Source organism: Numenius arquata, chromosome 2 (genome assembly GCF_964106895.1).
Source record: "Numenius arquata chromosome 2, bNumArq3.hap1.1, whole genome shotgun sequence".
NCBI classification, from domain to species: Eukaryota; Metazoa; Chordata; class Aves; order Charadriiformes; family Scolopacidae; genus Numenius; species Numenius arquata.
This window is the reverse complement of record NC_133577.1, coordinates 127,851,161-127,995,339: the sequence shown is the minus strand read 5'-3', so window position 1 is coordinate 127,995,339 and position 144,179 is coordinate 127,851,161. Positions and strand designations below refer to the sequence as shown.

Below are 144,179 nucleotides of genomic sequence, written 5' to 3'. Positions count from 1 at the left end.
CCTTGTGTGCAGAAATTCAAGCTGAGCCCATCCCATTTCCTTTGAGGCATCCAATTTCTACACCTTGTTGCTAAAGTAACTGAGCTAGACTGACCACTTTATTTTTACCAGAAGAATATGGGAGTTGGGTTTTTGTCTCATTTAATCACCTCTCCTTGAAAATAGTCATTGTTAGCCATTCCTGAAATCCTGACTAGATTCATTTCCTCTGAGAGAACGGTAATGGAGGTATCTCCATCTGTACTACTCACCTATCCCCTTTTCTGAGCCAGTGGAGGCAAACGGATGTTGTGCACACCTCATTTCATCCTAAACTGACCATTCAAAACAAGTTTTACCTGAGAAGTGTTTGTTTCCTTCCATTGACTATAATGACAAGCTCAGAGGTAGTGGCATTTCATCTGTACATTCATGTTCTGTTTCAGTGCTTGGCAGTACTATGATATAATCCATTTCTACTTTACCATCAGGTGATTGGAGTGGAGTTACCATCTCCAAACAACCTCTACAGATCAAGAGGAATTGGTTTGAGAAAAGTTCTGCAATGTCTTCTTCATGCAATGGAATCTTCAGGCAAGACTTTCTTTCTTTTGCCTCGGTAAAAGTTGCTAAAATAACTTGTTCAGCAAGCCTGTCATCAAAATTGGGCTTTGATCTGCCTGCATTTTCCTCTGTACTGTCTGTACGGACGTAACCAATTTGTAAGAAGGTAATCATGCTGCTTTCATTCTTTTCCTAAGCCTTCACTAGATCAATGTATTAACACTTTGTGATAGCAATCTTGGAACTGCTTCTAATCCAATATTAACTCTCCCACTGACCTCTTTGTAGTATTATTCATAGATTTGAAAGGAGGATACTGAAACCCAAATTACTATTACTTTCAGAAATGGTTGCCTAAACCCAGACATGCACATCACTGACCATGAGATGGTCAGTGGAGTTGGTCAGAGGACGAGAAGGAGCAGTGGGGTGAACACTGTGAAAGATGAACCCTCACACATCACATGAAACAGCCAACCAAAAAAAAAAAACCCCAACCCTGTACACACCCAATAGAGGAACATTTTTAGATGCTCTCAGAACAAGCAGTAGAAAGGAAAGGAGGCCTCCTGAACAGATCTACAGCTCACAAAAATTGGTAGAGCCATCCTGAAGCCAGCTTATACCATCTGTGAAGTTGTCCCTATGCATTTATTTGAATGTAAAGATGGAAAAAACCTTTCTATTTACAAATAATAGCTTTTATAAACACACTTTTCTAGTGATGGCTATTTTATTGTCTGACTGATGCACTGTAGGGAACACAATTCTAAGTTTTCCTGTAGGCCACATTTTTATTTTGCAGCGAGATGTCACAATAAAATTGCATAAGAAGAAACAATACAAATAAGATGCCAAAGTGAGAAAAAATAATCAGCTCAGGGAGGAGGAAAACACATTTCAGTCTCCAAAACATCAGCAGAAACTCTTATATTTCCATTATGAAAATAGATGACATTCTTAATGTAAAGGCCTCTCTGATATGCTCTGTAATATTACATTGTCCTGTATACAGTTATTTTGTGAGAAAGCTCTATTATAAGCATTCTCTTGCTAAATCTTTTCTACTATAACCTATAAATGCCTGATATCTATTTGCAGCTCAGTGCACTTTTGGTTAGCACTTTGATGCATTTTGAGGGAAAGTACCCTAAGAGTCGGTCATTCTCCATCATACCTGGGGGGTGACTTTTAACTGTTCACCACATATTTTGATAATGGGGACCCCAGCAACAGCCGAATTACCGAAATCCAAGGGAACTGCTGAAGTCACAGTGTTGGGAAGCTGGAGGGCTTTTGGACTACCATGTGATATTTAAACCACTTAAGTCCTAACAATGAGGCTGCAGCATTATCAAATTATTTGTCTTAGCTTTTTAACTTTGATTTGAAGTATTCTATGAAGACCTTAATGCTGTAACTATTGAAAAGTGGGGAAAGTGAACATGTAAATATGAAAAGACTTGCCCAAAACTGGACAGCAGCAGAAGTAGACAACAGGTCTCCTGCAGTCCAGTATTCATTTCACCAGGAGAGAAGCACTGTCCACAGGAGCCTCCGAGAGCCCCGGGAGGAACAAAGCAAGGTATGAGCCACAAACTGATACTGCTTGTGACAACAGAAATTGCTGAACCAGCTCAGCTGAAATGTGATTTCACCCTAGAGTCCTTTGCAAAGCCAACAGGATGGCACTGTTTGGTTGCAATCCAGCAGTGAGGTCGTTCAAGGATTCAATTTCCTTGACCTGCGGAGATTTGAAATCACATTCATCCTCTCTTATGTAAAGGCTGACAAGTAACACAGGGAAGGGTGGTGCTTTCTCCTCTTGGAGTCACACCATGCATGCAAACTGCTTCACTTTAAATTTGCTCAAGGGAAGCAAATGTAAAAATTACACATGTTGCTAAGGAATTTTCCAGAGCCATGGACCTTGGGCTACCACATAAAGGAAGTCCCATGCTTCAGCAATACTTGTATGCCCCTACCAGCCAAAGCCAGAGGGTGGAAAAACCTGTGAGAGGGAGCTACTGGAGAACATACTGTCCCTTGGTGCTCAGAAGTCACTGTCTTCAAGGCCATGTTTCCACCCCCTCTGCAATACATGTTTGAATATTTTATTCAAAGCAGAGAGATGCAAGCAGGAGAGAGAGAGAAAAAAAAAACAAACAGATGCAGAACTTTACCAAGCATTTACATCCTCCCAGGCAGGGAAGGGCAGTGGACAACACCTGAGAGAGACTTTGTAATCTCCAAAACCTGAGTGTGTTCCCACTGAGCTGTTTCCTCCCCCAGTTTATGAAGGACACTCCAATCTAGCTCTCCTATAGTTACAAATGACCAAATTATAAATAAAACCCTTTGAATTATGCATTTCTGACAATTCATGGGAATGTTGTGTTAGGTCCCCCTGACCCTCTTAGCTTTTTGGCTATGAAAGAGATAAAAAATTATTTTCATCTTGGGTTAAGTTGAACTGGATGTTTATTTTTGAGGGTGGGCAAGGGGTCAGCCCCCAAGCAGTTATTCATTCTGCATGGCCAACTAACAGGCGGTTGGCATGAGTTTATAAACCAAAACAGTGGAGGCAGGTTATAGCGAGCTCTGAAAGCAAAAGCACACATTCCACTCAATAAAAGAATAATAAAGTGTCAGGTAGGAAATAAATATTGAAACTAATTTTCCACCAGGGAAATCTCTTTGCAGTAACTAATTTAGATGGAGAATAAAACAAAAAGGCCCTATATCTCAACCTTGGCAATAACCTGTCACCAAGCACCACTCACCTCTTGCCTCTGCTCAGACCTGATGCCTGCAAGGGAAGAAGTGACAACTGTCTTGCTGTCTCCCTTTATAAATCAAATCAAATAAACCATGCACGAAAGGAATTTCTTGCAAAATAATAGCAGTGTGTTAGGGTCCCTTGGACATTCTTGAGCGGCAAGGACAAGAAGTTAACACACGGTTTTTTCCTCTCAATGTTGTCAGTAATTACATGAGATATTGCAGGTGAAGAGACTGCTTTGGTATTCCGTCAAGAAATTAAAATGCTTTCATGGTGAAGGCAGAGCCTTTCAGTTGTTGGTGGTGGTTTTCTTGTGTAAACTTCTCTCAAAATTAAAACCAGGGCTGGATGAACAAAACAGAAGGGATGGCAAAATGTTAACCCGTTGAGTGCCTGTGGTAGCATGGGCTGGAGACCACAACAAACCAAGTGAGGTTTGACTTCCCTGGAGGCAGAAGGAACAAAGTGGTGGCCAGGACCCACAAAGGCTGTCCCCGCTACAGTGAACGTGATACTTCTCCCCTCTGGTTTCACCCTGTGGTCCCTCACAGAGGGAAGTTCACACCGTGACACTACCTCTTCCCTGCACAACCACTCACGGTGACCTTGGGGGTTTCACAAGCACAAGTTTCTGTTGGGATACACATACACTGAGGGTCCCTGTGAGAAGGTGTATCCCCCACCTGTAGGCTGGCATTGCATTCTTGCCCTGGAAAACCAGATGTTGCCCCTGTGTGGTCTGCTTGCAGAGCCCTGTATGCAAGCACCATGGGAAGGTCACATCTCCCTTTTCTGCCTCTGTTACCCTGGAAGCAACAATGTGGAGATCAGCACAGTGCCTTCTCAGCAAATAAAAGGAAAACACTAAAAGAAAAAAGAAGTAGGGAAAGTAAACAACAAACCCCTAGAATCACTGTTCCTGCCTGCTGAAAGCCCATGTCTGAAATGTCCCCACTCTGGAACATATTTGCCTCCATCCCTGACTACATGCAACAAAGAATGAAGATCTTGTCACAGTCCTTCCCTGATATCACCTGCCAATGTGCAGTATCCAACAGACTGAAGTAACTGTTTCCTAAAGGCTCAAAGAGCATTTCCTTTTAAACACCAATGTCTACTTTCCCATATGCTTCATAACCTCTGGTTAAGCTCATCCTCTACCAACCCACCTGGTAAACCTCTCCCAACTTCTTACCAAGCTTCTGTGCCTATTTCTCTTTGCTGTGCTCCACAAATAAGTCTAGGTACAATGCTGTTGCTCACACATGGACCTCTAGCACTCTATGAGCCCTCCTAGGATACCTGAGATGACCCCATGGTGCTGCTGTGGCACAGGACAGATGGGAGAGGTTCAGTAGTCAGAGGCTAGGCAGGATACAGCAGGGGCATCACTGATAGCGACTGGCACATGCTTACATACTTGAATCTTCCGTTTTCTATATTTTCCTTCAGCTATTAATAAAAATATTGATACATTGATAAAATTTTAATATATTTCTATTTTAATTAAAATATTCATCTAGCAATAAAATAGCTTCTTGCAGCTGATGCATGCCTGAGTTTCCGCAAAGAGCAAAGCACATCCATCCAATCTCAGACAACTTACATCTCCACAGCCTGAAAAACAATGACAGAAAGTTAGGGTACTCTGCAAGGAGAGGGAAGTATGGAGGAAAGCATGGAGGAAAGCATGAAGGAAAGCAATTCTAGAGGTTACAGCAGCCAAGAGGTGCCTACGAGTGTAGGTGGAGACATCTACACTGACACTAGTCACCCAGGATGAAACTTAATGTCCTGTGCACCAGTGCACAGTCCTTGAAATACATGAACAATCTACACATGGTTGACAGATATGCCATGGTCTATCACGGAAAAACCTGTGCCCTTTTGGTACAGCAAATGGAGGACAGACAAGACACCTTTCAACACTTCAAACTTCACTAGAATTTGAAGGCTAGAAGAACCTATTTCTCTCTACTGACTGAAAAGGGAATAAAAATCTGGGTGTCTACTTAGGAGACATCAAGGGTAGGATCCAGATGATGAAATGAGAGTCTCTACACCTGCACTAATTCCAAGTCACCTTCAGCTCCCCTTGCTGTTGCTGGAGGTTATAGTGTGAATTTTCCTATCCTAAGGTAGATGCCTGCATTTGGCAAGATGAATTACACACTGATTTCCACTGAAACTCCTCTTAAAACAAGTGGAGAGAGTAGTGAGAGGAGTTTGGCACCTTGTTGTCTGCACCTCTGGGCGGGCAGTATCCCATTGCTGAAGCGGAGGTCTCTTGTGCCACTTTAGGTACCATGAGATCTGTAGTCCAGGTGCTGGAAGGGCTTGGTCTACAAGTCCTGTCTCAAACATGCCACCTCTGTGAGCTGCTGTCATATTTAGGCAGAGAAATCCCATCCTTGGTTCCACAAGTGTTCAGAATCAGTGAAAAAAAAAAAAAATTATTGACAGAACTGCAAGCTGTGTGTCCTTAAAGTCAAGGTTGGAATGTTTAGCCTGTTTTCAGACACCTACAGTGTGAACACTTCTGTCCGACCCAGTAAGCTCTGGGCTTTCTTTACAAGCTGGAGGAGAGAAACCGGGAATTGGAAATTGAGTATTATTCATCTCACTGATTTTAAATATCTAAACTTGAGCAGGATGAATCATTCTATTGCAAAGGCTGCATCTCTCCACTGATGTTAAAGGAGTCCAACTAGCCCTATCTAGAAAGAAATGTCCTGTCCACTCACAACTTCTTGAAGTCAAAGAGGCAATGCATGGCAAAAACTCCACCACCCTCACATCTGGAGTGTGAGATTCCTTCATCTCAAGTCCATCTTGCTCTAGCATCTTATCAATATCTCATCTTACAGGTCCCCAGGACAAGGAAATTTGTCTTCCTGCTATACCTGTAAAGTATCATGCAATTTTATATGAATGATGCATTAAAATAAATAACTGTACATTACTGTGTCTAAGGGTCTCAAATCCAGAAAATAAATCGCTCATCTCACTTTACAGCTTTACCATTGGCATCTTGAAGAAGTAGCTCATTAACGAGTGAAGAAGGATGCAGGAGGGGGGGAAATCCAATTTCTAGCTTGCAGTATTTTGCCAAAAACGTTGATAAAAATTTCTGCTATTAGTCTCTGTCAGAAATGCCAGAGTCATTACTGCAATGGTGTGGCCAGAGGGCACCCTGCATCACAGCTCACTGCGGAGTCTGAAAACCTTGAATAAACATTATAAAGCACAGCAAAACTGGTTGTATTTGAAAGTTTTTGAGTAATTAAAGGAGTACACAGCTCTGCTACCAGCAGAGCGTCAAGCTGAAAGGAAAGCTCACCTTCTCCTTCCCATCTCCTAGCTAAATCAGTGTGTTGTAGTTGTTGTCCCACCTGCATCTACGCAGGCTTCGGTAGGGTTGGATGAGTTTGTGTTTCAGGATCTGACCCAAGCATGAAATTGCATCCACGTAGGATCCCTTGGAGCACACTTCTAGGACCCATACTTTGCATTGGGGTGGGAATTCAACAAGCATTTGCCCCGTTTCCACAATTCCTTTCCTTATGCTAGCTACAGATCATGCAGCACAGCTGAGCTCATCTGTACACCCCTATGTCCACCACCAGCAGGTCAGGACTTAGATGTGAAGACAGAAGAGTGCTTGAATGGTGAGAAAAAAGGCATCCAGAGAACTGTCATTCAAGATCAAAAATCTTGTCATTCCAAAGCATAATAATTATAACTTGTCCATGACTGCCTATGTGCCTCCATCAGAACCACATTCCTGAGAAAAAAAGACTCATGATATCTTTGAATGTGTTCCCAGTACTTACAAGCCAATGGTGATTTCTGATTTTTGTGTGGTCTAGAATCAAGGCCCTGGAGCTCACATTCCCCAGGGATTTCCATAAGTGTTAGATACTGAAAAGGCACTGTGAATCTGGGCTTACCACTCACCTTCCTGAGCACAATGGTACCCACCAGCTACAACATCCAAGGAGCTTAGGACCTATTGTCTTCATTACTGACTCTCTTCTGTGCAAGTGAGGTAATGATTCACCTTTTGAGCATACTGCAAATATTAGTTAATGTTTGGGGAGCATTTTAATGATATAAAGTGTGGTAAAAATGCTAAGTATTATTATTGTTCCACTTTGTCTTCCACTTAAATGTAAAGGGGGAGTGTACAGCTACTTCCCAAGTGTCTCCCAAGGGTGTTTCTAAAGCAATTATGTTGGCTGACACTGTCGAGCTTCAGAAAATGGAAATGATTCAGAGGCTGACCAATCAGCCCCTTTACCAGCAGATGAATCTAACGACTTCAAAGCTATTCATTAAGCAGTACTATGAATTGATTGCATAAATTAGCATGCCGCTGACAAGGCAGGGAAGGGAGGAGAAGAAGGGAGAGGAGGCCGACATAACACATCCCTCATTTGGTGAAGACAGTGGTTATTAGGAGCCCAGAGCTAATGAAAGAGACAGGTCCATTAGGCACGTGCCACTGTAAGGGATTGATTGCTCCCCCTGAAAAAGGGCTGCTCCTCTTGTTACTAGGGGATTATATTTGTTCTAGCTTGTTGATCCAGGGGTAACTCTGTCACATTTAACAAAAAAGTATAGAGAGAGAGTAGTAAAAAAAAAAAAAAAAAGTGTAGAGAGAGGGAAGAAAGATGACAAACTTGCTTCAAAACCATTATTGAAACCTTCTAAAACCAAGCAGCACACGACAGGTAAGTTTTGCTGCTGAAAGGGAAAATGTGTGAGGAAGACTTTCTGCCTGAAGCACCTGTATTTGGGAGAATTGCAGCCAGAACTACTGGGGAGAGGAAGTTTTTGAGTGAAAAAATCAAGACAGGCGCGCTTGAACCCTGCCTCCAATGAAAACTGCCTGTCCGGGACTAGAACAATTCCAAGTCTTTCATTACAGGCTCCCTTGAGCTTAGCAAACCTGGATGAGAGCTAAAAGGATTAGATCCTCTCATGGAAAACCTCATCAGAGCTCAGCTAACTGTAGCACGGCCCCATCTGTCCAGGCTGTTGTTTGGAGCTTGCCCTCCCCTCCGCAATAACTGGTGTGTTGTCCTTATCTCAACTCCCAATGCACTATGAAATCCTTCACTCATGTTTGGAGCCACTTTAATTTCAGGCGGGTCAGCCTTGAGCTGTCAGCATCATCTCTCCAGGTAACTCAAGCATCATTTCACAGCGCAACTTCCTTCCACGGTAACCCGAGAGGGATTGCATGAAACGGCCTGCTTTCAACGTTGTCTTTGTGGAGCATTACTTCTTCCTTCAGGACTCTCTGGACAGTCCTGCCAGTGCCACCCTCTCTAGTTTAGCCTAGAATATGCCTGTGTAACTCTAAGTACAGAGAAATCCCTTGTCTCTCTGTTAGAAATAGATTTTCAACCCATTGGAATTGCTTCTGGCCCTGCATTAGGGGAAGATGGGTTGAGTCATCTTCTGTTGCTGGTCTGTATTGCAGCACCATTTGAGTAATCTCTAATTAGAGGGACATAAGTGTGTTGTTCAGCCCTTCAGGCCCTTAAGTATATGCTTAAATTAAGCACGTGCTGAAGTGCTCTTCTTAATTGGGAGCCCGAGCAAGCTCGGGCTGAGTTTTCTGCTGTATTTCGAAATTGCTGCAGTCCATTATTCCACGTGCAGCTCAGGCACCGAAACTAAACAAAACCTCTTGGAAAAAACAGCAGCTCTTAAGTAAACGGCACACCCTTATTCGGTCACATTTTACAGACAGCTATCTGTTTGGTGAGTTTGATGCTGCTGTTTGTCTAATTAACAGAATATTTTGCACTCTTTAAAGGAGGAATTGATCTTTTATCCTGCAGTTTTATTACCAAAGAGGGAGGAACCCTGAATCTGATATCCATTCAGATTTCTTCCAAATTTGCAAGAAAAATGTTTCGATTTAAAAAGGAAACCAAAAAGTCCCAAGCTGGTGAGCGTAGTGCAGGGAACAGCCTTCCCCACTGTTTCAGGTGGCTTTCTGGTTTCTGCTGGAGAAAAAGCTGGGTTTGATGGATCACCAAGAAAATCTGTTACGGTAAATGAATGCTAATGGCAGCTGCACAAATTTAGACCAACTGACTTTTCATGTTGCAATAAGAATTCAGCAAGATCAGAAACTACCAGAGCATCATTAAATTTGGATATTTGATGGAGCAGCGTTGTGCAACGATTGAACTTCAGAGAAGATTTTTCTGTCCTTCACCATGGAAGTAATTTGGTGGATTTGTTATTAACCAAGAAAAAACAACCGGGATAGAGTATCTTGCTAAGTCTAGCTACCTGGGGATTACACAGAGCTTGCTGTATTATGCAGTTGTTCCTTTGCATATTTCATTGACTCGGGGGGAAATATTAAAATTTGCAATTTCCATATTGCCAGATTATTGTACACTCTCCCATGATTGTTCTCTCTATTTTTTATGATCTGTCAATTTCCACACTATTTAAAAAGACAATTTGACTGCCTTAATGCCAGAAAAATCTCCTAGGTTGTTTTCTTTTTTTTCTTTCCTCAGCATAGGAAAGGCTATTTTTACAACTAGAAACCTATCATTACCATTCATTGAGCCCCTACCCTTGCCATTGCGGATAAACACTGAGCTTAACAGTTTTTAGCCTTGAAAAAAATAAATAAAATTTCAAATCTGCTCCCAGGAAGTCTTTGGTAAATATCATGTCACCATGGAGTGCCACATTAATAGAGAGTGTGAAATACAAGTGTGAAGTCTATGATATATCTATACCCTGTGCTTTTATGTGTCATAATATTTAGTTATCCACAACTAAGGAACTCACAAGATTTTTGAAGTGCAGTAAGCAATACTTTGCACATTTTACAGACAGGGAGATGGAAAGATACACAAAATAGATGCAGTGGCTGGCAGGAGGTAAGGCAGCTCTTCATGTACAGCTCCCCATACTCATTTGCCATCTTCCGATCCCACATACAGCCCAGTGCCTCCAGATTTGATTAAAATAAGAATGAATTAATAAGGCCCGTATGAGGTAAAAGGCTTGGTAAGAGGAAATGTAAAGCTTTTCAACAGCAAAATACACGTGAATATTTTCATAGAGTCATAGAATGGTTTGGACTGAAAGGGACCTAAAAGATCATTGAGTTCCAACCTCCCCTGCCATGGAGGGGGACACTTCCCACTAGACCAGGTTGCTCAAAGCCCCATCCAGCTTATTTTCCCATAATAATTAATGGTAGGAATTAAAAGTGGATTTGTCAGTTGCTTTTTTTTATCCCTCAATGTTAAAATTTGTTCCAAATGAAGCAAATTTGGATTTATTTACACAAGGAGCTGCCATTGCAGGGACAGAACAATAGCAATGACTGTCCAAAAGCACCTGTTACGGTGGGGTTTGCCTGTTGGCCATCACCCTCCAGTTCTCTACAAACCTGAGCAAATCTCTTCGGTGTGGGGTGGGCTCTTGAGGGGCGATAAACCAAATCACCTTCATTATCTACTGTACAAGGTGCAGAAGCTTTCTGCATATGAGATGATGACCAGGTAACCTGACAAAGCCACTCTCTTGGGAGCTTTCTAGGAGCTCCATAGCAGAAATGGGTCTTGAGATGCATTTCTTGAATCCAAAAGCCAAAAGACTTGAAGCCAAAAGACTTTTCGTCAAAGAAAACCGTGAAGTATGCACTCCTGAAGGACAAGCATCCCTCTCATGAGATAAGGATTGCAGGTAGGAGACAAAATAATAGCAAAATACTCATCACATTTTGGAAGCCATCAAACTCTGCACAGAGATGTGTTCCTCTGGCATGGCTGAAAGCATGTGGCAGAGTGAGAGGCTCTGAGCATCCTTCTAAACAATGACAATGGAAAATTTACCCCTTTTCTTGCTATAGAAAAAAAAAAAAAGTTGCAGAGCCAGATAGTAATATACCCAATTCAAGCTCTTTTAAGTTTTCATTAGTTCCTAATGAAAGCTTTGCAGATGGAGGAGGCAGCAATTAACAATTAACAGCAATTAACAATTATTCCTTCTGCTTGCTTCCTGCTGGAAAAGGGAGACAATTAAAATCTCTTATCCTGTCCCTTCTCTCCTCCCTCTCTACCTTGGGAATTACATTATCAAGGAATCATTTTATTAAGCAAAGTGCTTTCTTTTGCTTGCAGTAAATAGTTACTGCCTTAGGGCCAGGTTTTTCAAGATGCCTGAAGATACAGCTGAGTACTTCCTTCTGAAAACTCACAAGGTACGTTTCTGTGTATATAAATGTGTAAATAGCTGGTCTTGATGTATGAGATAAGAAAGAACAGAGAAACCAGGGCACGGTAATGGATTAAGGCATACCATAGGGAAAAGAAGCCAGTGAGCGTCAAAGAAAGAGGGAAGGAATGGATTTAATGTGTGAACAATAGCCAAAACCCCAGGTTTTACTGTCGAGCCTAAGTCCATCCAGTCTTTTACAGTTGGAGCTCCCAGGTGTGTGTCTGGGACGTGTCTCTGTTCTTCAAGCTGTCTATCAGTGCTGGAGCAATGTGTTGCTCCGGGAGATGAACCCCATCTTGCAGCAAGGCTTCTGAGGTTGGTTGAGCACTCCCCCGAAACAGCTCTTCTCTCTGCAGCTCCTGCTGGAGATCTAGGACACGTCTGCCTGTAAATCTTGATCATATGGACATGAGCTAAGAAAATAAATTGTGGAGTTTAACATAAGGAGTTTAAGGAACTGGATGGGTAAAAAAAATGCAACAGATCCCTTGTGGGACAATAAAGGAAATCTGTTTCTGCCAGGCATAAATTTGTGATGCAGAGAGAGACATTAACAGCTGTCCAAGAATGAACTGAATGGAGAAGAGAGTTACATGCTTAGGGTATAAGGAGAAGAATTAAGATAATGTAGTGTGACTGGCAGAGGGCTAACTTGAACTGAAGTCCTTTTGGACTGGATGGTAGGACAAGCTCTCTAGAGATGGTGTTCAGACTGTAATGTATTGCCATGTCTGGACTTGCATGTCCAGAAGCTTTTGTTAAAGGACAAAAACTTCCCTGGGAGACAAAACGCTACTTTTAAAGAGTTGGTCCCAAGTATCTTTGACGTGATGGTCACCTGGGCAGAAAGCGATGAGACTGTCTATGAGGGAAGAGCAAATTTTAGAAGAGCTTGTGGTAAAAACAAGTCTGCAGTGAGCTGATTTCTGTTAAGCAGAAGGGTATGTCAGAACTGACTGATCTGCAGTGAAGATTCTTGATTTCAAAGGGACCAGGGTTTCTTTATGTCAGTTATGTGAAAACTACTTGGAATGGAAGTGGGGGGAAAATATTAGGACTCCAAAGGCAACTAAATCAATTTTTATCCCTAAAGCAAATTTGTGGTGAGGTTTCTCTGATGTCAAGTCTCCAAAATTTAGATACATTGACTAAGTGAGTTGTCCTCTGGAGACATCTGTCTCCCTTTGCTGCAAAAGTCAATTCATTCTGGTTTAGGTAAGGTCTTAAATAGATGAGATAAATTGCCCCATGGAGGTACTTGTCTCCTTCCTTGGCTACAGAAGGAATTTAGATGGAGTGCATATGCTTGAAAAGCTAAAATTAAATGATGTTGATAGACCACAGTGGCAGGAAATGAGAAACTTACAGAGTGGGAGGGGGGACTGGGTGGTGGTGAGAAGTAAAGCATTAATTAGCAATGAAAACAACATGTCAAGGTTATAACAATTTAGAACTGAGTAAGAATTTCTATATTGCAAATGGTAACTTTGGAAATATTTGTAAAATACATGTATCACCAGAAACATCATCCACTAACAAAACACCTTTTAAACACAATTGGTAATATCAGATATATCTGAAGCCATTCCCTGCCACCCTACAGAAAACACCTGACAACTTCTTCCAAAACTTCAGAGTTTAGAACTATTTGGGTGCTCAAATTTAACTATGTGTTTATGTGACTGGATTGTTACAGAGCTGTGCTGAGGAGCCTTCTCAGTTCTTTTTGTGAAAGGGAGAGGGAAATGGCATTTCAAAATTATAAAGAATATTTTAGTGGAGCAAAAATATGGTATTTCAAGCTTTCATCCAACTTAAAAGTGTAGATAACTGGTGACAAAGCCGAAGCGAGGTCAGTAGAAAAAGACTGGTTAGCTTTCATGGAAGAAATATGGACATGTCAGCAAAGTGTCTCAAATGAGAGAGATCTAAACCAACCTGATCAACCACAGAGTTACACATTTAGGGCTCAAACATTTTTGCATGGCTCTGCATGCTAATTCATTAGCTCAACTTCTCAATGCATCAACTCCATGTGGTTTCTTTGCATTGCTTCTGCATGTTTTTGAGGTATTGCTTTCAAATATGCAGTGAAATCTCATATCTAGGGTGGAGATCTTCTGGGTTTGGTCTTGTGGTGCTTAGCTCAGGTTGTGGATGCTTGAGTGCAAAGTGAGCTGTGTGAGACGCAGCATTTTGCTCGCTCTGTATGAGGCATGAGGAAGTGTCTGCCCTTTTCTCTAGGACTATGGCAACTTCTGTACCTGAATTCAGGGCAAATCCATGTTCAACTGAAAAAGATGATCCTTTCCTCCTTTCCCGCCCACGTGCTTGTTCCCACCCATCCCAAAATACTGATGGAAGAGCTTGTGCATCCAGGCAGATATATAGATTGGGAAAATGAGCCAGATGAGAGATAAGATGGCTTTTAAATGTGATGTAGCTCTCAGCCAGATGAGTTTCTCAACTGCCAAAATACTGATGCCAGCACAAGTGAGGGAGAAGAAATGGCACTGGGACCACTCACTGAAGCAGAGAGAGTACTAACACCAAGGTGACAGTGTAATCCTGGCTTGTGGGTTAAGTGCATTAAACTGCTCCATGTTTACTATGGACAACAAGCCTTTACATAGGCAGTTATGACCCATAAATAAAGCACAAAAGTTCATACTAACTTTTTCTCTCCTATAACTTCTTCACACCTCCATGCTTAGAAACTACCACCCTGTTTACATCCAGAACAGGCTGGGTGACTCAGGAAGAGATACTGCTGAATAATGCTGCGTGTATCACTAATACTGATCTGTGAATGTAAGAGATATTCTGTAATTAATCTTTTAGAAACGGGCAATTAATACTGTGAAGACTATAATTTATATAGCTTCTGTCAGCTTTATCATCCAGATCAGAGGATAAAAGATAGGGGTTGTGAGGTTCTGAGAAGGAAACAGGCCACAAATCTTCACTGCAAGCTTAGCAGGGGGAAAGCTAACATTAAACTGCTCATCAATCTTGGGGGAGCTGCCTGAACCAGTGTGGTTATCACCCCGTGCATTCCTCCAGAGACACAACCAACAAAAGAGGTGTGGACCCTCGTTGTCCCACTAAGGCTAAAGGAAACCTATATGGGGGTGTCTGCGAGCATGTCAGTGTCCATCATTGCATCTGGTACAGTCAGTGGAGACGTACAAGCAGATATGCAGGTGTGACTTGAACGAGATGACTCTACTCTGACCTAAAATGCCATCTCTAGTTGCTGCTCCAAGAGGGTGTGACTTTTCCTTGGATTTGTCATCTGCTTCATGTCTTGGATGTCCTGGTGTGATTGCTAGCCCCAGGCATGGCTGGAGTCAGGTGAGATGCCCTCTGTGCAGGCACGTGAAAACTAAATACCACTTATCCACACTTATATCACACTGCCCAACTGCGTCCTTAGTGGCTGCAGGTTGCCTGGTTACCCCAGACTTCCCTGTTCTCAGCTCATATAAGACAAACCTGATCTGACTCTTCTCTGGAGTCAAAAAGGAAAAGACTTCTCAAGAAAATGCACAATGCTGGATCCTAAAGCCCTTTTCTCTACAGTCCCATCAGCCAGACTTTCCTTTGCCTGCTCTTTTCTGCTCATGGTTACATCTCAAAACCAGGGTGGTCATCACTTAGTGTAATAACTAAGGGAGGTACCACCAAGCCTGCACACTGAGATGTCCACTTCGCAAACTAAGATTTCCACTAGTGTTGAGTCTGCAGTGTAAGACAGTGTCTAAGGAATGTTTTTTACCATTTCTTTCCAGCATTGTATTCTCTGAAATGTCACCAAATTTCATCATTTTTTCAAAATGTAAAGGCCCTTTCTTAGCACTTCTGAAAATTCAGCAAAGTGTCCACTGGATTATCTAAACCAAGCCTGTCTTCACGTGCCTGTCAATAATACTCAGATATGAAAAAACACAGCAAATGCTTCCTTTTCTCATGTCTCTAATGCTTTATCAGTAAAAGTTAAAGATAAATCTATCTGAAATAAGTTACAATTCAGAATGTCTTTTCCTATTCTACATTAAGGGACTCATCTTCAAAGCAATCTGCACAAATCCCATTAACAACAATAACAGAATTTGTGCAAGTAACTCCCCAAACACCACTTTGAACGTTAAGCCCTTTACTTAATTCAATATCAGATAAAAAACGATCTAAGGAAATGCAAAGACTTGATATTCCGGCTTGTGTTTCACAATGGGCTGGAGACTTTTGCACACAGAGACACACACACGCACATAGGCACTGCAGCTTAACAATTGTAAATGGAAACAAAAAGCTGCTTCTTATTAAAGGAATTAAACAGAAAGGGGCTTTTTCTTTCCCCCTTTTTTTCTAAGAAGCAACTTCAAAATGCCTATGCAATAGCAGCTCCATTCCCAGAGGAGAAATAAAACTTTTAAACACATTTCTGAACATGTATTGGGTTTCAGAGGAATCATGGAAGAAAACAATATCCCCTAACACTGGATGCATCATTCAGCAGTCTGCAGTTCAATTTCCAGCCTCTTCTCCACTTTCCATCTCTTCTTCCCATACTTCTGCCCATCCTGTTGCCCATCCCATCAGGCACCTGGCATCCTGGATGGCCCCAGATCCTTTTAAAGTTGAAGGAAAGAATGTCTTAGTCTTCTTATCTTCACTAGATATGGACCAGACCCCTCCATCACGTGCATCCCAAGCTCTGGTCATTGCTGCATCTGTACCTCTTGGTGAGGATCCCTTTTGAGATCTGTGGACAAAATCTTTTCCTCCACCCACCTCATTGCCAACAAATATTTGCGCCCGGACCAGTTCATTTCTGCCCTGCCCTCCCACAGCCACAGTGTCCTCTTACAGAAATTCACATTTTACCCAGAAATGCCATGACCAAGGAACCATCCCAACTTCTCTCTTAGGGACACAGTGTTCCAAGCCACCAGAAGGAGAGGGAAGGTTTTAAATTGGCTTTTGATGTGCACTGGAGACCGCGAAGCAGGGGAAATGGGGAAAAGGATTCCCAATTTTGCACTACTATGTTGCGTGAAGGGCAAAAATATCCTGGTTTGTCTCAGTGGTTAATGTGCTGAGAGAGGGAAACAGGACTTTCCCGCTGGAAAGAGGTGTATGAATTTTTTTCAGGTTCTTCCAGTATCTTCCAGGTGGAAGATATCACTTTCCGTATTACTTGTCAAAACATTGGCTAAAAATTAAGTCCAGCTCCAAGGCACCAGCACTGGTAGATACTGGACAAGCACAGAACAAAATGAAGGATTTTCCCCCAAAGAGATGATACTTTAGGACTTTGGTTCAGCCTAACATAGGTCCTCTGAGGCATTTATACTAGGGGCGGAACAGACTTCAGATGGTGAGCAGGTTCCCAGCTCTTCTCTCCTTTTGTGCTTGTCTCTTGTTATCTTCATGAAACAACATGAAAACGAGATGCTAAAGACCTGGCACCCAGAAGCAGGGCACTGAGCAGTTGTAATTGGCAACCTGCTGGGGACCCACCTTGCCAGGTAAAATCCTGCTGTGGAGGCTGTAAAGTATAAAGTTGCATTGGTAAAATGCAATTCAGGTTAACCATCCATCCAGGAGCTGGGAAAAGCTTGCAGAATTCTTGTGCAAACTCAAGCTTAAAGATTTACAGTTTGGATGTTTGAGAGTCTTTCCAACTATGAATAAAAGTGAACTTCAGAGTAATGATTGCATTTTGATGTGGTGATCTCCCCCAGCACACTCTTCCCTAGATACATGTGTGATCTCACTTTAAACCAGGGGGAACGAAGTTTCTGACTGCTGCAAGGTCTCCAGATCTCAGTGACAAGTCCCTGAAAGTGATAATAACACTTTCCTGCCCTGGAAAGGTCCTCGCCTATTGCTATGTCTCATCACGAGAGACCGCAAATTGCCTTGGCAGGGAATATCTCCTGAGTGTTCTGTATGCGTGTGAGGGAGGTTTACAGAGACAAGTTTTTCCTTCTATACATCCAGCTGATACACAGAAAAAGATAGAGTGGGCTCTCCAACACATGGGCACAGTTCACATCTGAAATAGCAGCAGCGAACCTCAGACTAAGCACACACCAACAGTAGTTGCTTCAAGTTTAGCTCAGTTATGTCAATTAGTGGGAAAATTTCATAGAAATGGATGGATGCTGTGTAGGTCATGTCAGCAAGAGTCCTCTGCTACATACAACATTCCCAGAGAGATAAAGTTATTGTAGAGAGTAAAGAGCTTTTGCATGTGACTAAGAGCCACAGGTGCACTCAGAGTGCAAAAATGAAGCTGATTTGGGGAAATTTGTTTAAGTGGTAGCTACACATTCAAATACGAGAAAGCTTCACTTTATTATTTAAGTAAAGTTAGGAGATTTATGTCTGTTCTTAAGCTTTGTGGTGAGTGGGGTCAGGGCCCCTGGTGTTGGGTTTGGACCTGCTTGCTCTCCTTCCTTTCTTCTTCTTCTCCTTTCTCCTTCCTTTCCTCTTTTTCTCCCTTTTGCTCTGTGCAGACTCTGCATATACATGAAAAACTTACATTGATTCTTACGGAGATTTTTTAGGTTTACATGTGTTAACAAAAGGAAGGTCTTAAAAGCTCTGTTTGGGGCAGAGAATAAAAGATTGCTGTTAATCCTGGGCTGAGTCAGGGAAGTGGCTGATGTCTTCTCCTGGGAATAAACAGCAGGTACCAGAGAGCCACGACCTTGGAAATCCCACCTAGAGCACGATTACTAAGAGCTAACAGCTCCTTCAGGAGCTAAGGGCTCTTCCTAGCTCTCTGTCTAGTTAGTGGGAGTTGTCTGCTAAAGGAAACCGTACTATCACTCCTGGAAGGGACGCATGCTCCAGCATTCCCATCCCATGTCCATCATAGGTACTGCATTCCCTAAAATGGCATGGTAGAGTGTCCAACTGATTCAGAAGCGTTTGAGCTTGAATGCCAATGAAGCCCATCTACTCTTCTTCATGGCTAACAGCTCTTGCTCAACTCGCCTTTATGCACAGCTGGGCAAACCCTACTGTTTAGCCCTCACAGCTTTGGATTCTGACCTTCTGCTTCAGCCAGCACAGCTGTGGGTTGCCTGGGCACAAGCTGGGAGCTCTACATTATGAAGCTTTATTTCCAGACATACATTATCCAGAAACACAAATACAATGATGGCAGCACTAGGTACTGCAGGGAAGTTGACAGTAGTACCATCATCTGCTGTAACCTCCAGATCCGATGCTCTGCCTTCCCAACTAAGGACTCATGGGGGAAATTATTATCACAGTTTCTCACTTGAAATCTAATCTATCCTAACTGTGAATTTTCTTCTTTTACATTTATTAATTGCTACATTAATCACTAGTCATATTGAGCTTTTCAAAACGAAATGGTTATTCAATGGCAACATCAGCTCTGTGGTTTTGCCTGGGAATATTACACTTCATCATCCAAATGCCATCACTTTTTTTTATAATGTGCTGTACAAGTGCTGGGGAATTGCTTGTTGCTGGAGGTCTTATTTTGACACCCATCCGAAGGTCAGGTTAAACAAATGCCAAATCGGGCTAAGATTTGTCTAATTGGTCCTGCCTTGTAGAGGGGAAACAGTCAGGCTGACACCTGAAGGTGTCCTGCAGCACTATTTTTCTCTGGGTTTAAGATTTTATGACTTATTAGAGAAGACAGTGTAATTACAACTTCAGCTGAGACACAGTTATAAAATCAACTTATGTAATTGAGTACAGACACTATAGGAAGAGGTGCATCGTTCTTAAGTAAATGTTGTAGCAGTAGAGGGACTTTGAGAATCATTAAATTTCACTGAAAGGCAAGAGTCTTGAAATTAAAAAAGCAATAATGCTAACAAAAGTAGCAGTAACAGCAACAATATGGTTATTAAAAGCCATTATTTGTCTTGAAAGTCTGTCTAAAACCCCTAGGAGTTAAATATAACTACTTACATTTTTTTGTACATTCTGTATGCAGAAAAAAAAAAGATGGTGTTTCCTCAGAGACCTAAAAATCCAACTTTATATATTTTTTGTAGGTGTGGCTTTTTATGGGGCAGTCGACTACATGTTGATGCTCATATTGCTGCTTACGTGAATGCTTGATTGTGTCCACAAATCAGATGAAGTATCTAGAAATCTTTCCCAAATTAATTGTGCATGAAAAACTGCAACACTAAAAATGGAGGCATCTTCAAAATCTTGGCCTATGATGTCAGAAACAGGGCTGGTAGATCTTTTTTCCTTAAGGAAATGATATATGGCAACTATATTTCATGTGTTGGTCATTAATTTCAAGGAGCTCAGTTGGAATATCTTGCCAGTGTTTTACTAAAATCACTTTGCATTACATTCTTCAAGAATTAGCTCTTTGCAGAGCTCTGAGCATGTCTTCCCTGAGCTGGGGCAGAAATTTAAAAACCAGTGTCTGACCTTTGCATTACTTTTAAATGACTATGTAATAAGCTGCAGGGAGATACATGGATTTATTTTCACCTCTGGATTCTGAAGAATATCATAAACCATTCAAGCTTTTGCTCTTTTAGTTTTATGTCGCCATCAGACTTAGCTCAGAATTATTTCCCTGTATAAATCCTTCCCATTCTCCACATCACCTTTCAGTGAGGACTTCTGCAGTCTAGCAAGCAATACATCAAACACATCACTATCAGTCAGCCTGATGCTTTATTTTTAAGGTTGTTTGGACAGGTCACTTCTCTGACTATTGGCACTTTTGTCCTTCCCAAAGCACAGGCTGTGGCTACAGTGTCATAATGAGTAACACATAAGGATTTCCATCCCAAAACTTTAACATTGTAAAAAAAAAAAATATATTTCCAGTGGTTTGATCCTTTTGTAAATCACCCTAAACCGTGGGTGTATTTCGTCTGCTAAATAACAGCCAGTCTTGATGAACTAAAAGAAACAGTGGACCACGGAAGGAGCAATTTTGTTTTTTCTCCTTTAGTGGTACCTACAAGCTAAGACCTACAAGGGGTCCTTCACCCCTGTCACTGTCCTAGAAGGTCCTCAGATGTTCTTGTGTCTATTCACTCACTCACCACCTTTCTTATTTCTGTTCTGTCACTCCACTCCTAGGAAGAACTTGCAGTCACATAAACCCAAATCCTACAAACTGAGGCATCTATGGAGGGTTGAGCCAGGGAGACTGTGTTGCACCTCCCTGGAGGTTTGGGGGCTCAGTGAGGACAGGAGTGTGGTCCAGGCAGCTCTAGCACATTAGTTAGGCCTGGGGGGTGGAGCATGCAGAGCACATAGACATGGAGACACACCTCTGCTTGGACAGGAGCCTGCACTGCCTGGAAGTCATGCCGTTGTGTGTGCATGGTGCTCTAACAGATGCAACCACAGCTGACGTCCATCTACACCCACGCACATAGACTGGCTACTGACTCAGGTTCACTGGCTCTTAGTATTAACCTAAATGAAAGAGTTCACCTTTTCTAGATATCCTCCAAAGGCTCTGAAGAAAGGCAGGTCCCTAGGGTGATTCAACTTGGCCAACCTAAATCTCATTGCAAGTGCTTCCCTCTAGGGACAAAAAGGGAGCTTCCAAAGGTGCCTCTGCAAGTGTCTAACACCAAAATGGACAAATCCATACCAGCCTGTCCTAGAAGACGCATGAGGTCACTCAAGATGGAGCTAAACTGGTATTAGCAGTGAAGCCAAGCAGATGGCTTTCTCACCTTACTTCCTCAGGGATGAACAGATACATCAAACCACAACTCACAACTTTTGCCCAGACAAATAAGAAATTACCCTAGAGAGAAAAATGATTTATTACTTTATTAACAACGTGGCTTACAACTGTTTCAAGTAAAAAGGGGATTTATTTCATTTTGAATAAAAATTAAAATATAACTCTGAATATAGATTTTCACTTATTTACATGAAAACATATATACAGAATAGAATCTTACAGCAAACTAACAACATGCCCTTTGCCCTGTGAACTTGAAAAAGTAAAAACACCAGCATTGATTGATTTATATGTATATATATATACACATATATATACACATACATATACACACACACATATATATACATATATATATACACATATATTTGTAACACACCAAAGGGATTATATACACAAAGTTTGAATCAAATCTTCAGTACAAACTGGAATGCAAAACAATTCAAAGGCTTCCAATGTGCGTCACCATGAATGGACCATAACTGCTGGTTGTGGAGCTAATTTCTGTTGTTCCATAAAGAGACAGGAGGGTTCCAGCACTCGTCCTACCATGGTACATGAAAAGCCTCAACTCCCTTCAAAGCCTGCAATTGAGACTTTTGCCACTGTTGGACCATGCTGCAGTGAATGCCTGGCTATACTTGACATCCCTGCCTGTGTACACAGAAGTGTCATGGCACCATTCTGCAGGTATCTTCTAGCAAGCAGGTCCCTGAAGGTGAAGGCTGCTGGAATAACTAAACGGGTCAGCACATCCTGATGGGGTTCGGTGGAATAGGGATTGGGAAATACAATGCGTACATTTATAAGTAGATAAAATGTCCATTATGTCCAGTGAGACCAGAGCAGCAACAAGCAGGTGGACTGACTTGGGAATGATCATTCTCATCCTGTCACATCGTAACACACAGTGTTTTGTAGACCCACAACCTGAACTCAGGGCAATGTCACTTATTTCTATCCGACAGAGCTCCAGTTTTAGCCCCTGACGTTTCCTCTGGAGGTCTGAAAGGTGCAAGAGGAGGTTCTTGAGCCCCCAAGCCCAAAAGACACAGGGTACAAGGTAGAAAAAAAGTACAAGGAAGAAAAATTGATTTTTCCCGACTAACCAGCCAAGGAGCCTAGAGCCACCTGAGCCAAATTCCTGTATATCCACCAGGGAAACAAAATCTGAACCTGCCAGAATTGTAGCTCTGATTGTATTGCCAGCCTCTTTCCTCCCTCTCACCCGGACCCTGTTAGGACTCAAAGCATCTCTGCTATGAACAACACTCAAAGAAGCCTTCAGGAATGATGCTCATGGACCATAGCTGGCACTTAGGGACATGGTTTACTGGTGGACTCAAAGTTCTTAAAGGTCTTTTTGAACCTAAATGATTTTGTGATTCTATGATTCCCTGTTGTGAGAGGTCCCTCTCCACAAAAATAACTCAAGCCCAGAACTCCAACCTCTCTCCTTCCCCAAAATCCTCTTTTCCCTCTCCCACATCCTTGACAGACATGAAAGCCAGGAATATCTGTGAGAAGGTAGCCACATGGCAATTGAACTGCTGCGATAGGCTACTTGGGCTATGTGATCTGTCCAGCAACAGCATCACTGGAAACATCTGTCCCTCCACAGTGAGCCATGGGGAGCGTCTGCCCTCCAGGCTGCATGGACAACTCCTCGAACAAGGTGAGAGAGAGACAAGATCTCCTTGTCTCACCTGACCTATCTGCTTGTCAACAAAACAACTCTGTGCTTATCTTTAGTGTGATAATGGATAAAAATTGTATTTTGCTCGTGCCAGGGGCCATTACGGAGGTTGGAGGTTTAAACCATGAGAACATGAGACATTTTTGAAGGTAAGATTTCACATGAAAGACTAAAACAAGAGAAAGGTGATGAGTATTTAAAACTATGTCCCATGTTGGTTTTGTACAGTTCACGTGTCAAGAACGTGACAACGTGCAATTCAAGAGAATTGCAGTGCATGGCACTAAGCCATTGCAAAAACACCCCTCTTGTGCAGGACGGCTGACATTTAAAGGACTACTGGGCTGTAAAACTCTCATCTTTGATGACTGGCTCATATTCTAAATCCAGCCATTAAGATCATTTGCACTTCTTGATGGAGTATTGTACCAAAGAATAAATGAGAACATTAAATGCTTCTGCTCCTTTATTGGGAGTTCATGAGCACCTCAGGACGTGAACCCTCTCTTGTTAAGTCTGGCAGATTTCAGCTGGATTTCTGCCTGCGAGGAGGAGGAGGGGTTTACATTTTATGTTAATTAACTGCACACTTTTCGACTTCTAAGTGAAAGAATTTGGTGAAGACCTGGTCCCACAGCCCACACATCTGTGAGGGCCCTTTCAGTAACCTCAGTTACTTCTGGATCAAATCCTGAGTAACAGATTCCCTTAGTTATGGGTGAGCTGATGCGATGCAGAGTAATATCGAGGGGAAAATATACACACACTCACATTTTGAAAGAGTTTTTACATAAATAGACTGTATAGAACTTATCCAAAACTCACATGACTGGGGGGGGGGGGGGGGCAGTATTTGTTGAGTGTATCCGAGTTAAAAATCTACAGAGTGTATCCGAGTTAAAAATCTACAGCCACAAGAAAAAAAAAAAAAAATCCTAATGCTTAAGACATTGCTGATTACAGAAAAGAATTTCTAGAGTAGGGAATCAGCTTTGTAATCCTAAGAAATGGAAAATACAGCGCGACATATCTTAGCACCAAAATGGAGCCCTTGAGACTATATTTATCCACATGTAATAAAGCTGGTTTTAATGGTGTTCAGTTGCAGCATGTTCTTCTCTTTTGGCACTTGAACTTGGAAATGTGAGGAACAGTCTGAGTTCATCGTTTTCCAGACACACTGCACCAGAAAAGCAAAAAGTATTTGAAGTGCCCTGATGGCACTGAGCTTCTAAAACACTGAGATGGCACTGCAGCTCTGCCAAATTCAATTTTGTGCCCTTAAAAGACCAAAGCAGGCTTTTCAGGTGACCAAATGTTGATTATGGCAGCCCAACAGTGTCTGGTTTGCCTTCACAATGCTGAGATGGTGTTTGCTCTACAGCACATGACTGAGGCCTGCAAAAGGTTGAAGGTTAAAGCCAAGGAATGGTGACTTTCCAGTTTAAGGCAAATTAGCAAATTAACCAGACTGAAATATTAATGAATTTTAGATGTCTAACTTACTGATAAACTTTGTAAACCCTAGCAGACTTTCAAATACCTCTGCCAGTGTGGGTCAGGCCATCTCAGCTAGGACATGCCTCTGCTAGATGCTTCACCAAGGACAGGGTGTGTAACCATTTGCCCTGATTTCAGTGGTTACTCTAGGAGGTTTTCTGAACCCTGCAGGACCAAATTATCAAGGGCTATTGTATATGGTTAACGTGGTGGAGCTGGAGTCCCTGAAATCCTTCTCAGAGCTGAGAGGCCATCACGCCTCTGAGAGGTAGAAAAAGCCAGGGTTTGGTGCTCCTGGCATTGAGAAAAGGACAGGAGTGTGGATGGGAGCTGCGGTTTTGAGCTGGAAAGGGGAGAAGAGCTCTGAAACCAAAGAGAGCATTTTTCTTCAAGGTGAGAGAGGAGCACCCATGACAGTACAAGGAAGGCAGGACAACCAGCCAGGGAATCATGGACATTCCCATCGGTTAATACTTTAATCCAATTTCAGAGACTGGTGCTTTGGGGCTGCAGACTGGGAATTGGCTGATCCTGTCAAGGTAAGTGCTGAGGGGGTTGGGAAGGGAGCAGGGACCTGCCCATGGATCTGTTCAAGCAGACTGAGTGCAACCGCAAAAGAAGCCAGTGCAGATGAAGATGGGCAGGTACCACGCACTCTTCAATCCCCTAATTTTGCTCCAGAAATTGTTCCTGTGCCTGAAGAGAGGCCAATAAAAGATGCCTGCACACCCTTCTTATCAAACCAAAGTGGTCTGTGTGAACATGCCAAAGTTCAGCATCTACCAGCCCAAAAGCAACAGCAGGGTTGCTCCTCAGCCCTTGGTAATGGTCTTGGATAATCATGAGTTCAGCACTTCACAGTGGTGGCCTTTTGTAGCTGATAACACAATTACCTTCAGGCCTGTTTGATGCCAAATTCAGAAAAGGAAGGGGAGAAGATGTGGTTTCACCAGTGTCATCAGTGTATCTGTGAAGTTGTACCAGCTCTCAATTTAACTCAGAACCATGTCTGGACAAAGAAAACCTTCCAGTGGCTTATACTTCTACATTGCAAAGTAAAGTGATGTTTTACCCTAATGAGATCAGGTTTCCAACATCTCCTTTGAAGCACATTACTCCAAAGCTTTGCTAATGTTTCCAGCATTGAAATTAAATCCAGGCAAGAGTAAGTAGTTCCTTCTGATCTCTGTAAGTGAAAATCAGAGCATACTGTCCAGTTAAAGTACGCACGATCCATTTTCCACTTGCTTAAGAAATTGTCTAAGAAGTTCAGCTCCAGCTTTTCTGGAGAGCAATCAGTGCAACAGACAACAGTAGCCCAATCCCCTATTTCTTCCCAACCCACAGACTAAAAGAAATAATAAAGCATTTACCACCCAAGGTAATTTTAGGATAAAAATTTCAGGTTATCATCTTCTCCAAAAGGACAGAGTGAGAAATGAGACAACACTGAAGAACAATAAATTGAAAGACAAATAGTGAGGAGAGAGAGAAACCTGAGGAAATAAAAGAGCCGGTGCAAGCTAAAATTAAAACTCTTTTTTTGTTGTTTAATAGGTGAGTTTTAAATATGATTTAACTTCCCTGAACAATCAGTAAAGACTCCCATGTGCTGGGCTCAATGCTTCACCCATCCCCTGCTTAGCCAACATCAGAGCTGGTCACTCTCAGAGTCTATGGCTGTCTGCTCCCCGACCATGCCTCCATGAGTAGTTAGCTGCCATAGGAATATCTACAGTTACAAGGTTGATGGAGAAAACAATGATGTTTTTGCAATGTGTCCCAGAAAGCGTTAAATGTCTTTGACAAACTCCAGTGGCCAGGAACTCCAAGAACATCAGAGCACCAAAGGATGCTTCAGAAGAAGGTGGCTGTGGTAAGCAAAGGATCAGCACTGGGATGTTTATCAAACAGCTATTCTGCTTCTCTTCCTTGAAATGTCCTCATATGCCCGTTCTCCTGACAGCAGTCTTTTGGGAGCTTTCTCCTGCTGACAGATGTTACGCAGCCACTGGAGGGCAAGGAGGAGCTGGGAGAAGCACCCTTCCTGTTTTTCTCATTTTGCTGGGCACAATCCTTTTGTCTTCAGAGATGAGACAAGGAGCAGTGTTTCTGGGGATCCTCAGAGGGATCCGAAGTTGTTATCAAACCAGTTGCATGGACACAGTCCACTGCTGCTGTCAGTAGGAAATTCGGTCTACAAACCAGTTTTTGAATGTCTGCACCACTACAGCACCCTATTCCTGGATTTCTGAGAAACAAAAAATCATTTGATGCAGAGGACACTACTTTTCCCTTCAGTTGATTATAACTTGAACAAGTTCTTCAGTACAAGATGACAGCTGAGAATAGATCCAGTCCTGCTGATTGCCCACGTGAGAAAATTTTTGATGCAGTCTCAGGAGTTGGCAGGTTCTGGCCCAGCCTGAAGCAGTTGGTCCCATCATACTCCTCAGTGTCAAATCAGGAAACTCACTGCAAGGGAGACTAGAAAGTCCCCAGTGACGCATGTCAAACAGAGTCAGTACTTCTTGTCTAACACACGCTCTAAGGCGGATTCGGATGTAGTCCAGAATATTTATTTCCGAGGCTTTCCTTCTGTAATCCAAAGCAGTTAAGGAGGAAATTGATGAAGGAGAAAGCAGCAGCTACAGCCTGGTGTTGGTCAGTAGGTTTTTCTGAGCACACTGTGGTCAGTGGGACTAGCTGATCCAAGTTTGCTGTCACCATATGGCAAGTGCTTGAGGTGGGGGCGTATCTGGCCATAAGCTCTGCCTTCAGATTTGGGGCTAGAAATGACATTTCTTTTTCAAGATGTCTTCACTGAGTGGGCTTTGGCATCACAGCATTGTAATGGAGCTGTGTACAATTTCCAAGCTTGGTTCCCCGAGGCCAGGAAACAGGGACCTGTTTAAGGTTTGAGAACAAAAGCCTGCCGAAATCAGCGGTTTCCCATGAAATCAGGTTAAAACTCAGCACGAACCACCTGATTCACTTTTTGAGGGAGGTATTCACTTGCACCTTAAAGTCAGAACAAAATTCAGACTTGGTCCCAGTCTGGTTCTTGCTTTTGGGAGAATTTTACATCACTGTGATGCCACCGACCCCTGCTGAGTTACAGCAAATTCAGGCTCAATGTGTGGGACTAACGGGGTCATACATCCCTGCTAAGTAAATGGGAAATACTTCTCATATAAATACAACAGAGGGAAACCCAAGGCAACCAACCCATTTCTTCACCCTCCCCGGTGCTTACTCTGTTTGGCATGAAGTAAGCCCCCAGTTTCACTGGTCAGGGTGGCACTGGGACAATCTAGGGGCTTTATATAGACTGAGTTGGGCTGGATCCTCAGCTGGTCTAAAGCACCATGGTGGATGCAGCCTGAAAACATTGATGTTTTTTATTCCCACCTAGCAACCAGATTCATGAAGGTGCAAATGAAACCAGCATTCACTCAACAGTCTCATCATTAAATCTGAATAACCTCTTTTTTTTTTCACCCCATGGGGCTCAAAGTCAGGCCTTTAAAGTGACTTGGATTTAAGAGGATGGGCTTGACTATGAAAGCTTTCATGCATTCATGTTCCTTTACAAGAACGCAGCACTGTACAGATCCCATCACAGAGAGGTTCAGTTATTGTGACCAGCCAGCGCGGCTCAGGATGTGTTTCTGCGCACTCGGTCTTGCTGCACCCCTGTCAGTTCTCTGCAGCTTTGTCTGATACCGTGGGTTGAGTCCTCTTTTACAAATCAGTAAAACAAACAGCGTATGACTGGTACAACACTTTTTCCTTTTCTAAGACTGGAGAGGCGGGAGAAAAAAAAAGCTCATTGATCCCTAAGATCAAATTTGCAGTAAACCCCAGGTGATGCTACAAAGGATCACTTACATTTCAATATGAAAGAAGTGTGTCAGAAATGGCTAAAAGAATTGTTCATGTCCAGAAATTAACCTTGACAAACCATCATCATCCAGAAATGTTCGACCCTTCTCTTCGGGAATGTGTCTGCCATCGGTAGCTTTGTCTTAACGAACAACAAACCATCTAATCCGTGCTGGTCTTGCACCACTGCGTAACGGGTTGGTGAGGCTCATGAGAGATGCCACTAGTCTTTCACTGTGCTTTACAAATACAGAAAATTAGTTCAATTTGTTGCTAGTTTTTTGTTGTGGGTTGTTTTTTTTTTTTCTCCCCTACAGATTAATTCCCAGTGCTTCCAATTCCATGGGTTCTTGGAAAAGAAAAGGGAGAGGGGAGAAAAAAACCCCTTGAACAAGGTGAAATGTTAAAAAAGAGAGAGAACAAGAAGGAGAACGGAAAGAAATGGAGAAGTAGAGTCAGTTGGCGTATTGTGCATAGAAAGCAACTTTTACTCGCTCGATCTGATGACACAGTTTGATGGCTGGACCAAGCTTCAGCTCCATGCATTCTTGCACCGTGGGCAGTGTCAGCAACAGAAGGGCTTGGCCATCGATGTCCTGGTGAAGAAAAAAGACAGGGAAAATGGTTTTGTTTGTGGACTCTGGAGGGCAGAAAGCATAAGCAGGTCTGGAGAAGCAAGGAGGGCAGTTTGCCCCAAAAATTAAAGGTGTTTTTGTCCTCTGATGTTTCTCCCATTTTGACACTGCCCATCTCCTTCCTATGGGATACCTGATGCTTTTTAAAAAATTGTCTAGTGTGTCTTTGTAGGCTCTCACCTTGCTCCTGGTTTGGGAAAAGCCTCCTGGCTGCTGAAATGCTGGGTAACCTACAGAAACCCTTCAGGGTCCACGGAGATCTGACCAGTCCCATTTTATGACTGAGGAACTGAGGCAAGGGGGAGGCTGCAGAGAGCACACCAGAAGACAGAGGAGGCAGTGGAATGGAGAAACTGATGCTGGTCTCACTGCCAAGGGGTGCCCTTCCCCCACTCCTTTTTGCCCATGATTTGCTCAGCACAGGTTTATGTCTGCCTTGCGCCATGTCGTGTCCCCTGGTCCACTCAGGACCTGCCTTGCTCCACATCAGCTGCTGAACAATCAAGACAGAGGGCCCTGGACCACCCTGAGCCCTTGCAATCTCTACTGTCCCAGAATAACAGAATGGGGTAGACTGGAAGGGACCTCTAGGGGTCACATCCTTCCCTCAGGCATATTTATGCACCAAACTCCAAGAACTAGCACCCCAGGCAAAAGCCATTTTATGAGGGATTTCTTTTGGCTTTATAATCCTCTTCTTAAGAGCTCAAGTCCTCCTTATTCTTTAATGGACTGAAAAGCAGACAAGCATGGCTACAAAACTGCTTTTTACCCCTCAGGGAGGATCAGAGCCTAGGTGCAGATAAAGCACTGTAACTCACAGGCAACAAAAACTCTCCAGGACAGCCATGATTAGGTAGCACTAAACACAAGGAGGATTTGGACACCTTAAGCACTGCTTTGATCAGGACTGTCCATGGCTCAGGCTCTTCCTCCACTGAAGCTTGATGGCACGGCCCATTGCATCAGAGCTTCCTTGCAAATCACAAGGAAAAACTCCAGTCATCTGTGTTCGATTAAAGTCCCCATAAAACTCTTTGGCAAAGGAGAGACAGGGTTGGCTTTCAAGCCCTGGCATTATTCCAGGCTGATTAACAAACAGTCGGAGCACGCTGCGACACAGTGACTACAGCATCTTACTATGGAGCATTTCAGCCTTGCTCTAGACTTGCACTTCAGCTTCTCCCACCCAAAGCAGCTGTACTGGGGTACAGAGTTATTCATGGTGAAGAATCAGAGGTAGTTCAATGTGCAGTTGGCCGTATCACTGACTGCCACTGGCTACAGCCTAATTAACCACACTTGCTTCTTTCTAACTCTGATTTCTTAGCGCTGCCCTTTACGTTCAGTGGTGGCTGTTGCTCATTAGCCAAGTAATGGCTATTTCTATATAAATATTACACGTTCATGCTGACTTGAGATGAAGAGCATTGGCTGCTCTTGCAAACCTATCTGCTTAATGGGGAGATGCTTGGCATGTCTGAAAATCAGGTCATCCAAAGGCCTGACTGCCAGATCTTGAGAGGGATGAAGATGGGAAGGTGTCTACATACTTGGAGCCTCTAGGTGTTGGTGCCAAAATTCAGGCAGTCAGTTCTAGGTTCAAGCAGCAGTTTTCTGCTTCCCAGGGCAGTATTTTAAAACAGGGTGGAACCCGTGTGGCCAGGAGAGACAGCTTGCTAGGTACCAAATAACCACTATCTGTTGGTATGCTGAGGTGTATGACACCAGGATGGTGCTATGGTCCTTGGCATGAACAAGAAAGATCTAAACCTCCTGCTTTTCACAAGCACTCTGGCTGGGGTGTTTCTGTTCTCTGGCAAGTCTCTTATTCAAGTTTCCAACGGTTTCCATGCCTTTCCAAAATTTGTGCTATAGCTTGGCCTGAGGGGATCCAAAGTCTCATCATAATCTCTTTGTCAAAGGTCCAAGCCCAGTCAGCAAGGTGGTATGTACTGCTCTTTTTTGTGTGATGTGAATAAGCACCACAGACACCAAGAGAAGAGTGACATGAAGACCTCTACCTGCTCCTGAAATATCTTGGCAAGAGGTGCACAGTCAGTCAGTTTAATAAACCTCACAACATCAGTCACGGTCCACTCCAATGGATTACTGTCCAGGATGAGCTTCTCTTCTTCTTCTTGCTTAATTTCCTACAAAAAAACCAAAAAGCTCTCATGAAGAAAACTACCTTGTGTGAAGAACCAGGGCAGGGATGCCTCCTCAGATGAGGAAGGCTTGGCACTGAAGGTTAATTTAGGATTTAGGAAGAATATTGCTGTGAAAGCCTATGGGCATACTCACTTCCTTGACTTGGGTGCACTTCTCTGCCTCGCCGTAGGAGTGGGGCTGCGGTCTCCGGCTCCGTCGGGCTCTCTCCATGGGTGGAGGTCTGTCTGACTCAGTGCTGTTCCGCAAGGTGACCGCTCGCCGGGGCCTGGTGGAGGGGACCTCAGCAGAAGAGGTATCCGTCTGGTCATCCCGGAGCTCTGAGCTGGTTTCCTCGCTTCCTGTCTCGTCCTCCATTGCATCCGGCTCGTCGTCTTCACTCTCCTGCACAAGGACCATCAGAGAAACAGCATCCAGGCTCGGAGATTAATACAGCAGCAAATCGAAAGGCACTGGGTCAAACTGCATGCCCGTGCCCATGCTGGTCCAGGGTAACATTTATTTTAACCAAATTATCCCATTCTCATTACAGTGCTAAGTAGATTAGCCCTCAATTTAGATTTGTTACAAAATGTAGAAGAAAAAAAATACATGATGGACAAATCCTTTTTCTGTTTCCAACAAAAGGTCAACAGCCGTAACTCATCCAGCATGAAATGTTCCTCTGTTGGGCTGGCATCTCAAACCTCATGGCACTGCAGATGTGCGTGAGAAGGGGAAATGGAAAATACTAAAAGGATGAAATGAAACTCAGGTTGTTTGAGATGAACTAAAATCACAACTAGGCTTGAATTTAAACCTTCACCTTGCTTCAAATTGTCATGGGTGTCACTGGTACTGAAAGGAAGGAAATTCTGGTGCCATTTAAAAACATCTAGATGTACAAGTGTATACTTGTACTTGGTTTCTTAGCTGGCATTTCTGTAAAACTCAGGACAGGCAATTTCACCCAGATTTCCCTGCTTTCAGCCCAACACCTAACTGCTAAAAGTGAAGCACAAATTTCCATTTAAAGGATATCATACCAGATTCTTGTTATTTCTGTCACACAGAGCTTGCAAGCACACACCAACTGATGGAAACTGTGTATTTTGAACTTTATATATACATAAATGGCCCAAATGGCTTCGACAGCTTCGCTCTGATCAAAGTGTGAGCGTGCATCCAAGCCATATGCTCAGTGAAATAGCAATTTTAGACGAAGTTAGTTATATTGGCTGAAAGGTTGAAAAAATTGGCTAATGGTTGATTTAGGCTTAAGATGAGTTTATTTCAGTATAAATTCCTTTGAAGCAGGTATAATCCAAGGAAATGAAGCAGAACTGCACCTAAATGAGGACCAAGTCATGAAGATGCAAGCAATCAACTGAAAGCTGACTAAAATATTCCCCTCCAGCTGAAGTAGAGAGAATTTAAGCAAATCAGTTTTATTTCACGTTGCACAAAGTAGCAATCACTGGCACTCAGCGAAGGAAGGGAAACCACACATGAACTTTTTCATTACTGTCATGGGAAAACCACCCGGGAACGGTCCACACAGAACTAAGTCTGCTCCACATTGCATTTGGTCACAAATCATTGCTGAAGCTGGTATCCCATTACTTCACACAGCGTACTGAAAAGACCGAGGCCTCAAATACCATATATTTGGGACACAGACCATTTTCTTGCTTTCTAAAGCTTCTAGAACATCTATTGCTTGATGTTGTGAACAAAAAATATCATGAAGGGTTAATGAAAAAATAAAAGCCCTTGAAACCATAATTACCTGAGAGTTAATTTTATTTATTATAATATTTAGAGATCTTAGACATGGATGACAGACCTCCTTCACTCTGCTAGATGCTGCACAAGGCATCTAACAGGCTCATCTGCCTGCCTACAGGCTTATAAGGCAGCAAAAGAAAACAAATATATAATATTAGACAGCACATTAGCTAGTGAGCGTTACAAAGGTGGAAGCAAAAACTCTATTTGCTAACTCTAGAATGGACAAGGGCAAAAGCCCCCAAAGCGTCCCAATAAAACCAGTCTGACCTTAGAAAAACAGAGCAGTAAGGAGGGATTCAAAATGGAAAACGGAAGCGCTGAGGTTTGCTGAGAAGTCCCTCAGAAGGAAGATGCAGATGGGGGGACAGAAAAGCACTGAGGGGCTTTTGCTGATTTATCCCAGGGCAACATGTACCTCTGCAGAGCCTGCAGCATTCGAATCGACAGCCGACGACCTCCTTTTCTTCTGCACAAAGATGGATTTCCGCCTTTTTCTGCGTCTGGCTGGCTTCACGTGTCCACTTTTCATGTTGTTATTTTCCCCAATCGGTGGCTTAATAATTTTTTTCCTCTTCCCATAATAATAGGCTGGAGAAATGAAGAAAAATACTCATTAAAAACTTTAACCACCAAGAGACGGAAACTTAGGCTTGTTTCTTGCTACTGATTCAGTACTGCACTCTAGGTGCAGTATCACCTAGTATCAAATCAAAATACATTGATTTGGAAAAAACAGCCAGTGTAAATATAACATGTCATCTTGGTCTAGCACAGAGTGTTACAGCTCTTATGTATACACATTCCTTGGTGATGAATGAGTTCAGAATTTAACCCTACAACATGTACGTAGGAAAAGCTTCCACTAAGCTGAGCAGAGATTTGGAGGGAGAGGGTCTAGCATGTTTCCGATTTAATCCAATGCCCTTCTGCATAAGTTAACAGTCTTAGATAGACTTTCAGTTGTGAATGTTTTCAGCAGAGAGTGGAGAGGGCCAGCGATCCTGAATTATTTATGTTTGTTCGATGCACGAAGGAATGGGTTTTTATTACCTTCGACTATTTCATGGCCCAAGTTGAAATTAAAAATGTGAGAGTCCTCTGAACTTATGTTAGAAGCTTGTGTTAGATGCCTTTTGACGTGCTCTACAGCATCCTCTGGGGCTGACAGACACTCTGCCCTTCACCAGGTAGGGTATCCCAGGACAACTAAAGTGGCACTTGGCACCCGTGACAAAGTTCATAACTGAACCGAGCATTTCATGGAGTTTTGAGGAACAATTCATCCAGCCACATACAACCATCAACTCTGAGATGATATAATCTCAGTTGGAGATTGCCTCCCCTAGCTGTACTCCTGCAGCTCTCCATTTGCTACCAGTGGGAGCCAGGAGCCTAGCTCAGATGTAGACTTCTACAGAAACCCATATTCAATGATCTGAATATCTCCCTGAGCCCATTTCTCCTCCTACTCTGGTGCCAAACAGAAGCTAATTGGTTTAAATCAATCATATTGGTTTCTTGCAACCTTTGTGGAAGAAGGACAGCACTCACTTCCACTTTCTTGACCTGTTTAAGAGCCATTATCAGTAACATTGACAACCAAAAATGTTGAGCACGTGCTTAACTTTAGCCTTCCTGAATAGGTAGGAACATGTTTAAATATTAAACACCCTAAACAGAGAGACTAAATGCTCCAAGACTCCTTCCAGCACCTCAGAACTGTGATACTGGCCTGTGCTGGTGCGTATGCCAGAAACTCTTCACTGAGAGTTCATGTCACTCAATGAAGCTGTCTCAGATGTAGCAGTTTAAACTTCAGCTGGCCGCTGCAGGCTCCTTTTATGTGCTCTTTATGTTAACTTTACATATGACGAAAAGTCAAGACTTCTAAAAAGTAATGACTTTCAAACAGATATATTGGGATGGAGAGAGATGGACAGTTTTCTGGAGATGCCTATTTCACTGAATTTCACTGAATTTTTTTAGAGTTGGAAGGGACCATAGAGATCATCTAGTCCAACTCCCCTGCTGAAGCAGGATTGCTCAGAGCATGTCAGAGCATGTTACTCAGGACTGCATCCAGGCAGGTCTTGAAAATCTCCAAAGAAGGGGACTCCACAACCTCCCTGGGCAGCCTGTTCCAGGGCTCTGTCACCCTCACCGTAAAGAAGTTTCTTCTCATATTTGAGTGAAACCTCCTATGTTCCAACTTGTGCCCGTTGCCCCTCGTCCTCTCACTGGCAACCACTGAAAAGAGTCTGGCTCCCTCCTCCTTCAACCCACCCTTCAGACACTTATAAGCATTGATAAGGTCTCCCCTAGCCTTCGCTTCTCTGTGGTGGCCTGAAGGGGATTAAATAATTGCTCTTAGATGAGATGACTCCCACTCATTATTAATGTATTACACAACTCCTGTTCACCATCACTAGCTCATGCACAGTCCCCCACTGTTCCGATTCCCAGCTAGCAACAAGAAGCATTTTGGCCAATACTCACTGTACTTGGTTTTAGTATGAATGGAGCAGTTCTCTGGGCAGACTTCAGCCACCAGAACAGGACTGAACAAGTTGGGGCAGCACTCCAACTTTGCACAGACTCTTCTGCAGAAATCCGCCACCTGATCCGAGGTCCGCACAATCTTAACAGTCGCCCTGTATGTCTTCCCTCTGTATCTAGAAAAGAGAACATCAGTCACCAATGAAGCGGTCCTTCAATGCTACAGACCAAACTCTGTTAGGGAGATACCTTCCCTAATGACTTTTGGGGAATGTGTCTCTCGGGAAGGCAGGCAGAACAGGTCTGCTTGTTTTAGTGGCTCCATTTCAGATGGACTTGAGCAAGGAAAGACAGGATGAAATGATCCTGGAATCAGAGGTGTGGACATGATTTAGGGAGGAATGCATGTGCAGACTGGATATATCTGTAGATAAGGCAAGAGACGGAAAAAACATCACAGTAGGCTTGGTGAGGATATTACACAGGACAGCATGCCCATACTACAAACTGATGCAAAGTTTTGAGGAAAAAGATGTAGTCTCTCCTCATATATTGATCTGCAACGAGAAGCTTATATGCCTTGCAGAACTTTGTGGTCACCACCCTGTACTTGCGCTACACTGGAGACTGACTCTATAAGCCTCCATTGGTCTTCTCCAATGCCATCTTTCTTGAGCTCTCACATCATGTCCCAGCTCACAATAAGCCCACAGTTTTGTTGTGCTGTCTGTGGTTGTATCTGGGTGGAACTGGATTGTCTGTCATACAGGGACCAGACAACTTCACCACTATGAGATGTGGGTGGTGTAAGACCTGAGGAACAAACCAGGAGTCTCTTGAGTCAGTTAACAGGGCTGCGAGAACAGGCCCTAAAAACAGTGATTCCTACAGGGAACACTTAGAGCAGATGCAATGAAAGGTTTGTCTTAAATTTGTTATCCATGTGCTACTAAAACATTTATTCCAGTGTTTTATATGAAGCGTTTCTGAGCGATAAATGGCTAAAAAAGATACAGTTACATCCCTGCTGTAATACATTGTAGATGTGAACTCTGAAAAACCAATTATCCCCATAATTTATTAAACAGCAGCACCAAGCTATTGTAAACAGTGAGATAAGGTTTTTACAACATCTCTTGCGCGTCCTGAGGAATGGAACACAAGAGACAATCATGCGAGCACCTGGTGTTAAGGCATTATAAATGTGCTTGGAGGAGAGAAAAGTAACACACACAAAAGAAAAAGAGGGAGAGACAGTGACAGAAAGATTACTGGATGGGAGGCAATGGAAGGCAAAGATACAGTCATCAGGAAAAACGAGACAAAGCACTTGCGAGTGTATTAAGACCCACAGTCCCCTAGCAGGTAGGCAGCTGCTGATAGACAGATGTGGAAAAGGAAGAGGAGGAGAAGGTGAAACAAAGGAGACATGGCCAGAGAGTTAAAACACAGCATGCACCAAGACTCAATTCCCTCTCTCCGAAGGTTTTACCGAGTTGCACAAAGCAACTGAGAAACCACCTTTTGCTGCTCTCCCTCCCAAAAGCTCTTTCTGGAAACACTGGGGTATCGGAAAAGGGTTTGAGACTTAGGGTGGTACCCAAATGCAATTAGGGTCTGAGAACAGCCCAGTCCAACCATCCTCATGTCTCAAAAGACTTGATCCAAAATATTATCTTGACACAAAATTTGTGTCCAGAACCTAACCGAGCAAGGCACCATGCTCTGATACCCCATTTGGTGCCTGACCAAGGACCAAGGTCATGGTGACAATTCTGGATTCATTCATCTGAATGAATAAATGAATGAATGAATGAATGACTTAACTATCCATCTCTTCATGCAGACCTGGACAGATGATGTCAAATCAAAAAAGTATTCCTTCCAGACAACACTATTATCCCAGCTTCCCTATGGAACAGCTGCACAAGCAGGCTGGCTAAAGAGGGCTATTATCAAGTGAACAAATTCCACAGGCATTTAAATATATCTACTTATAAACATTTTATATTTCTTTTCAGTGTGTTTGAAAAGACTCCTGTCCTCATTACTTCTCCAGGAGCCATTAAGTTTAATGACGGCCTAGAATATTAAGTCGATAAGTCTGACTCCTGTGACAGGCTGCAGAATTTCATTGCGTTACCTTCACCTGAACCCCAACAACTTTGGTTGGACTAAAGCATCACCTCCAGAAAAGCACCAGCCTCCCATCAAAGGTCTCCACACTGGAAGAATCCTGGCAGCAGGAGCACCTGTCCCTATACCTCATAAGCCTATGCTTCATTTTATGTCTGGATGTGTCTGGATTTAACTTGCATTTATTTGTCCTTGTTCTGACTTTCACCGCTAGGATGAAAAGAATGCATCTGGTCTTGTTTCCCTGCAAAAGCACTGTAATCAAATTGCCTCTTGATCTTCTTTCTTACAAGCTAAGAAAGCTGCCTGATGGGTATTATTCAAGGATGGCTGACTTCTTCTAACTGTGTGCTTCCTATTGTGTTCGGCTGCCCAGAAAGGACCCATTGTACCTGGTGAAAGAAAAAGATGAAACCAGGAAAATGAACAACTGACTGATTTCACAGTCTGGTTTGAATGCAATACACACAGTAATTAACAGAATGGGTGGCAAAATGGAGATCAGCATGACTGCAGCAATCAGTCTCAAGAACCCAAGGCGTTAGTACTGGCCGCAGTAATATTTTTACATGATTTTCACTTTGGCAGCACCTCTTTCAACTGTAAACCAGGTTCTACTCATATTTTCCATATTCCTCACACACTAATGATTTTTAACACAAACACTACCAAATGTAATCTGAGCTGTTCTAGGACAGCCACGTGCAAAGAGCTCCTTTGGATCTTATCAGAAAATGCTTTTCCATTAACATCGCTCAGAAAATTACCAACTACCGATATTCCTATTAACGCTTTCATACTAGGACTTCTATCTTTGCAACCAATTTTAAGCAGTAAGTAACCCGCATGCACAGCATGGCAGCTCTGGAGACTTGGGAAACACCTGTGTCCAGCATAACATTTACAGTTTTCTTAGAAATCACCATTCTTTTAAAAAAGATTTTTCAGCTAAATCAAAATAAATACTCCTTTCCTCTCCATCCTTCTCTGCCCTTAGATGCCAAAAACTGAAGAAACTCTTATGGCTGAAACTATTTCCATGAAAAATATACTCAGGATCTTTGCTGATCCATGAGCAACAATACTAAGCTAACAGCACTTTGCTGGCAATATCATTCTTCTGTTGAAGCTTCTTTTGGTGATAAAATAGATCAGAGATTCATGAGAACAAAATGTCTTCTATGAGCTCTCTAGCTAGGGACCGTTGTGTGATGACGTGAAAAGCCTCATGCTGAAGCCACTTCAATCAACAACGGCATTGACACTACCCTCATTTTCAAAGGTCTTGTCCACAGTTCTGACAATCTTTGAGACTATTTTGAACAATTCACTGGCTAAAAGCCTAAACATGCTTTCAGGAGACCAAAAACTCCTATCTGTCCTTTTGCAAGGCATTTCCAATTTGTCTTACGAGCTTAAAGTCTGTCAAACATGAGAAATCTCCAGGAAACACACAGCACACAACCAAAGCCTCTCTGCATTGGAACTACCAGAAGCAACTTAGCAGTACAGCAGTAGAAATTGTCCGACATCCTCTTCATTCTATTTGAATCAGACACTGCCTGTATGGGCCATTGCAACTGCCAGTGACAGAAAACCCCAAAGTTTTCATCAAAACCCTGATACCCTTGAAGCTACTCAGTGTATCTTGAACACCAAAGATTTTGCAAATAATCTAAGTCTAGCTAAAATCAACAAAAAATGTTGTAGTTTTCTTCCTCCAAAGCTGTTTAATCATCCAGTGATACTTTGTACTCTCAAAGACAGGATTCAGAAAGGGCTTTGGAATTGCTCTGTTTGTAAGGACATGTTTTGTTAACTCTTCTCCTGGTTACAGAAAGAAAGAGTTTAAGTCATTCCACTGCTATCAATGACTTCTGTCTCCAATATCTGGCACAGAAGGCCACCTGATCACGCCAATTCACCTTGGCAGTGTCTCAAGAACTATGTGGCAGAGCTGATGTGGACGAACCAGATCATATGAGCTTTGCACTGACCTTTGAGAAGCACTGTTAATAACTAGCTGCCATTATTCAGGTAATACCACAGATTGCAACCCCTTCGGTTCAGTTGTCCAGCCAACTTTCCACTCATCACACACACATCCACTCCACATCTCCACAGCTTGGCTATAAGGACACTACAGAAGACTGTGTTGAAAGCCTTGCTAAAATCAATGTAAATCACCACTAAACCAGTTACTTCATCACATCAGGCACAACTCGCCCTTCATAAATCCATGCCAGTTCTTCCCAGTCACCTGTTTGTGCTGCATGTTATTGGAAATGGTTTGCAGAAGGATTTTCCCAATAAACTTCCCAGGAACGTTAGGCTGACAGCCTGTAGCTTCTTGGATTCTCCTTGTCCTTCTGGAGGAAGGGTGTGATGTTTGCCTTTTTCCAGACATCAGAAAACTTTCCTGATCATCGTCAACTTTCAAACATGACAGAGTGGCCTTTCAATGACATTGGCCAGTTCCCTCAAGCTGAGCTGGCTGCATCCCATCTGGTTCCACGCACTTGTGGACATCGAGCTTGCCTGTAGTGTCTCTGGGTTCTTTTCCATCTACTGTGGGTGACACCTCACTCCCTCAAACAGTAACAAGGACCTGGGAGGCCTGAGAGCAACACTTGCTAGCAAAGGCTGAGACAAAGCAGACTTCGAACGCCTCAGCATCATCTACCACAAGTGAAAGGCAGTCTTCTGAAGCATCCCAGTGAAAAGACTTTCTTTGAAATGCAGTCATGCAAGCCATGGTGTCTATGATGGGGGGGTTTACATTCCTGGAGTGCAGCTACTGGATTTGAGCAGCTCTCAAAATTTCATTTAATGGAGGAGTCCAGGAATACTCCTCTTTCTTATTTTGATTAACTGGGCTTAATACAGGACCCAGGAGATAACTCTCTGCACACGCTGGTACTGTTTATGTCCAAAGTCCTGCAAAAATGGGTAAGTCCAAACAGCCCCTCTTATAGCCCTTAAAAATTTAAGCCCTTAAAAAGCATAAAGTCCCTCAAGCATTTTATGTAAAATTGGGAAGCCAAATCCAGATGTAGGCACTGAACTTAAAGCATCTCTAAGAGCTGGATGTCCGCAGCTTTGGCTGGCCCTCATGGGAATTCAGAAGATCAGGACTGACATTTCTAAGTCATGATCACCAATAAATCAGGTTTGACTATTTTCACAGGGAGCCAGCAGCGCTGATGGGAAGCGACTGCCATCACACACTGCAGACACATCTCTTCAGACAATCTAAATTGTTTATCTTCTTTGCAAGGCTACTGTAATTGATTCTGCGCTGGTCACACATGACAGCAGAGTAAAGTAAACGCAGGTTGCCCTAGGACTGAGGTAAGGCGTTCCTGGCAGTGTACAATTTGGCATGCGGGCCAGTAGGGAAAACAGCCTTTTTCTCACCATCCTCCTCCCTCCCCTCTGCTCTACCCCACTGCAGCCACCGCCGCAAACAAACAACAACATTGTCAAGATCCAAGGAGTTGTCAGTTGACATCAGAAGGAAGGCGGTGACATGACATGTCACATTACAGCACAGACGCCCCAGCTGGCTGTAGAGCTGTCATCATTAGCAGCACGACACCATTGGTGTAGCTGGGAGTCGGTGTAGACAGGCATTTGCTCATTACGGGTCTCTGTTTAAGATTCTGGAGCACAACTGGCTGTCATACCTGATGTAATGTGTCGTGTGCTGTTTGCACATCCCAGGGTATCTAATTTCATGAGCATGTTTTCTTCTCTGCTTCTGCACAACCAAACGCAATTAAAACCCTGATACACTTCTTGATGAAGTGGCTTAACCAAACTCAGGAAGGAAAAAAGAAGGAAGTCCTAGGGGAGCCAGACAGTCTTAGCACATATCTACCCTTTGCCACCTACTCTTAGAAGTATTCAAACTACCCGCAGGCAAGCTGGTATGACGGGCCAGCACCGCTCTGAGAACAGAGCTCCAGCCTCAGAAGCCAGATAGAATCATAGAATTACCGAGGTTGGAAGGGACCTTTAAGATCATCTAATCAAATCATCAACCCAACACTGACAAAACCACCACTAAACCATGTCCCTCAGCACCATGTCTACCCATCTTTTAAATATCTCCAGCGATGGTGACTCCACCACTTCCCTGGGCAGCTTGTTCCAATGTTTGATAACCCTTTCAGTGAAGAAATTTTTCCCAATATCTAATCCTGTCCAGCCCCATGACCTCAGTCTCTTCAGAGAACAATGCCACACCGAATGAGAATACACTTCTATGCTTGGAAGTCACTCCAAAACATGCTGTCCCAGCTCTGAGCCTGTAATGACCCATTCTGTGGCTTGATAAAGTCGAAAGATGCTGCTTGACTCGCTGAAGAGCTGAGATTGTTGCCTCTTGGGGTAGCCATCATACAGGAATATGTACACATCCTGTGACCGGCTGACCAACATAAAATACAAAGGCTTCTTGCTGGAAAGCATTGGTCTACTTCTATCTGGCAGGCTACGTGGACACAAGATAAATCCCAGCTGGCTGGCTGCCCTGATAAATAGATGGGAGGAGGTAACAGACACAGGAACAAATGGGAAGAAGCATCGGGGGGAAGGTAACGGAAATGGAAGTGCTCATTACAGCATGATTAGCACATCAGGCAACAGTGAGGGAGGACAAGTGGTTGATGTGATATGGATGAGTGACCATCTCTAGTTGCCCATGCTGGCCTTCCTGGTGTAAACACACCTGGAGCTAGCAAGCTGCCTGGGGTCTCAGTGGACTGGGCTGTAGACAGAGCTATCAAGGACAAGACATCCCTGCACTTGATGGTCGGTTAAGTGTTTTCCAGGCTGTCTTCCATTAGCAATAAGGATTGCAGCAGCCTTAAGAACTAGATACTGCTGCTTTTGCACGAGGCAGATATCTACACTCAAATGAGAAATACCTACAAAGTCCCATTTTGGATACTGCTGGTAGGAAAACTGCCTGTAAGTTCAACTCTTTGCAGGATAGGACATTAAACTGGGGCATTATAACTTGATTTCACAATTGCTAAGTACCTGTAGAAGTGCATTATATAATATTTGCTAGTACAAGGTGTGGGAACCTGGAATCAATGAAAACCAGGTAATGGACGATGACTTGTTTTTAATGAAAATCTGCCTGTGCAAGGATGACTTTTAGATTTCCATCCACAAGATTTCCACTGACAAACACAAAAACATGACTTTCCACATGGGTGAAAGAAGCAAATTAAAAATAGGATTTTCTAGTAGCTTTTCATTTCCAATTGCAATCCTCGTTTAGAGAAGCAGTTTCTGAGTATGCAGAATAAAAGGTCCTCAGTTCTCTCCCCCAACCAGAGCACATGTGAGCTTTCTGAAATAGCTGCACGGCCAAAGATCAAATACAATAGCAATCAATAGTGCCATGTTTAACAGCCAATCATTTCAAATAGCCAAGAGAAATTTGCTTCTGTTTGAAAAGGAGTAAGAGACTTCAGTATAAAGGGTGAGATTCACTGCATTTAGCTTCAGTATTCAAAAAGTCAAGGTGACCAAGTTTCTCAATGGAGAGAGCTGTCTTCAAAGAACTATTTGTTGACATCCATCTCAAAGCGGGAAGAATTGCTCTTTGGAGGGACTCTGGAGAGACCTTAGGTGAGACTCTCCTTTCAGAGAGACAATGGCTGTTGAAACACATCCTAAGTGTAGTGCCCATTACACAAAGAAGACATAAACAGGTAAATTTTCGAGATGAAAGGGGAAATTGAGTAATTTCTAGATACAATTTTCTTAAGTGTTGTTTAGATGACAATTGAAGCATAAATTCTAGAAAGGCCTCAAATCCTGATCTTAATCCCAGATTCCCTACTTAAAAATGTGTCCCTGCTATTTCGTTTGCACTTTTTCTTTGTGCCATTCCTTCTCACCAGGTTTTTCTGCATTAGAGTGACAGGCTGTATATTAAAAGCAGTAATGCTCCTACATTTAGAAAGCCAAAATTGAGTTAATTCAATAATAGCCAAGCTTATAGGAACAGCTTATCATAAAACTCAGGACTTCACTGAATAAACATGGCATTTTTCATCAAAATCTGGATGGCTGCTTGGAGAAAGACAATAGAAATGAACTGTTCAGGTGAATATTTCATTTCTTAAGTTGCTATAGAATGAGTCAAATAATTCAATGAAGCAAAACGACAATTAGAAAAGTAAAACTCACACAGTAGAAGAAATCTTTTGTTCTCTTTTTTTTTTTCTCCTTCCTCCAGTCAGTTCCATTTTTGAAGCCTCACAAATAAAAGAGCACACGCTGAAGACTTACTTTGCTTTAAGTGTTTCCTCTTGGAAATTCCACTGAGGGTCTTCCACAAGCTGCAGTTCTCGTAAAACACTCCCTGGCTTGTAGGCTGCATTGATCACCATGCTGAGAACCTATTGAGAGACAAAACCGACAACACTGATGGGTTTAAAAGTAGTCTTTGACCACACTGAATATGATCCCAGGTGCTGCATAGGCAGGAGCAGCTTATAGGTGCCAACGTAGGTTCAAGGCTGAAGAAGGTAAGTGCCAGATACAATAAGAGCTCCCAGATTGGATCAATGTGCCAAACATATTGTAGATGACACATTGATCTGATACGGCGACTGCATTAAATGCTGCTAGCTAACCCCAAAGATCTGCTGTTAGTCACTATTTCTTTGAGACAGACCCTCTCACCCAAAGCAGATTCCTTTTCCTGCATTCATACTGGCTCAATTTTATAAAAAGTGAAAATAATTCTGATGGCTCAACCAGGTACAGAGTCATGTGTACTGTTACACACTGAATACTAAAGGGGAAATTCACATACTCGAGGTCAGCAATACACTTAAGCATCTGAGTGCTGCGTGCCTTGGCTGTATTAACAGAATATTAATGAAGTCTACACAAAAAGAGTTTGCAGGAGGTGTGCCTGAAACCCAGTGTGTGTCCACTCTGTACAACAAAACACGTGTGCCAGTCCATTTAATCCAAAGCCTTTGAGAATAAAAATGATTCCTACTATTGGCTCAGGGAATCTGAGTTTTAACAGTCTACACTTGGCCTAAGGAGATAAATATAAAAAAAACAAATCTCTTAACAGCACCAGACCATGTGTTTGAACACTCTGCATTGTATGTACATGAATGACCCCACCGTGAGTCTGGATCACTTTGGACATAATTTAGCTCTTTACCTAATGCCTGTTCTTAATTCTTTGGGGAACTGCAAATGATTTCAGTACAATGAGCTTTAAGTTTCCTCAGCACCCTTGAACGTGGTTCATCAGAAATGAAAAACTGACTAGGTCATATTGCAAAGAGAAATGTGCTTATGTTTTGGGGTTTTTTTTTCCTTTTTTTTTTTTTAAATCCAGAAATCTGAAAGCTTTCTAGTGTTTTGAAAACCTCGTAGAATGAATTATTTTCAGGCAAGGTTTTCACTTAATGCTGCATAGTACCATGTAAAATGGCAGTGGTTTGAGTTGCCTGGGTAAGTTATTTACTAGAAACAAAATTTGATTTATCATTGGGCCCTTGAAAACATTACTCAAGCTGCCCATCAAAAAAGTGATGCCTAATAATAGCACTGTCTTATTCAGCTCTGATCATCTGTACATCTCCAAGCCCTCTATGAGGAAGGGCAGGAGCACATTCTCTCTCTCTCACAAGGGGAAACTTCAACATAGCTTTACCCACAGCTCTCCAGCTGGTTCCCATCTCATCACACAACCCACTACACTAGTTACTTAGCATACTGATTCCTAAGAGAACAAACGAAAGCTTCTGAGTGAGGCCATCCAGTTGCTCGTCCACATCTTTTCTTGCCTGCTTCTCACCATACCTATTGATGAGGCTCTGGTCTCTGTCACAGAGACCAAATGAATGAAAACCAAAGGTGGGTTTTCAAAAAATGTCAAGTGCCTGGCTATCTCCCATGCTCATTCACAACTCATCAGATGTGTCCCCCTTGGGTTCAGCACATCCAGGGAGTTATTTATCGCCTACGCAGGAGCTTGTTGGGAAAGCTCTCCTTCAGCACACTTCTATACCCACCCTGCTTGCGGGTGGGAAAGGTAGGAGCAGAAAGCAAGCATCTCTTGCTGAGCGATTCCCACAGACAGTGCTGTCCTGCTCCTTTATCAAGGTGATGGTGTTTGTATGATTTGTAAGAACAGTTAGGAAATGAGCAAGAAAAGAAAATCCAACCCTGCAAATAACAGTTTGGCCATGCTGGGGCATTATCCCAGGCTCCTAATCAACTCCAGCCCTGCAAGAACACCCAAAATACCAGGACTCTTCTCAAAGCTGCCTTGTCGTCAGCAGGACTCTGTAAACTTCTAAACTCAGTTTTAAAAAAGAGTGTTTTGTAAGAACAAACATTTCCCTTTACGGGAAGAATTAAAAAAAAAAAAAAAAAAAGCTTTGGTTTTTATTCTTTTTGTATCTCAAATAAGTCACTAAGTTTGGCATTATACCCTACAGCAGGAGCCCATCACCATGTTAACAGTGTTATCTTCTAACATTATCGCTTCATATTACACACTATTAAACACTGGGAAGAAAAAAAGAACACTTTGTTTCTTGCGGAAGAATGAGCTGTGATTAAAGCAAAAACAGTGAAGAAACCCAGACCAGTTTCCAACTTTCTCTGGAGATGGAAAGTTACTGCACCCGTATCAGACTGGTCAAATTTTGCTCTGATTCACTGAATTCCCTTGGGTTGGAGCGTGACCAGTCTGAGATTTTGGTAGTTTATTTTCAGCCCGCTCCATCAGGAGTGGTTCGGGTGCAGCCTGCGGTACCTTGGAGCAGGGGGGTGGATTAGACACCACCAGACTTTACTGCTACGCATCTATGAGGTTTGATTTTGATACTGCTGAATGTTGGATTTTCAGAGTCAAATAGGCTGGAGTCACATCATCACACCAGTGAGCATGAGCACACGGCACCACCACAGGCCTCTACCCAACCTGACACCTTAGCTACAAACTTTTCCATGTCATAGATTTTCAAGTGCATGAGGGCCCTTTTCTGAGCATGTCTGGATGTGTCCGATGCCACTGGGACACCTTTCTTCCCATCATAGCTTTTTTGGTATTCACACATTTCCCAACTCTCCACCCCTCTTCATTAATGGTCCCAACCCTGGATGAAGCCTTCGCAGGAGGTATCGGTGATGAGGTACAATTCAAAATACTGTGACACCTCTTCTGCTGTTCAAGATTAGCATCCTTGTGAGGAGAAACTAAATTTCCCTTCTCCACCTGAGATGTGAGCCCCCATCTCCCACCTAACAGGAGAGACCCTAACTCCCAGGCCACCATCAGACAGGACAATAAAATGTTATTTTATTTCCCTTGGAATAATGATGTGTCTGTGGGTCAGAGAGAGAAGGGAAAAAAGAGTTCTTCGGGATTCTTTCATTAGATGATCCAGCATCTAAAAGGGCACTTTTGTCACAATCAAGGTTGTACCACTTAAGTGTTGACATGGTTATGATAGTCCACGACCTTTCAAAAATACAGATGTCCAGATTCTAAGTCAGAGGAACTACTACAGATGAGCTGCAGTCCCCAGAGCAGTCTTGAGGAGGATGTTAGTGCAGAAATGCAGTTTATATTTTTCCAGACTATAGAGGTTTCTGCTATTCCAACACCATATCTGATCACTGATGATAACGCTATCAGCCCGGCTCAATTATACACGTAAAGCTCAGTACAAGCTACTTAATTTTCTGAGCACCATGATTTAATTATGCAAATTTCTCCTAAGAAGTCATGCTGTGCTCCAAAAAATCCAAGTTGCAGAGTGCAATGGTCTTCCTTCACAAATGCTGGCTGATTTTTCCTGTTTGCATCAGTTGGACAGTCACTTTTTCTTTAAACCCATTTTCTTTTTAAGCAGAGAAAGAGCAAAGTGTATTAAAAATAGTAAGAGCAGTAAGCAATGAGGCTAATTAATCTTTACGGCATATTTCCCAAAGATACAGTGGGTCATAGATCATCTGAAGTCTTAAAAAGACACCTCATTTTGTTTTACAATGTTGCTGTGTTAAGTTGTTGGCACAGATGGAAGAACTGTTCAGAAGTATTTTTTAGACATTCTGACCCAAGAACTAAATCTAAAGCTGACCATGTGTTTATTTTAATTTAACTTAAAGTTAGCATTCATTACATATCTTAGCTACTACACAGTCACTATTTTTCAGCCCAGATGCAGTTGTTGGATGGCAATAGTTGATGTTTGCACTGTATTTGGCTCCAAGTTTCAACTTCTTTTCCAAACAAGTATCTCAGGAATGAGATAAGCTTTGCAGCTGATGTTAAACAAACTTCACTTGCCTCTTGGGGTGAAAGAAATCACAATAAACCACTGGTCTCAGCAGAGACTTGTGCTGGCACCAGGAATAATGAACGCTAGGCTTTAAAAATAAGTTTGGCACTAGGTAGCACAAGAGTTACTTGCCAGTCACCTGAGGCTTTGCATGAATACAAGGATACATGCACGCAAACACGCACAAAATTAAAATCAGTATTTTTGATCATACTACTAAATAAGTTGCAATTGCTCGCAAGAGTTTGCCAGGAAATCTCGCTCAAGGGCTGCCATTCTGGAAGGCACCTTTCCTCCCTGCAGAGCTCACAACCACTGAATCCAACACCAGGACGAAGCAATTGGGCAGAAATCAGGGGGATGCAGTAAGAATGCAGAACTCGGCAGAAATGTCTGCTCTACTGGAGAAGAGGTGCTGCACAAAAGCAAACCTATTCACGGAATCACAGAATTGTCAGAGTTGGAAGGGACCTCTAGAGATCATCTAGTCCAACTCCCCTGCTGAAGCAGGATTGCCTGGAGCACATCACTCAGGACTGCATCCAGGCGGGTCTTGAAAATCTCCAAAGAAGGGGACTCCATGACCTCCCTGGGCAGCCTGTTCCAGGGCTCTGACACCCTCACCAGAAAGAAGTTTCTCCTCATATTTGAATGGAACTTCCCATGTTCCAGCTTGTGCCTGTTGCCCCTCATCCTATCACTGGAAACCACTGAAAAGAGTCCAGCTCCATCATCCTTCAACCCACCCTTTAGGTACTTGTAAACATAGATAAGGTCTCCCCTCAGCCTTCTCTTCTCCAGGCTAAAGAGCCCCAGCTCTTTGAGCTGTCTCCCAAGGGACATTCTCAACCATGCTCCTAAACAGGCCAAAGTCTGCCTTACGGAAGTCCAAGGTGGCAGTTCTGCTGGCTCCCTGTCTTGCTTCTGCAAGAATTGAAAACTCTATGGTTTCATGATCACTCTGCCCAAGACGACCTTCAACCTTTACATCCCCCACAAGACCTTCTCTGTTAACTAGCAGCAGGTCCAGTAGGGCGCTTTCCCTGGTTGGCTCACTCACCAGCTGTGTTAGGAAGTTGTCTTCCACACACTCTAGGAACCTCCGGGACTGTTCCCTCTCTGCTGTGTTATATTTCCAGCAGATATCTGGGAAGTTGAAGTCCCCCACAAGAACAAGGGTGAGTGATTGCGAGAGCTCTGCCAGTTTCTGACAGAATATTTCATCGATTTCTACGTCCTGGTTTGGGGGTCTGTGATAAACTCCCACCATGATGTCTGCCTTGTTGGCCTTCCCCTTGATTCTAACCCAAAACCACTCTACACTGTCATTCCCATTATTAAGTTCTAGGCATTCAAACCTGTCTTATTCGTGCTGCTTCTCTCACAACACCTCAGGTGAGAACAGCCCAGACCACTCAAATGGAAAGAGATGTTCCTACTCCACACTATAAGGGTATTTCTTAACCCTGTTTACTCCAGAGCCAAGCAGTACTGACCCACAGCTGTCTCACTACCAGCGTGCAGGCTGGTAACACCAGATTGTTTGGAGCTGGATCCTGGATGATGCTTCACCGCAAGTTCAAGACCTTGGGGGGAAAAGAGGGCTGAAGAGCACCGTGAACTACAGTTGTGCTTCATTTTTTGATCCAGCCCTCATGGTTGAGTGTGGAGGAAGGCAGAGGATGCAGAACTACTCCCTCAGCACCCAGCCAGGAGCAAGTTCTCTTATCACATGGTGCAAGTGGGGAGAGGACATCTGCTCTCTTCTTACTTTAGGTAATCCAGGCTGGGGAATAGGGCAGGACTTGTTCAGCTGTTTTTAATCTGGGGTTTCCATCAGTGCCAAACACAGCAGCAACTCCATCACAGAGATGCCCACTGTGAACTGGCTGGCAACCGGCACAGATTTTTAACTAGAGCGTCTCTGAAGACAATGAGTTATGGCTGGAGACTGGGATGATTTAAAAAGCTCTCGCCAGCCTGCTACTGACTCCGTTTTTCCTTTGTAGCTGCTGTTTTGAGTTGTCTTTCCCACCCTCCCCTGTGCGTTGCCAAAGTAAAGCCCATGTATAATTTATCTATTCCAGGCAAGTTATGCTGATGCATAATTTACGATGGCCTGCAATTTTCCTATATAGTGAGAGAGAGATAATTATAACACATTTGCATTCTCAGGGCCACAACATCAGCGGGTGTAACGAGACAAAGGCCTCAAGCTCAGCACCAAAACTGGGTTTGGAGGGATGGGGACCCTTGTGACCTCTGCAACTGTGCAAAGCCTTGTGGCCATGGTCTTGGACTGGAGGAGATACGTCCTGCACTGTTCTCACCACTCAGCTCTACAATCCTTTTGGGTGCTCTGGCAGCTGCTACAGATCTTCATCTCGATACAGGGATGTCTTCTTTGCCACTTCTTGCCTCCTCCACATGGTGGGTACCCCTATCCTCCTCCCTGCCTCCTCCAGAGAACCCTCCCTGGTTCTCTGAGCTGTTCAACACCTCTCTCGTCTAGGCAGCAGCTGATAGGAAGTATGTGTATCTCCCCTGCAGCAATACCCTGAATTTCTTCTCTTCACTCTTTCAAGAGTGGTCCCTGTGGCCAGAATGAGCTTGAATTTATCTGCAAAATAACACTGATGAATGCTGGGCCATTGTCCTGCCCCTTGGGATGTCACTCCTGTCTCCAAAACCAAGATGCCCGTGTCTCATTGACACTGCTATTTGGTTCTTCTGCAAGCAATTCTGTAAGGAGGCAGAGCAAGAGAAAACAGCCTTTCTGTAGGAGACTCAGATTGGTTTCCAGAGTTGCTAATTGCTCCCATTCTTGAGGAATTTGGAGATGCTGGCGTTAGTCTATGCAGCAAAGCTCTAAGATACTAGGGGAGGACCTGGCAGAAGATTTACACCACTTACACTTTCAAAATCCAAATTCCAGGAGGAAAGGAGGAAGGAACATTAGCATAAGGATTGACTGGGCATGCCTCATGTTTCCCCCACGTTGATTTTCCGTTGCCTGTTTTTCAAGCAGCAGCAGATTGCTAACACTCCCCATAGCAAGCTACTATGGACTTGCTTTCACACTTGGCAGCTGTCAACTTTTGCTCTGCAACCGCTTCATCCTGCTTTCTCCTGAGGGCTATTTTTGACTTGCTTCTTTGAGACCCAAGTGTCCTACCTGCACAGGCAGCTGGATTACTGGGTGCTTTTCATGTCCCAGCTTTCAGCCATGTGAGACAACCAGCAGTGTTGTGGTGTATAAAGCAGTGCACGTAGGTGATGGGGAAGTGAATGGGGACACAAGAGTCACTCTACAGTACAGCACAGAGGTGTTTTCAAAAGCGGTGGGTGATTTGTGAGGAATCTCTCCTTTCCGGTGTTTCTGTTCAGGGGTGGGATTCATCTCACCTCAGACAACTACAAATACCCTGAGCTGGGCACTGAGGGTCTTGCAAATACATCAGAGAAATGGAGACCTGGAAGTTCCCATGCCTTTCCACCAAGGGCAGAGGGAGCTCAGGTATGCCCCTGCATCCACGTCAAGTGGGGTTCATATAGGTGCAGACTAGAAAGCTGGAAGATCTGGATTTCTAGAGGACTCACATTAAACTGAAATGGTGCCCAAGACACCAATGGCACCCTACTTATCCAACAGTACCATCTTGCTGTCCTCTCCCACCTGCACCCATCTTGCTTCTCATCTGTATATGGACTGTAAGGTTGACAGCAGCAACCACAGAGATTCTCTTTGGGGATGGCTCTGGTTCAAAACATTGATTTGCTTGCACAGTACCCACAGTTAGATGAAACTTGCTCCCAAGTAACAGAACTCCCCATGTTTCAAAAATACCACCTCTCCCACCAAAACCCACAATGCATATACCTACCCTCTCTTCCCAGCTTGAAGTTTTGACTTACGGAAACCCCTGAAGAGCTTCAGAACAATTTTAGGTGCCTTCTTTTCAAATTCTAGGCCTGGCAGCCCATGATCCATGTTCCCCCCTGAAGTCCCCCCGAAAGATAGCTGAGCCGTACCTCTTTGAGGACCAGCACGCACTTGCCAGGCCCGACAGACTGAGGTAGCTCTGCTATTCTGCCTTTGTTTAAATATGGACCTGAGAAGCAGCGGTGGTTGATGTAGAGTTGAGGGCAGCAGTATCTCCCATTGACGGTGCCTGCAAGGAGAAAGTAGCATTGATGTGCGTGTAGCACTTTTGTACAATAAATCAAGGGCCCTTCTTCTTCCTCCTAGATGTGGGAAGGAGAACAGAGGTACAAAGAAGTCTTCCCTGGGGCAGGAGGCAGAGAAACCTCTGCTACTCAAATCCCTCCAACACAAGAAAATCAAGTGCTTTCAATAGCAACTGATTTGGCCACACACCCTACCGAGAAGAAAATCAGGAAAGGATTTCATTCATAACACGACCTGAGGCTCTTTCAGAACTTGCATCGCACATGGATATGAGAGACTCAGGTGTAACTTTCCAGAAAGGGAACATATTAGCTGCCTCTCACAAATGCGGAATTGGCTCAGGGAGAAAATTCAGGTGAGAGCTCTACAAAGCCCTGTTCAGCTACTGTCCAACCCAGTACGCGCTGCGGTGCCATTCCTCTGATCAACATGGATCTACAGAGCAGCTTTCTTCGTCTGGGCTAATTACTCTGGGATCCCTTATAGCCACAGAAATGGGACAGAAATGGGTACTTTTAGATGTGGTTCATGTGCCATCCAAGTGGTGATCGACCTTTCGGTTATCATACCCAAAAAGAGCCTGTTTCTCCCCATTTTGTCATAACGGGACCCTGGGATGCTGGCTCAGATGCCAATGTGTGTCCTGCAGCCTGCTGAAATAGAGTTAAAACCTGCCCCTCCTGCAGAGTCCCTGCGATTAACTGGATGAATATTGCACTCTGAGAGCCTCCCGCCACTGCTAAAGGGGACAAAAAATTTGCTGTTTGCAGAAGTAGCAGCCGTGCTACGCAGGCTTGATGCCAACACAGGGACCCATTAAGTCCTGGTGTAAGCAATTTCATTGATGCCAATTAAAAGGTCACATCCATCTCCACCAGGGCTTCATTAGCCTGGCCCTAACATCATTAGCCGAAATGGGCAAGCTGCAGGGAAACTCCAATAACCCCAGCAAGACACAGCATTTGCACATGGAGGACCAGACCCTCCAGAACATGCTGTCCACCAGAGACTCCTCGCATTGTTGGTGGGTTCACACCACCTCACATCCCCTGAGGATGTGGTCCCATTTCCCCATCCATATAAAACACTCGTTCCCTTTTTGGGGTCATCCCCCTCCAGACAGGCAAAGGGTCCTTGAAATAAGGATCCTGCTGGTGCCGAGCAGCCTTACCTGTTGTGTCTGGCTGAGGAACTGAGCAGAGGTCATGAGGTATTTTCTCAACAGGCACTGTGGATGGTAACCTGTTAAACAGCAATTCAGTGTATTTAATAGTGTCAGATGGAGCAAAGGAGCAGAACCATCATTCAGGCTGGACCGAGAGCTAGCCCAGGACCTGCCTGAACTGAGGAACAGAGATACCTCAAATGCAACCCAGCTTCCACACAGTTTATCATAGCCCAGGGCCTGCGTATTGCTGAAGAAGGAGCCAGGTCCACCACTCCTCCAAAAATATACTCTGGTCTGTGACTTTTAGCCCTTCAGGCTACAAATGTTCACACTTAGGTCCCTTAAATTCTAGTTTCTAGAAACTGCAAGGACTAGATAGGGAAATGCCCTCCTGGTACATGCCTGTCTTCCATAAGCATCCCTTACTGGCCATCAGAGACTGGCTACACAGTCCCAGCTACTAAAATATTTCTATTTCAAGGAATTTCTTACATGTTCACAAACATTTCAGATTTGAAGGAACCCCCTTGCCCACTCTGCTGCAGAACCTGGGCAGTAGTTAGAAGTCACCCAGTTGCTCTGCATTATCTCTCTGGAAGACCTGATGCATCCCTATAAAAGCATCACTTTAAATAACAAAAACTTACTGCTTTTCGGGTTGCACAACTGCAATTCTTCTCTTCCTTCGCACTGCAAAAATGAAGCAAGGAAGAAAAAAATAGTTTGGTACCCTTCTGTCCTATAAAGTATACTCATAACGCATAAAAAGCTGTATAAATGCACTGACTATAAAATGACTTCTAACACAATGAAATGGTACTTAATTACTATCACCATCTCTTCTTGGTATTTTTTAAGTAAGTCACTACATCATTAAAACCTCCTTTAAATACGTAATAATACATTTAATCTTTCCTCTGGAATGCTAATATCGTGTTTTATGGGATCAGTATAAAAAAAAAATTAAAATAAAAACACAAATATTTTTCCATACAGAAACACATATGGATAAGATTACATTTTACAAGCATGATTACCTCCAGCATAATTTATCCCTAGCTATAAATTGCGATAAGGCTGCATAATGTTGCCATAGCAGTATTCTCCCAAATTAGGCCCTGGCTGCCTGATTTTTAACTTAAGCATATTTAACTCTTCAAAAGGGTTGACACATTTTAAAATTTGCCTTTCAGATGTTAATTAATATAAACAGCGAGGCTAATTTTTTGTCTGGTGGCTTGAGATCGGGGTTGGGTAGTTTCTGGAGGAACAGGAGAACAATATCAAGCCACTGAGCACCCATGAACTGCCGTCAAATGCAAATGGAAAGGAAAGAAATTGGTCTTTCTACACACTGGAGGCAGGACAAAACACTACGGGCTTTACTGCGCCAGGAGAGATTTAAAGTAAACACAAGGGCTGAGCTGGTGAGGGCAATGAAATAATGGGACAGATACCCTGGGAAGGGGCAGAAACTCTACCACAGGAGGCCAGCAAACATTTCTCAATTTAGATGGAGCAGATCCTGTTTTGGAGAGGGAGCACGTGGATGGCCTCTTTATGTCCATTACACCCTACATTTTATGGATTTTTTTTTTTTCCTATTTGAGGTCCTGCGTCCCTAATTCACTCAGCTGCCCAAGTGAACTTGGCTCAGAGCAACAAAACCTGGTTTCACTCTGACAACCCCATCACAGACCCAAAACCCCGCACTGTGCAACCCCAAACTATCTTAAGAACCTTTGTCAGCGCTAAAAATCTCATTTTTAGAGGGATGGATCATACAGAAAAGTACAAATTGCATAATACCAGTGCTGCGGAGTCCGATCGCTGATTAGATTTATTACACTTACAGCCTGGTTACCAGTCTGCTGCTCAGGTTGGCAGTTTCAAAAATTGGGTCATAGACATAAGACAAATTCCCTGATAGATCCTTTCATGTAGTATCTATGCTGCTTGAGGTTTCCATGTACTTACAAACAGCTTTGTGCGGTGGAGTTAGGTTATAAGCATTCGCTTCACACCAGCCAACGGGGAAAATGTCCATAGACTCTACATCAACTATGTACTCTGGAGAGGGCATCTGTAAACCTATAAACACAAATTTATAATGTAATTTAGATGTGGGAATACCAAGCTCAGAGCCATTCGAGCATTCATCATGAACCAAGGGAAGCAAATGATGGAACACGTAAAAATAAATCTGCTTCCCTGCATCAAAATCAGGCATCATTTCATCTTCAATTTTGCACAGACAGCAATGATAAGGCTGTTGCATTTACAGTGGAATGTGATTCCAGAGGAAAATCCCCATTAGGAGCACACTGAGGGTGCACAATGAAGCAGCCAAAAGCCAGTAAGGTTAAACATGCATGACTTTTCCCAACTAGATGGCCTGATTGCCCCCTTGGTTTCCTGCAGAGTTGTACAAGCAAGTTAGTAGGAGGCCATTTGGGTGCTTGCTCTTACTGGTGAGAGAGCGCTCATGGGCTGTAACAGGATCATAAAATCATAGAATGGTTCAGGTTGGAAGGGACCTTAAAGATCATGGAGTTCCATCGAGTCCCCTGCCATGGGCAGGGACACCTCCCACTGGACAAGGACAACAGCTGATGTGATAGGCCTTTATGCTCCAGTGCCCCCCCGAAGCTTCTTCACGTAGTTCTGCCCTTGAGTCACTGTTTTTAAGGGTGGGAGGTGCCACCTTCTGTCTAGAGGTGCCATGAATTCTCCTACACTACAACACCACCTGATCCCACAACAAGGCAGAGGCAGTAAAAAAAAACCCAAGTGGGACAGATGCACTAATATCCCTGGCATAATACTGACTTCAAAACCCCACCAAAAATCTCTGCTTAAAGCAAATCTCTTCCAGTTCGGTCATTATGTCTCCTTTAGAAGACACTCTCCTGTCTTTGGTTTATGTGGGTCGCACTCAAAGCCCGTTGCAGCAAATGGAAATATTCCTGTTGGCTTTGAGTTCTTTTGACAACAACCCTGGCTCCTGAGTCAAGACACCATTTAACTACTCCAATTCAAGCCCACCTGCGCTGACACAGCCTGGTCAACAATTTCACCTCCCTGGGACCTACAGCTCCAGCACCAGCATGAGATGATCTCCTAATAAAAGACACCAAAGGATCAGCAGCTTCCCCTGCAGCATCCTCGCCTTTGCATCTGTTAGAGCATCTTTGCCTCCTGCTTAATGCAGCAGTGTTTGACTGTGCACAGCTAGACGACTACGGGGAACTTCCCACTAATGAATGTTCATCAAGGGCTTGTGGTGTAATTGAAACAGTAATTGAACTTTGCGATGGGAATGGCATCGAGGCTGAGACGCAGCATTTGGATCAATCTTGTCTCTAGTAATAAACTTGAGAGTGTGTGGCTGTATGAAAACCCAAAGGAAAAAGGAAAATAGGTGCTGGTGCTCACACTGCTGGGGGAAATAATTAAAAAAATTAAATCATAATGTCTGCATAGATTCCTGACTGTCTTCATGGTACTCCTCTGAGCCCTGCATTGTGTTCACGCATTACACATTGAAGATAGTCTCTATTTCACTGGGATGTGGGGAAGGGAAGAGGATGGGATGAAGGCACACGATATAGGACACAACCTGCTCATATGAGCAGCTGAACCTCAGTGCAGGGTCTCAGCAGGTGGCATTCCCTACAAAACCATTTCCCTCCACCAGAAAATACCAAGAGGTCACTGCTCAGTTTGAACCTGATGAAAGCTGCACTCATAGGTGGCCAAAACATTTTTGCCTAATGCCACAAATCCAAGAAAGCCACTGAGGTGAGAACTGCTGAAATCAGTGGCAAGACAGGCACAAAGTGAGCAAGCCCTGGATCAAGCCCTAAACAGACCACAAGATCAACAGAGTCCCCACCGAAATTCCAACATGGGAAAATCCATTATCGTCATTAGTGTAGCTGTTCTACAGTGTTATTCTGACCCAATAAACAGATCAAATGTACTTTCCTGCTTGCAAACAACAATAGATGTGACAGGACAATTTTGTTTTTGAAGTTTACAGCTGCATCTGTTTTTCTCTGGAGATGAAAAGCCCGCCTGGATGCGTTCCTGTCCAACCTGCTCTGGATGACCCTGCTTTGCCAAGGGGGTTGGACTAGATGATCTCCAAAGGTTCCTTCCAACCCCTGCCATTCTGGGAAGCACCATAATGTCAGTTCTCCTGCAACTCCGCTGTTCCTCTTGTAAGACATATTCACAGCTACTCTGTCCTCCTGGGCACTGCTTCTTCCCTCTGGCAATTGATAACCCTTCCTTCCAACACCTTACTGTTCCATTTGGCTCACTCATGTAAGTGGAAAACAGCTTGTTCGAGACTCATTAGTTTTATTTGCTGCATTTTATGCTGCCATCTTCTCAGACCAAGAAATGTCCATGAGACTTGAGAGGTTAAATGGAAAAGAAGGGAACAGGGAGATTGGGAGTAGGGTGAGGAAAACTTCCACCTCCTGCTACAAATCTTGGGAAGAATAGAGCAGCAAGTCCGGAAAATTCTCGAGGGGAAAATTATGGAAAACCTCCCTGGAGAAGTGATTAACAAAAGGGTGTTCCTCAAATTCCTAGGCTGTGCAGGGAGTGTACATTATTACTTGTATAAATTCACACCAGAAAGCTCCAGCTTTAAAATCTAAAATGAACCAGTAAAAATTAACAATGCAGATGATGAGTAATAAAGTAGCAGAAAGTGATGGGATGCACACAGCCTCGCATCAACCCCGTGCTTCTGTTCCACCACGGGGGAACTATACTGCCGCTCATTAAACGCTCGCCCTCAAGTTTACAGAGTTTTGCTACTGTACAAAGCGTGATTTATTAAGCAATGTTCCCTCATGTCTAACTCGATGCTGCTTAACTACTGCATCCTGTTTTATGGCGGCAGTTCGGGCTGTCAAACAGCAAAACTGGGAGGGCAACAATGAACGCTTCAGACGCGCCCGTGATAAATGGTGGGACCCGAGGTCTTCGGCGATGGGGTCCCATGGGAGTTGGGGAGTCTTGCTGCTACCAGAATACAAATAATCAGTTAGAAACAATAGTGTATTAATGAAGTCCAAAAAAACATGCCACAGTTCAAGCCACATTTATTTTACAACTCTGCAAGCAGGGGTTTTGTGTTGTTTTTTTTTAATGCCTAGTTTTAGCATAACACTGTGCATACTGTAATCATGTATTTCAGCAGCGGCAAAGAGTTCTTTTTATTTTTGCAGCCTTTTGCATCTTTTGCTTTTACTACAGATCATTCCATTCCTGGTATTGAGATATAAAACAAGCGTAAAGCATCTATATATCAGAACTCAAAAGACAAGGAGATGCACACAGGGGTCTTTTTATGACAAGTTGACAAACAAAAACATGCTTTAAGAAATTAAAAGAGTAAAAGGCAGAGAGAAATAGACGAGAGTGAGGAGCAAGGTGGGAGTGTGTGGCCCTCTCTCTGCCTCTATCCAGGGTCTTTGAGGACTAGTTGATTTAAAGACCCAAGAAACAGCACTTCCTATTCACTATAATGGGCAAGAGTTTAGTGAACACCAAGTCCCTTTGAAAGCATTACAGCTTAGGGCGAAAGGCAAAAAAAGAAGGATTCCCAAACCCCATAAAATCTGCATATAAAAGTGAAGGCACCTTCAAGAAGGGAAAAGAAGGAGAGTTGCCCAACAACAGCCTTAGTGAGAACTCAATTTCAAACAAGTGTTGATTCCAGCTCTTTAAAAAAAAAATGTATTTGCCCCGTGTCCAGACCAGGCTGCAGATGAGCTTTAGCTACATCGAGTCAGAAGGTAACCAGTTATCTCAGATGAAAAAAAGCCCCAAACCCAGCTGTCCTACATCCCCCACCTGTGCTGCATCTGGGCACACACCTGCAGCTCTGCTCTACCCAGGTCTTAGCCGGCCCAAACCATAAGGCTTAGCAGCAAAGACAAGAGAAGCACGAACGATTTGGCCTGCCAAGCTTTAGCTCAGGAGGAATCTCTCTTTAGGTAGCAACTGAGTTATAAATCTCTGAGAATGGGATTTATCACAGAGGTGTCGGGCAAGCCTTGTCTACCATATAATGCCACTTTTGTAGAGCTAAACACCACAGAACTTCTGCCTTTCTAATATTTTAGAGCAAGCTGGTAGCATAGATGAGGTACGTTGGGTTACCTGACAATGTTCTTAGTAACTTTAAGGGCTTTAATTAGAGACATTTCCTCTTGTACAAATTGCACTGCACATTGTGAGATGCTGAAACACTTCTTGAGTTACTATAATCAATGCAGCACGATGCTGAAGGTGCTGTGCCAGGTGATGATGAAGCCACACACTCAGTATCAACCTGGATTCCACTGTCTTCCAGCCCCAAAATGCTGAAAGCTGGGCATCTTGCAAAGGAGGGAAGGTGACTTTTTGCGCAGATCGGGCTTTAGACTTCATCTCACATGGGATCACTGCAAGAACCCCTTGTCGAGAGCCCTATTCCTCTGTCCTTTCCTGAAATCGTATTCCCATTAACCCTTTCCTAGCTGGGATGGAATAGTATTCCCATTAACCCTTTCCTTTCACCCTGGATGGGCCAGGATAAACTTGCATTAATCTTTGAGAATAAGGGTTCACACTGCTTTTGCAGAAACGATCTTGACAGCAGCCCAGATTTAGTGCACTTCAGGAGACTTATTCATGAGCCATCACACTGCCCCCTACATGGGCCATCAGAGAAGACATGGGTGACTCCTTTCCTCCCTCCCACCTCCTGCTACAGAGCTCCCATGGAGCAAGCGGGTGTCACTGACTTAGCAAAGGAAAGACTTCTGTTTCCTTTTGATTCTGCTCTCTGCAGGACAACTCCACAACCTCGAGCCCAGCACAAGCTTCAGATCTCGCCATCCCTTCTTCCAGTTAGGAGATTGGGAAACCAACAACATGCAGTACGCCCTGAGCTGCAGAATATGTCTACGCCTTGCTTTCCTCCCAGCTCACTGGGACAACATGCCATTGCATTTCCTGGAACTGTACATAGCCAGTGTTTAAGAGATGCTGCTCTTTCATCAGCCCAACCTCTCAGGGATGCGTTGAAACATCTGGTGGCATCTATCAGAAATGCATAAGCAGAACTGCACACTATCTACCTACCAGCATGTGATTGCAGGCAAAGGTGTGGAGGTATTTTAACATCAGGTCTCCCAGAACCATCATGGTAGCTTAACCAAATGCATTTTACTTTGCAAATGGGAGAGTTCCAGCAAGATGTTGATTTTTGACTGTGTTAGGGCTGGCAGCACAACGGACTGCCTTATGCATTCATCAAGAGGCAGAAGTACAGATCTTACAGAGGTTGGTGATGTGGAGAACTATGGGCCATCAGAAGTGCCTTTGATATTTTCACGGTCCTCCAGAAGGAACAGCATATATTGCAGAAGTTTTATGGACTTAAGTAAAAAAAAGAACTGAAAGGAAGAGGAAGGAAGGGAGGAATGAGGTTGCAGGAGATCCCATGAGAACCTGTTGGAAATCACAATGCAAGTCTCAGCCACACAACAAGTGAGGCAAACATCCACTCCCATGATGGAAGTCTATCATGATGGCAGTTTCTATCGTCAATGGAGATCATGCTGATAGAGCCCACATGGATGGGAGGGTGGAAGGTCTTGTGGCTCCCTCATGGAGAGAGAAGGGAAAGATAATTCTAAATAACATATTACTGGTCAATGTGTAAAAAAAAAGAAAGGGTGTAGAAAGCAGTACTGTGCAGAGGATGAAGGACAAACTTAAGAGAGCATTTCAGTGAACGACACAAACACAAGAAGCCTTTATAGCACATACCTTCAAGGTGAAGCCACATTAACCGTCCTTTAACTGAGGTGATAGAAGCGACACAGATCTCTGCAGGGTTCCTGGGGTTCACTGCCTCCAGCTTCATGTTCTTAGTAAAGCCACGGCTGAAGGATGTCTGAAAGAGTCAAGGACCACACTGAAGCATGGTGCTGCAGCACTGCATGACTTTAATTAGGCTGTCCACTGGGAAGCATAAATTTAGCATGGTTTGCTTTCCACTGGAAGTACAGGATACACGAAAGAACACAAAGGCATCCAGATTCAAAATGGAGCTGCCCTGGACACCCATACAAAAAAAAAGAAAAAAACCAAATCAAGAAGCAATGCACTTCATGATTTACTCCAATCCCTAACTCTCAGAGACTGGGAGGAGGTGACACCACACCAGCTTTAAGTATACTTGAATGCTTGCTAGTGATGCATTTGTTCACCACTGTTGGTGACAAGCCCACTGCAGAGAGGGTTCCCAGATCTGCTGTACTTGAGTATGTCTCACCTTGCTTAGGAGAAACCTTGTAAAGCAAATAACCCATCTTGCCTAAGACCAGAGAAACTTTGTCACACATTTAGTTGCTCAGGCTGACAGGCTGGAGAAATTTGAGTAGCCTATTCAAGTACGTTTTTCTTCATGAAGTACTTTAAGCTTAGTGTACAAGGTCCTTCTCTGTAGACTTCAGGTACATAAGTCCATCGGCTGCAGGTGGCTGTAGATGGAGCCAGTTATGCTTACTGCTACAGCAGTACCTCTGTACACTTAAATACAGCACCAAAGAAATGGATCTTTCCTGGGTTATCTGAGGCTCTCCCACCCCTCTTCAGTGAAGGCAAAGCCAGGCCAGATATTACAGCAGTGATCCCCAAATGAGAGGTCCTCACCCTGCATAAGAAACACAGGACCAAAATGTGGGGTCACGAGCTTGCAAGAATGCAGCATCCCCCGCTGTACTAAAAGTTTGGGAGCCTGAGAGAAGAGGCAGCTCAAATTATTCAGGTACCACTGCTGTAGGCTGATTTATGCCTTGGCAAACTGCTTCAATCTGAGGTAGTCCTGGCCATGTGATAGCAGCAGGCTGCTGACCAGTCTTTCCAGCTCCTGTCAGAGCCAGGATGGCTCAGCCCTACCGTAGCAAACCACTGCTCCTGTTTGTAGCCATTGCAGGTGATCTCAAGACTCTACAACGCTCTCCAAAACCTTCCCCACAAGCCAAGCTGCAAACTACTCTACACCTACTTTCATCCTTACCCTCCGTAACTTCCAGAGTCCTCTCTCCCTTCGCTTAAGGTCAGTCCCTTCCCAATATCCCCACCACCACCATCCCTGAAAAGACCCTAATGCAACACCTGTGGCCATGTGTTTTCCTCCCCTCTGTCCCACCCCTTCTGCAACATATCAGCTCTCAGTGCTTGCATCTCTCTTTTTGCATGCAACAGCACAAAAAGGTTCCCCCTCTTGTCTAATTTTGACTAATTAGGATGGGTAATACTTATCGCTGACTTAAAATGACACCAATCTCTCATGCAGCATCTGAAAGCCAGACTCAAATTCAACCCTTCTGCTATTTGTACAGCACCTAGGACCATGGGCACTTCACCATGAACAACCACTGGGAGCTCTTCATGAGACTAAAAAATTCTGGATTTGGTCTTTTTTTTCCTCAAGAGGCTTTCCAAGAAAGCACTGCCAGACTCAAACACTGCTTGGACCATCACAAGCCTTGCTCAGCCTTGCTCAGACTCACCCTGTAAAAGCTGCCAATGGCCAGGACTGCAGAAAAGCAGGGTGAGTTTGTTTAAATGCCTTTTATGTTGCCTAACAAGGAAACGTCATTTATCATCACACCGGTTCCTTTCATTGCAATTCGGTGCTGGAGGCTAATTTATACAGAATCAATGGCAAAACAGTTAGCTGGGAGTTTATTTTACTAAGCATTTGGTCATGTCAATCCAATTCATAACTGCCTCTCCTTGTTAAATATCCCCCCTGGGGAAATAGTTACAGCATATCCACTTCCAGTATCACGTCTGGCTGCACTAGTGGAAGATGTGCTTGCAATACAGCTTCTATCAAAGAGCCGCTCACAGCCATGAAACAAATGGACCGACCTGCCAGGGAGGTTGCACAAGCGACAGCAGTGAGATTGCATCTCTCTGCAGAGAACTGTGTCATCGAGAGTGAAAGAATAACAGACATGTGTTCATCTGATGAATGCTTCCTTAAAAAAAAAAAAAAAAAAAAAAAAAAGAAAAAAGAAAAAAGAAAAAAGAAAAAAAAAGTGCTTCGAATTGATTTAATCTTCGGAGGATATTACGTAGAGACTATTCTCAAGGCTGCCAGTGTTGAGAGCACAGATCCATTACTTGACAAAACGAGGATGGACATAAAGAAAAGGGAGGGGTGCTTGCAGAAGAGAAGAAATGCAGCAGTTGTCCCACTCTGTTGGTGCATCACCGCACTGTCCAGCTTCCCTCAGTGCTTTCAGAAATCTTAGCTTGGTTTTGCACAGGATGGCACAATAAATGGGGCAAAGAAATCCTAACTCTGACTTGATTCCCAGGTCAAACTGTTGATGACATAGGTCTTCTGAATTCATCAACAAAAAGTGTTCAAATTTATCAATTCACCATCAAAGGTCTGTTCCAAGCCAGGCAGCCCTCGGGCCACCACAGATGAAGAGGACCCTTTCACAGGTTCCTACAATGCCATGCAAAAACATGTCTTGTGAGATTGTCTCAATTCTGCTTTTCATAAACAGTCTGTGCCCCAGTCTCATGACCATTGAGAACACTGAAAGCCCACATAACCCCCAGAGGAACCTGCTTGTCCACCGTTCACAACACCGCTTCATTTTGCAAATCCTTCTGCGCTCATTTTAGGTACCATTACATTTTCAGTTAGTGATGGGATCTCAACTTCCATCAGCTGATGGGAGCATGAAGAGCCCCAGGTTACTGGAAAAGGGAGAAGGCTACATCTGCCTTTCACCAAGTGATGAATACCTGTTGGATGAAGCCATGCCAGACTGTCATTGCCACAAAACAGCCTGCAAAAAGACTTTTTCCAAAGCTCTGAATCTTGGTGGCCTCCAGCGTAATGATGGCCTCCAGCTCACTCACATCATGTTGCTGTAGCAAGGAAGCACATGAACTGTCCCAAACACCAGAGCATCCATGCGGGTTAATCACTTTTCTCACACTCTGAGCTCAACAGTTTCAACCTTAGCTTTTAAATTCATTTCGTTTGGTTAAATGTATCTCTTTGGAAGCCAGAGAAAATACTTGACATGTGAAAACGGCCAGGTGATATGCAATTTTTTTAACCAGTTTATGGTTTTTTAATAGCACTTGAATTACTTGAAAGTCAGTTGAGATCCTTCTTGTGCTAGGTGCTGTACAAAAGCAGAGAGGAGATAAAGAGCAGGAAATCTAAATTAATTAGATAAAGGCAAGAGTAAGATAATATTTTTTCTTTTTCAGGGATAGCAACCTGAAACACTTCTCCAGCTTCCTCCCTAAGACAGACTCATGCTGGCTGCAGCTTTTCCATGCAAGCAACGGTGTTTCACATGGACCGACAGGAGCAATGCAAAGGCAACAAGAAAGCTTACATTTCTAAAGCATAGATGAGGCGCTGCCTCCGCTCCGCACTGCTTCTGGTAGTCTGCCCAGTCAAAGTCCTGGCCAGAGTAACCTGCAGGATGACAAAAGAGAAAGTGCCATCAGCCTCCACTTCACAACAGAGACAGAGCATGAAATGGGCCCCAAGGTGACAATCGTTTGTGTTTCAGCGTCCCATCCAACCTCAGTGAATTGCAGAGTATCAGCAGGCAAGTTCCCCAGATGCCTGTTTATACACCATGAGAGCCAATGCCAATTCTTCTCCAGCCCCCATTCACACACCTTCTCCATTTTGCTTTGAAAACTTTTCATCTTTGTCAAGAAGAAGTAAAATATATTTATTTTCCTTCTTCTCCCCTTCCTATGAGCATCTCCCAGGCTTTAATAAATCCATAACTACCAAGAAGTGCCACTGTCCTCATTTTCCCGATGGGACTAGTCATGGACTTCTTTCTCTTTCCTGAAGCTATCTAGAAGATGGGGTTATGGAGCAGGAGTCCCTCAGCATGTCCCTCAGCAGTGTACAGGGAGAGGGCAAGCACAATCAGAAGCTGATGCATCCTCTCCCTCAAAACATGAGATAAATTCCTCTCTCTCTTCATTGCTATGGGTGTACCCTACATGACTGACTTTCCAGCAGCTCAGCGTACATGAGCTGAAGCCCATCATAGTAAGTACGTTAACCAAGATTGTATGGAAATCTGGAGCAGGGCAGGAAAATGAGTGCAGATTTCCCAGCTCCCAGACTAAAGTTCTCCACAACTAAATGATCCCTTGAGCCTCTGCTTCTAGGAAAAAAAGGGAAGCAACACTGATTTATATGAGCATCTCCCAAACAGTCCCATCACAGAGAGACAAAACAGATCTCTGCTCATCCATTCTTCTTACTTGGCTATTTAGGCAATAAATTCTTGGGATAAAGAAGGGGTTTTGTATTTGCTTTTTGGGTTTGTTTTTTTTTTGGTCTGCCTCTTAGTTTACATTTTTACAAAGCTTGAAACGAATGAGCGCTAATCCTGTCCAGGGCCTTGTGATGGCATTGTCAATAATGTAATAACTACTCTCACTGGAAAGTTTTAGGAGTCACCTAAAAGCCAAATTCTCCCCTCAATCTTCCCGCTTGGCATCTTGGCCTGGCCTCACTTCACAGAACATCCCTTAATGCCTTTTTCATTGACAATCAAAAAGGGACACTCAAGATCAGATGGGAATGAATCATTTATGACAATGAAAATTGTGAATGTTTTTGTAGGCAAGAAAGGACTGGAATACTGAATGGAGTCACCTATCAGTCACCCAGATCCTAAAATGGAGGTAAAAATTTTGAAAATAAGGTCCCAATCATCCTGCTGAGGTGCAAGTATCTGGGATAAGATGGACTTCTAATCCTAGTGACTGCATACATGACAAACAAACTAATGAGATAAAGCCTTGAGCAGAGAGGGTCCTAAAAGATGCCTGTCTCCGTGGGGCATCGAAGCACATAATAATTGGAAAGCTAGAAATAAACATGCACAGAGAAGTAAAAAAGGGTGATTACTTATAGAGAATGTTCATTTTTCATACAAAAAAAAAAAAAAAATCCCTTCACTGTTTTTTAACAACTAATTTCCACAACATTATTGTCTTTCTGCTTCTTCTCCATCTCCTTTTTGCTCTCCAGTTATTTGTCTGCCAGATACTTTTGAGCTTCATAAAAGTAAATGGAAAACAGGAGTAGAAGCGCACATCACGTCAGAAGGGGATTCATCTGATCACATACAGATGTTTGCGGTGGAGATGCCTATAGCTGTGCCTGTCACCCTGAGCTCCCTAAAGAGTCAATGGAGAAACAGGCAGATCTAGAGGTGATCTGTCTGTCCTGCAGAAGGAGCAGAATCTCCCTGTGAAAGTCCTTCTCACTCTCCACTGACTCCAGAAGAAGGCAGGGTGATGGAGTCAGGTAGGGACAGCCACAGCATAGCTGTCTATGCTGCCTTCAGGGACCCAAAAACCTCCCCACACTGCACATTCTCTCATCTCCAGTTTAAACCCTTTGTGGACAGGTTTTGAATCTTAATTGCAAGCTGCACAAAATCTTGGCAGAGCAGATGGAAAAAGTACAAAAACTCGAGTTGTCACCACACAACCACTGGATGGCTTGGCCCTGCACCATGGAAAATGCTGGAAGACCTTTTGCTGTAGACTTCAGTGAGAAGAAAACCTGGGAGGGCAGTAACAGAGTTTGTCGTAACTCACTTCAGCAGCCCAACGAGGATGACTCCAAGACGAGCATACTCAGGAACTGGCTTCAAACAAGCCTAGACCTGGACCTTCCATGGAGCACTATACAATCATAGAATAAGCTACCTCTGTTAAGTACCTGGCATTCACACACTGTTATCCTTTAAGGCTCAGCCCAAGTAATAGCATTCAAAGCTCTGCTTGTGTGATTCACCTGCTGCTCCCCAAACATGTAAAAACTCATTGTGTTTTCTGCCTCAACTCTCAGCATGGAAGAGCCCAGCAGTTCAACCAGAAGCAAATAAAACAATACAAATGTATTGGAGGTTTTGGAAGTGGCATTTCCTTAGTAAACCTTACAACTAGGAATGCTACTGAAATGTTTTTCCCCCTCTTAATAGCTCATAAAAAGGAACAATGGTTGTTAGTCTAAAGGGAAGTGGTCTATAAATCCAGCTCTAATAAATATAAACAGCGCTTGTTCAATGTTTATACAGCAGCAGTAAATGGGTATTCAATTTTGGCACTGTATAGGAAAATACTGCTCTGTATTTCTAGTAGCAAATGTTTGAACCTCCTGTTCATGACTCATCTGCTGTATGCTTGGCTTCAACAAAGGTCTGATAGGCAAAAAGGCAAGAGATTGGATATCAGACAAATAAAGGACTCTGAACCCAAATACCGCAACCTGGCACACTGAAATAAATGAAATAAAATCAGTCAATTTTAAAATCAGAAAGCGTCCTTGTCAGCCATAAATTAACCAAAAAAACCAAGCCCAGAGTACAGAAATCCTTTTCACAAAAGGAAAAAGGTCTTCTTCAATTATCATCTTTTGCTCCATGGAAACTTCTTGCCTTTCAACAGGGAGAGCCATTTGGGCAACACTAAATATCGTCAACTTCTTCTCTGTTAAGGTGATGTTGGCTGGGAACACGTGAGCACTAGGGAAGCAGGAGGCTTGTCAAATCTGTGTGCAAGAAGGGCAAACTCTGGACACCCTGGGGCAGCTAGACCCTGTTTTGGGTGGAAATGGTGGGATCTCCTCCTCTGTCTGCAGACCTGCTTATCAGCAGCCAGGTCACACCACAGCCTTCCTCACTTTCACAGCGTTGCAGCCCTCTTGTATAAGTCCTGGTTATTTCTTTATCCAAAGTTGGTATGATTCTGCTCAGAGAAGACTGGGTCCCTCAGTGGGTGGGAGGAGGGTCTGGATACTTTTCACCTTCCCTCTGCTTTCTTGTTTGGTGGTTTGTTGATAAAGAAATCGTTCCAATGTCTGATTATATTTTAGTGACTCAAAGAACGTGTCTGCCCTAGGAAGAGGTTTTTGACACCAAAGGTGCTACGATGCAGTTTGGGCATGCAGCCCTCGTACACAGTATAAGAAATACAGTAATATATATAGCATGCATCTATCTGCCACTTACTTTATGCCTATTTTTAATAGCTTCCCTCCAGGATTTCTGATCAGACAGCAGAAAGCAAACTTTATTTTTATCAGGGGAATGAGGGGAGACTTCCTACACCTTCTCAAGAGCCCAGGTGGACCTTGATCACCAGGCGTTTCACCAGATACCTACTTGCCCCTTAGACTTTACTGGCCAAGTTGAGAAATATCATTATGATGGATGCTACAGACACTTCTAAAAATGTGGGCATCTAAAAGAGAGTTCACATGCACTTGACCCGTAAAACACCATCTCAGACAGGCTTTGTACCAGCACAGACTGGAAATTATTAGGACATGACCCTGTAAGAGAAATGTCTGGCCTATGTACTACTTTAGTTAATTAGCTGGCCTGGGGGGAGCTGCATGTGAATCTGGGGTGGAAAAAACAAAACATTCCACTTACTTTCAATTTTAGCAACTTTTCTGGCCAATATCAGTGAGTACTTACACAGGCATTATTGTTACACCTGGATTTAAGCAGGAGGGAGCTAAAGCATTCGGACAGCACATTTATTTCAGTAAAAGCAACACAGTAATCACAGATGCACCATTTGCAGCTGCACACACAGGACTCCAGGACTTTGGTGGGAATTTCAAATTATATGTGCTGAAAAGACACTCTGGATATACATAAGAGGACTCCGAATCTGGTAGGGAACAAACCTTCCCTTCCCTGGGTTTGGCAGCATCATACTTTTTCCAAAATTAAGAAAAATCTACATGCAAAAAACTTTGTGGGATTTTTTTGTTTTGTTTTGTTTTGAAGGCATTTCTTTTTCTCCCAAGCAACATCAATTTTTGGCAATGGGTCAACATCCCATCCAGCTTCAAAAATTTAAAATTCCTGAGAGCCAACACATTTTGCAAGTGAAGAAATATTGCTAGGGCACCGCAGGTGGTTGTCTGAAATTGCAAGTAATTAACTGCACTGCTTCGAAGTTGGGAAATAGCACGGTTGGAGTCTGTTTCTCCTGGCTCTGACCTGAACACTGCTCGCAATTTGCCCTCGCCTGGGATTTTTTGAGACAGTTAAGGAAATGTCTACATGCTCCTGGGCTGTGAGTTTAGGTTAGACATTTAGATTTGGGAGCTCTGCTTGGCCTCAGCGTTGTGCCGAGGTAGATGCTATAGGGAGATGCCTGGTTTGCCTCTAGTATGATATGACTTTTAATGCTCCTTTTGCTCTCTCCACACACAAAGCATCGCTAAGATGCATTTTACAGGAATTCATTAGGTTTTAGTGCAGGCTGCTTCAGACTACAAAGCACATGGACATCAATCTGCCTGCCAGAGGCATTTGCAGAGATGTTCGTGGCATGGAATGACCCAGAACAGCCCCAGTGGCTCAAGAGAGCTACTCTAGCTCAAGATACTTTGGGTGATGCTCTGCAGTGAACAGCATCACGATTTTAAAGGCAATAATAACAAGCAAACTTCCTTCAGAGGACACCTGCAAATCACCGGAAAGGAATACAAACCCTTGGGAGGTGTGAGATTGACTCCGTTTTTAAGGCACCACTGTATTGGCAAGATCCCTAAGGAATCCGCATGGCAAAGCATTGAGATTTTGCTGGGTTCAGGTCTCAAGTCATCAATGGTCACTTGTAAATAATGATTGTTAAAAACCTAGGGGGTGAAAAAGAAGAAAACAAAATCAGAAGTTAAATTTGCTGTAACATTAGGAACCATGGAAAGCTGAAACAGCCAGACTCTGAAATCAAACTACTCCTGAAAATAACCTGCTCTCACCTAATACTTTTCATCAAAGTGTTTCTGCCAAAAAGATCAAACCCTGAGTTTTAGAGACGGGTAAACTGAGGGAAAGGAAAGCGCTGGGCTTCAGGATCACTCAGTGTGCCCAAAGATGAGCAAGGACTGGACAAGATCCCAGAGACCTCACAGCCTTCCTCTCTCTTGCCTTTGAGAGTGTGGATTAAATATCCAGCTACCCCCTCCATCCAGCTGTTTTATTTCAAAAGTTCCCAGATGTGCAGGGAAAACACATATGCATGGAGGGGACACAGGGATAAAAGAGGGATCCTGTTTTGCTGCATGGAAGTGGCAGGTAGACATGCTCAACCCCATCAGATCTAAGGGCATATATAGTCACCCGGTCATGTTTGTTGGACAGAAACGATCCATTAACTAGGAACGTGCATAGATTTTAATCTTATTTCTTAATGTGTTCTCCAGCCAATGAACTAACACTCGAGTTTTCCTAAACGTGGTAGAAATCAGTAAGAGGTTCTTAATCAGGCTCTTTTCATCCTGCCTCTCTGGGAGCTCACCTTGGTCACTGATGCAGGACAGATATGAAACGGCTCCCTCATATTCACTGCCTCCAACTTCATCCCCACAGTGAAGAAGTGGTTTCGCAAATCAGCATGGTCCTGCAGGAAGAAATGGGGAAGAGGAACAGAGTGTGTCAGCACCATCCACCAAGGAGGGGATGATACATTTGAAAATCTATTTGAAATGTATCCACATGGCTTTTGTCATTTAGTTGATTACCAGATTGACTTCCAGCTCCAACTGGGCGCTCCTGGGTCCTGTGGTCTTTTCATGCCAACATCATCACAGAAAGAGAGGGGACAGCCTCACTCCTAGAGGACAGATCTGCAGGACCAAGCCCATCATATCTAATGCACCATGTGCATCCGTCTCATCAACAGCATCTAACTTGGACTTAGTCAACAAGGAGATCACCCTCACCGAAATGAGGATCTGCCTGAGAAATGGCTACTTGAAAATCTCCCCTGGGCGAAGCCTCTTCACCTCTGTCAGCCACTACTATCTGAGAGCAACCAGAGGTCCAGAGGTATCAGGACTTAACCTGAGATCCCTCAAGGTAATGCATAACATGGGTGGAAGCAACCCAGGATGGTCCTGATTGACCCTAATGGAAGTCCATCTTCCACAGGGTGCCACAATAAGGACCTGGGCTGGTTTCCATGTGCTGCAAGATGGGAAGGTCTTTTCTCCAGCCAGGAGACTAAAGATGGACACCCCCCCCCCAAAGAACTCATAGCCAAAATGAGGGCATTGAGAGAACATGTTGGTGGAAAAACATGCAACTGTGTTCAAGAACATGCCCACCACAAGATTTTCACCCAGGATCAAACCTGGCTGCACCCAGAGGGTTGCACACAACAGCTTTGGGGACGGCAGCAGGATGCAGTCCTGAAACTCAGAAGCAACGCAGGTTCAACTCCGCAATTTGCCACCAGTTTAGTGTTTAACATCCGTCAAATTACTCCATCCCTCATGATCCCTATCTAATAGGTGTAAGAGTTGGCATCTTAGTTCCAGAGTAATGATCATATTTGGTGTTCATTCAACAAAAGCACCCTACAGTATTTCTAAACCAGTTGTGCATTAGCCAATACAAGCATAAAAAGAGATGATGTTATATTTAACACACACATACAGATGACTCCAAAATACACGAAGAAAGCTTGCTATCTAATAAGTGGTTAGCAATGTCATTCCCATCTACATTCACTGCTACATGTTGTATTCTTGTTCTAAAATGATTTTCTATTGATCTGAAGTTGTATGTCATTGTGCTTTCTTTTCCCAAGAACTGTCTTCACTTGTAGACTTAACAACTTCTATTTTGGGATCTTACATTCCTGCTGCCATTAGAGATAAGGATTTTTACAAGCTCCAGCCTCAGCTAAATGAATTGCTGTTTTCATCTTACCAACCTGCAATGTTACCGAGCCTTTTATGTGAGAACCAAAATGTAGTCGAAAAAAAATCATAATGGATTTAGTCTCACAGCAAGAGAAGTATATACTGATGGGGAAACTGAGGGCGATTTAGCAATAAAGTCCCAAAGCCCAATAAACTAATCGCTGAGGAAGGAGCAGACATTCAGGAGTTTGGATGTCCTGCAGTGTGACATCTCCATCAGCCATACACACGCTTGCTGGGAGTCGCTTCCGTACCACTAAAGCCCCAGAGAGATGGGAGACCCATTTCTAGCAGCTTTACACAGAGAATTTTTCATTGAATAGAAGTCTGAACCAGGGAGGAGAATCTGGCTCCTCATACACAGAGCTTGCATAAGACCAGGGATGCATCAGGTTATAAAAATGGCCATATTTACTACTGAAAAAGCTTCAGCTGGGAAGAGATGATAGCTGCAAAAATCAGACCTCGCCAGCACTGAACTTCAACTCTCCAAAGGGAAAAAGCATCTGGACTGGAGGGCTGCCTCCTCCTGCATGAGGATCCACACCCGGCGCCTCTTAATCCTTAGGGTGAAGTTGTAAAGAAAAGGCGACTTTGCAAAATGTACATCTGGAAGCAAGCTTACGCTGCAGCATCTCCCCATCAAAAGTTCCAGGATTCAATTCACGCTCATATCCAGTTTCAGTACATAATAAGCCAAGATCCACCAACGTACTTAATCATGTTTATCTTTAAACATGCAAGTAGTTTCATCAACTTTTTAAGTGATTTGTTGATTGAGACTAAAATATATTGAGACCAAACCATATTGCTTCTCATTTTTATTTGAATCGTTTTCTTTGGTTCTTCTCCTTCTATTTGTTTTGGCCTTTTTCAAAGGGAAAAAATCAGGTTGGGGAAAAAAAAAAAAAGCTAATAACATTTAAAGCTATTTTACTTCAAAAGCATATATTCTTTTCTCCACACTATGTACCTTAGGATCAAATCTCCCTTCTCATTCAGCATAGCATGTAAATATCTTCCCCATTAAATTAACAAGAGTGAACTCGCAAGCGGAGTTCATGGGATCTCAGACATCTCCTTTTTGAGGGTCAAAATCCTCTTTGAAGCAGGAACATACATTTGTTTGGAGAAGGGTTGTGGAAGTAAAAAGCTTGTCTGTATTAAATGTCATTTTTGAGATGGAAAAGCTTTCATGGAGAAAAAGCCTTTGTATTATACCTCTCTGGCAAATGGTCAGGGTCTGGATATTTGATCTCTCTCATATATTTGCTAAAGAGAGGCATCAAAATTTACCAACGCAGCTTTAGATTTTTGCAGCCACAAAAGGAAAAAAAGATCCTGACGCCGTTCTCCAGTTCCAGTGCTGGAGTTGCCTCAGCCAGCAGGGAATTGCTTAGGATTTGGCATATGCTCCTCTTCAAAACTCCAATTAATTTACATAATTTCTAAGAATAGGTTCCACAGAAGTGAAGGCAAAGCTTTTAATTAGCATTAGATTCAAAGTGATACACTGGATAATGAACCGCTCTCTCCTCCCTTTATTCACATTGACAGGAAAGATGCCTGTTTAATAAAAGCAGCTACAAGGAGAGGACTGAAGGGGTGCGACTTTCCCCTAGTCCCCACCAGGCTCTGCAGCCGAGCAAATGAAATGCCTGAAAATATTATGGGTGGCAGAATTTTACCCTTTAACACTATTTCATAGCCTTCAAAGCCACCTATGAGGATGTCACCAGCCATTATTTTCTAGCAACTACCCCGAGTGAGCTTTCTTTGAAATGAAGATGAATAGGCAGAATATTTTTGACCAGTTGGAGCATTTTATAGCCTCGTGCGTGGTGAAGCTTTACTCCTACTGGCAGTCAATGCTTCCCAGGAGCAGCCCTAGTGACCAGACAGATTAACACCAGCAGATCACCTGTCCTGGGGTTCACAAGCCCAGAGTGGGAGATGGAAATAACTTCTGACTGCTGGAGAGCAGTTAAGTAAGCTGGATTGACAGCCCACAAAGATGCAGTAGACCAAGAGGGGATCTCATCAATATTTATCAATATCTAAAGGGCAGGTGTCAAGAGGATGGGGTCAGGCTCTTCTCAGTGGTGCCCAGTGACAGGACAAGGGGCAACAGACACAAGCTGGAACACAGGAAATTGCATCTCAACATGAGGAAGAACTTCTTTACTTTGAGGGTGGTAGGGCCCTAGAACAGGCTGCCCAGGGAGGGCGTGGAGTCTCCTTCTCTGGAGATATTCAAAACCCACCTGGATGGGTTCCTGTCCAACCTGCTTTAAGTGAACCTGAACCTTTTTGGCAGAGGGATTGGATGAGATGATCTCCGAAGGTCCCTTCCAACCCCTGCCATTCTGTGATTCTGTGTCCCTTACAGCAAAGTGAAAAATCATGCCACTGAAAGAACAATGAATTAACGTGGTACAAGCAAACCAGTTGCTCATTCAAAGGGTCACAATCTCTAACATGATGGATTACAGCCTGAAATGGTGCTCATGGGTCATGAACAGAAAATTGCACAACCCTCCACTGAACATCAGTCACTTACAGCCCAAACCCACTGGCAAAAGCCAGGGCTCTCACGGCTCTCACTACAAACCCCCAAAAGCAATTAAACTCAGCCCCACGCTCACAGTTTTGGAGCAGTACATGTTTGCAAGTTTGCCAGAGTGCACAGGCTGCACCTGAAAGACAGCCCCGCTTTGGTGCTCATCTGCATCTTCATACGGCATCTGTTCCTGCAACCTTTCTGCAAAAAATACGGATGGGCTTTGCAACAGCTCCCTGCAACCAGCATCACCTGCAGGGCTGAAAGCTGGAACCTCTGAAGGTCAAATAACAAGTCAGCAGCAGTGCTGGGAAGAGAACCAGGCTCCGAATTCCCAACCCTCGTCTTTAGGTACTGAGAAAGTTGCATCATCTTCTCCTCTGTAGATAACGAGGCACTGGCAGTGCAAGTTTCAGAAACGCCGGGTGACTTGGGAGCCTAAATGTCATTCCAAATGACACCCACAAACAGATTTACAAAAGTATTCAGACTCTGTAGGATGCAGATAGGCTTTAGGAATGTACCTGTGTGGGTGACACGTTTCAGTCCCAATAACGAAGTCACTAAGCATTGACTTTAGGTCTTGAACTCAAAAAGATACATTTCAAAATCATCGTAGTCGTTTGCCCATTCTGGAACCTCGCTAAATCTGGCTTTTGAGTATTGCTCCTCAAAAATGTTATTTAGGTGTACATAAACTCAAAATTGTCCATGTCACAGCCGAGTTCTGGCCACTGAAGGGTGGAGCTCGGGTAATTTCACAGTGCAGATAGAGCAGGGGGCTCAGCTAAGCTGCTTTGCCCGTGACACTAGGGGAAGCTGTACTACAGGCTGGTTGTTCTAGCCATGTCCACAAACCCAAGGAAGGGCATCGCCTTCAGATTGTGAAATGCTCATTTTTAGCCCGTTCTGCTCAAGATAGAATACTGGAGTCATCTCATTTTAAACCCAGCAGCTTACACCGTGTATAGATAAGAGGAAAAGGTTCTAATTTGAACTCTAATTGTCAAATACCTTAAAACTCAGGGCTCTCCTCGTCCAGGATAGTCAGATTCACGCCAATTATAAGACTGCAACTTTCTGCAAAATTCAAAACTACGTCTGAATGCTGAAAAGCTGCAAAGTTGAGAGGCTGATTAGAAACACTGAGCACTTAATAAATGATTGACCTGAGCCTCCTTTAATCCCCACCAACTGTAACAGTGTGAAATGCTATCGCCTTCAGTCACATCTCTCCTGGTTTACCCTACTAAAAAGACACAGAAGTGGGCCCCATCTGCTATGATTGGAAACATATTATTTGATTCAGTTTTTGTTTTCAAAGAAATCACTTCCCCCAGTGTTTTCTCTAATTCTCCAAGAAACTGGCTGCTTCTAATAGCCTAATTTTAATCACAAAGCTCATGTGTGGTAACCAGTCACAAACACAGTAATAGCAGTGGTTAAACTGCCTCTACAGGAATCTGGCATTTGTTTTCTAATTGAGAAAAATAAATAAATAAAGAAACCCTCCCAAATGCAGTCCTCTGTATTATTTGCAGATGAATCAGTCTTGTTTGCGATTCATCAACTTCCTTTGCTAAACATGGAGCAGTTTTCCCTAAAAACACACTCTCTGCAGGGAGACAAAAATCCCCCGGTAAGACACAAAGCAGGCAAATTGTCCCTTGGTTTGACAAGTGCAGACATGGGAAGACCAAAACGCAGAGGTGTGGGGTGGGATGAAGATGAAAAGATGCTGGGAGGGAGGCTTTAGAGGTACCATGACCCTGAAGTAATGAGCACGAGAGCTGGCTACGAACTGCACCTACTGAAGAGCCCCTTAAAAACTGCAGATGCTTCTGCCTCGGATCGAATTTAGCCCTACAGATTTTTTAAGCTCCTCTTGTTGAATAAAAAATAGTTACCATAGAAACAGCAACATTGCAGAGTAGCCGGTCTAAATCCAAATACACCTTCTCCGTATGGCTCGGCCCGCTGCAGATGGCATTAGGGCAAAGATCCCCTCCTACGCAGCGCCTGCTTTGATGTGCCTGGGCAGTGGAAGCACGGGCAGCAGAGGTAAATGAGACAGATATGCCTCCTCACAGGGTTTTTTTTTGTGTTTGTTTGTTGTGGGGTTTTTTTTTAACATCTTACAGCATTCAGGACTGCTACGCCACTCCACAAGCGTTCGCTAATGAATCCTGGTTGTGTCACACACACTAGTCCCATTTCACAGGCGGGAAAGTAAAGTATAGGTGGCAAAGTCAAGTATAGGTAGGAAAGTCAAATACACCAACTTGAGTGCTCAAAGCAAAACCACCAGTGTCTCCTTGCACACCCCTAAATAAGTACCTCGGCCGTGAAGAGCGACTGAGCCCTCATAGGCATTTGTTTGGATCGAGTCTGCCCTCAGTAATGTCATGGCAGTAATCATTATTGAGAAATCAATGGGAATTTGTTAGAGGATCAGAACAAATTCAGTGTACCTCCCTGCAAAACAGCTATGGGCCAGAGCTGGCCTTCATTTTCTTTGGGAAAAATCACCCACCTTCGAACAAATGACTTTTAGGTATCACCCACCCCCTACATGAGAGCAGACTCTGCTTGTAGGTACACATCAGCCCCTCTTGGTGGAAAACACTGCCATGCCCAAGGATGCAGGAGGCAAGAGCTCACGTCGTCATGCACAAACTCCCCCACACTGAGTCTGGATGCAGTAAGTAAACTAGATCAGACCCTTTTGCTAACCTCTCACCACCCTGAGGCATCCCTGGCATGTAATGGAGAAAGAAAACCACACATGCTAAGCGTACAGACAGAGGGACGAGGAAGGCTGAGGGACTCGGCTCCCACCCAGCCCATCGGCTTTGCTTGAATTGTCTCTGTCATTCCTCTTCCAACCCTGACTTTCATATGGTGCTACCAAATAGACCCCCAGGGCACCTCAGACGGGGCTGGGCTTCATTCATATCCTTGGATTGCTCTCCCCATCTGCTTCCTTGCCAAGCTCATGGTCAGGAGGGAGCTGTAGAAAGATTAAAATTCCTCCCTGGTACACAAAGGTATCACCAGACTCCATCTCACCTGAGTGGCACCTATGATTTTGGAGGCATCCTTGTTCCCAAGACCATGAAAGCAGCTACGTTTGTAAGGACCTTAGTGGTACACTCCTGATGATGGTTATTAGGTCTTTGAAAGATAAATGGCTTTAACGAGCTGAGACAGGAATGGGTCAAAAGGCAGCCAAATGACAGAGGGATCAGGACGCCATGGACGCCTCCAAGCCAGGCAAATAGCAGTCAGGGAGAAGGGCTGGCGAGTGCTACGGACGGGAAAGAACAGATGGAGTATAAATAATCTGGCAGCCTGCAAACAACATGGCAACTCTCGGGTTATTAAAGCACAGTGTGCGCAACAAGGGCCAGCCAAGCCATCAGTGCGTGAAGGGGCTGGGGATTGCTTATGTTGGGATTTGGCTTCCAAGTGAAACCAAAAGCATGTCTGTTTTAAGCTACTGCATCAACACACACCCATCTTTTAAGAGGGGCTGAAGACAGAACCCTGTTGGATTTCAAGTCTACTCATCCACTCAGGTCAGGATTGTCTCTAAGCAGAAAGTAACCCTTGGGTTTCTCTATCTTGCACTTAAGTCCTCCAGAATACCAAATAATGGAAGAAAACACCCTAAAACACCCAAAGGGTTTATTAACTTTTGAGAGACATTATCCTCCTTTTTAAAAATAATCGAAGTCTTGGAGAAATACTCCACCTTACTCTTATAATTAAAATGCACAATTCATCTGATGGAAAAATTATATTTTAGAGGGGCAAATTTGTCTTCATACTTTCAAGTCTAGAACTAGAACAACCACTCCGTCCTGAATTTCTGGGGGCAGCTCTTGCCTGGGTGATGGCCACCACTCTTCTTAGGAGAGATCTGTCTTAACTGATTCCTTCCATGTCAATAGTCTTACCATTAATTAAGACTATTACTGATCACAGGAAACATCCAAAAGCTCCAGTTAGAAATAGGGGCACACTGGGCTGGGCATAGCACAGAGCTTTTTTTGCCAGAGAGAGAACAATTTTCAAGTTGGAAAAAAAATAACGACAACTTTAAGAAAGGAGGACCAGAGGGTGGAGACAAGAGGAATGGGACCAAAGGCTATAAATTAGGAATTGCCACCTGTCTTAGATAACACCTCTCCCTCCTAAGCGTCTGTGCTCTTCAAGCAGTTTAATAGAGTTTGGGTTAGGGATGTGGCTTATGACAGCTCCACCCAAGCTAGTCATCAGGACCCACTTCATAGCAATTGGAGGGAACTGGGAATAGGATGCCCATATGCAACATCTATGGAAAGATAATGAGCACCCCAAATCTCGGGTGGGATTTAGTTGCCCAAATGGAGCCGTCTGGGGTGAGCTGAAAGACACCTGAGGATCCACAACATCTGCATGGACCCACAGATATGGCACGGGAGACCAGGGGAAGCATAATGGGAGGTCAGAGAAGATCCCCAGGATCTTCCCCTCTTCCAAGATCTGCCTCTCTCTAGGAAACTAAATCCCATGATCTGTGTCCAGCATTCATCTTACCCAAGCTACAGGGCTTTAACTCTAAAAAATTGCACTGATTCATAAATATTAGGGCTAGGAGGTGCTGTGTTTGGAGTCTGGCTTCCTGACATAAGGCTCTCTCTTAGAGAGCTCCATCAAAGCTATCACTGAAGCAAACCACTGATACTGTCACATTTAACCTGAAATCAGGCCCCAGTAACAGTCTAACCACCCTTATTCGTACACAAAGCCCTGCCCATTTCCTCAGGTGTCCTCTGAAGCCTAAGCCATCATTCATGACTGATACCCAGCCAAGCATGGGGGATCCCTACAGCACCCTGAAATCAGAGCAGAAACAGCAAAAGGACACATCTCCTTGGGTTGTGGCCTTTCAGAACATTTTGTGATGCTAAACTATTCAAACACCCTTGAAAATCCTGTCTGTATTTAGTTTTCTTTAAGGATCAACATGTTTTCTGAAAAGAACAGAATGACAAAATAGCAAGTGTGTTGCAAAAAGCTTTTGTGAAGAAAAAACTTATTCCAGGAGGTGCAGTTTGCAAAACACTATGTTTAGTAACTATATAATAGCAGCATTTTCTGGCAGTTGAACATCACGCTCCTTCTCAAAAGGATCCTAAAGCATTTTACAAACACTTGCAACATATGGCCAAGTGTAAAATAGCACCAGAAAAAAAAAAAAAAAAAAAAAGAAGAAGATTCTGTTTGCAGCCTTCCCTCTGATTTTCTGCCACCAGCTCGTGTGGTCTGGTGGCTGGTGCCCTCTCCTTGGATGCCAGGAGGGGATCAAGGCTGTGCTTTTGCAAAGGATTGCTGACGAAGACCACCACACACAAGTTCAGCTCTGCCGTGTTGCTGAGCACTGGTAATTGAGGCTCAAATCCATGGCATATGAAGTCTCAAGCAGAAATCAACCCTGTTACACCAAACTCAAAGAGCATCACCACCGACAGCAATGATGGGCTGATAGACCCATCAGAGGAGGCCCTTCATCCACTACAAATGCGGATCTGCTTTCCTGTCACCACCACCTGGGACCAGTTTCATGGCCCACAGCCCAAGGGGCAGCAGCAATTTAAGTCGTCACCCAGCCAAACACGCGCACGCTCACCCTGGGGACCACTCATGTCTGTGGAGCAAGCACACACTTATGCTCTCCTCACTGATGGATTTCTGTAGGGAAATGTGGAAAACGCAAAATATAATTGCTCGGTGTGCAGTTTACCATGTCCGCCAAAGTAAACATTTCCAGCTTTCCAGAAGATCTTTAACAGTTGCCAGCTGTCAAACCCTGTGTTTTATATCTCATCTAACACACGACAGTTACAGTAGCACGGAGCCCCAGGCACCATGTACAGACATTACTTCTGTGCTGGTTTTGGAAAAAAAAAAATTAAAATAGAAAAAAAAATACACCTTTGTATTCAACACTTTTTGCTGGGATCTGGGATTCTCCTTGAAGGTCTCACAGGCAAATATTGGTTCATCTTGTAAGATCAGACTAGTGTATTCTCATATAGTCTCCTAAAGTCTTTCCTTAAGTCACATTTAAGTAATTACTTGAGGAAGACAGGCTGCCTGCTGACAGTCATGGACAAGCTCTCATAATTTCCTCCTTAATGAACAAGCACAAGATGGGGTTGATTCCCCCTAAATGGGCAGAATAAAGTGATGCCCACACACAAACCATTTATGCAGCCTCCTGCCTTTCCCAGCATCAGAACCAGGGGCTTAGATAACACCAGACACTGAATTCAGCTCCCCATGGGCTCAGCTTTCACATTACAAGTAAAGAAGCCCTATTGACCTAATCCTGCCTTTTTGTCACGTTTGGCCCCAAAGTAACTCTCCTCTTGGGCCATTCAAGCATTCCATTGTTTTACATTGTCTTCTAAAAGGAACATCTTTCCAAGCTCCAACCGCATGGCACAGCAACTGGGATTTGCTGAATTTAAATTTATGACCCTCATGCAATAATTAAAATAAGCGGGTATAAGTCTAGCATGCTGAGAAGAGGCAGCAAAACAGCTGTTAGTTATAAACTTTTCAAAAGAAAGGATGTTTTATGAGCCTCATCAGAAACATTCTTCACTCTTTCATATAGACAGGAATAAAATTTACACATTAGGCATTCCCTATTGTGATTTAATCCCTGCCCCACACAATGCATTTTTGATCTCGAAACTGCAAATGCAAACTTTAATAGAGTTGGCGGATTGAAGCGTTGTATGAAATAAATGGCAGAGAATCAAAACCCTTCACACGCCACTCCCATCACAACACTGGGGCTTCTCAAACCCACGCTCCTGCAGAAAGCCAAGGCACAAATCTCCCCACTTCTCCCAGCCTCGTGGAGCTTTCACATCACAAGCAAATGAGCCACTGCCCAGGCCATTAGCAAAGCAGTCCCAAATTAATGTTGCTAAATGCATCTTAGTTTGGAAAGGAGCCTGTATTCCTCATGGGAAGTTGCTGGCATGTCCCACCAGAAAGGGTGAAGGTGGCACTAGGGTTTCATGAAATGCCAGCTGGGACGGGGCATGGCGGGTGCCTTCTTCCAATTGCGTGGGTGTTTTGGGGTGTCCCAGTGAAATGCTGCTGATGGGCAGGGAAGGAACCCACAGGGACCTCAGGCTGGATGAGCCAGGAATGGTGATGGAGAGGGCACCATGGTCCACCAGGTCCTCAAGCAGGAGGTGACACCACCAGAGACAAAGCGCACACCTCCCTGAGCATCCTCTCGCACCCGTGGCCACGCTGCCCTTCGCAGAACAGCCAGGATGTAACTTAGAAACCAGACAGGCACAGCTAGAAATGAGGATTATGTGGAGCCGTCATGATTAATAGCGGTGCAGATTTGGACGGGAAATTAAAGCTGGTGCCTCAGGGCTGAAGCACATCTCTAACTATTAAAAACCAGAGTGAAGAAAAAAAAAAAAAAAGGAAAAAAGATGTGGGAGCAAAATTATCTCCCACTTCCACTACAGGTCCCTGAAGGAGGCTTTTCTGCCGTGTGGCTCATGATTAAGTGAAAATTTTGGTGCAAGGCTCACAGAAAGCTGGCCAGTTGACAGCAACTTCCATATTTGTAGCCCTACATCTTCACGGCTGTATACGATGCCTTTGCACAGGTCTAACAGAATAAGACACATTAAAAATAAGGTTGGAGAAATCAGTGCTGGTCGCTCCCAGCCACTAGAAAACACTGACCAAAAGAAATCAGTTCTCAGAACGGAAAGTCCACACATAAAACTGCATTTTATACAAACATCTCACTTGTGACCTTTCACGGTGATGTATTAGAGGAACGGCCTTTCCTGCAAAAGTTTAATATAAGCCGCTAAACACTGCACGATATTTATTCACCGCGGGTTCTGTAAGCGAAGGGAAAAATGTGTATCTTTTACCTTGAACACTTCCATTGGAAGAGGAAAATTTGCTGCATCATTAAGGGATTTTTCCAGAGCGCATTTCCACTCAGATATAGTCTTCAGAGAATAGATATCTAAAGCGACGACAACAGAAAAAAACAACAAAACCAAGAGGTGACTGTTTGGGGATCAAACGTTTTTGAAAGACTTAAGCTTCGATGTCATAAAAATGGATAGTACAAGGGAAATGAACAGTGGGTATGTTCCAAGCTGTACAGCGTGGATAAATTCAACACAAAAGCAACTAGCAGGGGCACATTCAAGGAAGATTGTGTTATATATCCTGGACTAAAACCCAGAAAAATACATGTCCTTCATTTTCTGCTGAAGAAAGGAGAATTGTACTATCTCATTGCTTCAAAATAACAAACTGTCCTTTGATTTTCAATTCTCAAAATACCTGATGTTTTCTAGTCTGAGAAGCCTCAGATCTTCAGCCAATATTAGTTAAACTTGAACAAAGGCAGAAATATTTTTACCAAGGCTTCTGTTCATTGGAAAATCTTTATTATTCTTATTTTTTATTGCAGGGTTGGGGTTATTTTACAGTGGGTGGGGGTAGGTGTGGGGAGGAACATTTCAGGTAGATCCCATTTGTTGGTACCACACTGTAACCAGACTATCACACCAATTCAAAGACCTACACATATGTATTTTCATCATTATACTTCTAGGCAACATCTTTGTGCAGATTCACATTGCTTTCACAGAGTTTCTTTAAATAGGTTTAATATTATTAAATCATTAGATTAACAAGCCCTTTATGGTTCAGTGCAATGAAATGCCTATGAATCATCAAAGGAAACAATGTAGGAAACAATATTATAATGAAGAACATTATATTGGATTTACTTCTGCCCTAGAAAACATATTGTTATCCTGCACATAACAAGTTATTGCAGAACATTCATATCAAGGTCTTAAAGAGACAAGATAGATAGATAGATTGCGACAATTATTAAAATGGAAATGAACATTTACTCAATAATAAACTTGAACCTCAATACGGAGTGAACAGTGCGAAGCTTCTCTTTTGTCAGTTTGGCTTCACGCACCTACATCACAGTTCAATTTGGCCCAATTTGCATTTAAATTCTGTACATCTAATAACCATATATATTTACTAGCTAGCAAAGATTTACCACTGCATCTTACAATTCTGAAGGAGGGAATAAAAAATATGTATAAAAAAAAGGGAACTGGCAAGCACTGCTTTCACCTAGCACTGACGGTACAAGGGAATTTTATGCTCTGATCTCAACAGATTTAAGACCTTATCAAAATAGGATTTGCAGAATCACTCAGTGGAAGTGGATGTATTTATACTTCCACTATATCAAACCTCGCTACTTCAGAACTGACATCAAGGATATGCATATGAATTTAAACACACTTAAAGGGAAATGTTAACCTTTCAGGGCGGTATTCTTAATTCCTCAAATATCCTGTTATTAACAGGAATATGCATTTCAAGTCTTTGTTTACAGCATTTGCAGCGGTCACAAGTGTTAAGGAGTGCAGTCTTTAACTAATTGTTCATTATTTTAAAGCCTTGCTGCTCCGGTTCTCACTTATGTGCAGGAGCCCTGATCAGCTTGAAGAGCAGCGAGAGAAATCATTCACCTTATTTCTTCCTTTCTGGTTTAATTGAGGCCAAACAGGGAAATACTCAACACAATATGATTTTTGCCCCAAGCTGCAGCCAGCCTGTTGTTTCAACTAATAAAAAGTCTGAGTTTTGGAAAACCCTGCTGGATGGTCCCCAGACAGAGCAAGCTGAAAACAGATCCTCGTTTTCTACCTTGATGGCAGTGAAGAAGAAAGGAAAAGAAAAGGGAAGAAGAAGAAAATGGCATTTGGGGTGACTTTGCCCAGAATCAGTGAAAAGAAGCAGCAACTTCTTTGGGCAGTGTCAACAAACTTTGAGAGATAAAGACAACTCCAACGGTTTCAATAACCAGCAAGCAATATCATATGCACATTTAATTAGTGGGAGCTAGCTTTTGCTGGCAAGTGTATGGACGCTAAATCGTACAGTTAAAAGAGCATAAAGCATTTCATTTAAGTGATAGGGTTGCAGGTAATTGAACAAAGTGTACTGTGTCAATTTGTATTTAGGTTAACAAGGAGTGAGCAATTAAAATGACTGCCAATTTGTCTTTAAATAGAATGTAACATAAAAAGAGACGATCTCTTCCTGCATAAGCAGCCGAGGCAAGACCATCAGTGGCTCTGTGTCAAGCAGCCTGTGCCAATTTGCACTAGCAAGGAGGCTTATTTTGGATTCCAATATACATCTGAGGGGAAAAATATGCTATGTATGACCCCTTTGCCTCAGTTAAAAGGGCTCGTGAGACATACAAAGCCCCTGACAGTTGCCATTTGGAGCAGACAGCCAGGATGCTAGTTCCAAAGGATCCTCTTGCACATTTTTGGACATTAAGTGGGTGCTTGGATGTGGACGGCTTCAGAAAAGAGACCCAAAACGCTGCAGACATCAAGATCCATGGGATCTCCTTTATATGAGATGCTCTAAATCTTGAGCAACTGATCCCAAACTGCTGTGCAAGGTGGAACCCAAGCTGGCAGGTCCCAGAGGGGGATCAACACAGAAAAATCACAGCCCAGAGGTAAAGGGAAATAAAGCTGAAGGTGCATATGCAGCACCCAAGTCAAGGGTAAGCAAAGCGCAGTAACAACCTGGAGAACTGATGTATAACTGAACATCCTCATTTGACAGCAATTGAACACGCAGCCTGATTTGGGACAAGCTGCATGTTCTCAGCATCTCTTTGGAGGAGATTCATAACAGCTTTGATATACAGTTTAAGGCTGCTCCTGTTATCAATCAAGGAGTCATATCAACTGCCTTCAGATGTTCAAGACAGACAACCAGGTCTATGTTCATTGCTTTCAACCACCCTTAGTGGAAAAAATAAGCTTACGAAGATGTCATTTCATATGACCTATGTTAGACAGGTCTCAGGCACCCTCTTTTCTCCACCAATCATGAAGTAAAAGCAATAGCTTATGCTGAACTGTCTTTTTGATGCCTACACTATGTCAGGTGAATTTGATCCCTGACATGTAAAAAATCAACATACTGCCCACACTGTCTCTCTTTCCTGAGATGGTCCACACTAGGTCTTTCACACAACAAAGGTCTTTCTGGTTCAAATCCTGTTTATTATAGAAGTCACCAGGGAGGATTTAAGCAGGCAGGGATGTGTCCCTGACACGCTCGCCTGGCCTGGGGTCCTTAGGAAATTGCATCCTTTGACAGTTTGTGGTTTAGTAGCTTCATCCCTGAGTTTCTTTTGAGCTCTCTGCTGCCAGCATCTCATCCCAACAACTCACTACTGCTTGCCTGCCTCCTTGCTCCTGCTCTTTTGCAGACTCTTTAATTTGAAACAGATCCATTAAGACCAGCCACTTGGCTTCTCCCCACTTCTTCCTCTGGGTCTCATACACTTTATTCATCCATTGTGCTCTATGAACATGTTGATGTTAGGTGGACATCTAATGGCTGACATATTCCACTATGTCAGAAGTGGAACAACCACCATTCCTGCCTCCAGAAACTCATCAGATTCCCATTTCTGTCTGGCTTCTCATTTAAGTGCAGAGCCTGACAACTGGGTAGACCAGAAGGGGAGACCAAAAACAGATCCCTGGGGGCAGTGTTCAGGAGAGGACTTGTGAGAAAATGGAAGGGTTCAGCCCCAAAGGGTCTTTTCTCAGCAAACTCCTATGAGACCCAGCTTTAGGAGATGTAAAGTGATGACCACCTATTTAAGCCAATGAAGTCAGGAAGAAGATCTGGGCATTGAATTCATTAATATCAATGTTCACTAAAAAGTGAACGACAAGAGAAATGTCAAGGAGAGGAAACAGATATCAGATGAAGACAAATGAGAACAAGAGAAAGAAATTTTAAAAGCAATTAAGGATAGAGAAGAAACATAAACAACTTCAGCAAATAAAGAGTTCAATAACTAGTTTAGAGACAAGACAACTGAAAAAATGAAAAGAAAAAGAAAGGTGAGAGGGTGGGGAATCCATAGAGAAGGAAGTATAACTGGACAAAAGGGGGAAAGAGTAGAAAAAGAATGGAATAAACAAAGAGGAAGCACAAATCTCGCTTGGGCCACTTCTGTATTGATTCATCAAACCTGTACAGGCCAAGAGGGTTCAAAGACGGTCAATGAAAAAGTGTTTCTCTGGAACACAAATACTCTGTATAAAATAACAGAGTGAGTGATATCCATGCTCTCCAGCATTCGCACCTAATTTAGAAGTGATGGGGAACATTGATTCCTACCTATCAGTGAAGAAAAACACATGCTTCCAGAAAACATTCAAGACCCCAAGTCAGACCTAAGACCCAGACAGACTTGCAAACACGACAATTGCATCTATCAGGGTAACTGCTCTGTGTCAGATGTGATAGAGAGAAGTCACATCAGAAATACCTACCCAAAGGAGGGTACCGTTCTCCTATCATTTGCACACATGGGAAAGCCTCACCCATGGCGCAAGAAAAACGAGGCATGGACCTGGACAAGCTGTTCACCTACACAGGAAAAGGTGGAACAGTTCTGCTGGGCTAAAACCTGTGCACTAACCAAGAAAGTACCTCATTTCTCAAGGGAAATGGTAGTCCTGGGGCATCCAACTTGGAGGTGCAGACAACTAGCAAATGGGGGCCACGCTCCACAGGACTTGGCAGTTTTGTAGCCCCAAGTATAAGACAGAGCTTTATGAAAAATACAAAGACTGTACACTTTCCGCCCCAAAGAAAGCTGTCATGTTCAAACAGATCCCTAACTCCAAGAGAAGGCAAGTCAACCAGCTTGACTCAACCAACTCAGCCAACTCAAGTCAGACCAATGCAGAGCCAAATGCCCTGACTAGAGAAAAAACAAATAGCCCAGAAACTTTCACAAAGTTTTGATCAATATTATTAGTGTGGTGGAGTTAGTTCACCCTCTCAGTCCTACCCACTGTAATGGGGTATAGCCTGGATGGAAGCATATCTCCAAAGCCAGCCCCAAATACTGCCAGTGAATGCCTCCAGAAGCATTTCTCCGGGAGGCTTCAAGCAGCCCTGAGCTCCTGCTGTGTGCTGTGGTCCCTAGGCCTTATCCTGCTTGCTAAACCTTAGTAATGCTTAGTTCTCCCCTACACTCAGCCTTATACTCCTTCTTGGCCTGCTGGTTTGATCCTGCTCCTTTTGCCAAACCCAGTCCCACTGTTTGGGTCTGATTCCAGCTGACCCCTAAACTCTGCTCTTACCCAGCCTCCTAGCCCAGCCTGCTTGTGCCTGACTCTTCTGGCTGGCTTCTGTCCCTTGAGCTTCTACTACCCCTGGATTTGTGACTTCCAATTTCTGCCTCCCAACTGGCTTAACTGCAGTCCTTATCTCTCTCCATCCAAGCTAGTTTGAACACTAAACCCAACTCTAGGGAGCTTCTTCTCAAAGTTGCAATCTCCTGATGTTGAATACGGACTGACATACTTGCAAAGATTTCAACCCCTTGGAGAAAATGCAGGACAAAATCTGTGGTCTTTTAAATCTGAAAGACCCCATCTACCCTTACTCAAAGGAGTATTTTCTTAGCTTCTAGCAGCAGACATCCCATAACCCCTTGATGGGCAGGTTGACATGGACAGGCAGACAAACCCAGCACCCTCACTGCACCTTCTGACTGGTTACACACAAGGCAAGTCTCACTTGGCAGATGTACAGCAATTTTACAGCAGAATATGAAAGACCTGTGTTAGAGAGACCATGAATGTCCCAAAACACTTCCTCCAGCCCCAGGAAATTTCATGGAGTTCTAATGCTACCCAGGAGAAATGTGTGTGGCCATGGAAAGACAGGCAAGAGGTCTTTGGTTGAGACGAAAGCCAATGGAGCCTAGTATATGCTAAGAGTCAACTAGGACTTGATTGGGACAGCAAAGACTGGTTTCCAGTGAGGCCTCCATTAGGATGCCTACAGTATGGCCAGGAAGACCTGACTACTGAAACACCAATGAAAGGGGCTGGGCCAGCAGGCACATCCTTGGACTATCCGATCAGCTCTGCTTCTTGGTGGAAAACTGCATGGAATTGCTTTTATCAGACACTGCTTCCTTCCAGGAGTGAGCTAAGCTAAACTGAATTAATTAAATTAATTTATTACAGTTTACCTGACCCATTTTGAACTCAAATTAGACGGCTCTCACATGCCATCTATGTTATAGCTAGAAACTACTGTCAAAGCAATGTGAATGCTGGAGAAGAAGAAATGGGTTGCGCAAGTATCTCAAAACATCAGTAAATGCCACAAAGGGAGACAGTATTTTTAGGAGGCTCTTTACCTGCAGGTGGGTCCATTCTGTATTTATTCTCTTGACACCAACCGACTGGTCGAAGTCTGCAATCCAAGTAAAACAACCACTGGTCATAGGATTCAGTCTCCTCCAATCCCACATAGCGAAGGCGTAATCTTCCTCCAACATTTTCAACCACACTAACTATCCAGTACTGAAAGGGATTCTGGGAATCCTGCAGCTCTATTAAGGAATCAACTGTAATGAGGTCTACAGGGTTTTTTCCTCGCAGAGGCTGTTTGAATAGAAGCAAAACTCCTTATTTTAAACTTTATTTGAAGACTTCTCAAGGAAACAGATGACAGCAGAAGATTATTTTTGTTTTTCACACCATCATCCAAGCGATCAGCAAACAGTCTGTTCTTCTTCTATTTTACCCAATGTCTTCCAAGTGCAAATTCAGAAGTAAAACAGAAAACAACAGTTGTGCTAATTTCTCAACCGACATCATCAACAACAACAAAAAAAGAATAATAAAAGGTGGAACAGCTCATAAGGCTCATCCACTTAGGATGCTGCTGAACAACTCAAAGCCCAATTATATTGGAGGATTTCAAACCAAATTCTCATTGATTGCAGCTGATAAGAACCAATCACAGGACTGGACACTGGTATTTACCTAAAAGGCTACTACTTTGGGCATGACCCTGAAATTGTCCTCTGTGCACTAATCTTTCCCACCAAAGGCTTTGTCTCATTCCTACTGGCAGGTAGAGCAAATTATTCCCCACAGCCATGGATGCAAGAGTCTATGGTGGTTACTCTAAGCCCCAAAGCCAAAAGCAGGTTCCCACCAGCTTAAGTGGTCTTGGGATCAAAGCCCAAAGCACACAGGATTTGCTGGGTCAAGCCACCACGCCCAAGAAACGCCAGTGACTGAGGTTATTTGCTTGCACACAGGATTTTCTGTCATCCCAGTTTTGCAACCATTTACACATGTGCTTAACTTTACACCTGCAAAGCTGCCAACCGCAGGCATTAAAAAACCATGAGATGCTTTGCAGAATGATACCTCTGGGGCTCAGTGTTTTTGTGTTGTGATTGTGAGCATCTCTGTTTTGTCAAGCCTTTCTCCACTAATGTAATGGTCAGATTTCTTCTTTTTTATTAAATGTAAGTTCCAATTCTTATGCAATTTCTGGATACCAGGGCTTTAAGAGCAGCTCTAAAAAACACCCCAAGAATTGGGAGCATTGGTCCCCAAAGGAGATGCTAAACACAGGCAAAATATTTTAAAAGCAAGGACTTTTTTCTTTTTCCTGTGTGTTTGTCCCACTTCTACTTAATTAAATAATATAAACCTTTCACAGTATTTTTTTAAATATTAATTCTGTATATCAGAGTCAGCCCAGGATGGTTCTTTCTAGGAGTGGCTAGAAAAAAAGAGAGGAGAAAGCCTTATTTTTCAAAAAAGGTCCCTTTCCTATTGAATTTTGAAAATATTGAAATATTTGAAATGCAATTGATTTTCCCTACATCTCTCTTAATCCAAAAATGCAGGCAACAGAATGAGAATTTGGTAAAAAATGTAATTAAAATTAACTAAAACCTTATCACATGTACAGTTTTAACGAGCTCTGTGTTTAATAGATATTTCTCAGAACAATATATTTGCCATTATAAGCCACTCTTCTATAGTGTTAGCTACAAGCACCTGTATAATCTCTTCAAATATTATTTCATGGCAAAATGCAGTGTCAGAATTTAATAATATAATAGAAATCTATTTTAATGGGTTTTTTTTCCTCTCATACAACTGCTTCATTGCAGCAAACCATTCTTTAATATGAAATGATGGTGTAATGATTTAACTTATTATAATAAATCCCTAGCTGTATAAAAGCGAATATTGCTTCTCTGATTTGTGTGCTAAATTTTAAGCCAATGGGTTGTCACTTACCCCTGAGAACTGAATGGCTAAGATTAATAATTGGCTTTCATGAAATATTAACATTTACCATAACGCAAGAACTCTTTATATGCATAGCTAGCACGAGAAAAAGAAAAATAAAGAAGTATCACTACATATTGATTTAACAGTATAACAACAATCTGTAGCACTCAAGAACAGCAAATCTGTCGACAGGGGGTTACATACATTGCACGACACAGACAGCACTAAGCATATATATTGCATAAAACGCCAAAAAAGAGGGTCAGAAACTGTTTCAAGCCAATGCACTGTTTCTCCCTCTGCGTTTCTGCCTGGGGCTGCCTCTTTTCTCTGCCTGCAGAAAGGGAACAGAGAGGTCCGCGGTGGCACTGGCGTATACCAGAGGTGGGTGATGGACACCACCAGCTTTTTGCATACACCACCTGGGAGCGGTCCAGGAATGGGGATGCAGCAGACCTGAGGTTGTGCATTATTTTGGGCGTGCAAGGGCTGTTTCCTAACAGATTGCAGGCAAAATTAATTAATTCTCCCTGCCAGGTAGCTCATACTGCAAAAGGATGCAGCTGCAGCAGGTGGAGGGGGGGAGTGACCAGGGACAAAATGATCAAAAATGGTGCCCAGATCCACACTTACTTCCAAAAAGCCAACATGGGGGCTTACACAAAGGCAAAATCGCCTGTATGCCTTTACTCTCAGCCTAAATACAGAGGAGCCAGAGAGAATTATCTCCTGCAGGATAGGCTGCCTCATCTCCAAATGCCCACAGAGGAGAGCAGGGCAGGTCGCAATGGAGAAGGTGTTTGAACTAGATGATCTCTAAGGTTTTATGATTCTGTGGTCTGCCTGCTGATGGGAAGTGGTGAATGAATTCCTTGTTTTGCTTTGCTTGCATGTGTAGCTTTTGCTTTGCCTACTAAACTGTCCTTATCTCAACCCATGAGTTTTTTCCTCATTTTCACTCTTCTGATTCTCTTCCCCATCCCAACCAAGGGACTGAGCGAGCGGCTGCGTGGTCCTAGTTGCCAGCTGGGGTTAAACCATGACAACCACCCAGCCTTTTTTGATTACCCAACTTTCTAAGTACCCTCCAGCTTAAAGGCCAAACAAACTACCCATCAGCCGGCCAGAAGCAGAAGCCAGCAGAGGCAAGGCAACGTTGCCACCGACTTTTGGCCGGCGCTGGATCAGACTCCGTTGCCGGCACACAGACACTGCAAGCACATAACCCTACACGTCGGGAGCGCAAACACTGCTGCAGCACGCACACCATATCGGATAGAAACTGCAATCTAATACATACGCCTTCCAGTAAATTGGCAGGTGCAGTCCGGGCGCCGGTCAAATCATGGATGAGAAACTCCGTCCAGTCCATGTATTTCTCTTTGATTGCTGGGGAGGACGAGGAAAGAAAAGAAATGCTTAGCTCAGCAGACTGCAATGGATTTGCCACGTGTATTTTAGAGACATCTCCTCGGGGTCTACCAGCTCTAAAGTTTTGGATACAATTGCAATGCAGACCAGGAGAAAAGCTGGTTTGTCACCCAGTTCCTTGGGCAACCCATGCGCATGGTTAAATCCCAAAATAAGTGAAGGTGTTGCTCCATTGCAGCCATTGACAGTAATTTACAACATCGTGGCTTATCATCTCCATCTCTCCCATTCAAAACTGGCCGCTGCTTGTGTAACCACTTGTTTCCTGCTTACCACATAGGCTCAGATATGATTTATAAAGTCCCTTTGTATGTTCACTAATGACCTCAGAGGAAAAAAACCTGTGCAAGCTTTCAGTTCCTTGACAGGACAACAGAAACTCCAGGTGCTTGCCCCCACAATGCACAAGAATCAACCCTAAAAACATCATATGTCAGCTACCAAGTTGATACACTTGCAAGAAGAAAGACATAAATAATTTATCCATAAACTTCTATTTCATTTAAAAAAAAAAATTAATAATTTTTGAGCAAAACACTGTAAGCCTGTGTTACTTCAGGGATTCATATCCACATAGTTTTACAAGATTTGATCCAAAATGTATAAATGTTGCACCTGGAATTAAATTCTGGTTCAATTCTTGTTGAAAACAGTAAAAGTTGGGCACCAAAAGGCAATTCAGCAAATCTCAGCTTCAGAGATTCAGACGCCTCTTCAAGTGCATTGTGCAACCAGAAACCCAGAAACAAGACTTTAATTCCACCTGCCTGTAAATAGGAATTAAATTACATCAGAAACATTTTTCTCTCCCAAAAATCTTACCTATACGTTAGACAATCAACAGTATTATAGTTATGTTGCCAACACAGCAACACCTCTAGAAAGGAAAAATCACAAGCATTTGAAAATTAAAACATTTCCTCTGAAGAAATAACTGCATACACCGTTTAAAGACCACTACCCCACAGGGGACGCCAGGAAGGGCTGTAATTAACCAGCGTAAGTCCAAAATAATTAAATGATAGCAGCCCTCATGTTTTGCTCAAAGGAAGCAGACTCCTTTGCTCCACGCTTTAGGGAAATACCACATTAGTCAACCACGAGCAAACCGATCTGAAGCACTTTCACACACATCAGGGTGGCTTTGCTAAATGTTTTAAGAGCTCATTGACTGTGACTTCGCAGCCCTTCCCAGAGATGGGTGTCAGCTACCGTGATGCCTTGACAATGCAGAACCTGAGCTGTGGGACCTCTGAGAAGGTGCAAGCTCAGTGGTTAGAGCAGGAGGACTTCAGATTGCAAATGCAAACAGCAATGTGAGCACAAATATTGCCACCATTGCCTCCAGACAAGGAGACAAAACCTTCTCAAAATGCATCCTTAAGCCATCTGGTGCTGCCAAACAGTGAATTAAAGACATGCAAAGAGGGAGAACTGGGTTTTCCAAAGGACAGTTAGAATGACAGAATCACAGAATGGTTTGGGTTGGAAGGAATCTTAAGGATCACCGAGTTCCAATCCTCTGCCATGGGCAGGGACACCTCCCACTAGACCAGGCTGCTCAAAGCCCCATCCAGCCTGGCCTTGAACACTGTCAGCTCCCCAACCTGTTCCAGTGTCTCACCACCCTCACAGGAAAGAATTTCTTCCTATCTAACCTAAATCTCCCCTCTTTCAGTTTAAAACCATTACCCCTCGCCCTATTGCTCCACTCCCTGATCAAGAGTCCCTCCCCATCTCTCCTGTAGCCCCTTTAGGTACTGGAAGGCTGCCATAATATCTCCCTGGAGCCTTCTCTTCTCCAGGCTGAACACCCCCAACTCTCTCAGCCTGTCCTGATAGCAGAGGTGCTCCAGCCCTCTGATCATCATGGCCCTCCTATGGACTCCTTCCAACAGGTCCATGTCCTTCTTATGTTGGAGTCTCCAGAGCTGGACCCACATGCTCATGGTTGGGTTTGCTTCCAGTGTGGGTGCTTGGCACACTTGGGCTCTGGCCCATACTCAGTTTACACCCTAAATACCTTATGCAATCTGTACAGTTGGCCACAGACAAAGATAGAAGCTGTGCCCAGCAGACTGTACATCAAACCTCATTTCTGAGTTGTGCTCCTTCCCCAAAAGCCGTTTCTCCCAATGTCACCTGAACTACACATTCCGTTTATAGATCTAACTGACTTTGAAAGTCCATTTAAATGTATTTAAAATTAGCAAACTTTAAAGTGCTGGACTAGAGCCTTTGTAAAATAACACTTAAGGCAGCCTGGAACCACTCTAAGTCTTTGCAGCACTGATTTTGCATGATTTCCAGGAGATTTATGACTTTTGCATTATTTAAGATGAAGGAATAGCCTGAGAAGAAATGGTTTATACATGGCACTTTCTCTCTCAACATTTCTGTTGCGTACACCCCATCAGTCCACCTACATTACGATAAAGAAAACAAGCTTCATTTTGGCATCAGCGAGAAGATAGTAATTGCTGTAATGAATGAGACTGGAGTCCCTCTAGTTGAGGCTTCTGCCTCTCGCTGCAAACGGCACTGGGTGCATCAGAGAAAGGTGCAAGTTGAACTTCATTTTGGCTCATACCCACAAAGTTGTCAGCCAAATTTTGAATGCCAGAGCTTCATTACTAAGGAATGACAAATGTGATAAAAGGAACACGGTTCAAATTTTCAAAGCTGGCAGGAGGGGGAGGGGGGGCGGGAAACAGGATTTTCAAAGTTGACAACAGATTTCAGAGGCTTCCATTTCCAGACGCCCAATTTGAGATGTCTCAATGGTGCCCAATTCACAGATCTTGCTGTCTGTCAGTCAGTCCCCCTTCTAATGCCTCTCAAAAAAAAAAAAAAAATCCCTTGTCCTTTTTAAAAGACTTACACCTCACAGCTCTTCGACACCTAAATAAAATGGGGCCCTTCTCCACATTCAAATCCAGATTATGGGCTTCCAAAGTCCAAAAGTGCCAAAGTGACCTTTGTTTTCAGACTAAGCAGACTCAGCTGAAAAAACAAGCTACTTCCCATTTCTGAGTGGTTTCTGAGCCATCCTCCCCAAAAAAGTCTAGTATCTGGTGTTTTATTTTATTCTTCTATTGCGGTGTAGATAAAGGGACTCTGAAAACCTCTGATTGCACTGGAAGTTTTAGGAACAGGGATTTGCACTTTTTTCTGTGCCTATAGAGGGCAATCGGTCTTCTCAGTACTACGGTTCAAGTCATTACAATACAAATATTAATTTTTAGTAGTAATGAAGTGAATCTGAATCATCACGATATCTGCAAAAGCCTTCGAGGACCAAGCAAAATGTTAAACAAGAATATTCAAACAAAGGAAAATCTGCTGGGTAAATGAGAATAGCTGGCGGTGTAATGCTTGGGTGCCCAACCTCAGCATCTATCTCAAGCGATGCTGGTGCTTCTCTGGTGTATCAGACTCGGCACCTGTGAACCAAAGCACTGATTTTCAACCGCTAATTCACATTTTCACTTGTTAGCTACAGGAAAAGACCCAACTGAACCTCTCCTGCTGCAGACAGGCTGGAAGAACTCTGCTTTTAGAGCCCATCCAAAGCTGGCTGGCCAACTGGTGGGATAGAAAGGTGGACAGGACAGAGGATCCTGTTCCACGGGGACCTAAGCTCCACTAGTATTGCTACTTTCAAAATAACTTTTCCTTCCTTAAATAACTTTAGTGAGTCAGGAGTGGTCCATGAGCTCAGATACCTGTTTTCTCTACCTTTCAATGGATCCATCTTCCCAGAAGACCTCTGTGAACCTTCCCCAGCCAGAACCTGTCAAATTGAATGCACCTTGGGAATCTCAGCTAACATTTCTGTTGTCATTGGAGCTGGGGGAGACACACACACAAGGAATAAAACAAAAGAAATTTCATCAATCCTTTTCAAAGAGAACCATTTCATGTAGGGAGGTAGGTCCTTGTACAAAAGCCAAAAGCCACAGAGGACAAAATGTGTCCTTCAAACCTTCAAATGGAAATACTCTGATGAGTCTCCTCCAACCACAAAGTGTGATGGGCACAAGCAGCAATTTACAAGCACACAATTAATGTCACCCTAATTCATGTCAGCCTAGCTCTTACTGAGTGGCACAGACTCAAAAGGTGATAAGAAATCTTCATAGTAAGAAAGTCCCTGGTACTTCTGCCTGGATGGCAAAGGAGGAAACATCCCTTGTTCTCCACAATCCAGGGAGCTGACAAAACTGTGAGGAAGGCTTTTACCCATGCACAAAATCCTCTCCAAGCAGGGGTGAGCACTGAAAGCTCCCTGGTCCCTTTGCACACCCACCCTTCCCTCACCAGGCACAGTTCATCTGTGAAGATGGCACCTCGGAAAGGGACTGTCACCCACCCCACAATGGGGCTCCAAACAGGCCCAATAACAAGAAATCATTTGAGATACTCTAGTTACATTGAAGCTACTTTGGAAATTATATCTGAAGCAGTGAGGGTTTGCTTGACCAAGACAACAGTAACATCATCACGCTGATTGGTCCTAGAGCATGAGGCTTTGATGCTCTACGAGGACACAGCTTGGCCAAGAGTCCCACTACTGCTGTAACAGACCCATCTTAGTGCCAGTCCCTTGGTCCTGAACAGGGTCTGCTGTGCAAAAAAGTGACCAATATGAGATTGTGCAATGGTTTGAGACCCTGGGGGACAACTGCCATCAAATTTATCATAGCAAATGGAAATGATTCAAGAGAAGTAGAGACATGGTAACAGAAAAAAAGACTCAGTTTCGTGATCCCAATGATGCGAAGGCATGAGCTGAACCAAATGATTAAACACCAGATAATCCAGGGAGGAGACAGATATTAGCAACACTCTCACCATGGAAAAAGCATCGGTCAGAGCTTGCACCATGTTAGACACAGCACAGCCCAAACACAAGGCATGCACCACACAAAGAGATGCTCCCGAAATGCTGGTGCTTTTGTAACTACTTTCCTTTCCAGGTTTAGCAGGCGACATCACAGCTCCGTGTGGAGCTGCAGCCTGTGCAGGCAGATGTGCTGGTTTCCTTTGGATCAGGTTCAGTTCATCCCGGAGCTGGCATGGGTGGTTGCTTTCACATCTCTGCAGCTCCAAGGCCAAAGGCTTTAAAGCATCTTCCCGTCACAGAAATGCCACAGAACCACCTGCCTTAGAGCAAAGCAGCCCAAAACAGAGACCAGATCTACACATTGCTGGGCCAAGGTGTACCCGTAAGTGGAGCCAATAGTTCTGCTTCAGACTGCACTCATGCAGGACTAACTGCACAGAGAGGAAAATCCACCTGGATCTAGATCACTACAGAAAACCTAAGAAAGATCCCACATCTCTCTCCCCAATTCCTGAGGAGCACCTCAGGAGTGGCTGTGGTGCACCAACCTAGAGAAGAGAAGGCTGAGGGGATCTCTGATCAATGCTTATAAATACTTCAAGGGAGGGTGTCAAGAGGATGGGGCCAGTCTTTTTTCAGTGGTGCCCAGGGATAGGACAAGAGGAAATGGGCACAAACTTGAATATAAGAAGTTCCACCTAAACATGAGGAGGAACTTCTTTCCTGTGAGGGTGGCAGAGCACTGGAACAGGCTGCCCAGGGAGGTGGTGGAGTCTCCTTCCCTGGAGACATTCAAAACCCACCTGGACAATTTCCTGTGGAACCTGCTCTAGGTGGACCTGCTCTGGCAGGGGGGTTGGACTAGATGATCTCCAGAGGTCCCTTCCAACCCCATGTGATTCTGTGATTCTGTAACCTCAACTGAGGAGTTGTAGGGGTGCACCAATTCCCAGACCCAGCACCAAGCTGAGCCCAGACTTTGCCTCCTCCTGACAGACCTTGGTGAAATTATCCACACCTGCAAAAGTGAAATCCAAGTACTGCTGTTTCACTGCAGTCTTTGCAGAACACCACCTTTCTGTCTCCCGCAGAAAAAGGCAAAGCCCTCCTGCCTCCTTCAATCAAAAATATTCCTTTCAGAGAGCAGCTTCCAGTTTGGCAGATATTACAGCAGATTCTTAAATTAGAAAGAAAAAGGACTCTTCCACATTAAGACTATTTATTTCCGCAGAAGTGACGGTACAGGTTATAAAAATGAGTTCCCCTTCCACAGGGCTGAACCTCATCAAAAAATTGATCGCACCCAATAGCCCTCCAATAACAATAATTCCTCCCGCTTCTTTCTCTACTTGATTCAGCCTACCCCCAGCCTCTCTGACTCCCATTCCTCTCTGCCATTTTTTAACTTTTACTCATTCCTCTCATTTTCCCTCTCCGGGCTGTGACTGGACCTGACCGCTCCAAACCCGGGCACCACCACAGCAGCTGAGGACCAGGGGCTGCTGCAGCCTGGCCAGTGGTTCAAGTGCAAAGTACCACTAGCATCCCTCACCGTGCACCAGGTTTTCACCATCAACTGCTCAAAACCAGCCCTTTCCCCTTGCCCTGTGACCACAAAAGCCATGGAAATAGCAGCTAAAAAAGGCCAGAGAGCTGCAACCCCTCCACCACCGCATCCCCGTAACCCCCGTGAACAGCCAGGGCAGCGGCTTCCTTCCCGGTGCAAAACTGGCTGCCCCCACAATCCTGTAAATCTTTGTGCCCTGCCTCAGCCACAGCGTGTAATAGGTTCAGATTTATCTGCCTCTCTAGAGAAATAAGAGATTAAAAGAACATTTACAGTCCCATGAAAGCCCTGAGTCACAGGCACTCCATTCAATGAATATGAGACACTATTATCACATTACCAGCTCTTGGGATTTTATCTAGTCTCCCAGTAGCTGCTGTTTGTCTTAAAGCCACGTCTCCCAGGGTCATACGTTTATATGAAAATGCTCATTCTGTTTTGGTTTGTTTTTGTTTGTTTTTTTCAAGAACAGTGCACTACAAAGCACAGGAAAAACCTTGAAATCTGGAAGACTAACAGGACAATGGAAAGAACATGCACTTTTTTTTTGGCCTTTTTATGATTTATTTTTCCCCAAAGCCACTCCCTCAACTGACAATGGGTTAGAGCACCTAAATAAGCGACTCCTCAGATACAACTTTACATACCCTGTGGATACCCTTGCCCTTCCCAGACACAAGGGAAGGTATAAGAAGCACAAACAGAGGTCGAACAGGTCAAGACCGTGCTTCCAGCCACCAGCGAGCAAGTAGTGTGGCATCACTTCAAAATAATACATAAAGCATGATCATAGAATAGTTTGGGTTGGAAGGGACCTTTAAAGGCCATCTAGTCCAACTCCCCTGCAATGAGCCAGGACATCTTCAATTAGACCAGGTTACTCAGAGCCCCATCCAACCTGACCTTGAACGTTTCCATCCACCCCTTCTCTGGGCAATCTGAGCCAGTGTTTCACCACCCTGAGCATAAAAAATTCTTCCTTTCATCTAGTCTAAATCTCCCCTCTTTTAGTGTAAAACCATTATCCATTGTCCTATTCCAACAGGCCTTGCTGAAAAGTTTTTCCCCATCTTTCTTGTAGGCCCCCTTTAAGTACTGGAAGGCTGCTCTAAGGTGTCCCTGGAGCCTTCTCTTCTCCAGGCTGAACACTCCCAACTCTCTCACCTGTCCTCACAGCAGAGGCGCTCCAGCTCGGATCATCTTTGTGGCTTCCTCTGGACTCACTCCAACAGCTCCATATCTTTCCTCTGCTGAGGCCCCAGAGCTGGACACAATGCTCCAGGTGGGGTCTCACCAGAACCAAGTCGAGGGGCAGAATCCCCTTCCCTTGCCCTGCTGGCCACACTTCTTTTGATGCAGCCCAGGACATCGTTGGCCTTCTGGGCTGCAAGCGCACAATGTCAACTCATGTTGAGCTTCTCATTCACCAGTATCCCCAAGTTCTTCTCAGCAGAGCTGCTCTCAATCCTTTCATCCCCCAGTCTGTGCTGATACCAGGGATTGCCCTGACCCAGGTGCAGGACCCTGCACTTGGCCTTGTTGAACCTCATGAGGTTCACACAGACCCATTTCTTGCCCTCTGGATGGCATCCTGTCTCTCAGGTTGGTGTCATCAGTAATGATAATACAAAATAACACATAATGCAGGATTGAATACCTATTCCCATCTATCTACCTAGCATTTGAGCACATGGAGCACAAGACTGCAGGCATGAGGACAACCTAACACTAGCCCATCTGAGAGGACCTGAGCCTCTGCCACCAGTAACAGGACCCAAGACAAGTAATAACATCAAATGATGTTCATTTTTGTCCTTACTTTAAAAAAAAAAAACAACCATCATTAGAAAAAAAAGCTTTTCATGGTTTGTTGTTGTTTTTTTTAATAACTCAGGATCACCAGCAACCTGTCGACACCTCTACTAAAGAATCCCCACTGGATCCCATCAACCTCTAAACAACAGAGGTTCAATTTTCTCATATGTGAAGTGCAGAACAGCATCTTAAATAGCTTTATAAAATGGTTTAAAAACTTTGGGATAAATCTGCTAAGTCACAACACTCTCATTGTGGCAAATATGCTAATTATTAAAAATTTAACCCCTTCCTAGGGTTGGAATGAATAAAAATGGTTCACAAAGAGGAATTATAGCTGGAACAAACCTGGGCTTTTCTTGTCACTCCATTATGAAATAAGCTAAAATATCAGGGTCTTATAAAAACATAAATTTTCTAAACAGGTAATTCAGGATGTTCAAAATTTTATATACAGATACTATATACATATTTAAGATATGCAAGTTCTGAAAAGGTAAATAGCATATTGAATCATAGAATCATAGAATGGTTCGAGTTGGAAGGGACCTTAAAGATCATCGAGTTCCAACCCCCCTGCCATGGGCAGGGACACCTCCACTAGAGCAGGTTGCTCAAAGCCCCATCCAGCCTGGCCTTAAACACTTCCAGGGATGGGGCATCCACAACTTCCCTGGGCAACCTGTTCCACTGCTTCACCACCCTCACAGTAAAGAATTTCCTCCTAAGACCTAATCTAAATCTCCCCTCTTCCAATTTAAAACCATTACCCCTTGTCCTGTCACTACCCTTCCTGACAAAGAGTCCCTCTCCGGCTCTCAAATATTTTATATATCAAATATATATATATTTTAAATATCAAATATATTGCAAAAATATAGAAACCTTATAAAATTAATATTTCCTTTATTTTTAAAGTTGTCATAGTTGTCACATATTTGATGCAATATTTATATGCTATAAAAGTCTTAACATACATATAACTATGTTATAAAGGTCTAAATGACAGAGTCAAAATGAGATGTCTTTATATCAAAATAACATAGAACGCTAAAACAATTTGTTTAGACTTCACCCATCAAAACAGTTTGTCAAAAGTGACATGTTCTCACAAAATATTTCCATTTTGATAAAACAGCATTTTGACAGAAAATGGTTGAATCCAAACATTTTCCTTTGGCTTGCTGAACTGTGTATGTCCCTGTGAACCAGACTGGATGTGGCAATGGAAGTGCTGTCCCTGCTCCGGGATCCCCCTGTGTCCCTACGCAAAGGGCTCAGGCTGTGTCTATGACACTTCTGAACCAACCCCAAGTCCTTCAGGACAGGGAACACCCTCTGCTGCATACTCTACAAAGCCTAGTACAAGATCCCTCATTAGGAATTTCCAAAGTAAAATAAGTCAAAAATAATTTAAAAAAAAATGCTACTTAGTCATTTACCAGCATTTTCTCTAATAATGACTGTTCCTTTGGGATTCTTTAGTGGGCTGCCTGGAAAAAGCCAAATGGGGCTGGAGACACCTTCAAACAACTTTCTTACTTAAAACTTCGAACAGTCTTCTGTTCTCACACCAGCAGGGTTCTGTGGCTTGAAACGGATCACAAAGTAATGAAAATTCAGTGCAAAAAAGAAAAAAAACACGTGCATCAAAAAGCTGTTGATCTGATTTCCTGATGATGCAGCCATAAATATCAAGAGATACCAACTTCAGAGCTCAGGCATCACCTTTCATACACCTGTCTTAAATATGGAAAGCCTTCAAAGAAAAAATTACATATAGAGGATTTTCACAGAAATTAGAAGTTATAAGCAACTGTCCATCAAAGAATACACGTGCTTAAAATACATTCCTGGAGTCAGCAGTACACTGTGGTCCCATTCATATGAATTTACAACAGGCTAATAAACAGATGCTAGAAGGAAGTGTGATATCTGTAGGAGAACGAGTAGCTCTTGTGTACTGTCAGAAGATGCTGCTTTAAGCTATCGACTGATCTACTACCTCTTATAACTCTTAATTACCTATTTTTTTAAATAAACAAAATTGAAAATGTGTAAACTTCAAACTAATCTTGTTTAGCCCACATGAGCTACTTCATATAATAGTACTCTGCATGATTTTTTAACTGTCTTTAAAATACTTGGTGAGCTCTGGTTTTTCAGGCTACCCAAACCACCCTGGTCCCATTCCTAAAAGAAGACTACCCATGCTGCACTTTTTATGGTCTTGACCCGAGAAAGGGCCAACGCACAGACTTTGACCCTTGCGTACCCAATCCTGCACGCAAGAGCACCCCTCGATAAGCAAAAGTAAAGAGAAGTAAAACCAAAGAAAGGCATGAACACATGCTTTGGGTTTTCACCTGAAGAATTCCCTTACAGTTTTTCCTATGCAATTACACTGAATTTTATTATAAGGCAGCTGTTATCCTTACTGCTGCCATTCACGGTTTCTAGAAATGATCCACTTATATTCTCTCAGAGAAAATGAGCAAGTTCACATGCAAAAAATTGTCTCGTCCACAGGAGACTTTACTTCCCAACATCCTTTGAGTCCTTCACAGACATACACACTATTCCCCTTGGGTTTCTCTAGTCCTTAATTAACTGTTATCTTTTTAACAATAAAAAAGCAGCTGGTGGTTTGGGAGTTGCTTTTCATTTCTTGAAGCTTGCTCTGGCCCATGCTATGTCTCCAACCCAGCTGTGGGAACCACAGGTGGAAGAAGGAAAGGAAGTAGATGTGGAACGCTGTAGAACAGAAGTGTGTTTGTGCAGCCAGGTTGAGTGGATGCTATTTTGGTAGGACGAGGGGTATCAGTTTAAACTGAAAGAGGGGAGATTTAGATGAGATTTCAGGAAAAAATTCTTTACTGTGAGGGTGGTGAGACACTGGAACAGGTTGCCCAGAGAAGCTGTGGATGCCCCATCCCTGGAGGTGTTCAAGGCCAGGCTGGATGGGGCTCTGAGCAACCTGGTCTGGTGGGAGGTGTCCCTGCCCACGGCAGGGGGGTTCAAACTAGATAATCTTTACTGTCCCTTCCAACCCAAACCATTCTATGATTCTATTACAATGAAGTTACCTTTTTGTAAAATGCAAGATCCTGCAGCGAACCTCTCCATTAACTCACTGCAGCTCAGGAAGTCTGGCAAAACGCTTTGCCAGGCGAGAAATAACTGGCAGGGAGGTCACTGCCTACAACTGCTGAGGCACTTCCATGCAGTAGGTTCAGCTGTCCTCACCCCAAACACAACATTATGGAAGCAAACACACTTTTCTTAAGAGACCGCTGCTATGGCTTTCTGCTCACTGTTAAACTGCCCAAAACCAGAAGAGAAATTTGCCTAATAAATCCCAACAGCGTGCTGACCTGTGTGCCATTAACTCGTATCAGCCTGCCTTGATTGACTGAGTACAACGGCCTCAGGTACCCACCCTACGTGCAAGCTGCAGTAAATGATCTACTCATAAGTACTGTGATTAATTACTTCCCTTCGGTTAAAGTCAATATTCTACTTGCACTGGATTATTTAAAATTAAAAAAAAAAAGGGATAAAAAGGAGAGGTGCGTTGATAATGGGAAGCGGCTCTGCTCTATCTTGGTGGCATTATCTATCAATTGCTATCAGATTATGTAGATAAAGAACAGCAGCAAATTTATCAGCTCTATTTGCACTTGTCACATCCCTTCGCTGAAAGAATGCTTCATGTAAGCACAGCCAGGGACCACCGAGATGCAGCACCGCTCTCCCTCGGGACTAGAGGAACTGGGGAGGAGGGAGAGCAAGATGCAGGTGGGAGATGGCAAGAGGGGAGGGAAGCTCATCTCTTCCCACCCTCCGCCCCACAGGAGGTCCAACCAACTCATTCATCTGGTCTCTCAACAGAACTGCAAGTCACCTGCGGCCACCCAGCATCAACAGGGTGGTATTCAAGGATGAAGCATTCAACTTTTCAGAGCATTTACCATGAGTAACCCTATTTATTTATTTTTTTAATTTTTTTTTACATGAATTTCAGCTGGGACACAACTCTGAAACCTTGCTATTCAGACTAGGTGCCAAACGACAGGAACATCCCCGTTACCCCACCACAAACTGGGACCAGCAGCCTCCTGGCAACTTGGGAATGCAAAAGATCCTCCCAACACAAGCATTTTTACTTGGGTCAGTTAGCTGGTCTCTTCTATCTGCAGGCACAAATAAGGCTGATTATTCTGATTTTGCTATAGTATCTAAGGGGGTAAAAAAAGGATGACTTTATTCTTGGCTACCTATGCAATAAATTAGAGGGAAAGCTGATGCATCACTACAAAGGTCATGCTGTTTCACAAAGAACAAGCGATTTTTGCTTCTCCAAAATTTTTTACCTAAACAGAGATTGTAGATTTTTTGTGCGTAGCAATAACATTGGTCCCTGCCCAATTCAATTCTAGGTACAAAGGTAACTAAATCTCATTGTTATCAACAACAGTATTAGGAATGAAGCAGGAATGGCTGCCTTAAATGGTCTCAGACCTGTACGCACGCAGAGACAGATTTCCTGGAAGGTATTTCTGAAAGCCAGGCAATGCCCAGCATTCGAAAGCTCTGAACAAACCATATAACCATGGGGGTTCCTCCATCATTAGTATCAATGTCCATTAGGGTGGCGGCTCACTGTGAAAATGAGCATCCGAACTCCACGGCTCTCACCACTTAACCCCAAGCCTCCACGTACATTCCTTGATTATTTTTCTCCTCCACCTGCATTAAGCGCCACGCTCAATGCGCAGAAGAGATGTATCACGTGCGATGAAAGCTTAAACTCCCAATCTTCAGACCCAGGAGTCTTAATGAACACCTTGTCAAATGAGCAATTCAGGAGCATTCAGGGCGGGGCTGGGGGGGAACCTGGTATTTTGATTGTAATTTCTAAATCCATTTTTATCCCATAGAGATAATGAAAAATAATAATGAAATTGTAAGAGCTGGGTTTTTTTCCAGGCAAAATCAGCACCTTAACCAAAGTGCTCAGAAAGCAGTCCAGGTCACAGACCTCAGGGTGGGACCACAGGAGATGGCTTACGTGTGTATGATGGGTTATGGGTATGTTAGTTATGAGACACAGGTACGTACACCAGATTCCCTGCACAAAACTGCACTTAGCAGGTACCTGCACAGCTATTTGCTTCCAAACTGTAGACCCTCTTTGCAGGCACGGAGATCTGCTGTTGCAGGTAGACAGAGATGCACAGACACTTTGCAAAGCCCTGATTTAAAAGTTTTGAAAGCGATGGGGGAGGATGCATGTGTGCTGCTTGCCCATCATCACCCTAGTAAAGCCTACATATAGCACTTCATATGCTCCCTGTGTACTAGTTCCGGGAGAGAAATGTAGAAAGAAGAAAAAGGTATGTCTACAACGCAAAATGCAGGCAATCCTGGATAAATCCCTATGCAAGTTAGCATCCATAGCCACAGCCAGAACTATTGCAATGTAGCCATCAGCTCGGTTCATACCCTGAACTAGTATCTCTGACCACTGCTGGGCACACACTGGACCATGCCAATAGTTGTTATCAATTAGTCTGGGGGTCTTTCACATAATACTGCATTGCCCCAGATCCCTCTGATGCCAGAAAGTGGAGCTAGGGGAGAAAAGGAGGTCTGGAGGTTACCTGATCCGGATCCAAATGCCAAACCCTCTCCCCTTGGCTCGCCTTTGCAAATGGACATCAAAGGCACTTTTATGCCCTGTCTGTTTGGGATCTCACAGGCCAGCCCCAAATGGAGTCTGTGGCATAACAACATCTAAAAGTTATGGGCCATTCTGTAAGGGGATGTCATTGCCATATAAATATTGTGCCCAAGGCTCTGGCCTCACGCCTCCAAACCCTATCCAATTATCTCACATGCTAAGTGCCTTTCGCACTTCTAAATCCTGCGGTCGCTTTCTGAAGGCTATTCTTTGGAGACAGCTCTGTAAAATGCAGCAAATTTGCAGCAGCACCATGTTCTTACATAAAGCATAAAGCAGTTCACTGCACAATTACCATTTTTTCCCCTGGCAATGCCAACAGCCCATAGCAAATATCCACTATGAACAAAAGCACCAAAACATACAAGACAGAGGAAACTGATGTCGAGGAATTCCATTCTGGATTTGGTGGGGTTTTTTTATTTTCCATCTTCTACAGAAAAATAAGGATTAGTAGGGATGATGATTGCACTTTATTGTATGCATTTTATTGTTTAATACACTATGGAAGAATCATTAAGACAACTCTTTCTTAGCTCTGGTGGGAAATAGCAACTAAAAAAAAAAAAAAAAAAAAGGATGCAAGTTTTGGTTAATGGTTAAAGGGTTTTCTTCTCTTAACAAATTCACCAGATATGCATGAGCCCCAGAAAATAGCCAAAAGCACATTTTTTACTTTTTCTGCCTTTAGATAGACACTACAAGTCTAGATTCACTTCACCCTACACAACCTATCTAAAATTTAACCATCTAGTCTCACATTATCTGAGATTATGAGGTGTTATGGCTACAGGCAGGTGAAACACGTTCCTGGCTGGATGGCCACAGACCGGCAGTCTCAAACCATGTCTTCTTTTGAAGACAGGAGCAGTGATTTGAATGAAAAAGCAAGCTATCACTAGCTTCAGCCTGGACTCCCAGCCCAAGAGCAAAGATGCATCTCAGAGAGGAGGCAGAGGGATAACTTGTTGGAAAACCCTGCTGGGACTCAGGTGGGAGGCTGGTGCCATGATGCTTGAGTTGGTGAGGAACAGTGCTGTGAGGTACAAGCAGCAAAGCAGGACGCACTAGGTCTAATTTAAGGATTTTTCCCATGGTTCTCCCCAAATCTCACTGCTCATGCCCAGAGCGTGGGATGATACTGGAAATCTAACCATCCCCAAGGCCCAAGAGTGATCCAACGCGCTGCCAAATTACCACGGAAATAGCCAACAAGCCTCATTTACCATGACTTCACCTTCTGACACCCCACGAAGCAGAAACATGTTTTTTAAAAGAAAAAAAAAAAAAAAAGCAAAACTCATTTTGCACTTTGCAGCGTGTTCTGTAATTAATCAGAATTGTATTGCCAGCTTCTAATGATCGAATCCCACTTAATCATTTTAGAGCCTCTTGGCTGCGTGACGTAAGCGCCACAAATTAGAACCTAAGGGGGCCTTATGAGCATTCATCATGCATCCTTCCCGAAATTAATGGTACAGTCTAAGCACAGCCAGGCCCCATGAGGTGCTTAACATCCTATGCACAAGATGTAAACTCATAATCATCATCGCAACACCATCAAAGAAATACTCCATCAAGGCTCATTTTGCGCTTGCTAAACATGTGTTTTCCTCACTTGAAACTAGAAAAGGGCTTGAACTATAAATCCCAGGATCAAAAACATCCCTCAAACTTTGAAGAGTTTAGATCTGAATCAGAGATCAACGTAGAACATTATGCAAGGCTTCATCTGAAATGAGAATAACAGCGTGTTGGAGGATTTGAAATGCCAGCAGCTTTTCCACAGTGCTCCAAATCTTCTCTGAATTCTAAAACTTCAGATTCTCCATCACTCCAGGACATGTTGACTGGAAGCGACAATGCTCTGATGAACCCAAATGCTAAATCAAAGGCTCCCAAATCTTAGAGCAGAGCCATGGTTCATTCAGCTGGTTTGTGAGCTCTTAATCTCATCTTCAGCAGTGTTTCCTCCAAGTTTTTTTGGCTTGTTTCTAATGGAGCCACCTCCTGATGTCCAGGCTGACAAGGTCCAAGGACAATAGCAGAATGGCTCGAAGCAAAGCAAGACCCTATGGAAGAGGTAGTTTCAGTAGTCAAATGCCCAGGGTGTAGATGCTTTACATGGCCGAGAACTTCTCAGTGACCTTCCCAGGGCTGCTTAAGATGGGACAATTGCAAGATTTACTTCTTGCCTCTTTAGGCTCTATACTCATCACGACACAGCCTCTTCACTAAAAGTTCGTACAACGCATAGCAGAATGGCTTCCTGAATTTGGCAAAGCTTTCTCTGGATACATCTTCTAGATCAGCTCCAGCACTTTAGGAAGTGCCTCCATTTTTACACCACAACCTGAGAATGCTGATTTTCCCCTCATTTCTTTATCCATTCTCAAGAGTGACAGTGTGAGAAAAAGCTTTTCTTGCTACAAACACAGGAGGTAGATGCTCTGCCTAACAACACAAAATAAACCATCAATCAGGAAGGGTTTCAGCACATCCTTAAGCTTATTTGCTTGTTCCTTTGTTTTTCTTTTGTGACCAAAAACAAATAGGAATAAGAGTACACACACCCAGACATAGAAACAAACCATTTGGGAATTCAGAGCAAAAGCTTTTCAATGTCATGGAAAAGATCCAGAATTTGGAATCTGGGTGAGAAGAGCTGATTTTTAATAGTCACCAGGAAAATGCTTTATAGGAGCATCCCTTGAATCTCTGCACTGCATAACAGCTACCTCCATGGGCTCCAGGAGCATATGGTCTGCTTCAGGAAGCAAGCCCCTTCGATGGTGACTGGGAGCCCACATTATCATGCGTAATGAGGGAAAAATCAAGTGCAAGTCACAGCTGGCTCAGGATCATGCTGGTACTTGCATCTGCCACTAGCAGCTTCCCAAGCTCCCTACATGCATGCTCCTCCTGAGCAAAATCTGAGGTGCCCCTAGGTGCATCTAAAGGAATGCTCTGCTGAAAACATGACACTAGAGATGTTGGCTTGTCCTTGGCCTAAGAGAGCACAGAAAATCCTCTCATGTCTGCTCAGCTCTAATAGACATAATTTAATCTTCAACCTGATCAAAAAAGGTCCACTGAAGAAACATGTACGTCAAATCCAGCATGCTCTGGATCAAGTCCCTTCTGCTACTGACCCTTCCCAGCCCCTACAGCAGTGCACACAAAGTCACCTCCTTCTCTGATATATAGACCCAAAACTGTGCCTAACTTAGAATATGAATGGTAGAGGGTTTGGGTTTTTTTTAAGTCTCCACAGATGTCTCCAGTGGTGATTATTTAAGTCTGTTGATGTTTTACTTATTGTATCACCACATTAACTACCTAAGCCTACTCTTACAGCTGAGACGGCATTTCCATTCCAAAACTCCTCTGGGGGAAATTACGGGAGACTGGGGAAGGGAAATTATATGCAATTACCAATAACGGCTACTTAGAATCTCTCGATTATTATTTTTCAAGAACATTTTAGAAAAAAAAAAACACACTCAGCTGGACATCAGTTAAGTTGATCATGTAAGAGAAAAAAAAATAAAGAGTTGTTTGCAACCACTGCCAGGCTTTCAGTCTTTCAATTTTCCCACTTTTCTATGCTTTTTGGGCTTTCTAGCTATCAGAGCATATACCCCAGAAGGTGTGTGAGTGTGGAAGAACAACTCAAAACAGGTACTCCTGGATATTCAAGGTGTGGATACCTCCACAGCCATGACTGAGGTACGCAGCTCAGGGGATTTTGCTTGAATAAGGACATTGCTCCACAATGACAACTCAGCAAGTCACAGATCTCAACCGTTCTACATTTTGTTCTGTATTCACATGGTTTGCACCAAATAGTTGGATGATGTCAAATGGTGGCTCAACACAGAGCTCCAGGGCCAGTACTTCTCTACCAAATCTTTATTAGGAGCCTCATTGGGTCTTTAACTGTAAAATAATTTACATCCTTCCATCCCTTGGCACTGAAATGCCTTAAGAGGAGGACTTTTCTGGTCTGTGCAATGGATGAAAGGGGTTTTTTCCAACAATTGTCAAAGCAAGATTTTACCTAAAATGTTCTCAAAGGTACCTTCCAAAAATCCACCCCATTTCACCTGCTGCTAAAGAACAAGGAATCTCAGGAAATCTCTACTCACAGAAAAGCCTGATGTCTGTCCACAGCCTTTTCCTGCAATATTTCCTTGGAAATACGACTTCTCATTCACAGTCTCTGCCTCGCACTGCAATTACTCCTTTCCTCCCGTATCTTTGTTCCTCCAGCACAACTTGTACTATATGTCAACTCCAAAACCAATGGTTTCGTCACAGCAGCGGCTGCAGTGTTAACCTGCCGACTGTGACCAGAATTGCAAGCAGCAGAAGGCGAAGCCGTGGGGTCTCAACTGCTTACCTTAAGCCCTTCGAGCGCCCTAAAGGGAGCTCGAGTCCTGACAAAACGTGCTTTCCTTGCAGGAGGTCAGGAGCCACAGGAGAAACTGGTTCTGCCAACACTTTGGGCTGGGTCAGACAACTATTGCGTCTTAGCACTACTGAAAGGAGTTTTGCTCCATCAATCTTTGCCACAGATGAACATTTTTGCTAGGCAAAGGGCTTGGGCTTTGATCCGTACAGACACAATCTCACACATTGCCTAATAACACTAAAAAAAAAAATTAATTGTAGCTCTACATGGGTTTGGACAAGCAAAGCTTCCTCAGTTTCTAATACAAACCTTTTCTTTTGTCACTGCCCATAGTGTGGCACAAACATCATAAAAATGTACTCCAGCCAAGAGGAAGTAATTTCAGTTCCCACTACAGAAACAAGTGCTTCCAGATCAGTGGTTGGGGGGGAGAAGGAGGAAAAAGAGAAGAGAAAAAAAAAAGCACTTTAAGCACTTTTATTCCTTTTCACAGCAAAAGAAGCTGAGAAATGCTCCATTCCACGCACCTGTGTCCAACCCCACCATCCCATGCAAAGGTGCATCAGTGTCGCAGTCTGAGCGAATCCTCAGCTCCTTGAGCATCCCTGCCCACAGATGCCTTTCCAAAGTTAGCTCTACCCCTCCTACCACCCTTGCTTTTACCTCCCTACTGTGTCGTATTTGCTCTTCACTTGCGTGGTCCAGCTGTGAAAGAATCAATTGGTTACAGTCCTGCTGTTCCCAAGGAAAAAATCAGGTCTCTGAGGAGTTTTTGGGGTTTTTTTTAAAGTATTGCAAAGCCATGGAGCACAGAGCTAACATATATCCTGATCTCTACCTGGCCATTTGTTGTGACAGTGAATCATCAAGCAATGATACGAGTGCACCCGAGCCCCAGCTTTGCCAATAGCCTGAGCTGGAGGAGCATTTCAATCTCCCTTCATAAATTTGTGCAGCAAATCAGTGCAGAAGCGTGCAAGCCTCACTGGGGCCAGACTCCAGAGCACTTCTGGCTAGTTCCCACTCCTTCAAGCAGCAGCAAACTGTGTGCTGAAGGCTTCCAAAACTCAAAAGATGCCTGCTTGCTTATATTCAGAAATGACCGACATACTCAAGCGATCTCCCTGGTGGATAATGAAAACCTCGGCTGGGGTCCCATAACACCTACAGCTGGGTTGGTAGAGGATGGCTGGCTCCTCAAGCTGTAGGATAAGGGAAAAGTCAGACTCTGCTTTCTGCCTTGAAAACCCAGATGCGCACTGTAGGGGCAGGATGAAACGACTCATTCTTTGATATTCAAGCATCTTCCAAACAGGGGAACAGGTATCAGGAGAAAACAAACAGATCCGCGTACAGTGCTGTGTACAGAAATGAACTAATATCAAGCTTGACTGAAAAAGTTGATTAAATTAGTTTAATTTAAAAGCCCAAACAAACCCTGAAGGAGGCTCTTTGTTTATTGCTTTTTACTGACAGCACACGTTACTGAAGAAGCACCATGTGGGCATGAAATATTTATTCATTAAATCTTTCATAAAGCTCCACACTATTGGCTTCTCTCAGGATATATTTATAACTTGTCAAAGTCCACGAAAATCACTGCTTTTCTTTCTCCCACCTCCATCCCCCTCCAGACTGTTTATAAAAGGATTAGGCTTTCAGTTTTCATTGCAATAAGCCTGATCCTCAGCTCCACTGTTGCTTGTACACAAGGTGCTGCTTCCTTAATCGTAACAGGATAGCTGTAATTAAAATAGTTCAGCCTTCCCCATACCACCCAAAACGGACTGGTGCCACAAACCATCCTCCTGCTTTACCATGCTCCTGCCATGGGAACGCCAACATCATTCATCGACGGAGGAAGGCACCATCCACCGGCAGCAATACATGGAAATAAAAGTCAGGACAGAGTTCACCCAAGCAAGGGGAAAGCAGGCAGAATGTACATTTATTTCAGTATCCGTACGTCCGAGTCATTCGTTACCAAACTTCATTCCACTGGTGAAACCCCTTCTTGAACCTTTCCCTGGCTGTCAGCCAGCCTAGAGATTAAATCCATGCTCCAAGTTGGGTTAATAACACACCAGCGTAAACAGTGCTATATTATCCCCAGTGTTAGCTGTAAAACTATGTAATACTGTTTTACTCGATTTACTGACTATATAGCTCAGCCCAGCACAGGAACGAGGATAGGTTTTACTTATAAATGAAAGTGCTTTCCACCCATAAGTGCGCAAAAATCCAGGATTTGCATTAGGACTGTGAGGGGACAATTGTGTCAGTGAAACTGTCACCTCCCTAAGAAGTTGCACTGGTACCTAACCTGGGTGCAGGCCAAATCTAATTTCTCCAGATACTCCTGAGCAATTAAAAAGAGCACCCCAAAAGAGATGCTGAGTAGGCACTTCAGGTGCACTGCAGGGTCCTGCGTGGTTTTGGTGGCCGCAGTCACTGCCTGCATCCCTGCCTTGTTGGACCACAAGCTGTCCGGTCTGGCCTGCTCCTGCTTCCCTTACTCCATTTGTTTGTGAGAATAAATAAATATGAATACAGCATAAGCAGATGTCGTTGTCCCTGGAAACTAGGCTTGCTGGGTATGTTTCTGCTGAAAGGGCTTCTTACTGGAAAATTAGGTTTTGATTAAAGTGTGTTCTTTTCTTGCTTTTAATAAACAGAGTCTACTTCATGTGCAAGCTTTGGGTTTGTTGTTTGTTTTTTTTTTACTGGAAACCTAAATCATCTTGCATGGCTTTGTTTTTTCAGATGCCTGATCCTCAGCAAGGGCTGAGCAGGCACAAGAGCACCTCATGGGGCATCGAGGAGAAGATATCTCAGGATGACTCCACAAGGAGAGACCAAACCCTCGTGAAAGTCTAACCCAAGCCAAAGGGCAAGGAGGGACCAGCACCCACGTATAAATCCCATAAGGCACCACTGTAGCTCAAGACAACATTTTAGGTATTTAATCCCAGCAACAACTGTCCTGACATTTTTGAGGGGAAGAACAACAACTTCTTTCTAAAGGAAAATATTGACAAGAACAAAGCAGAGGCTTTGCATTTATGGGTTTTGTGAAGGGGAAAAACACCTTTTCTAAGCCATTTCCACCAAAAACTCAACAGAGAAGCACAAAGAGTGACCCCAGCTGATGAGGCTTCCTCACAGGGGAAATCCTCCCCTTAGCAGAGAGCCGATGGCCATGTACCTAAACCATGGCATCACTGTAGAGCCTCGTGGCAGGTACGTTCCCTGAGTATCACCTTTCCACTGTGCTTGCCAAAAACTTGAAACAAAAGGACTTAGGTTTAACCAAGGATTGATATTTCCCCTCAATAGCCTCCATCACTCATGACGGTCCCAGCTAAAGCCAAAGCAGCGCACACCTCACATTTTCCACTCACACAGCGTTTCTTTATCCGAGTTTCACAACAGAAACACCAGGATAAATTATTTACTCCCAAGTCCACCTTACAAACCTGCCAGCATCTCAACCCTGCAAGGTTCTCTGCAACTATGCCTCTAGACCTGAAAAATTATATCAAAAGGAAAATCAAAATGGAAAAGGTTGACCTCCAGCCCAGCAGGCCTGAAGGTGCTCAAAAACTCTGCATTTGATAAAGTCTACAACTCAAACTTTTTGCAAAGCCTGTCCCACTGGCCAGGCTGTGCCACCTTTGCACAACAGCTCAACAATTACTTACATTCCCAAAAGACACACGGGGGCCTGTTACACTCAGTTTACCCCAAAAGGGCCTCACTTGGCAATATTAAGTCTTTCAAAAGTAGCTAAAGTCAGCAGTAAATCCAAAAGATTTGCAGTTTCACACAGTAGAGAAAAGACCATTTTCCTCATTAAGGCAACATTATCCTGATGCCGCACGAGAAATGGGCTAACTCTTGAATTTTTACATCCCAGACTAAGCCATCTGACTCATGTCAAGAAAGGGAAGGAAAAACTCCCGTGAGTGCTCTAATGAAAATATTTACTTCTTGGGAGTGAGTCTATGAGGGGCTACATGGGGCCGGCAGGGAGATACCAAGCCACGATATGCTCCAGCGATCTCCAGCTGCTGCCAACTCCCAAGAGACATCAGAGTCAACTGGCATGGCTCCTCCTAAGGCAAATTTCAGCCCAAACACCCCCAGGTCTACAGCCAAAGCTGGCATTATTTTTACCTCCCTTCCTCTCCTCCCCTCTGCCATCATTAGGACAGCAAAGAAAAAAAATGCTATTTTTTATATGCTCGTTAAGTATAATCTGCTAAATGTTCTATGCCAATGCATAAAGCTTCCTACTATGCTAATAGAATATTTAATTGACATTTATTTGCTGACTAGTTATTTATGCTAACGTCACCCCTGCATAATTAAGAGTCTGCTAAAGTCGACTTGAAAAGCACACATAAAACACTGTACTGGAGTCATTTGCAGTATTTAAAATAAAGAAACCCTGCAATTTATTTACATTAGGTTAGTCTAAGCTTGGTTTTGATGGAATAAGAAGATAAGGATTGGGCAAAGATCTAAAAAAAAAACCACAACCAATCTATATACTACTTTAGAAATATCCACAGTCTTTGACAGTACAACCTGCCAAAGAAGATTTCCGAGTTTCATTTTACTTGGCTCAAGGGCCCAGTTCTTAGCTGATGTAAAACAGCATAAGCTCAGTGAATGCTTACTGATTTTCTCCCGCCTCAAGCTCTTAGGAAGTAATATTTCAGGTGAGCTTTCCGTGAAAGAGCTAAACCGGGGCCAGATCTGCTCTCAATTATACCAGTAGAAAAGCAAACTCATCTCAGATAAGTCAGTGGAGGCAAGCCAGCTCCTCACGGAGATAAAAGGAGAAGTCCACCCTGCCCATCTGATCCCTCTACCTGCGCTATAATCACAGGCCTGCAGGCATAGTTTAAGTTTTATTTCCTCTGGGATGAGATAACCAGGGGAAAGTTGGCTTCGGTTAAAAAAAAAAAAAAATATCCATGATCACATTTTCTGAGAGAGAAGCTCTGGAGGCCCTCATGTATTTTCAGAAATATTATCTCTGTGTCACACTCTGAAGAACCTGTGGACAAGCTTTGCGGACACAAGTGACCTCCCAGAATAATGCTGAAAGGCAAGCGTATGGGCCACATGAGGTTCACACGTGCCTACTTCTCAAACCTGTCCAGGTCCCTCTGGATGGCATCCCGTCCCTCAGGCATGTCTACCACATCACTCAGCTTGGTGTCATCCACAAACTTGCTGAGGGTGCACTCAATCCCACTGCTTATGTCACTGACAAAGATATTGAACAGTGCTGGTCTCAATACAGACCCCTGAGGGACACCACTTGTCACTGATCTCCACCTGGACATTGAGCCGTTGACCACTACCCTCTGGACACGACCATCAATCAATTCCTCATCCACTGAACAGTCCACCCATCAAATCCATATCTCTCCAATTTAGAGAGAAGGATGCTGTGGCAGACTGTGTAAAAGGCCTTACAGAAGTCCAGACAGACAACATCTATAGTTCTTCCCTTGCCCACTGATGTAGTCACTCAATCATACAAGTCCACTAGGTTGGTCAGGCAGGACTTGTCCTTGCTGAAGCCATGCTGGATGTCTAGGATCACCTCCTTCCATGTACCTGAGCATATCTTCAAGGAGAATCTGTTCCATGATCTTCCCAGTCACAGAGGTGAGGCTGACAGGTCAGTAGTTCCCAGGGTCCTCCTTTCTACCCTTTTTAAAAATCAGTGCAATGTTTCCCTTTTTCCAGTCACCAGAGACTTCACCTGACTGCCATGACTTTTCAAATATTATGGAGAGTGGCTTGGCAACTACATCAGCCAATTCCCTTGGGACTCTGGGATGCATCTCATCAGGTCCCATAGACTTCTGTATGTTCAAGTTCCTCAGGTGGTCACTGATCTTCTCTTACAGTAGGAGGGACTTTTCTCCCCCACTCCCTGCCCTGCAGACCATCCACTCAAGAGGTGTGGAGGGAGAGATTACCAGTGAAGACTGAGGCAAAAAAGTTGCTGAGTACCTCAGTCTTCTCCTCATCTGCTGTTACCAGTTTGCCAGTCTTGCTCACTTTCTTTGATGTTCGCTCTCTGGATCACATACCTGTAGAAGTCCTTCTTATTGTTCTTTGCATCCCTTGCCAAGTTCAGGTCCAGCTGCACCTTGGCCTTCCTGACCCCATCCCTATACAACCGGGCAGCATGCCTATAGTCTTCCCAAGATATCTGTCCTTGCTTCCACTGCCTGTGCATCTCTTTATTGCCCCTTATTATCTTGCCCTTATTTCACCTGATGACAAGCAGCACCATTCAAGAGGGACTCACTTTATGCCAGGATCAGGCTTTTCAGCTTTAATCCTCCTTATATTGGTGTAACAGAGAAGTAAAGGCTGCTTCCCTACACATAATTGCAGCACGACTGATCATCTTGATCACCAAATCCAAGGATAAACGGTGTTCAGAGGTTTTTCCCATCTGTTCCACTTCATTGTAAAATCAAAGTACAGCCCTGGTTCTCTCTCTGCTGTATTTCTTTACATCTCCAGTCTCCTTCGTCTCCTGGTTTTACACGGTGAGCAGACTCAAGCTTACCGCGTGGATCTGCACACAGAAATGCCCTATTTGAATTTCCATCTGTCAATAACATTAAAGCAGAACCACCACGGCAATTACAAGTGTACACAATAATCTTGTCGTCCAGTGTCTTTAGCACATCCCAGAATGCATTAAGATAGTGCCAGGAGAGATTCAGCTCTGTTGGCTCAGCTGTAAATCTGCAATCTGTACAAAAACACCCAAGTGTCAATCAAAAGACGTTCCTGCTCTCCGCATGGTTCACAATGCATAATTTAGCTACTACGCTTGTCAGGTTCTCCACGCTGCTCTTCTACCCGATGGTAAACGTGTTCACTAACCCAACTGTCATCAACAAAGGCAAACAGCACATGGAGATAACAGGCTAAGGGAGGCAAGAGACCTCTTTTCCTTTCACAGTTAAAGAAATTGCTAGTAAGGGAAAGTTTAGTTAGACTTAAATTTTTAATGCTCAATGGGTAAAACATCTCAAGGGATGGAGGATGTTGAAAAACAGCCGTATCGGTGCTGTGCTGAGGAGGAGAACAGTGTTTGGGTAAGACATAGGAGGGGATAAATGCTGTCCCTGTTTCCATTCAGGCTAATATAATGGGGAAAGTTTAACTAACTGATGGAAAGTCTATGTTACATCGTACCCCTGTGGTCCAGAAAACAAAGCCTACTATACCACCACAGCCTTGCCACTGTCAAGAAACTTTGAAGCAGGTTATCCTTCCTCCTGTGAATTATGATTGCTGAGGGGCCTTGTCAGAAAGGACGAAGAATTCACACTGAGCTACATCAGGCAGTAGCTACCCACTGGTCTGCACCACAGTTAATACGCAATAAAAAAATAAAACAAAACAAACAAACAAAAAAAAGAAATCTCTGTCCCAGGACGTGACTTTAGAGCTGATCAGTGCCAAAGCTACAGACCATAAGGACAGCTTCACACTTGCCTCAGCTAGTTCATGAATAAACATCCAATTCATTCAAATGAGTTCTATATTAACTAATTTAAATAATTTTCATTTTGCTTTGAATGGTAAACAGATCTATTCTGCCAGGATAGTTGAGTTTGCAATTCAAATTACACACCGATTTGTAATGAGAAAAATATAATTAATGGCAAAGCTTGAAGTAACTACAATTTTACTCCTTTGATTTCCTGCAGGGAAGGAGGGGATAGAGGGCGAAGCTCGCAGGCACACGCTCACTCATACCGTCCTTTCATAAGCCAAGACATTTTATTGCAAAGTCAACTATTTGGCTTGAGCAGTCCTATTCCAGTCCATTGCATCATAATGTCATGGGAGGACATAACATGACTTGACATTATACTCACAGGCACCATGATGCAATGCTAACGTCACCCAATAAATCATCATGTAACAGTCTGTAAATTAAATGACTTCCTTCTATTGGGATCATAAACAATAATTATTTGGCAGCTGCCCCTTAAAAGCTCTGTGTATGCAGAACATTAAATCAAGCTCTATTGATTTGCTAAACTGAACCGGTCCATTTTTTTGCATCTCTTCCCCATCTAATTAAATTCTTCGTCCTATCACTCTGTACCATTCTTCTCTGGCATCACATTTATAAGATGAGTGCCGATCAGCCCAATCTGATTACTAGGCAGAACCAGAGCATAGTCCCAGTGCTGGTATTTTGCCCATTAAACCAGTCCTTCTTCACAGATCTCCTTTTTTAACCAAAGCCTTCAGCTCCTGATTAAAATCAAACCTTAATGACAGATAACTGGCCATGCTGTTTGCATGGGCTTGCCAAGAGATACCCTCATTGTTATCAAAATGTGCAGAATCAGGCCCTTAGAAAATTGTCCTTGCAATTTGAAGCTGGCTTTCATTTCTTCCAAAGGTTTGGCAACAAAATAGTGTGCAATGCTAAAAAAGGCAAAAAAAACCTCCACGGAGTTCATAGAGAACACCACTTTCTCAATAACAATGTAAAGCCTGATCCTGCAGGCTTCACCAGCTAAACTTCTCAGCACTGCAATGAAATTTGGCTCATTAAGATAGATCAGCAAAGCAATTAAGCACAGGACAAACTCCAGACATCTGTAGGAGTAGTAGGAAGTCTAGTACTCACAAGCTACTTTTAAAAGCCGGTCAGAGCTCAGTTCTCCCTATGGAAGACAAGGGGCACTCTTGAAAATTCAGCTTCTTCCCTGTGTTGTCCCAGTGGGAGCTATGATCTTTCGAAAACCCACCTTTGAACGCTGCAGGCAAACACCCAGAGGAGCTCTGCCATTTACGAGCACATTTTTTCCAAGTGACGAAAGTCCTGAAGGCTCAAATCCTCCTGGGCATTTTCAATGCCTCATTCCATAATACGACTCAAGCTCTCAAATGCTTAAGTCTCTTTTGAAATTACAACCTACGCATTTAATTTATTCCTTCTGAAAGCTATACTAAGATACAATCAATAGAGTTTATTCCCGGTGAATGGGAGGAGGCGGGGGGAGGGGGGAACAAAACAGGGCAGTTGCCCAAATTTAAGGCCCTGGTATACGGTTACATCACCCAGCCAGAGGAGAGAGGAGGTTTGACGCACTGCACATTTACAGTCATTCAAGCAAGACAATTCACACAAAGTAGCCACAACCCAAAGAGCAGATTCCAACATTTCCATGAAAAGCAGTTGCCTCTGGTTATAAAACAATCGTTATTTTCTATTACAACTGTCGATAAGATCTCTTACCCCTTGACCCTGGCATTTTGAGATTTAGTTTATGGCACTGTACACCTTTCTGGTAACACTGATTATAATCCATGTAATACAAGGTAGTTTAAGAGACCAATAAAATAAAATATCTAACCCTTCTCACATCAGTTTGATTTACTAGTGCTAAGCCAACAGATTTCTCAGCCATATTTGGTCTTTAAGACTTCAATCTTCTATTTATTCAAAAGACACAGACCAGAACAAAAAGGTAAGTTTAGCTCAGAGGTCAGCACATGAGAGACAGGAATGAGCCCATTTCAGCCCTGATCAAAGACCGTGTCTACAGCTCAGTTCAGTGGGAGGTCAGGCAACACCTGCACCAGGAGAAATCACACAAGGCACAGAAACGGCACATATATTTTTTCAACGGTCACATGCAACAGAAAGTAAAACAATAACTTCAGCAGCAGAATCTCTAAACGGGACTTTTCTTAAATGCATGCACAAGCTGGAGGCTAAATATTCATCTCTTCTTCCCCTGATCCAGAACAAATGGGATATATGGTGGGAATACGTATGAGTAGCAGTGACAAGTATGCCTCTGCTTGGAGCTATGTAGTGGTAAGAATACACAGCTGCTCCATTGTTGTACACAGCCAAAAAACCCCACATTTTTCTTAACACTGGGGATCAAAATATATTATTAACAAACCACTCAGTAACCTACAGCTCTCACATTCAGCTTTTGTGTACCTAAGAGTTGTTAATCAGGACATGTCCTAACCTATGATGACCAAATTTAGCCACCTTTAATGATGCCTATCTACCATCAGCGTTAAAAGCTGCAAGAATCTGTCAATGGGAAGTTTTAAACTTTCAGGGCAAAATACTTGAGTGCAGAGCCAACTTCTGGTTTTGGTTACACCCAAACCAATCTTGCTTGTTTTAGTTTATTCTCATTCTGAATTTCATCCCTCCTTCCTACAAGAACAGGAGAATTTTCTCCCCTAACTGAAAATCATGACTTTGCAATTTAGCAGTAAGTTTCCTTGTTAAGACAGCTTCCTATAGAAATGCCTTCTGTTGTTAACAACTAGAGCAAAACCGCCTTTGCTAGAGGCCGACTGGCAAGTCAAATCACCCATTGACCGGTGGCGACCTGACCCTGACTGCATCACCCAACACCAGTTGAGGATCTGGAGCACCCATTCCAGATCGACTGCAAGTCTGGAGATTAACCATCAGCCCAACACTAGAGCATGACCCTGACAAAACATGCAGGACTTACCATCTGGAGGCATCAGGACCTTGTTATTCTGTGTACACCAGCCAACGGGGTGAAGATCTGCTGTCATCACGTCACACCAGAAATCCGCCCTGCGGTCATCTCCATAGCCACAGTAACGAAGCAGTAAGAGTTGTCCACACGTTGTAATGATTGTAGCCACCCAATATGTGTCCGGATTGCTCTTGTTGGCCACTTCTAATTTCATGCCTGGTTGGAAACTGCTTTGAAGGCTGATTTCAACCTTACAAAATGAGAAAGGCATGGTGTTACCTTTTCTTCTCTGAAGGGAGACCCCTCCCCACCTAAGCAATATAACGCTGCCCCTAAAGAGCAGCTCTGGGATAGGACATGAGTTGATTGTGCTCCTTAAACCAACCACCTCCCTCACAATCTGTTGGGGCAGGACCTTTCCTTCCTCATTGGCATATATCCCATCATGCAAAGTCCCACATGCTCCAAAGGGGTGGTAACTTCAGGGGCACTACATCTGAGTAAGGACTGGTGCCCATCTTCACATCATAAAATCTCACTAATGCCTGGGAGAAAGGTGGTGTAACTGAAGTGAAGTTGTATTTCCCACTGCACAGGTCCATCAGGCAAATCACAGGACACATGCAAGGTAGAAAGGCCAGTACTAAACACACCTCAAGGAGTTAAGCTCAAGTCGTATAACAACACTAAAGCACCTCTTGAGGCTTGAAAAGCATCAAGGGCTGAATGCTGTACCAGGCAGACCAAGAAGAGCGTTTCCACTAAATTCATCCCCAGCAGCTCAACCCTCAACCAATTTTCTCTCTGGTAAATAAGGTATGACCCATGGCTGAAAGATGCAAACAGTTTGGGTCACTGTCTTACCACCTGATGGAGATGTCACTTCCATTTATCTCACCAGTGACAGGTGACATGTAACTTGGAGATGCCAGTGCATCTCTTCTAGGACACTGCAGGGACTGCTGTTAAACACTAGGGCCTACTGTACACACATCATAACATATCTTCCAAGGGCCAGGGGGATGTCCCTAGCTGCTGTTGATACATAAGAGGTGGATGTCAGTCTGCTGGTTCAGATGGCAGCCTTGTCTTCAGAAGACCGTCCAAAATGTAGCCTGTTATTTCCTATGAGATGCTTAAGGACAGGTTCTTGCAGGTTTCTTAGTACCTTATCTCCTACTGAAACCAGAGGGATTATAAAGTCTGGTTTAAGTCTGTCTCTGCTTAACTTCTCGTTTAAATGAGAGGTTAAAATGCCTCTTGTAGTCACAAAGATAAATACACAGTCTACTTGGCCACCTGAGGACTTCTCAGACTTGGGGATGCCCAGCTGCAGAGAAAACACTGCTCCTCTGGGATGTCAGGCAGTACTCTCTCAATCGTCTCACTCCAGCTTAGGACAGAAGTGCTGCCCAGCCAAAGCCATTTATTATTTGTATTTGACAGCACTCCACGTGCCTTTATTTGTCACGTCCATCAGCATCAATGTCTGGAGTCACAGAAGAGTTGAGGTTGGAAGGGACCTTTGGAGATCGTCTAAGATTGAAGAAGGTCTGTGACATTTACTACTTAGTCAGAAAATAGGATCTTGACTTTTGCGATGCTAAGGGTGTTCATAAATAATCCAGGATACACGTTCATTTGTAGTTTTTCCTCCTTGCGCTCACTGTAAGTAAAGACCAAAGTGGTATTCTGGAGGCAAGGGACTTGCGACTGGAAATCACACAAAGAGGGGAAACAGAGAGATAATATAATCTCCTCTGATGGCTTTCAGGTTCCTGGCCAACCCAGGTTTTTCTGAGGATCAAGTTTCAGATTGTGAAGCATGGTCACTAAGGACTGTTCCCAGTACTAACTTGTCTCACATCGACAGTCTCAGGACTGAGGTGCTGTGAGACACCACAAGGAGCAGGATCAGCAGGATGAGGTGGGCACCTCTGTGCACCTAAAGACATCCTTAAGGGCTTCATTAAGCATAAAACCTTCACTTGGATCTGGTATTTGGGCCAGGGCCCCAAGCAGAAACCTGGAACAAGATGCCCTCTCCAGACAGCTGCTGGACCAAGGATAAATTAAACAATAAATCTTTGGCATTGCCCTGTAATTCTCCTTACGGTCCTTTGTCCTGCCATGCTCTACTGTTGTTAAAATGGAAGAAAAATAAGAGACGGAGGATTGCGTTATTTTTTCAGATGTAGATGGAAGAGAGGCTTTCCATCACTGAATCTCCTTAACACCTTCAAAACAAGTTATCCTGGTTTGAAGTGGAGACAAAGGTGTTTTAATGTCATAAATGCAGTCATCCAAATAAAGACTTAAAGGAGCAACAGGTAATTTCAGAAACTTTGCTCTCGCTGCAGCACAACTGCACTGTTCCCAAAGGGTATCTCTGCCAGCAAACAGACTTGGTGTTAAGGCAACATAGAGCATCACCTCTCTTCCTGCTGAAGGCGTCCACATCCTCCAGCGCATGCAGACCAACAAAGTGAAGCTGGGAGAAGAGCCAGCATGACTGATGAGCAGCTGTAGCAGAAAAAGCTGCTACCCATATCCGATGAGTCAGGTAGGAGGATGAGCAGCACCATCCTCATGGGATTTGCAGTTGAGGACAGAAAACCACCATGACTTGTTGTGGCTTTACTCAGATCAAAGCATCACACCACCTCCTCACTAGGCCTTAACATCTCTGATGGCACAGTCTCATAGCTGAATGACAAAGATGTCCTGGAAAAGTCTACCAATGTGGCCACACATGCACACCCTCAAGTGTGACAAAGAACTCACAGATCAGCTTAATTTCTGTCCAATGTCCTCATGTGATATCACACACATGGAGTGGAATAGAAGAGGTTAAACAACTGGCAGTGGATGGAAAAGCTGGTCCCAAACAACAATATCCTTGACTGTGATGGGCTCTGCTTGGAGACAGAGTCCTTTCTTCAAAGCATGTCATCGCTCTTCTGATCAGCCAAGATTTCAGAGACTTCGAATGCTACTTGTGCTAACACGGACCAGAGCCACGGACCATGCTGTACCTACCATGGCTGTCTCTGTGAGCTATGTTTTTACCCAGGAAAAGCATCACCTACCCAAGTACTTGGTTCTCACACTCCTGAGACAGCATCTCCCTGCAGGAGACTTAGAGATGGTTTCCTATGGGCCATGCTGGACTCTAGTGTTGAGTGACCCTGCTAGTCAGTAAACCCTGAGCTAAGAGGACAACTTTGGAGAAATAAGGCACTCTTGTGAGATGAACCTCTACAGGTTGGGATGGACAGCAATGAATAGAGAAGAAAAAATAGATTAAAATAAAAAAAAAGTGCATTATGAGCAAAAGGAGAGTTATAAAAGCCCTCAAAAATGGAAAATTTGAACTCAAGGCAGAGGATAAGGCAGTGGCATAGACATAGCACTCCGAGCTGTGATTGCAGACAACGCAAACACATCAAATTCACTTAATCAGCTGGGCTGTTGCATGCACAGAGGGACAATTTCTCCCCAAAATGGTCAGGTCCCACTTCAGTTCTCCAGGGACCCCCTGAAAACCAGAAGAGGGAACGCGCACAACGCCAGCAAAGCTCAGACAAAGCACGTACGTGTTTGAAGGAGGTGTGGGGAGCAGCACTGGCTCCTGTTTCCTCCAGGAACTCGTCCCAGTTGAAGTCTGCGTCCTCAATGCTAGAGCCCTCATCTGTTCAAAAGAAAAAAAAAAAAAAAGAAAGAAAAGCAGCCTAAAACACAGCCAAAGAAGGCAAAAGTTGTGCCAAAGAGTTCAGGGTGAGAATAGCAACCAGTATAAACATCAACACAAGGGAAAACAGAAAGCTTGTTTTAAAGATCTGTGCTTATCTAGTTTGACTGACTCTTACTTACAGTTTCAGGGGACTTTGGGACTTTAGCAGCCAACACTTTGAGACCAGAAATGACTCTGCTTTTACAGCAGTGGGGTGGGAGAACAAACCAGTCATACCACAACAGGCACTATGTGCTCTTTTATTTTGTATTTGATGACTCTCTCTCTTGCTGCAAGTGAGGTGGCTGCCTGCCCGCTGTCACAAGGGTGCGATGGCCTTGCTCGTGCCCCAAAATCAGGTGGTCCAGCACTGTTAATTACAGCAGTGCCCTGGTGATAATATCAGGTGTTGCTTCTGTTGGCTGAGCAGTGTGTAGAGCAAACACCCCAACCCTTGGGGCTGGGGAGCCCCAGGTTCAATCCTACCACCGTTCCTCTCCTTCCTCAGCATCCCTCCATCCCTCTCAGCCAAAGCCCCCATGCCTCCCTCTTCCCCCAAGACTACAGCTGCTTTCCCCCCAAGTCCCCCAGCACCCCTCACCAGACCCCTATTGCCTTCTTGCTCCCTGCACTTGCCCCATTTCAGATTTGGGGCCCTCCACCACTCCTCCCCCATCTGCACCACAGCCCCACACGGTGAAGGACTTGACATTACAACTCTTTAATTTTTTTTCTTTATAACCACACTGAGCAGAGCAGAGCTGAGGCCTCAAACCATTGCTGAAACACACACAGCAATAATTAAAAATAAATCTTCTTTCACTTACAGAAAATCAGCCAAATCTGATTGTTTTCATTTTGTTCCCAAGCAATCTCGCAAACCCAGTTTCATCCCCAGAGCAAAAATATTTAGAATCTAGCAGTGAGCTCTTCGCAATAAGCATTTATCAGGCAAACTCTGCGAGACCCTTACCTGCCCAAACATTCATCAGGGTGGCCATGATGTAATTAAAGTGACTCATGACAAACTGAATTAAGAAACCTCCCCAGACAGTTTTATGAAGAAAACGGCAGGGTTAATTTATTGCAATTATTGCTACAGGTCTCCAGTTTTCAGGACCAGAAAATTATGTTGTGCAATGGGAATCTCTCATTATTAAAAGGGGAAGACATAGGTTTTATTTGCTGCCTACGGAGCCAGACATACATAGGCGAGGGGAAAAAAAGGTGGATCAGAAGAGGGTTTTTGAGACAGAGCTGGTGGAGGGTAAAGATCTGTCTGGGAGTTCAAAGAGGAGTGCTGAGCTGTCACCACTGTTAAACACTTTGCAGGCTGTTGCATCGAGTCTAAGGTCTGACTCCTTGCCTTAAACTCAATTAACCTGCTTAAATATGAAGACGTAAATCAACATTTACTCCCATGACAAAGTGGCTACCAGATGACTTTTCAACTCAGCAAGACAAGAAATAACCCAACTCCACAATTACAGCCTGAAAACAGGCAAATCCAATGTAGAACAAGGGATGGGCCTTGTTTTGTTTCTTGCAATCATTGCAAAAACCTCCAGGCATACAAGCTGACCCTGTTTGAGATATCTGACCCAAAATGAGGGGTTTGCTCATTTTTGACTGAAAGGTAAGCCACAGCTTAACCACAAGGTTGGTGCAAAAATTGCTAAGAGTTTCCTTCATCTGCATCAGGCAGGCAGGCAACTTAGATGATCAGGGAAATTTTTCAGCCTTAATGTCTACAACTCTGGGGAGTTAATGTTTGAGAGAAGAAGCAGGTCCACAGATTTCAAAGGCTGAGCCTCTAAAATAAAGTATGTTAGTCCACAAGTAGATGGGCAGATAAAGTTATCCATCCCAGGCTTAAAATTACTCTGGTTTTTAAGCATCTTTCTACCCTGAGCCCAACCAATCCCTGTCCCACTAAAAGCCAGCAACATCTGATGTGAAAAGCAAAAAGTGCATCCCCTCTGCCTGGTTGCTCCTCACTTCTGCATCTAACCGCACATGCGGTATTGGGATGGGCTGCTCAGCAACCCCAAGGACATCTTCACCTCAGGACATCTGACACAACAGGACATTTCAGGTCAGTCCTGGGCCCCATTCTCTTCTGCTCAGATACTTCTACTGCAGAACATATGGCATTTTCCTCAGCCCACAACGCTCTCTGTATATTCTCAGGTCTTAGTACTGCTTTTTGCTCTAACCTGCTGGGTGAGTCCAGACAAGTATCTCCCTTTCTCCAGCCTTCCTCAGTAGTCTTACGGGAAGGAGTGGAAGCAGGGATTTCTCGCCAGTACGGTATATAACCTCCAGCCCCTGCCGGGAGCAATGTCTCCAGGGTGACAAAATCTTCTCCAGAATTTGTCAACAGCATGTTAACTGCTGTGTCAGCATTACAGATCCTAGTTATGGATACAACAACTCCACCTGTACTTCATAATCTTACTACCCATGACCTACTCTGCCACGTTCCAAGGCAGAGAGACTCACTGGCCCCTCTGCTCCCACAGCCCCACCAGCAGGTTCGTTCACATGCAGTCCAGCAAAACTCACAACAGCACCTGTTTAAAAAAAAATATCACCCAGATCTCTCCTTTCTAAACCCAAATAGAGAGGCTTCGCGACCTCAGGGGGAGGCAGCGTGAGAGCTGCAGCCTGTCAATTCATTTCTCTCCGCCACATCACAAGTCTGACTCCTCTCCTGCGTTTTATCTGAAGACCTTATCAGGAAATTACTTTTACAAGGTCTGTAAAAATAATGTCAGGGTGCTCATTTATCACGGTATCAGTGTTTTATTTTGCTTCGTTTTATCACAAAGGATTTTGAAGGAACTGTAAGTTTCCAAAATGTTTTGGTTTTTTTTATGGACTTTGCTTCTTTCTAGAAATCTGGCAGGGGGGCATCCAGAGTGGAGACAACATGGCCCAGGGACGAGACCAGCCCAAGGGACCCAACCCCATCCGTGCACGTAACGGGGCTCTACACAAATCTCCTCACCCATCAGAAAAGCCCTACAGCTGAGGAGAAGGGGACACCTCTTGACAATCTCTCTCAATTGCCTGGAGATCCCCCGATTAAAATGCAGATAGAGAAATGCAAAGTCTCTCTTGATATACAACAACAAAGATTGTGCCCACTTGAGAAGCAGTTATCACAAAGCCAATCTGTTCATTGCTCCTCAAGTCACGTGCTCCAAGAACAAAGTCCTGGAGAGCTGCAAAACCCCAGGTGCCAGCATTTCACAGAGCGCCCTGCGAGATGACAAATCTGGCATTAGGCCTATTTTTACATATCAGCTCCCTTTCCAATTATTGGTACTTAGGCCCAGTGCTCTTTCTTAATGAAAGAGTCAAGGCTGGCTAGCCTACAATACAATGATGTATAAACAAGCCCAGGATGGCAAATAAAATCAACAAGTCATTATCTGTGAGCCTCTCAATGGCTTTAAAGTGCTCATGCATTGACACTATAAAAATGCAACTGTTCCAGCTGTTAACAGCCTCCTGGGATGTTTGGCTATGGGAAATAAAGGGGATAAAAGACCCAAAATCTGTGGCTCCAGAAACACAGATTTTTCCCAGGATTCACTGACGGAGAATATTTTTGTGGGAAATTGCTTAACCATCTTATTTATAGCACATAGATACATTCATGACTTTTTGAGTGAATAGAGAACTGAAATGCTTTAGCAGTTAACACTAAAGATTACTTTAGATTGGATATTAGGAAAAATTTCTGCACTGAAAGAGTTATCAAGCACTGGAACAGGCTGCCCAAGGAAGTGGTGGAATCATCATCCCTAGAGCTATTTAAAAGACGGGCAGACATGGTGCTGAGGGACACGGTTTAGGGATAGTTTTTGTCAGTGTTGGGTTGATGGTTGGACTCAGTGATCTGACAGGTCCCTTCCAACCTAGACTATTCTATGATTCTAACATACCAGGAGAGGCAAGGGAGGGGAACCTGATCAACAACAAAGCTCCAGCATGGGCTTGAAGAATCACCAAGGTCCATACCCCCAAAGAAATTTAGGCACCACAGGCCAGTTCTTCTCATTCCAAAGCCAATGTCTACAGTTGGCCAACTGAACCTCATCTCAGAGGAACCTAACTCTCTCCCATGAATATAAATGGATCCTATGGGGACTAGACCAGGCTGCAGGTGCTTTGCCTCCTTCTGGATAACTAAGAGACATCTATTAGAAGGAGGCAACCATGTATGATCCTCCCCCCCAAGTAAGTTCCTATCATCCCACTATTTCTGGTTCAGGGGTCTCCTTGAGAGTTGTGAACCCTCTCACCTGAAGCAGTCAAAAAAATTCTGAAGGAAACGAGGATAAAGAGTCAGAACAAGGGGGAAATGCTGTAATTTCTGGATGTTCATTTCCTCTCTTTAACCACAAAACTCCAACAAAATAAAAAAGGATGGGGAGATGGAAAGAACACAATTTGATGTTCTAGGAAAGGTTTTCCATTGCTTTTTGTTTAAATATTTGAATAACTGCTACATACCGTAGAAGAGATCCAGAAGAAAGAGAGCTCCAACTTCCCAACCCATCAACCAGAGATCTACTTTAGCACTCCAATCCATAAAAAACAGCCTTCAAAACCTCTACAACCATTCCCAATGTTCCCCTGGCAACACAGTTGTCCCCACTGGTAGAGGGCTGTACCAGTGAAGACAATCCATGGGGGTGAAAGAGAGCTCACCTGAATCCAACTGCTCCATGTTGCCATTGGCCGGGCTCTGACCCTTCTCCGGGGAGAGATGCTGGGTCTCTTGCATGGTGGCAATGAAAGATGCCCTTGTCTCCATGGTTCAGAAGAAGTCCTTGCCTTCCTAATTCATCCTGCAGCAGGGACCGCCTAGAGGACAAACTAAAAGAAAAATAAAAAGAAACAATGAGTGATTTGTTCCACCTACACCAACCCATTCCCTCTGCCTTTCCTAATGGATTTCAAGTTATCCCATGTTGACTGTAACCCTTCAATCCTGCTCTCTCCTCCAAGGAAAAGCTAGAGTTGGATGAGGAACTATAACAAAGGACATCTCCCCTTAGTGGCAATAATATCATAAAAGCAATAACAACAGACAAGATAAGGAGGTAATAAACAGCATCCACAGTATTCAACACAAAGGATTCACCTCTCAGAGTTCATTCCAGCTCCCTGTATCACCAACGGATGATAAGGCCAACGGTCCATAAGGCAGCACAACCCATGCCAAAAAAAGACACCCAAGAAAGGCCAAGTCAATCATCCTCCAAGAAGTCCAGCCCTTGACATCCAACTTGATGGCTAACACTGTGTGAGCTATATCTCACTTCATAAATATTCAAACTTCCAAAGGCAGAGACTTGTGATAAAAAAAATAACAGAGGAAATATTGAAGGGGGAATACTTGGGAGAGACTGGAATAACTCTAGAAATTAAAGTTCAGCATGCAAAATGCAGATACCCTAATGAAATAGCGGTGGCTGCAACCATTATTTTTTTTCAATGAAGACTGACCAAAGGGAACTGCACCAGTTAGTACCATGCAAGGTAGCAAATATCAACTCAGGTGTAGATTGGGTTATGTTGGCAGAGGAGATTCTTCTAGAAGGAATGACCATAGTAAACACAAAGTGGAATAAAAACACGCAGAGATGAAAAATGATATGAAAAAGGGAATACAGACTGACTAGATCTTGAACCAGACACCAGAGTAAATGAGAACTATATTTCTAGCTACAGTAACCCACCAGACAAGCAATACCCAGAAATACACCTTTAGGAGTAGATTAAAAAGTGCTCCAAAGTGAGCTTTTCAGTAAAACTCTGAGTTGGTGATGAATTACGAGGTGTCAAAGGAGGACTGAAAAAGAGAAACCAAAGCGCGGGTTATGGGCACAGAGGGAACCAGCTATTCACACAAGATATGCTAAAGCAAAGACAGATAGTAGAGAAGGTACGTGTCCGGAATATATGATGTGGAGAACCGGTCCTGCTTATTAGTGGGTGCCTCCAAGACCTGACAGGGGGACTATATGGGCAGCACCGACACCAAATGCTCTGCAAGAAGCGTGACTAAAAGTAGGAAAACAGTTTACTGCCAGAGGCCAGGCAAAACAGGAGGTAATAAGATTGTAAAAATATTATGGGATTTTTTCAAGTTTTACTACTAAGGAAGCATATTCAGGAAGACCAGATATGGTGGTTATAAAACAGAAAGAGGGAGAGTGCTCGGTCATAGATTTTTTCATTCCCACTTTTTAAAGCCGTTCCAATGAAAATTGTGAGGAAGAAATGGATGTGCGTGAGCAGTTCTAACAGGAACTGAAAAGGAAGAGGAGCATGTCAAATGCAAGCGTGATATCCATTAAGTGAAGCATGGTGGGACTGTCTGCTGGAGCAATCACAACAGCATCGTGGCGACTGCAATTAAACCATGCTAAAAGCACGGGTGTTTCACAAAGGATCACTGGTGGACACAAATTACCAAGGCAGGTGATACAACCCCCAACTGAAGGGTTTTCGGACAAAGTTAGATCCCCATCAGCAATTTGTGTTCCTAACCCCAAAGGGACATACTAATAGGGGAAAAAAATATTTTTAAAACAGGAGACTATAAAAGAATCGGAGCAATATTCTTGTTGGTCTCTTTGCAAAGTGCTCAGCATACTTCGAGCACTCCATAAATAATAATGATCACTTCCCCACTGTGATGGACACTACAGCACTTCATCTTTATTCTTTGTTGACATGAGACTTGCTAATGAATTAAGTGTATTATATACTATGAGTAATTTGAGTGCAGCTAACCTCAGAACATATATATCACTCATCCCCAGTGTATATTAAGTTTCAATTAACTATGAAACTAGAAGCAATCAGTCTACTGAAAGTAAAAAGCACATCTCCTTTGGTAGAGAATACTTCCGTAAATATCATTAATAATAAATTGGCTAAGTATCAGGATTTTACATCAAGCTTGTTAAATGTGAGAGGACGGGAGGTGTCAGCAGAAGCTAAACCTTGCATGGATTCAGCTGCTTTCATTTTTGCCTAGGACCAGACAATGATGGAAGCTAATCTTTGTCTATTAAAAAAAATAAATAATTCAAAGAACAGAGAGAAACAGAGACAAATCAATCATCTTAAACAGAACTCTGGTAACAATATAAATACCAAGAAGAAAGGTAAGCTACTTGGTAGTGTAGTTAAATCTTGTGACACTTCTGTGATGCTGATAAGACAAAGTTATGAGCTGATAAAAAGCTGAAGGTGTCCAATCAGGCAACAACAGTATTTGCTGCTTCTGATGCAGTCAAGCCCCAAAACCACCATCAGACCCACAAGAAAGGCCCATTCCCCTGGGTCAGGGCATTTCCCATCAGAAATGGAAAACGGATGGGAAAACCAGCAGGAATCTGTCTGAGGTGTTTGCCACATGGCTGGGATCCACCCTCAGTGGCCACATCTGGGGCTGGGCTTGAGATCTCTTCGATTAAAAGGGGACAACGCAGAATCTCTTTGTCAGATTCAGAAATGTCACTGACATTTTTTTTTTGTTTGATTCTATTTTAATTGAGTTTTTTTGCTTAAGCTATGGACAACTTCTTGATTTTGAAACATCAAGTCAAAAGCATCCACATCCCAAGAAAACTGTATCTGTCAGAGCCTGTAGTTTGTCTTCTAATTTTGGGAATAACTAGTTTACCATTTACGGTAGACGAACATTTAAGTGTTTTCCCAATACTATGTGACAACAAGACCAAACTCTTAAGCAAACATAAGCTTCCAGATAGCTCTGAGCCTTGGTGTTGATATAACTAACTAGCAAAGAAAGCTGACAACGGGTATTAATTTTTCACTTCTTATTAATTGCTGCTAATTAACACTTCAAACAGAGTCCCCAGCCATACTGTTAACAGTAGCGTGCTGACTGGCCTGCAATCATCAGCATCACACAAGCAGCACACACCGCTGTACTCCGATTTCTCCCTCAGTCTGAAGAAACCTGTGTCCACTGGAAGCCAAATTAAGGACCACAAGTCACATCTCCAGCCCGTAAACCAGGGGATGGGAAACAACAGCAAAAATGGCTCAAGGTGACACTACACTAGGCGGGAACACAAAGAAAAATATTACAAAATGCATTTGAAAGAGCAGGGAGGGAGGGGGGGAAATCCCCTGGTTTCAGATCCCTTGTTCATTGTTTCAGCACAGTGGTGGTTCAAACCGATCCGATTCTTCCCCCACGCAGCTCCCATTCCCCTGGTATTTAATTCAGATCCAGACTCTTAATTCACAGGCAGGAGGAGAAAAAAAAAAAAAAAAAAAAAGAGAAGAAAAAGCAGCCAATATTAAAAAAAGTCTCTTTTATTTCCTTCTTCCCACGGCTGTCAGTCTCAGCCACACAATTATCTCAAACACGCTGCCTTGTCATCTCTATCAATATTGGCTCTTTGTAGAAGTGCCGGCATTGGCTTCCTCACACCATTTTATTTTTCTCATCTCCTGTTGACTCCACCCTGGTTTTCCTTCCTTTGGAGTAAGCCCCTGGAGGGAGATGTCCCCTATCCACGCACAGAAATCCAGCACTCTTAGAGTTAGCCCTGACAAATTTACGTTCTCCCTCCAACACATGCTTGGTTAATTGGGATGGACATAAAAAAGGCAAGCTACTGGGACAGAGCATGCAAAAAAGTTCTTATATCCTTGAAACCTCCTGCCTGGAGAATGTGTCAGTTGTGCCAATGTCCTGCTGAGTCCTGAGTGGTGGAGAAGCGCAAATCTCACTGCTTTCCCAAAAATCTGGCCCCTGCCTCCAATATCCAGGGACATTCATTGACTTGAGATGGTCCCACCTCTCAGTATGGAGTCACTTGATGAGTACAGCAGGGCTGCAGTAAGGGATGCCAGCACGACCCTGCGTCCTCAGTGAAGAGTCCCTACCAGGGACGTGGCCGGTGGGAGGGTGGGTCCATGGGTAGCTCCAGGGGCCACTGCATTTCCAGAGGTCGACCTTAGGTATGTTGGGATATAAGGAATCTGCATTTCTCATTCCAGCCAAGTTGGAGGGAAGTTGAACATGAGGTAGCCCCAGCAGATTTTCCTGGTGAATGCATGTGCTGATTTCACCCAGTCTCCTCAAAGCCAGGCACCACCACATGCAATTTTATGTAGCCTTTACCATCTAACCCTTTTGCGGGACCATGAGTGAAAAAGCCACTGCAAAGCAATCATGGAAGCCATTTTGAAAATATGAGACCGGATCCACCTGCCTGAGCAATTAGGAAACTGCAGTAATTGGTGCTGAGGCTCTCAGGAAGCAGGACAGGACTGTGCTGAGACCTGCCCTGCCTCAACCCAATCCCAGAGCTGAGACAGTCACTCCAATTGCCTCCTCTTCCATCCTACTTCCAGAATACATCATTTTTTTTTGTCCCCACTAATGTCTCCCACCCAGCCAAACAGCTTTATATCAGGTAAAATGAGGGCACCTGGGCCTAAGCAGATAGAGACTCACCTAGCCAATAATTTGCAGCTGAGAGAAAGCATCTCCAAAAGGAGATTTGTATGGTTTAAGTTGAACACCCAAAATTTGCATGAGATGAACAAACGTTAGGGGGTGCCTGTCCTGGCACAGCATCTGCCAAGATTTTAGATTTAAGATTTTAGACATCCAAGTTTGCCAGAAAACAAACCAAAGAAGAGAGATGCTCAGATACCACGACACTTGCCCTGTGGAGCAGGGCAAGGGGAGACTCAGCCCTCTGGAACTAGGTGTAGGATGCATACAAGTCGACCACCACAGGACTGATCTTGAATCATGCTCTCCCTCCTCAGGTGTGCCACCAAGGCATCTTCTCACCCACAGGACATGAGACCAGGCATCACCCAAGAATCAGGGAAAGAAATACCAAGTTGATATCCTGCCCACTCTCAAGCACTCTTCTCCATGACATCTCATGTCCACTTTGGGACTCTACCCTTCATCAGGAGGGTCTGACCCAACAGTGTGCTCCTGCAGCCCTTCTGGTTGTCTCCATTGTCTGCTAACCTAGAGATACCCATGTCCTGATGGATCCCAGTCCCAGCAAACACTGAAATCAGTCTTCTCAGTGTTCATGTTGCAAATCAGAACATACACAATCCCTGATGCCCCTTCCCTGGAGGTGTTCAAAGCCAGGCTGGACGGGGCTTTGAGCAACCTGGTCTAGTGGGAGGTGTCCCTGGCCATGGCAGGGGGGTTGGAACTAGATGATCTTTAAGGTCCCTTCCAACCCAAACCATTCTATGATTCTGTGATTTCTACAGCTCAAGTCAAGTCAACAGTGTTCCCTTCTGGATCTAAAAGCCTGTATCTCCATCTCTTGCTTCGAGCAATGCAGGTGACCTTTTTCAGTGCTCAGAGACCACCTCCAAGAGCATACAGGCAATGCAAGGCAACAAATACAGTCTCCAGCTCCCCCAAAAAGCTACTTCACTGGCAATGCTGCAAATCATCCCACTGCATTTAACAGGAGGATGCACAGGCCCAACACTGGGGTTGAGAAGAAAGTCCGCTCCTCTAGACAGAGGTCCCTAAATAAAACCATACTTGATGCAGGATTGCTGGTGGCAGCCTGCCACAATATTTACACCCCCTGAGCATCTGCACAATGCAAATGGGGGCTCATTTGGAAGGGCTATTGAACACATCAAGGAGCAGCTTTCACCTCCTAGAGAAAGAGCCTGTCTCTCTTCTCAGACAAAGCACCAGTTGGAAACCTTTTAAGGATCACTTCTTCCAAATTCCTCTCCCCCTTTTTGTTTTTTTTCATTATTGTTTATTTGAGAGCTTCCCGTGCCAAATGTTTTCACTTATATCAAGTGACAATTTCTCTTTCATATTGAATGCCCCACAGGATTTTATTAGGGGCAAATTACTGCTTTGAACAGTGCTGTGTTGGTTCAGATGTACTCTGGGGTGGAAGAAACAGATCCCATCTAATCTGGAGAAGTAGGAATGTTCACAATATTCAAATACATAAAAAACAGCTGAATGGAAAAAGAGTATAATCTGTTTCCCATGTTTTTGGTGGATCGAAGAGGAAGACTTGGGTTTAAACTGCAGGAGGGGGCACTTGATTTGTGCATGAGAAAGAAAAGAGCTAATATGTCCTGAATCTGGTGAAGAATTGGAACAGACTGCTGGAAGGGAACAGAGCATTGGTTTTTAGAGGGGCTGGGATGCTCATCTGTCCAGAGACAGGTCTTGGTACAGTTAATCCTGCCCTGGGCTGAGAGTTGGCCTGTTCAAGCCATGGAGGTCCCTTCCAGCCCTCCTGCTCCAGCCGCTCTTGAAGTCAAGCATCAGTATCAATTGTGCAGCAGCACAGAAAATAAATGACTAAGCCTGGAGGGAAAACATGCAAAAATGGGAAATTAGAAGAGCCATCAGAGCAAGGAGGGTCCCGATTGTCCATCCTGAAGGGGAAGAAGGACAGCAATCAAACCTCTTTGAAGACACATGGTGGAGAAGGGATTATGTGAGGTGGCGACAGCCCTCCATAACTCAGCAGGTCCTCGCTCTCCTCTCTTCTAGCACTGGTGCCTAACGCCTCACGCTTTTTATGCCGACAGAGACAAACCTGTTTCACAAAGCAATTTTCTCATCCTCCCTACCTGGCACACCACGGACTCCAGGATACGCGCAGAGATAAACAGCAGTAAGATAAGATAAGAGAAAGTAAAATAAACCTAATTAGAGAAACTAACTTGTTTACAGCAAAAAGCCCTGCAGTATTAGGAAAAAAAAATAAAAAAAAAAAAAAAAAAGAGACAGATGACAGGCAGGCACACAGATGTCTGACTTAGGTATATATTCCACTTTTAGCTGCCCTGTGTGTAAATACAGCATAGGGACCCAGAGCTGGACTTAAAGCAAAAGCCTGTCACAGACTTCACTGAGGACTAGAACAAACCTCTAAAATTAAAAGCACTACTTCATTAAATTTCCCTTCTCCCGAGTGTATTGGATGTTCTACACCCAAGGGTTATAAGGCATTGCTGCCACAACTGTATCCCTGCCATCGCCCCTGCTAACCCTTCAGCATCCCACACAGCACATGTGCACGGCACGATCCTGTCCTCAGCACCCACACCAGCTGGTGGGGGGAACCCTCCCAGATTCGGATGCCAACAGCAGGATCCAGCCCCAAACCACCCCATAGCACTGCCACAAAGAGCCAGGCAAGGCGAGCGCCTGCCTCCCCCCTGCCCTGCGTTTGCATTAGTGATGCTCACTCCGAGTAGCTGTAAAATCCCCTCCTGTCACAGCACTGATATTTTACATCCTCTCTCTGTAGATATAAATGTCAGCTTAAGGTGCCAGGCCAGGGGGATGGAGGTCGCCATGTGCTAATCCTACTCATTTCCAGCTGTTCTGTGACTAGGTGGCTGTCACCTTCCCCATGATTCAACAGGCAATTTCCATGATGTAGTCCCACTTTAGTAAAGCACTTCACAGAATCACAGAATGGTAGGGGTTGGAAGGGACCTCAGGAAATCATCTAGACCAACCCCCTGCCAAAGCAGGGTCACCCAGAGCAGGCTGGACAGGAACCCATCCAGGTGGGTTTCAAATCGCTCCAGAGGAGGAGATTCCACACCCTCTCTGGGCAGCCTGTTCCAGGGCACTGGCAGCCTCAAAGGAAAGAAGGTTTTCCTCATGTTCAGATGGAATCTCCTGTGTTCCAGTTTGTGCCTGTTGCCCCTTGTCCTGTCACCAGGCATCACTGAAAAGAGTCTGGCCCCATCCTCTTGCCACCTGCCCTTCAGATATTTATAAGCATTGATGAGATCCCCTCTCAGTCTTCTCTTCTCCAGGCTAAACAGACCCAGGTCTCTCAGCCTTTCCTCATGAGAGAGATGCTCCAGTCCCTTCATCATCTTCATAGCCTTTGCTAAGGGTTGCTACCCATGCTAAGGACCAAACATATACCAACTACTTTGGGAATGCATCACATTTAAGATTAGGCATCTTCTAAAGCTCTCGGCTGAATCAGATCCATGAAGAAGACCAAATCAATATCCCCAATGTCCTTTACAGCAGGCAAAAGAGCTGCAGGGAAGAAGCAATCTGCAATGCCTTGTCTTCTCCTACGTCTGTGTTTGAAACAGAGCTGAAACGAGGAAGCCTTTTTGATGGGTAACTTGAACATGCGCAGCTGCTTATCATCCCGAAACATCTCTTCCGATGTTTATCGCCGCCAAACACTAGCCACGTGGATCAAAAAAAAAAAAAAAAAAAAAAAAAAATCAGTCAGACCCCCCTGAACACGACCGAGCAGCCAAGCGATAGAAGTCACACAGCGGGAAACACAAAACACTGTTTTCACGGACTTAATTTAGGGCCCAATTCAGAAGTCCCTCATCAGCCAAAACTCCCATCGCCTGGGGCAATCCGTTCTGCCTTATACCGGCGCAGTGCTTTGCAGCAGTCGGAGCCGATTTCCAAAAAAAAAAAAAAAAATAAAAGATGCAAACCGGAATGCAGGAAACATCTGCCATCTGATTCCAACACTTTTTAGGAAAAATGACATTTCAGGTCTTGGCACCGTTTGGTTCATTTAAACAGCACAGCTGATCAGCATTTGGGCTTAGTCCTACACATACTTACATCCCAGTCAGTGCTTTACAGCCAGAAGCAGCTTCACCGACTGGAAGGATCTGCCAAAAAATAAATCCAGCTCTCACAGCTGTCTCCTGCCACCCCTTGGTACAACAGCAGGAAGAGGAAGACCCTTCCCTTCACCAAGGGCATGTGAGGGCAGCCAGCAGACCCCTGCCAAGGTCTATCCAGAACCAAATTCCAAAAGACATTTTAACTCAGAGTCCTGCAAATCACATTTACAGTGCAAATTCCATCCCATTTCTCTAAGAAACAGCAAATTGGATTCCCTCTCATTCTACAAGTGGCCTCTAAGAGATGCCATGGTGAGCTGCTCCGGGACATCCAGTGTGCACTGGCAGCCCAGAAAGCCAACCGCATCCTGGGCTGCATCAAGAGAAGTGTGGCCAGCAGGTCGAGGGAGGTGATTCTGCCCCTCTACTCTGCACTCGTGAGACCCCACCTGGAATATTGTGTCCAGCTTTGGAGTCATCAACACAGGAGGGACATGGACCTGTTGGAACGGGTCCAGCAGAGGGCCACAAAGATGATCAGAGGGATGGAGCACCTCCCCTATGAAGACAGGCTGAGAGAGCTGGGGTTGTTCAGCCTGGAGAACAGAAGGCTCCGGGGAGACCTCACAGCAGCCTTCCAATATCTGAAGGGAGCCTACAGGAGAGCCGGAGAGGGACTCTTTGTCAGGAAATGTAGTGACAGGACAAGGGGTAATGGTTTTAAATTGGAAGAGGGGAGATTTAGATTAGATCTCAGGAAGAAATTCTTTACTGTGAGGGTGGTGAGGCACTGGAACAGGTTGCCCAGGGAAGTTGTGGATGCCCCATCCCTGGAGGTGTTTAAGGCCAGGCTGGATGGGGCTTTGAGCAACCTGCTCTAGTGGAGGTGTCCCTGCCCATGGCAGGGGGGTTGGAACTCGATGATCTTTAAGGTCCCTTCCAACTCTAACCATTCTATGGTTCTATGATTAACACCCCACCATCACCCATACAATGATGCATTGTTTAGTCTGGTCTTACACCTGTGCCTTGATCAAAACATCTTCCAAGAAACAGTTAAATACTATTTTTTCTTGTCTTTTCTTTAAAGGGATATTTTTAATGCATGCAGGAAAGCTATTGCTTTCTACCCAAAAGTCCTAGCAAGGAACTTGCAGTTCCTTAGACTTTAACGATCCTCAGCTCATGGTCATCTTGTCTGATCTCCTACAGTGCAGGGACAAGGATAATGTCACCTCCCAGATTTTAGTGGAGGGAATTCATCTTCCTTGCCAAGCAAACAAATGCAAAACTTTCTAGTAACTTATACTCCACCTGGGTCTCAGGACTTTCCTGTGAGGGTGGTGAGACACTGGAACAGGTTGCCCAAGAAGCTGTGAATGACCCATTCCTGGAGGTCTTCAAGACCAGGCTGGATGGGGCTTTGAGCAACCTGGTCTGGTAGGAGGTGTCCCTGCCCAGGGCAGGGAGGTGTGGAACTAGGTGATCTTTAAGGTCCATTCCAACTCTAACCATTCTATGATTCTATGACTTTACCCAAGAAAAGAGGACTCTCTTGCACAAGCCACCCAGTGCTGTTAACAGTATTAATCATGAAAGCAAGAATCATGAGAGAGAGTAAAAATAGCAAGGATTCTGCACATCCCTTTTTTTAAGCCTCACACCTACTCAGAAATGATCTTTCGGTCAGCTGTCAAGAACTGCTTGGGTTTTTTTTTTTTCCCTTTCTTTTTATTACTATTTAATTTTAAAGCAAATGCTTCTGATTCATAAAAATGGAGTAACTGTGAACACATTTTCCAAACCAGCCCTCTCCAGAATGCTTTGTTTAGGTCTTGCAAAAGGCCAATCTCAAAATAAACTTTTTCAGAAGTTTTTTAAATGCCAGTGTCTGTGTATGAGTCTTTGCTCATATTTCTGCATTCTCCTGTTTTGCAACCCATTTTTAATCACTGCAGGAGTCATACCTGAGACACAGAAAATAAAGAGAAATCTTCTGGCAGAAAACCCATAGGATGGATTTGACTGGTTTCATCAGAGATGACCACTGTGCAAAGATCAACAGTTTCAAATTATGAGATTTAAATATTGACAGGGTACCATTGGCCACTCTAATCCTAAAAAAAAAAACCTGCTCCCAAGGACCAGCACATTGCAATGATAGAACAAACTCAATATTTGCAAATAGCATTGCTTTTAACAACAGTGACAGCATTTCATTTTCAGGACCCTGTTGCACCAGCTGATGTACTCCATATGTGACAATATTCACTAGTAATAAAAGATCTCTGATGTCTCTATTGTCTTCAGGTCATCTAAAACATGTCCCCTATGGTCATCACATTCATTTTCTCTGTGCACCTTCAGAAACACACCTCTGGTTCCTCTGCTTCAAATTTTGGCTACTTGTCCCAGGTTTTGGAACTTTCCACAACTCCTCTGTCATGTGGGAGTCAGGGACCAGCCATCTTCTTCAACCACCACCATCACCCTTGAAAACCTCCTCAGATACTCTCCATACCCCCTTTACCCTGCAGCAACATGAATTAGCAAGAAGTCCCTAAAGAAACAAGTTGGCACCTTCTCTACCACATTCCGTCCTTCAGCAAGGTAATATCACATCCTCTCATTATATCAGGCCAGCATCCCCGTGGCTGTGAAAGGCCAGAAACAGTGACTCAAATACATATATTTATTTCATGGGCCAGCAGCATATTTAGTACAGCACAATCCAAGGGTGGGGGAAAAAGCACCCCCAGTCTAAATAGTTGACGGTTGCAGTGCTCATTCTATTTCTAGTAACACTACCATAAAGTTTTAATAAATGCTTCATTAAAGCATCAGTTGTCTGTCCAGCCAGTCAATTATCACTCATAATCACAGCTACATAACTACATACTGTCTTCTACAGATGTTCTTACATCTGTGTGGAACACCCTCTCCACCTCTGCAACACCCTTATAGCATCTGTTGAATATTGGTAAATGTTTTCTTAACATATAAATATATACATGAAATACTGACTCGCTTATAATGCATCTGCTGTCCCACTACCCCATGTACCCCCTTAAACCAGTAAAAAGGTATCTCCTTGTTGTTTACAAAGTACTAGTCTCTTGATAGCTCTTTGCCATATCTATTTAAATGGCTTTTAGATTTTCACTTAGTAACAGATTACACCAAGCCTCCATCTTATCAGAGGAGTTATTAGGACCTAATCCTTTATAAGCACTGAAGTTATTAGCCTTGTGAGAATATTTTCTTCCCTTCCGTAAATAATCTGTTGGGGAGAAAAAAAAAAAAAAAAAAAAAGCCACTTGCATCCCTGCTCACCCAGGCAACACTCCCGCCCCCAAGGACAAAACCTGCTCCCCCTTCGCCCCCAGCAAAGGAAATCAAATTTGTTTGCACCTAGAGGCTTCTTGGGAGGAAAAACAAACTGCAGTAAATCCTGCCACTGCAGGAAAAAAGTCCTGGGAGGAGGAGGTTTGCCTGGTGCCACCGGTGCTAACCCTAACGCAACCCTGCCGGCAACGATGGAGGGGTGTGCACAGGCTCCCGGCTCCCTCTGAGGGAAACAGGAGCAAAGATGGGGTGGAGCAGGGAGGGGGGGGAGAGCAAAGCGATCCCATAAATACAGCCCCTTTTGGCTGAGGTGGGTGTCCCCTGGCTGGCAAAGAGCCAAGGGTTGAAGGTGCGGGGGGGGGGTAGGGGGTGTCACCCCATCTTTGGTGGGGTGTGAGTTGCAGAGCCTGAAACAGGCAACACAAAGCAAGGTGCTACCATCAGAAAGTGCAGTCTGCAAGGAAAGAGCCATTTTAGGCTGCTTTCCCCATTTTTAAGCGGATCCCCGCCAAGGCCAAGAGAAAAAAAAAAGGTGAAGCGAAGGAAGAGGGGCGAGAGCCCAGGTGCAGAGGGATCTGAAGAGACCTTCTCAGCCCCCCTCCATCCCCACACCCACAGCATGCAACCAGCCAAAGCTGTATTTTCTTCCCCAAAACACCAGGGGCACAAACTGCTTTTAAAAGCAAGGTTAGCAAACTTGGGGATGCAGAGGTGATGGGGGGGGGGGGGGGGGGGGGGGGAGGGAGGAGATATCTTCCCATTTCACAATGGCTCCATCCCTTCCCACCCCACAGAGAACCCCCCCGCAAGCACCGCTCCACTGCAGCTCTTCGATTTTGTCACCCGAGTCCCACCATTGTTTGACAGCCGCCTTCCAAACTCCTCTCCTTATAATTAATGCTGTTTTCTGCTATTTTGCAGAGAGATCACAATACTTCCCCCCACCCCTGGTCTTCTCCTCTGCCCCCCCTTCCCACCACCATATCCTGGGACGGAAGTTTGCTGGCTCCCTGAGCAGCGAAGCAGCGTGGTCCTGGCAGGGGCTGGGGGCTGGTGGTGGGGGAGGGAGTGGGATGGGAAGACGGAGCAGAGCCCTTTGGGAAGGGGAAACCTCAACCTGTGTGACAAGGTGTGCAAACAGCATCATCTCCAACAGCTCCTGCTAAATAAAAAGCACAGTGGGTTTGTGGAGAGCATCTCCAAGAGATGCAGGGAAATGGGCAAGGCAGATCAGCTCTCTTCTCCGCCCCAGGACACTCCCTGACTCCTCCATCCCCACCCGGGCACCGACAGCCTGCGATGCCGGAGCATCCCATCGCCTCCCACGGCTACAAAACGCAGATGCTCCGAAGTTAACATCTTGCAACCACAATGAAACAATCCCAGAAACAGCAGCGACGAAGCGCTCTCCATACGGGAAGAAGGAAGTTTTTCCTGCCTCCGAGGCTGCCTCGCTCCTCCACTGCCCTGGAAAATACATTTGCAAAAAAAAAAAAAAAAAAAAAAAAAGCAGCTGGGAAGGGCACAAACAACTCCCTGCAAACTCCTCACAAACTCTCATTCCCTTGCTTTGCAAAAGCTGCATTCACCGCAGTCATCGTGGGCTTTTTAGGGTCTCTTTGCAAAAGCGACGCTGGTTGTGGCAGGCACTGGGTAAAGTCACTTGTTCGGCAGCTCAAATTTCCGTGCGTAGCAATTTCAGAGCGTTTTTGCTCAACAACAGAAAAAAAAACAAAAAAAAAAAAAAACAAAAAAAAAAAACCCCAAACCCATGCCACATCCCCGGCTGCCTGCGCCCAGGCGAGCAGGGAAAGCTTGACAGCTCCAACAGGACGTCTCATCCCACGACATGTCCACGCTTAACGCAAAATAAATCACGGCTGTGTCTCTCGGCATTTTATTATTATTTTATATATATATATTTTTTTTTTTCCTCCTGGCATGCCTGTTATTTTGCCATTCAAAGGCAAATCGGCTGGGCTCCGAAGTCCGCATGCCCCTTCTCATGGTCTCCCCCCCGACACCCCCCAGCACACACAAATACTTTTCCCACCAGTGAGTCCTGCGGGGTGGGGGGGGACGGGG

At 43.9% G+C, this 144,179-nt stretch overlaps 1 protein-coding gene across 1 annotated transcript; it reads right to left on the bottom strand.

The window, feature by feature from the left end:
* Positions 1 to 28,862: 28,862 nt before the first annotated feature.
* SFMBT2 (Scm like with four mbt domains 2) lies at positions 28,863 to 129,909 on the bottom strand. The gene is made up of 20 exons (XM_074168200.1): positions 129,804 to 129,909; positions 124,945 to 125,039; positions 121,358 to 121,598; positions 92,280 to 92,368; positions 89,074 to 89,320; positions 82,685 to 82,782; positions 70,747 to 70,848; positions 69,937 to 70,084; positions 64,773 to 64,855; positions 61,156 to 61,282; positions 55,294 to 55,407; positions 53,964 to 54,006; positions 53,320 to 53,390; positions 51,992 to 52,131; positions 43,926 to 44,035; positions 35,478 to 35,653; positions 33,397 to 33,569; positions 31,347 to 31,595; positions 31,067 to 31,195; positions 28,863 to 29,003 (listed from the first exon to the last, which is right to left on the bottom strand). The coding sequence occupies exons 1-20, from the start codon at positions 129,907 to 129,909 to the stop codon at positions 28,863 to 28,865; spliced, it is 2,682 nt and encodes an 893-aa protein (XP_074024301.1).
* Between the last annotated feature and the right edge of the window lie 14,270 nt (positions 129,910 to 144,179).

Coding starts and splice junctions, on each gene's coding strand:
- SFMBT2 (XM_074168200.1), bottom strand. CDS start 129,909: ATGGAGACAAGGGCATCTTTCATTGCCACCATGCAAGAGACCCAGCAT. Junction 61,283..64,772: donor CTCATCTATGCTTTAGAAAT/GTAAGCTTTCTT, acceptor TGACTCTTTCAG/ACATCCTTCAGCCGTGGCTT. Junction 44,036..51,991: donor GCGTGCTGGTCCTCAAAGAG/GTACGGCTCAGC, acceptor GTCTCTCAATAG/GTTCTCAGCATGGTGATCAA.